At 64.1% G+C, this 106,656-nt stretch overlaps 3 protein-coding genes across 6 annotated transcripts; 1 reads left to right on the top strand and 2 right to left on the bottom strand.

Annotated features, from left to right (window-relative positions):
• Nucleotides 1-533: 533 nt before the first annotated feature.
• Nucleotides 534-49,404, bottom strand: MORN1 (MORN repeat containing 1). Its single transcript, XM_080801997.1, has 14 exons — nt 49,110-49,404; nt 48,550-48,621; nt 46,960-47,058; nt 46,343-46,453; nt 45,508-45,598; nt 44,912-44,999; nt 34,800-34,896; nt 33,499-33,609; nt 25,551-25,674; nt 24,973-25,142; nt 12,510-12,664; nt 12,309-12,388; nt 2,675-2,721; nt 534-859 (listed from the first exon to the last, which is right to left on the bottom strand). The coding sequence occupies exons 1-14, from the start codon at nt 49,318-49,320 to the stop codon at nt 717-719; spliced, it is 1,599 nt and encodes a 532-aa protein (XP_080658123.1). The 5' UTR covers nt 49,321-49,404; the 3' UTR covers nt 534-716.
• Nucleotides 49,405-49,431: 27 nt separating this feature from the next.
• Nucleotides 49,432-59,944, top strand: RER1 (retention in endoplasmic reticulum sorting receptor 1). 4 transcript variants are annotated; one of them, XM_080801994.1, is made up of 7 exons: nt 49,432-49,589; nt 52,921-53,002; nt 54,341-54,445; nt 55,773-55,872; nt 57,268-57,346; nt 58,548-58,683; nt 59,266-59,944. In XM_080801994.1, the coding sequence occupies exons 2-7, from the start codon at nt 52,922-52,924 to the stop codon at nt 59,353-59,355; spliced, it is 591 nt and encodes a 196-aa protein (XP_080658120.1). In that variant the 5' UTR covers nt 49,432-49,589; nt 52,921; the 3' UTR covers nt 59,356-59,944. The 4 variants fall into 4 exon arrangements, with proteins under 4 accessions (XP_080658120.1, XP_080658122.1, XP_080658119.1 ...); XM_080801996.1 differs by having other exon boundaries at nt 52,915-53,002; XM_080801993.1 differs by lacking the exon at nt 49,432-49,589 and adding an exon at nt 49,715-49,828 and having other exon boundaries at nt 52,915-53,002.
• A 214-nt stretch (nt 59,945-60,158) lies between these two features.
• Nucleotides 60,159-66,611, bottom strand: PEX10 (peroxisomal biogenesis factor 10). Its single transcript, XM_080801992.1, has 6 exons — nt 66,468-66,611; nt 65,813-65,893; nt 64,919-65,325; nt 63,486-63,661; nt 63,186-63,321; nt 60,159-61,978 (listed from the first exon to the last, which is right to left on the bottom strand). Exons 1-6 carry the CDS (start codon nt 66,577-66,579, stop codon nt 61,910-61,912), a joined length of 981 nt encoding a protein of 326 aa, XP_080658118.1. The 5' UTR covers nt 66,580-66,611; the 3' UTR covers nt 60,159-61,909.
• Nucleotides 66,612-106,656: the final 40,045 nt, after the last annotated feature.

The following is a 106,656-nucleotide window of genomic DNA, read 5'->3' as shown; positions in this document are numbered from 1 at the left end:
GCTGGGTGGTCCCTCCCTGCTCCCCATTCCTCGGAGAAGAGGTGACGGGCTTCCAGCGAGGGCCCGGCCTAGCTCCCGCCCACGCCGCGCGCACAGGGTGGGCCCCAGCGGCCCTGGAGGCAGGAGCCGGTGGAGGCCTTGGGTCCTGGCTCTGGCCCGTCCCCCACCCATCCCCGTCCAATGGCCACAGCCTCCCGGGGTCTCCCCGCTCCCAGGCCCTGGGCCGGTCTCAGAGGCAGCCGTGAATTTCAAGAACTGTCCCCCAGACCCGCAGTTCGCTTCCGGAAAACCAAGCACCCGCTGGAGCCTCTTGGTGTCTCATATGGCAGCAGGTCCCCATGTCCCTGTGTGGCCTGCGGCAGGGGTGGGACGGGGGTGGGGTGGGGGAGCCACCCTCCGGGGACTGGACTGCTGTTGGGAGGCCGTCCCGCCAGACGCTGAGGCGGGGGCCCGGGACCAGCCTCTCCCCAGCCCGGCCAGAGGGAGTGGAGGTGCCCCCCAAGGGGTCCTGGCTGTGTGGGTTGGGCATCTCTCAGGAGCTGGTGCTGAGCGTTTTACTGAAGCCATGGGGGGTGCAAGGGCTGCCCTCGGGCCCGCCGGGGAAGTGGGGAGAGGGGCCCCCGGAGCTGACGTGGCTCTTCCTTCGCCTCACAGTGAAGATGGTCTCCCGAGGGGGGCCCTGGGGGCTGTCGGGTGCCCAGGGTGGCTGTCTGAGGTCAGGGCTCGGGGTCTTCTCCAGCCACGTGGGGCCGCCGGTCCGTCCCCTTCCCCAAGACCCGCAGGTGTTTGAAGGCGGTGGGCAGCGTGTGGCCCAGGAAGGGAGGGTCGGTCACATCGCGGATCATGACGACGTACTCCCCTGCAAAAGACGGGCGCTCAGACGTGGCCCCTGCGGCCCCCACGGCCACCGCCTGCCCAGGCTCCTGCCCCTGCCTCCATCCAGCCTCGGCTCCTGTCTGCCCGCACACCCCGCCTCGGTGCCCCGCCGGAGGGTCCAGGCCTTCTCCTTGGCCGGTGACCCCGGCGCTGGGGGGGAGCGGAGAGCCCCTCAGTGCTGGTGGGGCTGCATGGCTGACTGCAAGGGTTCTTTTGAAAATACTCCCCGTCTTTTTAGCAGAAAAAGAATTCATTTTCTCTAAGATGTTTTTTTTAAGCAGCGACGGCCGCGGAGATGTGGCCGCTGGGCAGGCTGGGGGCTGGGGCGGGAGGCCGCCCGCCGGTGGGCTCGGGAGGAGGGGCAGCACTTTCCCTCTCGCGTCTGTGAACTGCCTGCAGGGCTTCAAAGTTGGAGAAGCCGTAAACAAGAAAATAAGAAATAACAGAAAGTGCGGTTGCCCTAGAAACCGTCCTCTCTCCTCCCCCCGAGCGCGGGGGGCTGGCACCGGAGCGTGGAAAAAGCGCGCTGGGCCGGCCCCGGCTCACACCAGGAATGCGGCCGCAGCTGAAATGGGGCACAGGACGCCGCTCACGCCGTCAGGGAGAACATTCCAGCGCCCGGTCTGGAACGCAGGCCCTCTCCTCTCCACGCCTGCGGACGCGGCGCGCTCCCGGGGCCGGGCGAGGGAGTGCTCGGTGGCAGGAACCGGCCGGGCTCCGAGTCAGTCCCTTCAGCAGCTTGGGGGCCCGGGGGGGGCCCACATTCCACAGCCCCGGGCTCCCGGCCTCCCGGGCCGGCCTGGAGGAGACCCGCGCATGGCAACGCCACAGTGTTTCCAAGCAGCTGGGGTTTCTAGGTGTTCCCGGGAACACAGCTCCGCCAGCCTGCGGCCCGGCCGGGGGGGCAGGGCTTCGTGGGCAGCGGCCACGGGCCCCGGCCCAGCCCTCGTCGGACCTCGCTCCTGACGCTCTTCCCAGTGGCCGGGAGAGGGTCTGGCCGCTGGCCACCCCAGGCCCGGCCCACAGGCTCTGGCCGCAGGCCCCGTGCCCGGCGTCCCCACAGAGACGGCGCGGCCCACAACCCAGGGCCTTGGCCACCCGCTGGCTTGTCCCTCACAGTCTGGAAACTGCTTCTCCTCAGGGCCTGGCCCTCCTCCAGCCAATCCCATCGGCCCTCCCAACTCGGCGCATCCGCTCTGCCCACCCTCCTCCTGGGGCACGAGGGTCCCAGGGGCCTGAGACACGGGGAGCACGGCACCAGACTCGTGGGGCTGCTGCTGGGACCCCCAGTGCCAGCCCAAAGGGGGACATGGGGGGGCGCTGCCCAGGACTCAGCCCTCCTCCTGCACAAGGTGGGCTCAGGGCCACGGCCCTGCCGACACTCCCATACGTACACGGGGTCAGAGCAGGCCCAGACCTGGAGGCCTGCCAGCCTTCCTCTCAGGACCCTGGACACAAGGAGGCGGGGCTTTGCCCACGGGGACAGAGAGGACCACAGGATGGGTGAGCACCCCTCACCGTACCTGCCCTGTGCCTGAAGCCCTCGCGGAGCGATGGAGGCTGGAGAGCGCCTAGTGGCGGCCCCGGGCCCATCAGGGTCCCCTCCACCTCTGGTGCCCCTGAGGGTGCCCAGGATGGTGTGCCGGGTAGCCAGGCTGGAGCTGTTGAATTTAAGGGTGCGTGCAGGGGAAGGGGGTGCAGGGGACCTTCCAAAAGGTCCACAACTAGGATACATGTGGATTGTGGGGTGACCGATGGCCTTGGCCCGCTCAACTGAGTCCTCCTCGTGCCCACCTACCTGGGAAGGCAGCTGCCGCTGGCTCGGCCGAGGCCGCCCCATCAGGCCTGCAGGGAGAACAGAAGGAAAGCCCTGAATGACCGCCCCAGCCTGCGGCCCTGCGTGGCACAGCTGCGACCATCCTGTCCTTGGAGCCCCCCCCCCCGCCCCCGCCTTCTGAGGGCAGCGTGCGCGATCCCCTCCGGACCGCTCTCCGCCTCTCGGCTGGTGCCTTCCTGTCTACACCCGAAGAGCCCACGGGCAGAGGCTGGGGGGGGGGCTGCACAAACTCACCCCCGTCCCACAGCCAGCAGCGCTGCGGGCAGAACGGAGCTGCGGGTTTGGGCGCACGAGGCCGCGCAGCGCTGGGCAGGGGAGCCGCTCCGGGAAGGGCCGACGCGCCGGGCCCGCTGCACCTGGCACGTGCATTCCCGTGGCAGCTGGGCTCCGTGGGACGGGGGCTGTGGGACGGGGGCCGCGGGGCACCGGTGCTTCCCCATGGGTCCCCTCAGAAGGACCGAGGCCGCTGTTGCCTGGCAGACTCTCGGGAATGGACTGGAAAGGTAGCAGGCAGAGGCGAGAGGGATGGGCCCAGGCCCGGCCCCACGTCTGAGGGGCAGAGACCCTCACTTTTGGCCATGGCCGCCACAGGAGGGCCCGGTGGGCAGCCTGAGGCTCTGACCTGACGGGAGGTTCTCCTCTCTGTGGTGCGCGGCGCTGTGCCCGTTCTGCCTGCCCACAGGGGCGGTCACCTGCCCAGGGGGATACGCCGTGCGCCGGCGAGGACAAGGGGACCCCTGGTGCAGGATCCCCGTCGGAGCCCCGGTGCGCGTCCTCGGCTTCTGCCCTGGGTCGGGCCCTCAGCCGCCCCCCGCCACCTCGATGGGACGGCCCACCCGACTCCGCCCGCTGCCAGACACGCTTTCCTGGCGGGACGGAGGCCCCGAGTGCGGCTGGCTGGGCTTTGCCCTGAATTCTCTACCCAGTGGGACTTGGGGGGAGCTGGGGGACTCTTCCCACCCCTGCCCTCCGCGGATGGCGGTTTCCTGTCATCAGAACTGGTGGGGGAGGTGGAGGACGGGGGGCTCCCTGGCATCGGCTCGGCGACCCGCCAGGCTCCGACCCTTTGCCAAGCTTAATTACCACAGGCATGGTTTGGGTGATAAAAAATTAAAGACAAAAGATTTTAAAATTACTTCATTTCAAGTGGGGGAAAATGGGCCTTGGCTTGGACCCAGGAGCCACGTTACGAATTCTGAAGTGTGGGTGAGCAGGAACGCGGATAAATAATTCCGCACTAAGAATAACCAGAGTCTGTCCGCCTGCCAGCTTCGAGAGAAGGAGAGGCAGAGCCGGGAAGGAGCCGGGGAGCCGTGGAGTGAGATGTCGGGGCGCCCATTAGAGGGACGGCGTGGGGACGGCGTGGGGACACGGTGCCCCAGGAGAGCGGGGGCAGGTCCGAGGCGGCAGCGCTGGGCGACCGCGTGAGCAGGGGCCGCAGCGGGAACTCGGACCGGGTGCGGGCCGTGTAGGCAGCCGCGGGCTGAGCCGGGGGAGCAGACTGGCCTCCTTGGGTGGACACAGGAGCCCCCGGTGGGCGGGCGGGGGGCTGGGGGCGTTGCTGGGAGCCGGGGCCGGCGCTGCGTCCTGCGTGTTCTCTGCGTCGGCAGCTGCTGTCCTTGGACTCACGCTCCCTGCGCTTGGGGCTCCTCGTGTCTTGAATCTACAGGTTACCCTTGCGCCCATCTCGGCCTCCGATCTTGCGCGCTCGGCCGGCGGGAACCGTCGGACAATGCTCCGCTCGTGGCCTTCACCAGCTTTTCTTTCCGGGCTGCGTTTGGGGGGCTGCTGTGGCCGTCCCTGGAAGCTCACGGCTCTCCTCTCCTTCCGCCCGTCCCTGCCCGCGCGTGTCGGCTCCCGCGGGCGACTCCACTCCCTCCCGCCCCCGCGTCAGCCGAGCGCGGCCGGTCTTCCCTGCTGGGCGCGCGTCTCCTCTCGGCGTTTCCCGTCCCCGTCCACTGACTCTCCCGTTCGTGTCATTTCTGGGTTGGCTTTGACTGGTTTATCCTTCCTGGTTCTGGGCTCTACTTTCCTGCTTTGTGTGCCTGGTCACCCTCGGCCGGACGCCCGACACCGTGGCTTCCTCTCCTGGCTCCTGGACACCTGCTCTTAGACGTGTTTCTGACGCTGTTCCGTTACTTGGAAATGGTTGGATCCTTTTGGGTCTGGCTCCTAAGGCGTGCCAGGCGGAGTTCAAGACAGGGTTCGTTATTCCCCAGTACTAAATACTCTTCTGATGTCTTGGGATGAATCCGGAGGTCTTCCGGGCTGACCGCTGCGCTCAACGCCCCGCAGCCCTGTGTGAGCTCTGGGCAGGACCGGCCGTGACCCGGCCCGTGGTTTTCCTGGCTCCAGGCACGTTCCTCACGCTCCGCAGACCTCGAGGACTCTCTCCTCTCCCGTGCTCCCTCCTGCAGACTCTGGCTGCCTTGGCTGCCCAGGAATCCCAGCTCCGTGTCTGCCCTTGTGGGGACCCCGGGACCGGCTGGGTCCCCTCGCTGCACCACAGCTGGGAATGCTTAGGAGGTGAGCGGGGGCCTCTCGGCGGCGTGACGGCGGGGCCGCTGCTCCCTGGATCTTGTCCTACTTGTTTCTTGTTCACCTGGGGGGCGCGCGGGGTAACCCAGCCCCTCTCACTTCACCCTGGCTGGGAGCAGAAGCCTGTTTCTGCGTCTGTAGGCCAAACTGAGACGTGGGGCCCTGGTGTCCCCAGATCACGTCCTTGTGGCCACTCCTGAAGGGCTGGGCCTCCTTGCGGAAGGCCGAGCGTGCGGCCTCTGCCCCTGCTATTGGGGTTGTCCTCGAAGGTCCTCACATGGCATCTTGTTCCAATGACTTGTGGCTGTGAGGTGGGGGTGGTCCCGCGTGACTCTCCTGCAGCGAGGCCCCTGTGGTGGGTCTCCCAGTCCCCGCAAGGCCTCGTGGGCCTCACCTTCTGCCTGCCCCCAGGGGATGCATGGCCCAGCGGGCCCCAGGAGGGGAACCGGACGGCCTCCTGCCAAGGTCAACAAGGTAAACCTGCAGATTCTTCCTCGTGTCCAGCTCCCCGAGGGGCTCACCAGTGCAGTCGCGTCCCCTCCGCACAGCTGGCCCCGGAGCCCCCCACGACCCCATGTCTTTTCCCTTTCTTAGGCCCCGAGAATGTCCTGTCTGAGCCATGTGACCTCGACAGGCTCTCCTGACCAAACCTCTTCTCAGGGCCACACTGACAAGTCACGAGGCCCCCTGAGAAGGCGCCTGGGGATGTTGTCCCACTGGAATTCTCACGAACACGTCTGACCCTAAGCAGAACTGTCACTGAGGCAGTGTCCGCAGCAGCCTGGGCAGGGCCTGGGGGCCACAGGCAAGCCCCGGGGCGTGTGGCTTCTCTGTGCTTCTCTGCATGGCCCCGGCTGGGGAGGGCAGGTTGGCAGAGCTGAAGAAATGGCCCTAATTGGAGAGGAAGCCTGAGGCCGGTCAGCTGACCCTGGCCCAGTGGGGCCCGGAGCCTAGGTGTGCACTTGACCTTTTATTGGGCAGCTGAACAGAGGGGGGGCAGCTGGGGAGGTGGTGTGAAGACCCCACAGCCAAGCACACAGTGGATGGCAGGAGAAGGGGGTTCCCTCGGGTGGGCCCAAGATCTCCAGCAGCCCAGGTGACTCAGGCCTGTCCACCAGGTCACCGAGGGACAGGCAGGGCTGGGGGCTTGGTGGCCCTTTTGTTAGACAGAGAGCACTGACTGAAGTCCAGACAGGTGGCAGGGGGAGGCTGGAGGCACAGGCTCAGGGCTCGATCGGGGGTTGATCCTGACTCACTCACATGGGAAGCGAGCCCCAGGGCTTTCTGTGGCTCCCACCGAGAGCCCAGAAGAAAGTTCCAAAATTAGGACAGTCCAGTAACTGCGGGAGCACAGCTGGCCTGGATCTGGGGCTGTGCTGGGACGCGGCCTGCCAGGGGCCCCTGAGACCCACGGGCTCCGAGCGAGAGCCACGGAGTGCACAGGCCACGGAGTGCAGCTTCTCTCCCAGACGGCACGGCCCCCTCGGCAGAGGGTGGTTGGCTCCACGGGGCGCCCAGCAGGCAGGCCTGTCCTCACCCAAGCTCACGCTGGTCCCGGGGGTTACACGGGTACAGGGGCCCCTCGGAGCGAGGCCTGCACATGCCGGCGGCAGAGCGCCTGAACGCACATGCACCAGAGGCCCCCGGGAAATCTCGGCCTGGACCCAGGGGGCAACGGGGGGGGGGGGCGGAGATCCAAGGACCATTTAGGGGCTGCTGTCCCCGGCGGGCAGTCAGCTCTGGGCCCAGAAAGCCAAGGGGGGCCCTTGCTGGGGGGGACTGTGAGACGCCCCCCGCCGCCAGCCCCCATCTGCTGCCCAGGTCACTATCCCAGCCCAACGTCAGGCAGGAAACACCCTGGCTGTGCCGAGGGGGGCCTAGGGCGCCAGCCCGGCCGCTCCCTCCTGGCCCTCACACCTGCTTCGGTTGGTTATTCCTGCTCGGACGAGACGGCCCTCGCTTCTCGTCTCCAGAGTTTCGGGGGAAGCAGAGAAAGTCATCAATCCCCATCTCTTGTTTTCCGGAAACACACCCAGAGGCGCCGCCGGCCCCGGGACAGGGGGCAGAGACTGAGACCGCTCTGGGAGGGACCTGTGGTCAAGGGAAGGGTGACCCGCCTGGAGCCCGCGCCCCCACCGGGGCCGGAACCCCGAGCCTGTCTTTGCTGGGACCCTGCTGACCGCGGAGGCCTCTGGCCGGAGCATCTCTGGGTCGTGATGGGCCTGCCGGGGGTGGACAGGATAGTGCCCTGGCCCCAGGACAGACGGGGGGGAGTGGCAAGTGGCCCGTGTCCCTGGGGCAGGGTCAGCATGAAGCCCAGGGCGGAGAGGTGGAGGCCCGCGTCAGGTGCTCCGCAGTCACCTGGGCGACCCTGTGCGGACGGGCTGCCGCCCCAACCGTCTGTTCAAGTAAAGCCATTAATTGGCTCCGTCTGTGTGGGTCTGATGACTGATTAAATGACTAATCACGGAAGTCTTAATTAAACCCATTTTTCTCCGAGTGAGCAGCACAGGGGCTGTGCCGGCCAGCGCGCGTCAGGCTCCGGCTGGCCGTGTGCTGAGCCGGCAACGAGCAGGCGGGGGCAAGGTCGCCCCCTGAGGCCCTCCCAGGCTGCTGGGTGGGGCTGCGGACGGTGGCCATGTCCCGCCACAGAGCACACACTTGGGATTTTGGGGAGGGGGCCATGCCCTGATTCAGTGGAATCCTCATGGGTGGCCGGGCACGCTCACGGCCACGTTTCCAAAGCCAGCTCTGTCTCCTGTAGTCGACACGATCTCGCATCACTCAGGAGCTGACAGGGCTCTGTGTCATGTTGTGAAACCCCGTGATGCGCCAGGAATGTCTCCGCAGGAACGTGGCGAGAAGCCTGCGGTGGGGACCGGGCTCTCCCGGGGACAAGCCGCAGACCGGGCGATGCTCCGCGGCCAGCGGGGTCCCAGCGAGGACCGGCTCGGGGTCCCGGCCCCAGCGGGGCCGCGGGCTCCAGGCGGGCAGGCTCGGCCGGTGAAGAGCCAGAGCTGGGTGCGAGCCCGAGAGTCTGGCTTGTGCCGCCAGGTCTGGCCTGGGCCCACGGAACACAGCAGCAGGCCCCCGGGGCCCTCGGGACGCAGCCTCGCCCCAGGCCTTGGGCACGGAGACGCAGCCTCGTGGCTCCTGGCTGGGGCCAGCTGGCAACTGCCACGCTCTGCCACAGGGATACGGTAGACGTGGGACTCCCATGGCCATCTGCCGCCCCGCCCTGTCTGGGTCCACACCGAGGGGCCCTGTCCACAGGCTGCCTCGCCCTGCAGGAGCTGGCTGGCCTGGACACTTGGGGACTGGAGCGGACACACACCCAAGCCAGAGGAGGCGGCAACTCCGGGCCTGATCCATGCCATTCCCTGGGAAAACAGGCGGAGCCGTGACCCTCTGGGACCCTGGGACCCTGCTCAGGACCTCAGCAGGCCCCTCTCCTATCATCCACATCCAGGGCCCTCCTGGCAGGGGACTCCGCCAGGCGCGGCCAGGTGGGGCTCGTGTCGCAAGGGGCCCCGAGTGGGCCGGGGGCTGGGCCCCTTAGCCCTTGGCTGCCCCTGAGCGCCCCTTCCCTGGGCAGGCACACACCCCAAGCGTAAGCCGTCAGAGCATGTGTGCTGGAGGGTAGAAGCCTCTGGGAGCCCAGGGGCCACGGCGTCTGACCTCCCTTCCCTCCACCGAAACGCACAAAGCTGGTTCCTCTTCGACACGGAAGCTGATGCAGAATTATGCCTGGAAGTTGTAACAAGAGGCAGAAGAGTCCTCCGGAATGCTCTACCCTTCTTACGGAAATTAAAACCTCTGCCAGGCTCCAAAATTACAGGGTGGCAAGTCCCTCTTAATCTTTTTCAATCATTTCTATTGTGTGAGCCTCCTGGATGGTAATAACAAGCTGCTCGCAGGCAAAGTGAGTAGATGAGCGAGCACGTGGCCTCCTGTGGCTTTGAGGGGTCGCCGGCCCAGGGCTCAGACAAAGGTCCACAGCTGACGGTGACAGGAGGCTCAGCGAGGCCTGGCCTTTCCCAGGGGCCCCGGAGCATGCAGAAGGGACTCCTGGCAGTGGGGGAGGGGGGGCTGCAGGGGGTAAGGGCACGCCGAGGCTGTCCTGCGGAACTGAGGGCCGGTGTTGGTGCGAGCTGTACCCCAGCCCGCATGCCAGCCCTGGTGGCTGCTCTCACGGACTCCTTCTCCCACTCGGGTCACCCCAGGTGGGATGGGATGGCAGCCACCCGGACCGCTTGGTTCTCCTACCCTCCCGACCTTGCACAGTCTGAGGCTGTGCATGGCTGGGACAGTCACCTCAGCCCATGGGTCCCACCGTCCCACTGCCCGTGGGAGTTCTTGAACCCGGTGCCAACACCCGCAGGCCACTTTGCGACCCTGGTCGCTGGCTACTGGGAGGGGGCAGCATGTGGAGGGTTTCTGGGTGTGGAAGCCATCTGCCCACACCCCCATTTGCCCCCACGGAAGTTCTTAACTTTGGGAACTGGGTCGGAAAGGACGGTTCTGGAGTCACTGGGGAGGTGAGAGAAGTCGGTAGAGCCTACGGTTTGGGGGTGCGGGCACCAGGGTCCATGGCTCTGTGTCCCTGGGGTTGCTTTGGGCACGGTCCCTTTGTTGCCATGGGGAGACAGGGTTGGGGGGCCGTCCCCTCCCAGCCTTTTCCCCCCCATGGCCACTCCCTCCAGGGGGCTCAGTCTAGACTGGGAGGCAGGCTGCAACCGCAGAGCCAGAAATGCAGAATTCGGGGCTGGGATGCCCGGCTGGCGGGACGCAGTCTGCGGTTAGGGTTAGCAAGGCAGTGGCAGCACGCTGGGTGGGGGCTGGCAGGGGCAGGAAGCGGCTAGAGCCCCTTCCTGGTGTCCCCTCCCCCGTGGGTCCTGGCCGCCGGGGGCTCGCAGAGTCGGGAGCATCTCGTTCACGGGGAGGTGACCCAGGGGGATGGACAGAAGGGCAGCCACACACCCGAGACATGGCCGAGACCCGGGGGGTTCCTCACCGCAAACCGGACCCCGTGTGAAATCTAGGCCTTCCGACCTGCCAGGGCCAGCCTCGCTCGCTAGGAAGGATGGTTTTCTTAGAATTCCAAAAGGTGGGCTTTGGGGGTCAGGAGCCAGGTTTGCACGCTGGTGTGGGGAGCCGGTGCCGGAACCAGAGTCAGGAGCTGGTGGGGGGCGTCGGGGAGGGCCCATGTCCCCACAGCAGAGCGATGACGGGGGCGATGGGCAGGCTCCCCCTCACTCCTCTGCATGGGGGGCCAGGGGAGCGCCAGGTGCCTGGATGCGACACAGAGCACGGGGCCCTGAAGGCCGTTGTCGTGGGGGCCCTGGGATCTGAGAGAGGGGTCATGCCACACGGACCCTATGACTGGGGCGGGGAGGTGGGCTCCGGGGGGCACTCTGCAGCTGCACCAAGGTTCAGGCCTGTGCCTGCCGATGACCCGTCCAATGCCAAGTCACGGGAGCCGCCAGAGCTCACCATGAAAGTCATTTCCCCAGGCTTCCGCCCGGAGATCCGGGCTCCCTGGGGAGACGGGGCAGCAGCCCCCATGAACCTCAGACGAGGGCCGGCCTGCGTCACGGCCACGTCACCAGCTGGAAAGGCTCCCTGAGATGTGGAGCATTTCACACGCAAATGTGCCTTCCTGGGACAGCGACCCCCCAGCACGAGGACCCCCCGCAGGCCCCTCCCTCCCGGCACTGCGACCCCCCAGCACGAGGGCCCCCCGCAGGCCCCTCCCTCCCGGCACTGCGACCCCCAGCACGAGGGCCCCTCCCGCAGGAGGAACGGGCCAGCAACGGCGAGGGCCTCCTTTTTGCTGGAAGGAGCCTTGGCAGCGGGCCTGAGTTGCCGCGGTGACAACGGCGGGCTCCACTCCGCCCTGAGCACCAGGTCCCTGCACGCTGGGCGTCAGCTTCCGGGTCTCACATGCGTCCGTCACCGAAACACTGGGTGAAGGTGGCATCTCCACGTTCAGCAGGATCCTAGCCGTTTTTCCTAAGTCTGCGTTTCTCCCGTTAGCGTGCCCAGTGGGCCTTATAGCTAACGTACAACGGGACTCAGAGCCCATGCAGGGAGGCACCTTCCCCGGCAAGCACCGCGTCCCAGCTCCGCCGCGGGAGTGGGATCAAAGGCTTGTCAGCCGGCCGACCCCGTGCCAGCCTCCGGGTGTCCCGGCCCCGTCCCCGCCCGCTGGCGTCAGCCGAGGGCCATCTGACTGCGGGAGCGGCGGCCGCCGCCGTCTCCTCCCGGTTCTCCTGCATTTCCCGGTTTCCTCGAGCTTCATCGTCGCGTCTGTGCCCGAAGGCCTCTGCCCTCGGACATGCGTCTTTCCGCGGCCCCCGGGCCTGGTGGGGCCACGCCCGCGCCGCACCCCCGCTGGGCCCCGTGTGCCCTGGCCCCGGGGGAGGGCTCCTGTCCTTCAAGAGCAGCGACTTCTCCGCCTCCGCGTGCGGCCCGTGGCGCTGCTGCCAGCCCCCCACGGCTCCCAGAGGGGAGCTCCCAGCCGGGCCCCAAGGCCTGGCAGGGGACGGGCTGCTCCCCCGAGCCGAGGCCAGGGAAGACTTCTCTGGAAGTCCGCCTTCCTCCGGCGGGGCGGTGGGCTGGAGAGAGCGTGCTGCTGAGAGGCACCGACGAATGCCGTCACCTCGGGCCCCAGAGGGCACGCGGCCCTGTGCAGGGTCTGCTCTGCCGCGGGACGGGCTGCTGGGGACCCCGGGCCGTGGTGGGTATGTGGCCGGCGTGTGGTAAGCCCACGGCTGCCGGGCACGCAGCAGTGAGGGCTGCCCCTCCCGGCCCCTGCGCCCACTCGAGGAGCGTCCCTTTCTGCCCAGCTGGCTTCCCTGCCACGGGCATCTCCTAAAGAAGGAGGCCGCCCTGCTCTGCCCGCCTCGGGTCTGTCTGAGCCATGGCCCAGCGGGCTCCAGGCAGGTGGGTGGAAAGGAGCGGCCACAGCAGCGCCCGGACCCCCGCCCCTGAGCACACGCACCGGGGAGGCCACGCCAAAAGCGGCAAATGTCCCGGGTCGGTCACCCTCTCCTACCTGCCGCCTCCTGGTGGGTCCTGCCTGTCGGGTGTCGTCCTGCCAGGGCCCAGGCCGCCTCTGGACCTGCTGTCCGTCTCCTGGAAGGAGTGACGAGGGAGGGCTCAGAGGGGCTCCTGGGCGGCCTGGCCCCGGCGCTGGGCAGCGTGCGGTCTGGGCCACGGTGGGTGCGGCGGGGGTGGAGGGTCTCCCTGCCCTTACCTCACGGGGGTTGTCGAGGAAGAGGACAGGGCTGTACCCGGGAGGTGGGGGCCCAAGACGGACGTCTGAGAATCGGGCGCAACCTCGTTCCACGCGTCGGCGGTCCTCAGGGCAGTGGGGTTCGCGCCCCCAGCAAGCGGGGGAGGAGGTTTCTCCTGGGAAGCGGAGAGCAGAAAGGCACTCTGAGGCAGCAGGAGGCGAAGACGGGAGAGAACCCGTCCCCTGGCCGCTCCGAAGGGTGGTTTCTGTAGCGGAGCCGGCCGGGGCCACGGGCGGCCATGTGGGCGCGAGAGCCCTGCTGCCCGGTGCGCTGGCCGTGCGGCCCTCTCCAGGCGAGTGGCCGGCAGGGGGCAGGGCCTGGCCCACGACACACATTGGTCCTGGCACGGCCCGACAGGCGCCCAGGGGGACATAGCAGTCTCCCCACGGGTGTATCCTGGGACCCAGTGTGAGTGCCCGGCAGGAGGATTCTTTGGGGCTGGGAGGGTCCTGGGCACCAGGGACAGGGCCTGGAGAGGATCTAGGTTGGAGGCCCTGTGCTGGGCCGGGCTGCGCCTCTCCCGCACGGTGTGCCCCGAGAAGGACATTTCTACATCATGGCTTTGGGCTACGGGTGACTGCAGGTCACATCCGTGATGAGTGTGGAGCACAGAAGCCACCGGCAGCCCCCGGGCCCCACTGCGGGCCACAGCCTCCGGGAGACCCCCAAATCCTCTGGCATCTGAGAACGGCGGTGGGCTGCGCTCGACCCGCCGCGGGAGCCCCGCTGTGGACCCTGTCCATCCTGGCTTTCTTCATACCCTCCTCCTGGGGGGTGTTTCCTGCTGGAGTCCCCTCCCCAGGCTCCGCCCACTCCCCTGCGGCCCTGCTGTCCCCTTCCTTCTGTCCCAAGCACGGGAAGCTGGTGGCTGAGACGGGGCTGTCACCAGGGCTGTCCCAAACACACATGCGTCAGGGTCTGCTCTCCGGTGGGGGCTGGGGTCCCCGCTCTCCCGACGGACCTCTGTCCTGAGGTCCTTGCCCTGAACTCACACACTGTCAGGGAGAAGCCGCCAGCAGGCGTGGTCAGACCTCAGGGCGGTGGCTGGATGGGGCCGTGGGGACAGCGGGGGTGGGCAAGATGGGCTGGAGGCTCCCGCGAACGGTGTCTGCAGGGAAGCCTGGGGGGTGCCCTGGGTGGGCGGCGGGCCGGCTCTCATCCGTGCACTGGACGGGGCCCAGGGGCTGCAGGGTATTAAGGCCCTTTCCCTGGAGCCCAGCTTGCGCACACAGGCCCCAGAAGTATTTCCAAATCACAGGTAGGGAATTATTTCTCTCAAAGGTGTCTTCATCATTATGGCGCATTATAAAAAGCAAAATCTGTCCTTCTGCAAGGACGCTCTTTAACGAAGGACTTTCTCTCCATTAGCTTTTGCAGTCCTCGCGCTATTTATGTCCTGGGCAGTGACTGGGGGCCGCGGGGCTGGTGGCATAGTTCTATTTCTGAGCGATGGACAGCTTCCAGCAGGCTCGAGCGGAGCTGATCACCTCCGGGTGGTGAGGACCCTGGCGCTGTACCCTAGACTCCCATCTGGGTGACCGCGCAAGACTGGGTCCCTGCATATGAGGGCCCCTTCTGCACAAAGTACAGTGACCACACGGGGCTCACACACCTGTCTGTCCCCTGTCGTCCCCACTTCTCAGATGTGACATCAAGGCCTGCTGCCACCTTCCCAGGGATGAGCAACTCTGGTGCTTTGGGCACATCCCAGCCTGCCCAAGCTCGGTCCCCGTGTGCCGGCCCCTGCTCCTGGACACAGCCCCCTGGCCTCCTTCGCCTCCGCATCTCAGCTGGACCGTGGCTTCCTGGCTCGTACACCCAAGTGGTCAGTCAGCTTCTATCTGCTCTGCCTGTGAGACGTCCCAACGGGCCGGGCCTGCTGCCCCCCGCCACCCACCCGTGCGTGGACTGTGGCCCAGGGCGTCTGAGGGGTGGGTGGTGCTGTGGGCTGGCCGGAAGTCTCCGAGTATGCCCCCAACCCCCCACCCCCATGGAGGGTCCGGGTGAGGCCCTGTAGACCCTGCTCTGCCCCTGAGGGAGAACAGGGCTCCCCGAGTCACGCAGGAGTTTGAGACCCACTTAAAGCTGCATCTTTGCGGGGTGCCGTGGGCCCTGGGGCGGGACCGGGAGCTCCAAGCTTCACACGAGGAGTCGAGAATCAGGGTTTCCCACAGTCTTGGCTTGGTGTCCCTGCCCTAACATAAGTGCACATTTCCTGGGCCTGCCCTGTCCTGGGCACCAGCAGCCACAGCTGACCGCCCCCCACCCCCAACCTCCTGGGTGGACATCCAATGCCACCGTCCCATGCACACCCACACTTCGGGTGGGTGCCTTACTGCCCATGAGTGGAGAACCACGGCGGGCCTGCTCTGGCCTCCTTGGGGTCAGACCCCTGCCCCAGCTCCTTGCAGGAATCTCCGTGCTGCCTCCTAGACGGGGAGCTCTGGGTCCCCCAGACCCAATGTCCACCCCTACTGGTCTGTCCCCCACTCTTGCTCGCGCTGCCAGAAATGGGGGCGACATCCAGGATTCTGCCCCTCCCCTCACTGGCGTCCCCTTGGTCCTGGTCCCTCCACAGTCGCCGTTGTGGGGCCCACCCTTGCTCCCAGCACATGGACCCACTGCCAGGCGAGGTCCCCACCTGCTCCAACCCCCCCCCGACTCTCCCCTGCGTCCTGAGCACACACCAAGCCCTGTGGCCGCAGGAGCTCCAGCGCTGGCCACTCCTGACAGTCCCACACCTCGTCCTCGCTCACAACCCCGTGGCACTCCAAGCATCTGCATGAGGGGCCCCCAATCTCCGCTGGTGCCCTGAGCCTGGGGCATTGCGGCAGGTGCCCTGTCCAGGCAGTCCTGCCCCTGCTGCCCCAGGGAGGCCATGTACACCCCCCAACACTCCCCCACCGTGGTCGCTTCCTCACCCGTCCGCCTCGCCGTAGGTGCCACCCAGAGGATGTCAGACCACCTCCTGATAAAGGACCTCGCTGGTGTCTCACCGCCAGGCCCACGGCGCAGGCCAGCGTGGACGCCCCCTCCCCAGCCACGCTCCTAGCCAGAGCCCCCACCCATCTGAGAGCTGCCCCGAGGGGCATCAGTTTCTCTGGGGAGCCTGTCCTTCTCCACCTGTGCCCCGCCGGCCCCAAGGGAGCCGCTCAGGGAAGCAAGTGCTCACGATGCCCTCCTGCTCCTGGCGGGACGGTTCTGGGGTGAAGGTCCTGCCGGGCCTGTAGCGGCCCACAGACCAGGTCCTGGCCACTCCGGGGGGCGGCCCCCAGCCTGGCCAAGCTGCGAGGCAGGGCCCCGGCCGCAGATGCCGACGCCAGCTCTCAGGAGTTATTTCCAAAGCCTTTATGTCGATTTTAATTACCAGCCAGATAAAGGTCACTGCTGCCTCCGGGGGGCGCGGTGGGGGTGGCGGTGGGGGACACGCAACGGGAGGTGTGCCACGGGGAGATCGGCGCTTGACCTCTCTGGGAGGAAATGTCGATTAATTACCTTTTTACAGCCAACTCAATTAGACTCCCTAATCAGCCTTGTAGGACACGGAGACAAAGGCGGAGGGGGCCGGGGTAAGCAAGCCTTGCGGGGGTCGGGCCTCCACTGGCGAGCGGTCCCGCGGGCCCTGGAGGAGAGCCAGGCGTAGGCGGGAATGTTTGCTTCATTTACATGAATCAGAGAAATAAAATGTCATCGGCCCTCAGGGGCCGAGAGCCGCCTCACGTGGAGGTGACCAGACACACCGCACTAGTCTTCAGGGCAGGGCAGGTCCCTTAGCCGAGGAGCGGGCTACGTCCACAGGCAGAGCCGTCGGCCTGGAGAGGACTTGCGGGCCCGGGTCTCCGTGACCCACAGGGAGAGCAGGCAGCGTGAGTGTCGGGTAGGGCCGGGTGGGCACCCTCAGGCCCCTTCTCGGATGGCCTGTGTCACCAGACAAGGGCTCCCTCTGGGCTGTGTGCCCCCTGCCCACCCCACCCGTCCATTTGTCCGGGGGGGGGGCCGGCCTGACGGGGCCCCAGATGCTGTCTTCTACGTGACCGTGGGGCAGCCCCCGCCCGGAGCCGCCACCCCGACCTCCGCCCCATGTGTCCACACGGGCTGCACCCGAGGTTTGGGGGGGGGACCGGCCCACACACAGACGGGCCCCACGTGGGCACCTAGGGCTGTACCCGACTGCAGGCCCCGGGCAAGGCTGGGCTTGTGGATTTATCCGGAGGCTTTCAAACTCCACGGTTTCCCGAGGAGTCTGTGTGAGAACCAAGCCAGCAGGGAGCTCGTGGCCCGGCCTGAATGGGGAGGGACGGGCGCCCCGGCGTTCAGAACCCCCCAGCCCCGTGGCCGGCAGCGTGGACCAGGATCCCCGGGCCCTCGGGCTGTGCTCGGCAGGGCCCGCGCGGGGGGCCACGGGCGGCTCCTGATGAGGAACCCGGCGCCTGCCTCCCTTCCTTCACTCAACCGTGGAAAACGGGTCCACACAAAGCCATGTTCCCGTTGGCCCGCGTCCTTTCTGGATGCTCAGAAAACAAAGCCTCGAATCTCAGTGCTCTCGTGCTGCCCCGTCTGCCACCGTGCGTGGGACCTTCTGGACTGGGCTGTGCGCCTGGCGCCCCGCCAAGGGGCTAAGACGTCCCCTTTCCCCCAGCGCTACCCTGAGGCCACGCCGCTGTTCGCCGACGCCCTCCCGGAGCCCGTGGTGCCAGCGGGGGAGATTGTGCTGGAGCCCGCGGGACCGCGGCACGCATGTGGGGGTCCTTCCTGTCCCTGACGGTGCCCCACTCCTCGCCTCCAGAAGGCTCCTCCAGCCAGGCCATTCGTACCGAGGGGCCAGAGGGAGGCCGGGCCGCCCCCAGGCGACCGCGGCTGCTTCTTGTCCTGCGCTGGTAGCTCAGCTGGAGAGCCGCAGCCCGTCGGGGTGGGGAGCGGGGGTCCCTAGAAGCGGCCCAGGGACGCGGGATCTGACGCGGAGGCGGACCTCCAGCGCTGCGGGCAGGTGACTGCTGGGAGGCCTGGCGGGTGGTGGGCCGGGCGCCTCCTCACCAGTGGCCGCTGCGGCCCTTCTGCCCCTGGACACCGTCCGTCCCGGGAGGACTGGCCGGGGGCGGCTCCGGGCGCAGCAGTCCCGTGGGCTCTCAGGACGGGCCTGGGCAGAGGCCTCGGGGGCCACCCGCAGCGGCGGGAGCGGCCAGGACCGTGGTGCGGGGCCCTCCGCTGGGGCCGGTCCAGAACTCAGAGGCCTCCCAAGAGGGGTGGAGTCGGCAGCGGGCTGAGGCTGGGCCTGCGTTCTCCCGGGCAAGGATGAGGGGCATCTGTTGTGTCTCTAGGAGTGTGCCGGGGGCCAGTGGCTTTTACAGGAGCAGGAAGCTGGATCTCAGATCCCCAGAGAAGCCTTGTGGGGCCTGCAGCCCGCCAGCCCCATGTGCGGTGAGGGGCCGGGCCCTGAGGAGCTGGCGGTGACCAGGGGTGTGAGCACAGGTTCTCAGTACACGGGAGACGCGCACGCAGACACACCCCTATCGGTCCCCTCACGCTGACACAGCCCGGCTGGTAGACCCTCAGCCGTGGGCGGCCTCCCCTCCCACGTACGCACACGCCCGGCCCACGTCCCCTCCGTCCCGGGGCAGGTCCTCAGCCACACCCCAGACCCGCTCCTCTAGCTGGGCTTGGGCCGCTCCCTGCCAGCCCAGGCCCTGACTGTGCCCACCATGCGTGACTGGGCCGCACCGACCACGGCCAGGATGGCAGCGACTCCAAGCCGACCCTTCCCTGGAACCTTCCCCAGGGAATCCTGGACAGGTCAGGGTGCAGGGTCCCCCCTGGACTCTTGCCCTCCTCAAGTCTCCTGCCCAAAGTGGTCCCTGAATCCCAGGGGCCACACCCTTCCCCAGGAGAGCCCCAGGCCCCTATTGGGTCAGTGCAGGGGCCTGACCCAAGCGCTGTGCCCTCTCATAGTGGACAGACAGCTGCAGGCAGCTCTGGGCTTGAGGAGAAGAAGGCCACAGGCTCCACGACGTGGGGTGAGGGCTAGCGCGGCTCTGACCACGGGAGACCAGGAGCCCTGTTAGCTGCTCCCAGGAGGGAGAAAGGGTGCACAGGGCAGCTGGCTGGGTGGGCTCTGTCCCCACCCCACTTGGTGGCTCCACGGTCGGAGGCTAAACTTGAGGCAGATCAGGACACAAACATAGTCTCCATCGCCGTCCGGCCTGGTGGCTCTAGGTGGTCTGGGGCCTGTCCGGCAGACGGCCTAAATCCCCCAGGCCGTGGGGGAGGGGGCCCCCCGGCCCCCCACCCCAAGCAGCGTTTCCTCACCGTGGTGCGAGCCCCCTGGAATAGACCTCTGGGGCCACCACCAGGGAGAGAGAGATCTGAGCCGGCTCCTTGCTCCCGGGACAACCATCCCCCCCAGGTGCGCCCACAGGGCGCAGCACGGCGATGGAAGTCCAGCCTGTCTTCCCCCCTCCTCTCTCTCTAGGGTCCCCCAGAGACCCACTGCCTGGGGTCCTGTGGGTGCTCCTGGCCCCAGACCAGGGGCTGCAGGAAGTGGGGGAACCAGGGAGCCTGGCGGGGGGGAGCAGGGAGGGGAGCTGTGGTCTCAGGCCCGGGCCGCCCAGCCCTCGGAGGCGTCGCTTCAGGCAGAAACGCCCCTGACGTTTGCGATGGTTCCACTGGTCTTTCCTGCATTGGCCTCGGAGGCACCGGGTCACCTGTTCCTACTTGTCCGGACGTTCTGTCCGCGTGGTGGGATTCCTCGATAAGAAATTTACAGCACAAATTTCCCTTTAAAAATACGGATCTTTCGTGCCAGCTTCTCTGCCATAATTAACCACGGACGATTAATATTAAAGCGTGTTATCACCTCAAGAGGCGGTGAAATTCCCAGAAATTCTCCGCTACCCCTTCCCTCCCTTTGATCGGTGAGATTGGATTAGCGGCAAAGGGCACCTTGATTTTCAAAATCATCTTACAAGGACGGGTGACTCTTCGTAGATCCCGTCTGATGAATACTCGAAACCGTTTGTTCAACAAATGGAAAAGATGGGGCCGCTCAGATCAGTTGGAAACATTCCCTGCGAGGGTTTTGTGCATTTAAAAGAGAGAGAGAGAGAGAGAGAGAGAAGCAGTCTGAGGTTCTCTCCCTGCTACAGCTTTATTAGGTTCCCAAATCCAATTTATGGCGGATTGTCTGGGCCCCTGGGCTCCACCGCCTGACAATGTCCCCGCAGCAATTATCAGCACCTGCATTAGGACTCAATGGGCCTAAATTGCTGGGGGTGGGGGGGGGTGAGCAGACTCCCCACGGACGGCAATTAACATAAGAGGGCTCCTCGTTTAAAGCTGCGGGTGGGAATTACAAAAGGTTAAGTGTCTAAATATAAAAATCTTTTTGAATATAACATCAGTGTGCTTTGTTACTAAAATGTGGGCGCTGTAATTTCACCAAAATAGGGTTTGGAAAACCTGGCGATCATCCACGCCCATGAAATCGCCCGTTCTTCTCAACGGAAAGCAAAACTCGTCTGTTCAAAAGTTAGAACAATGCAGCGACTGAAATATTTCATATCAACAAAATAATCAAATACTGACTTTCACGACTGTGTATGACTGACCAAGGCCTCTGGAAAGAGAGAGTGTTTCCTCTCTTCGTTTTACTTATTTGCGTAATTGGAAACCAAGGTTTTAGGTGTTTATTTTCTTAATTGTGGGTTGGGAGGGTGAGAAAAGGGCCGACAAGCAGGTCCCTGCGGGGCGTGGGGTGTGGGCGAGGGCCGCGCACGGGCAGGTGCCAGTGTCCAGCTCCGCGCTCTCAGCAACCAGAGAGGCCAGGTGAACGCGGCTGGGGAAATCTGGGGCTGGGGCTGGGGCGGGGCAGGCGGGGTCCCCCTGCACCTCTCCGCTGGCCGGGACTGTGCTCCATATCCCCCGCCCCCCCCACCGGTGTTGGCACGTGAGCTCAAGAACGCGTAGAGACACAGACGCTTGCTTGTGTTAGACGCCGCCCCCCTCCGCTTTGGTCCCATCGCAGCACTCCCTGTAGGGCGGCTCCAGCCCCTTCCCTCCCTCCTCTCCTGGGCACCCACCCTCCTGGCCGCTGAGAATGGAAACCCTGAAGTCCTCGAAAATTGGAGCATTGAGCTGGTGCACCCTTCCAGTTTGGCTGGTGGAGCATGGCGGGCAGGGCCGGGCGGGGAGGCTTGGGGGACCTCCCCGCCCGCACCCAGCACCACCCTCAGGGGCGGAGGCTGCAGGGGAGGCCCGCCAGGGGTCCTGTGATGCCGGGCCCTGCACGAAGGCTGCTTGGGGAGCAGACCTGGTGGCCGGCACCCCCACCCCGGCCCGCCTTTGCCCAACCCTTCGGTTAGGGAAGGGGACCCCCGTCCAGGGCTAGGGGGCCGCCCGCACTGTTTCTCGACTGTGAGCACACCCCGAGGCAGAGAAGCAGGGCAGAGTGTGGGCTGTCGGCACTGGCCAGCCCGCCGCGGGGCCGCGGCTCCCCGTGCCCTTAGCCGCTCCTGAGGCGGGGGTACCCCGTCTCCTACACCTCCGGCTGGTCTAACAGGCTGAACTTCTTCACCTCCATGCCTGGTTTTACCAAACCCATTGATCACTGCCTTACAGCCTGGTTGTGGGACGGGGGGCGAGCTTGAGGGGCACGGCGGGCTTCCTACAAACAGAGGAAGGGTGCGCCACTCGCCTCATCCATCCCTGGAGGTGGTGGGAGGCCTGGGGCCGCGCTCTCAGACGTGAGCCAATGGCAGGTCTGCTCCCGTGGCTTCCAGACCCTCAGGCGAAGACGGCTGGTCGACACAAAATATCTCCCCCACCCCCGCTCCCGGTAACGATCTGGTCTTGGCTGGCAAACTGCATCTCTTGTCTCCTTGTGGCCTGGTGTGGTCACGTAACCAAGTTTTGGCCAATGAGGGGTAAGTGATGGTGGGTGTCTTTGAAGGGGCGTTTATTAGAAGGACAGGCCTGTGCTCCTTCTGCTTCAGTTCCCGGGGTCTGGAATAGGGGCGTGATGGCTGGCGCCTGTGCAGCCCCCTGCGACCACGAGGTGCAGGAAGGACAACCGAGAAGAAGAGAAAATGGGAACAGGGATCCCTGGTGATCACGGGGGCCGCCGCCCCACCACTGAACTTCCACGTGAGAAGTGAACATTGGTGGAGTTGAACCCCCCCACTGCTGTCAGAAGCGGGCGCCCACGTGAGCCCGGGAGTGTGGACCTGGAAGGGGAGCTGCTCCTGGAGAGCAAGAGTGTGGCTGCCACCCCGGAATGAGGCTTCAGCGAGAGCTGGGCTCATGTCTGCCTGTGCGGTGGTGTGCGTGTGTTCCGTCGTGGGAGGGCGTCCAATGCCACCTGTGACCCGGGGCTGAGAGAGAAACCCCGGGCTTGGACTCTGTGTGCTGGGAGAATGTTTCTGCTCGGGGGCCACAGAAAGTAGCTTGGAGAAGGGCAGTCACCTGGGAGATGTTCTGGCCCTGGTCTGTTTTAGGCATTGTGTCCACTGATCTCTCTGCCTGAAACCCTCCCGGCTGTGGTCTCTGCCCTGCACTTGGGAGGCTTGTCACGTGTCCTGGCTGCAGGCTGGGTGTTGCCAGTGGCTGCTCCCCGAGACCTCCAAATGCGTGTGGCCAGCACCCACGGCGGCCTCAGCAGGAGCCCCGCTCCGCAGCCCGAGGCTGGTGCACTGTCACCTAGGTAGGCAGACGCAGTAACCCTTGGCTGGAACCCCTTTGCTCGGTGCAGGCTTGAGCGGGGCTCGGGGGTCCTCGGTCAAGGTCTGGCAGAAGGAAGGGAGGCGGGATCCGGGAGCCACGCAAGAAAGCTCTGTGCCAGGCCAGGGACAGTGGACCCTCCCAGGGGGAGTGGCGTGGTTCACGGCTTGCCTTGGCGAATACTGACCTTCACTCATGTGAAGGAAAGGGCCCCGACATACATTCCCCATACGCGTGGGGCTGCCGCAGACTGTCTCATTTTTGCCGTCTCTCCAGATAACGATCAAGAGAACTTGCTACTATCCCCATGTAGTCATAGAATAAGCCACTTCATTTAAAAAAAAAGCCTACTTCCCATCCAAGCAGCTCCGCGTCTCCCTGAGGTCTTTTCTGGGTGTCCCGCCGGCACGAGGGCTTCACGCCCTGCTGAGCTAGTGCCTCCCAGACCCCACACAGCACGAGCCCTCGCCCTTGGTCACACCGTTATCACCTGGGCTTTTCTCTTGTTTACGCTGATCCCCACCACCTAGCCGGGCAGAGCTGACCTATGCAATGGCTTCATCGCCGTTTGCAGAAGGCATCAGAGGACAGCCGGCCGGCCTGTGTGTCCATGACCCAGAGCAGACCTGGGCTCGCTGCCCACACGTCCGGAGGGCCTGGGCACCGGTGGGGCGAGGGGAGCTCTGGGGCAGCTATGGGGACAAGACACTGTCAGTGCGAGTGTCCTCCAAAGCGTTTGGGGGTGGACTCGTCCCCAGAAGAGAAGCAGTGGCACGGGGGACCCTTCCTGACCCGTGGGCAGGTGTGCACGTCGCTGGCATGCCACCCTGTGAGGGGACAAGAGGGGTCGCCATGGGGCTGGCAATCTTGGGGGCAGAGGCCCCCAGTCACTTCACAGAAGAGGAGGCCTGTACAGAGAAGCTTGGCCAGAGAAGGCAGAGAACCATCAGCCCCGTGTCTGGCATCAGCCCCAGACGCACCTGCCGAGGACCTGGGACCTCGCGTTCGGCCGCAGACCTGCCAGGAGGCCACTGGGCTGCCCGCAGACCTCAAACCCGAGTGGCTCTCCCAAACCAAACCAAAGACTTGCTCCCCCTGGTCTCCCCAAAGACCACCTTCTGCGGCGCCCTACCCCCATCCTAGCCAAGCTAGAAACATCTCGGAACGTCACCAGCCCCCTGAGCATGGGGTGAGGCCCGTTCCCCAAGCAGCGAGCACCCCAAACTTGTACAGAGGGCTGGGCCCTGGGCCACCTGTACCAAACGTCAAGGAGCAGACGCAGGCCCCCCTTTCTGGGCCTGGTTTCCACGGAGACCTCATGAGAGGCTCCAAAATCCCTCCCAGTGGAAGGCAAGGGGCCCAGCGAGTGTTTTTATGCGGAAATGTGAGAACTCTTTAGCCCCGCAGTGTAAAATTGCCTCCTTAAACTGTGCTGGAAGCAGACCAGAGGTGACGGCCAGGCCCCCCAAGGCTCCACCCCACCCCTGTGGCATGGGGCTCCCCCGGGCGAGGGCCCAGGCCCGGGTCTAGCCATGGGCCTTGTGCCAGCACTCCAGGTCCGCCCGTCCTGCTCTGCAACTCAGGAGTACTCACACGCGGTGTCCAGGGCTGGGGTCCTAACTGCGGGGATGGGCCCCTCTTCAAAGGGAGCTTGTGAAGGCCCCCACAGCTAATGTGCACGTGAATTTGCCCGATGGGGACCCTGGAGCCCCGTTTACTGAGCTTGCTGTGGGCCCCGAGGATCTGGTGCAGCTGCTCCTGGGGCGAGGGTGGGCACAGGGGACCAGGTGGGACCCCATGGCCGTGCTCGGCTGGGACGCCTTGGGCAACACAAATGCTCCGCCCGGCAAGACGAGGGCCATGGGATGGCATCAGGCCGTGTGGGGCGCCCATGGGCCCAGGCACAGTGAGCGGCAGACATGAGACTTGGATTCACATCCTGAGCTCCGGCACTCGCTCTCCGGGAGTCGTTCAGAATAATCCCCGGAAAAGCCCGGCCAGGCCCTCCACGGTTGCGGGTTTTCAGGCACCAGGAGCCAAGTGCATGCGGAGATGTTGAGCGCTCTGGGCAGGTGCGGAAGCAGCCAGAAAACCGGGCGAACCCGCAGGACCGTTAGGGCTGCAGATGGCGGCCGACCTCGGTGGGAGGGCGTTGGGGGCACGAGGGCCGATTCCTACACTCAGCTGTCCTGTCCAGGCTGACCACAGCCTCCTGGGGACAGTGGCCTTGGTGGGTTTGCCTCTGGGCCCAGCCCTCAGTCTGACAGATGCAGAAACAACCCTGAGCCCACCAGCCCAGGGTCTGCACTCTCCCACCAGGCTCCTGGTGCAAACGAAACCGCCTCACTTTACACTGATGGCGATGACCAGATGTGCCCGTGGAGACTGCAGGACGGCCCCTGTGGTGGCCCCTGGGACTGCTTGTGCCCAATGCCACCGTGGTACTGGGATTGCGCCCGAGGGGCCTGGATGCCCAGGACAGGGAGCTCCCAGCCTGCCCTTCAGCCACAGCGATGGGGACTGGCCCTGCAGAGGGACGCCTGCTCGGGCCCGGCCTCATCTTCCTGGCGTGGCCTGTCTCCTCTAGGGTCACCGTGCCTGGCTTCTCAAGGCTTTATTTTCCTCTTGCCCGGGTTCCAGCGCACCCACTGTCACTCCACACGCCCCTAAGTGCTCCTTTCAACTACTGCCCACCAGCTGGCTGACGGTACTCACCGGCAAGGCCCCCAGGGATGGCCCTCTGGCCGCGAGACACGTCCGAGGCCGGCGCCAGCTCCAGGTCTCCGGTGGGGAGCCGCGGGTCTCTGGCACTTTCCAGCGCAGCTCTGGGCTCTTGGCCCCCAGACTGGGGACTCCACAGAGGATAGGCCATGCAGTCAAACCCGCTGCGGAGGGAATGGGCGGGACCGGGCTTTGCTGGATGCTAAGCTGAGGGGCCGCCTGGCTGTGGGGGACACGGTGGCCCGGGGCCCTTCTGGGGAGGAGGGGGGCTGAGGCAACCACTCTGAGACTACGATGGTGGGAAGGAAGGGCGGGGAGAGTCTCGTTCCGGGACCACGTGATACCTCGCTGCGGTCCCAGCCCTCGCTGCCAGCCCCCTGCCGGGCCCCCACTGCTTCCTGTTCCCTGGACCGAGCACAGCGTGTCCGTGGGTCACTGCTGGGTGCCCAGTGTCCTTGGGGTACCGGCCGGTGTGGGAGCAATGTGGAGAGGAGCCTGGGTGGAGCAGGTCTGGGCCACTCCTTCTTGTCCCCCACGCCATATGGGTGACGTCCAGGGTCGCCCATACTCACAATGGGGTCTGGATGGGTGTCCCTCGGTCGTCCTTGTCCACGTTGAAGAAGCTGACCTCCGAGTAGGCCGGGAGCTGCACATACCGGACGCCGGCTGAGATCTTCAAAACCCGGCCGTCCTCGCCTTGGGAGGGAGAGGAGCAGGCTGTCCCAAGGAAGGGACGGAACGGCCACAAGAACCCAGGTCTCTCCCTCCCTGTCCTGGCCTGGACGCCTGTGAGGGGCGCGCAGCAGTGACGCTGGCCCAGGCCGCAGCTACGTTCAACTCGAGCTCCCTGCCTCCCTGCCCCGACTTCTCCAGCCCTCGCTGGAGGCCTGAGCCTCAGGGCACCTCGCTGCGCTTCCGGGGGGCCTCTCCTTGTTGGTTGTCCTCGGGGCCGTGGGGGTGGCCCTGGTTGGGAGCAGACACACCAGAGGCCTGTCTCCACCATGGTCCTGCCTTTGGTGAGACATTGCTGCTTGTTTGTTCCCACCACTGCCCCCTTGTCTGCACGCCCGAGGCACCCCAGCACAGGGCCTGGCCATGTGGGCTCCGGGTCCAGTGCAGAAGGACAGCTGACAACACCCACCGAGCAGTGTCAGTGCAGGCCCGCCATCCAGCCCCTGTGGAAGAGATGTGGCAGGGCTGACAGTGCGAGCACTCCGGCTTGGAAGGAGAGTAGAGGGCCACAGCCCCCCGGGATTTGATCGACTTCCACTTCTGGTCACCACAGAGTACCCGGAACGAATTCACGCCCCACTCGAAGCACCCAAAAAAGCAGAGAAAATATAATGATGGTGCGATGGCTTTTCAAGATCCTGGACCTCAGGCAAGGACAGCGGCCCCTGAGAGATGCGGAACAAATGGTGTGGACTCCCCGACTGCCCAGGCCACTGCCTTGAGAGAAGGTGGACCAGGTGCAGGGAGAGGGACTGAGTGAGCCCAGGAAACTCCTCAGTGAGCAAACAGGGCTGGGAGGCCAGGAGGAGAAGCACACAGCAGGGGTCCTGGAGTCCTAGAGGCAGAGGAGCAGAGAGGCGAGGGACCTCCGGGGACACAGTGGAGCACATATCTGTGCACGAGTGCGAGGAAATGCCCAGAGGCCAGGCTAAGAGCCCCAGGGGAGGGTGGGAGGGACCTGGGCTTGCATGGCACTGGGAGTGGCACTCACTCCTGCTGGCCACACTGGGAGAATGGATGCCGCAGCACACGAGACAGGGCTCTCAGAAGGTCCGGCTTCAACAGTGGGGATGGGTCTCAGACGGAGCTCTCCTCTACACCTAACACGTCATAAAGGCAAAACCTGAAAGGATCAAACTGTCTCCAAATAAGCCAACTGTGCTCCAGAACAAAGTCCAACAAGAGTTATGGGAACACAGAAATACCCAGCCACCAAATGGTAAAATCCTCCGCGTCTGGCACCGATCAAAGATTACCAAGCAAAGAACGCAGAAAAGTACTGTCCGTAGTGAGGAGGGACAGCAGGCAGCTGAAATCAGCTCAGAGAGGACCCAGATGTGAGGAGCGGCAGGAAGGACCCTTCTCCGAAGTTGTTATTGGACCTGTACTCCATGTGCTCACGACGTAAGTAGAGACAGAGAAGATATAAAAATAAAGTTGAACTTCTAGAAACAAAAACTATGAGATAAAAAATACACAGTATGTGATCAATGACAGATTAGATATTGCGGAAAAAAATTCACGAACTTGAAAACATAGCTATAGAAACCACCAACATGAAACACCAAGAGGAAAAAGGAAAAAAGAGGAAGAAAAACAAAGGTAAAGTGAGAGGAGGGAGGAAGGGGGAAGGGGAGAAAGAATCCACGGACAGTGAGGCAACTTCAAGCGCCCTAATACGTGGGTAATGAGGCCCCTGAAAGAGAGAAGGAAGAACTGTGGTAGAAAAACGATTTGAGGAAATAAAGGCTGAAAAATCCCCCCATTTTAAAAAGATTTATTTATTTATTGGGGCGCCCGGGTGGCTCAGTGGGTTAAGCCTCTGCCTTTGGCTCAGGTCATGGTCTCAGGGTCCTGGGATCGAGCCCCGAGTCGGGCTCCCTGTTCACTGGGGAGTCTGCTCCCCTCTCTCTCTCTGTCTGCCTCTCTGCCTACTTGTGATCTCTGTCAGATAAATAAATAAAATCTTAAAAAAAATAAAATAAAAGATAGATGTGGTTAGACTGGATGAAAAACTAAGACCCAACAATATGTTGCCTATAAAAAGCATACTTTATTATTTTTAAATTTTTATTTTTAAAGATTTTATTTATTATTTGACAGAGAGAGACATAGTAAGAGAGGGAACACGAGCAGGGGGAGTGGGAGAGGGAGAAGCAGCCTCCCCACCAAGGAGGGAGCCTGATGCGGGGCTTGATCCCAGTACCCTGGGATCAGGACCTGAGCTGAAGGCAGAGGCTTAACGACTGCGCCACCCAGGTGCCCCAAAAAGCACACTTTAAATACAGACTTACATAGACGGAGAGTAAAAGTATGGATAAAGACACACAATGCTGATATTAGTTAGGAGAAAGCTGGAGTGACTATATTATTATTACAGGAAGTATTTGTCACAGCAATGACTACACCAGGGATGAAAAAGAAAATATTGCAATGATAAGGGGTCATCTAATTAAATGACATAAAAATCCTAAATGTTACACATCTAATGATAGACCTTCAAAATACATGGTGCAAAAAATGATAGAAATGAAATCAGAAATAAGCAAATCCACAATTACAATTAGAGACGTCAAGATACCACTGTCAGCAATTGCTAGAACAAGCAGACAAAAAATCAGCAAGCACATGTGACCTTGAAGGATAGTATCAACAAAATCCACCTGACTGATATGTATAGAATGTTCCACCCAACGAAAGCAGAAATCATACACTTCTCAAAGTGCACACATAGCATTTACCAAAATAGAACAAATTCTATGAAAAAAGTCTCCAAATTTGGAAACAAAACAACACATCCCTAAATAACTCATGGGACAAAAAGGAAATCAAAAGGGAAATCAGAAAGCATTTTGAATTGAATGAAAATGAATGCAAAACCTATCAGAAACTCCAGGATGCAGCTAACGCAGTTCTAAGGGGGGAAATTTATAGCAATAAACTCTTGTGTTAGTAAAGTCAATTACTTTGGTTTCCATCTTAAAAACTAAAAGAAAAGAAAAAAAGAGCAAATTAAATCCAAAATAAGCAGAAGCAAGGAAATAACATCATAATAGGAATTAATGAAATAGAAAACAGACAACATTAGAGAAATCAATGAAACCAAAAGTTGATTGTTTACCAATGAAACTGATAACCTGTGGCCAGATGAGTCAGGCAAAACAGGAAGAAGAAATCAATAATCCTTAGTAGGAACAAAAGAGGTGGTATCAGTGCACTAAAAGGAGATGAAGGAATATTATGAGGAAGCTTATGACAATAAATCAAACAACTCAGATGAAATGAAAAAATATTCCTTCAAAGACACAAACACCAAAGTTCACTCAAGAAGAAGTAGATAACCCAAATAACCTTAGAGCTACTTAAAGAAATTGAATTAGTAGTTAAAAGTCTTCCCACATGGGGCGCCTGGGTGGCCAGTGGGTTAAAGCCTCTGCCTTTGGCTCAGGTCATGATCTCAGTGTCCTGGGATCGAGCCCCACATCGGGCTCTCTGCTCAGAGGGGAGCCTGCTTCCCTCCCTCTCTCTGCCTGCCTCTTTGCCTACTTGTGATCTCTCTCTCTGTCAAATAAATAAAATCTTTAAAAAAAAAAGTCTTCCCACAAAGAAACGACAGGCCTCAATGATCTTCATATTGAAATCTGCCAAATATTTAAGAAAGAAATAATACGAATTCAACACAGACTCTTCTAGAAAATTGAAACATGAAGTCAACATTACCCTGATAGCAAAACCAGACTAAGATATTAAAAAAAATTTGAGGCACATGGCTGACTCAGTCGGTGGAGCATGTGATTCTTAATCTTGGGTTGTAAGTTTGAGCTCCACATTGGGTGCAGAGATTACTTAAAAATAAAATCTTAAAAAAGAAAAAAAAAGAAAAATTCAAGACCAATATCCCTCATGAAAAGACATGTAAAAACTTTTTTAAAAAAATTTTTTAAAAAAATATTTTATTTATTTGACAGAGAGAAATCACAACTAGGCAGAGAGGCAGGCAGGAGGGGGGGAAGCAGACTCCCCACTGAGCAGAGAGCCCGATGTGGGGCTCGATCCCAGGACCCTGAGATCATGACCTGAGCCGAAGGCAGAGGCTTACCCCACTGGCCACCCAGGCGCCCCGACATGTAAAAACTTTAAAGAAAATTTTAGCAAATGGAATGTCCAGATAATTCAATGGGGGGAATAATAGCCTTTCAATAAATGACACTGGTACAACTGACATTCACATGCAAAAGAATGTAGCTGGATCCCTGCCTCACACCACACACAAAGATTAACTCCAAATGGATTATAGTTCTGAATGTAAGAGCTAAAAATATAAAATTCTTAGAAGAAAATACAGGAGTAAATTTTCATGGCTCTGAGTTAGGGAGTCTTCCCAGGTATGAAACCAACAGCATAAGCAAGAAAAGAAAAAAGTAGGGGAATTGCACTTTACCAAAATTCAAACCTTCTGTGTTCAAAGGACACCACTAAGAAACTGCAAGACAATCCACAAAATGGCAAAAAATATTTGCAAATCAGATATTCGATAAGGGGACTTATATTCAGAATACATAAAGAGCTCTTAATAACTCACAATCAAAAGGCACATCACCCATTTTTAAAATGTTAATTTTATTTTATTTCTTTAAAGATTTTATTTATTTATTTGACACACAGAGAGAGAACAAGCAGGGACAGAGGGAGAGGGAACAGCAGGCTCCCCTCTGAGCAGGGAGTCTGATGTGGAACTCAATTTCAGGGCTCTGGGACCACGATGTGAGGTGAAGGCAGATGCTTAACCAACTGAGCCACCCAAGTTACCCATTTTTTTAAAATGGGCAAATATCTGAATAGATATTTCTCCAAAGAAGACATACAAATGGCCAATAAATATCTGAAAAGATGCTCAACATCATTACTTGTTAGAGGAACACATACCAGAAGCGCAAGACACCATTTCATCCCCAGTAGGATGGCAAGGTCTACAAAGACTGATGGCAACAAATGCCGGCAAGGAAGTCGAGCCATTGGAGACCTTGGTCATTGTCAGTGGGAATGGAAAATATTGCAGACAAAAGGAAGAAAACACATCCAGACTGGAAAAGAAGCAGCAAAACTGGATGTTTTTGCAGATTACATGATTCTCCATATAGCAAAATCCCAAGAAATCCTCAGGAAAAGCAGCAGAGCTAGCAAATGAGTTCAGCAAGGTCACAGGACACAAGATCAATGTTTTAAAATCAATTGCAGCCTAGCAATTCCTGAAATAAAGGTAAGGAAACAATTCCATCCATAATAATATAAAAAGAATAAACATGACTCATTAATTACTGAACCAACTATAACTAAGTTATAAACAAAATATTGATAAATTATTTATCATTATTAATAACTTTAACAAAACAAGTGCAAGACTTGCACACTAAACATTACAAAACACTGATGAGAGAAAGTACAGCTATAAATGAATGGGGAGGTGTCCCATGTTCATGGATGGGAAGATGCAGTGCTGCTCATGGCGGCTCTTCCTGGCCAGAGTCAAAGCGATCCCTAACAAAAATCCCAGCAGGCTTTTTTTCTTTTCCCTGCAGAAACTGACAAGCTGATCCTAAAAAAACTGTATAAAAGATGAAGTTCCCAGAATAGTCAAAACAACTTCAAAAAAGAAAGCAAAATCGAAGGAGTCTTTAATTTCCAAACTCAGAGTGAGGCTACAATAATGAAGACGGTGTGGTGTAGGGACAGACATATGGGTCAATGGAGCAAAATCCAGAGTCTGCACAAGCCCTCACTCTGACAGTGAAGTGGTTCTCGACTGAGGTGCCGAGGCATTTCAATGGGGAGGGGACAGTCTTTCCGGCACATGGTACCGGGATGGCAGGACATCCACAAGAGAAAAGATGAACTTAGAACTTTTATCTTATCCAGAAAAATGAACTGAAAATGGATTGTAGAAATGCAAGAGCAAAACTTCTGGCAGAAAACAGGAGAATATCTTTGTGTACTTGGGTCGGGCTAATCATTCCTACATACATTACCAAAATTATTATATATAGAAGAAAAAAGTGACAAATCTTCATCAAAATTAAAAACCTTTGCACTTCAGAAGACAGCATTAAGAAAATTACAAGATGAGGTCACCTGGGTGGCTCAGTCGGTAACACGTCCGACTCTTGATTTTGGCTGAGGTCATGATCTTGGGGTTGTGGGATTGAGCTCCGACTCAGGCTCTGTGTTCAGCAGGAGTCTGCTTGAGATTCTCTCTCTCCCTCTCCCTCTGCTCCCTCCCTCCACTCACATGCTCTCACTCTCAAATCAGTCAATCAATATTTTAAAAATGCTTAAGGAAAATCACAAGATGAGTTGCAACCAAAAGAAATGACTTGCAAAGATGTAACTGATGAAGAACTAGTATCCAGAACACACAAAGAACGCCTATAACTGAAAAACAAGAAGAGCAAACAGCCTAATTTAAAAAAAATGGATGGCATAGTTGGATAAACATTTCTCTAGGGAAGACGCACACGGGGCCAGTAAACACACAAAAAGCTGCTCGGCACCAACGGTTGGGAGGGAAGTGCGACTCAGAGCCTCAGCGGGCTGGTTGACAGTCTCGGGATGGCTGCGGATGGGCAGGGTTGGGGGAACCGAGCCCCGTGCAGCTGGTGGGATTGTAAAATGGTGTGGCCACTCTGGGAAACAGTCTGGCAGTTTCTTGGAAAGTTTACACATAAATCTGCCATACGATCCAGCAGCTCCACTCAGGGGTGCATGACCGAGACACAGAGAACACAGGCTGCACGGAAACTTGCCCCAAACCTTCCCAGCTGCCCAAAGTGCAGGGACCTGAGTGCCCACCAACAGATGAGCCGGGAGACCAGGCCCAGGCGCGGTACATGAAGCGCCAGCACGACCACGTGGGTCACCGCAGCCAAGGACACCGGTCACTGATGCAGAGCCTGAGGCCACGTGTTGTGGGACTCTACTCATCCAAGTGCCCATGGAGGGCACACCTGTGGGAGCCGGGCTGCCAGTAGGCAGCAGGGGTCTTTCTGAGGTGAAGGAAATGGTTTGAAGCAGATCCGGGGGCTACTTGTACTCTACTCTGTAAATTTACTGAAAATCTAGGAATCACTTAATACTCGAGAATTTTGAGCCATAAAAACGACACCACAATAAAGTTGTTAAAATAAACCGATTGTGACTGTCTTTGCTCAGTGCTGCTCATCGTGGCGCCCTCGTCAACGCTTGCTGACCTCAGGCAAACTAGCAGACACTAAGCGTCCCAGGCAGGCGTGTACTGCTGGCGGTCCTGCCCCGGCCACCACACTGTGACCGCCGGGGCACTGCTGGACGCATTCGGGGTCCTCCGCCCTTCCGCTGGGCCAGAAGGCCCCTCTGCGCACCGGGCACTCTGCTCACGGGCGGGAAGGGCTCTGGCAGGTCAGCTGCCCAACCTCCGCGTCGCCAGAAACGCAGCTGGACTGGAGATCTATCCTCCCCTGATGACCCATGGAGGACACAGGAACTCGCCCCTCGCCAGGCGCAGGCCCCCGCAGACACCAGCAGCCCCGAGAAGCCACACACCGTCCTGTGAGCTGTGCAATGGCCACGGGCACACGCCCATGTCACACACATGCATGCACACACACGAACTCACACGCCCCTTCTGCCAAGGCTCCAGAGACGAGGGCAAAACAAGAGTTACTACGGGTGTCCCCGTACCAGAAGCCACACAGGGCATCTTGTCCCTAACCCTAAGCACCTGACGTCTGCAGCCGTCACCCTGGAGACACTCACCCTCGGCCACTTCCCCACTGTCCTGCTGCAGCTGAACGTTCACGGTGAAGGAAGAGCCCTGAGCCATGTCCATCACCTCCGGACCCAAAATCACGATCTTCTTGGCTTGTGCTGGGAGAGAGCAGAGCAGAGCGCGGCACAGCTGAACCGTGGGGCCGCCGTCCGCGCGAGCCCAGGCCCCCACGCGGCCCCCCACGGAACAGCCGCGCTTCCCAGGGCACCGCAGGGGGAGGGACGTGCAGTTATCACACGCGTGGCTGGAAGTCCCCTGCCCGTGCCACCCCACCCAGCGACCCGGGCCGTCACTGAGTGAGACTGTGACCCGTCCCGAGGCTCAGCTGTGACTTTTAAGCAACTTACTGCAGAGCTGCTTACACTACAGAGGCCTCGGAAGCCCACCCAGCGCCGAAGGGCCGTGAGCGAGCGTCTCGTCGGCATTCGGGTTTGCACTCAGGGGGACGCTCCTGCACACCCTTTGCTTGGTTGGGACTCCGGCCCTGCCCTCCTGGCGTCTGGTCAGTGGCTCTGCGTGTGCCAGGTGAGGCGCCCTGGACACCACCTGGGGAGCTGGCCGGGGCGCGGCCGCCCACAGGCCAGATGTGCGGGGCGCCTCTGGGGTCGGAGCAGCTGGAGACGGTGTCCTCAGCGTCTGCTCTCCCTGCGTCCCCAGCCGCTAGAGGCACCAGGGTTAGGGTGGTTAAAGCTTACGACAAGACTGAGTCTGACAGAGGACGTGCGGGCCAGGAGGGAGCGCGCACAGGCACGTGTGGAGGGCGACAGGTGCCTCACGGAGATGGTGGGCCTGGACAGCCCTGCTCCGTTGAGGGGGGACGACCCGGCCCTCAGCAGGGGGAGGCCAGAGCCCACCTCAGCTGGCCTCGGTGGACTCTGGCTGAGACTCTGCTGGGGGCACGCGAGGACACGTCCTGTGCCCCCTTGCCTGAGGCTTCCATACCCAGGAGTTCCAGTACTCCTCACGTGGGGTGGGCTGGGATCTGGGTCTCTGCCCAGGGCACAGTTACAAAGGCACTCCCAGTGGACCCTGCGGAAGGATGGCTCGGCCCCCAGACCCCCCGCACCCTGAGATCCTGACCTGAGCCGAAGGCAGACCAGTCACAAGCCCTTCTGAAACCCGACTGGAATGTGTTTTTCCTAAAGGGGCTGGGGTTTTAGATCCCACTTCACCCCCGACCCCAAACACCTCCGGATTCAGCATCCCTGTGCGAGCGCCTGTGGCCATCGGAGACAGAACTCAGCAGACCCCACCGTGACCCCACGAGAGGACAGGGGGAGGCACCTACCCACCGGGTGGCCATTGATCCACATCCCGTGGTAGACAGCCCCGGAGCAGTGGGTCAGCTGGCCCAGGCCACTGAAGACATCGCCGTGCCACTGTCCCTGCGGAGAGAGCCATGTGGACTCAGAGCCCACGGACGACATGAGACAGCAGGGGGAGGCCCGGGGTCCCTGCAAGCACTACCCACCCCCCCACAGGTGAGGACTGAGGCTTCTGGAAAACCACCCCTGAGGGGCGGCAATCACGTGGTATCGCCCTGCCTCCAAGTCCCTCTGCAGTGGTATCGTGAGAAGCCGGGGAGTCCGGGGACAATGGCTCATAGGCAAACGCTCCCAACAGGGCACTGGGAGCTCAAAAACCCTTTCAGTAGAGACTACACTGGTGCGGGTGTGGAGCCCCCGCCAGGAATGAGCCCCTTGAGGGGCCCTCGGAGCCCACGCACACCCCCCCACCCCGCCCCGGCCGCCCCCCGAGCAGCCTCTCTGAACCGCAGGCACAGCGGCACGAGGACAGTGCAAGAGCCAGACTGTTTCCGTGGAAAACTTCAAGGTCCTAATGGTATTTCATCTAAGTGGGAATTACTCCTGTTAGAAGAAAAACCGGCTGGAAGCCGTGTGGGTCTATGCGCTCCTCTGAGGGAGCTAACGGGGCTCCCGCGTCCCTGCCCTGCTCTCCCGCGGCCCGGGCACTGTCGGTGCCACGCGGAGGGCGCTGCCCGCAGGTGTCGTGGGAGGCAGCTCAGCGGAGGCCGGCGCCCGGCTCGCCCTTGGGAGGGACCACGAGGGGCCACAGGGCTGTGAAAATGGCCCTGAAAGCCGCAGCTCTGCAGAACTTGGACGCCCCGAGCCCAGGGGGTGGCTTGGAGAACAGAGTCACCGAGCACCAGGGCTGTGGGGCCAGGTCACGCTGAGGGGTGGGGGCGGGACCTCCGTGGCCAGGCTCCAGCACAGCTGGCCCCTGGGCCAGGGCACTGGACAGCTGGCAGGAGGGGCTGGGCTGCCTGCCGGGGCGCCAGGCTGCCCCCCCGCTCCGGGGGAGGCCCAGAGAGCAGAGTCGGCCCCATGATGGCTCGGGCACCCTGGCGGTGCTCCCAGGACGCTCAGGGCCACACGCGGCTGAGGTCGCGTTCTCCAGGAAGTGGCGCACGTGGGCAGCGACGGGCCGGACCGAAGTGGAGGCCCCAGAGTCTCGACCCGTGGGCCCTGCTCTGTTGTCCTGACTCGGGGCAGGGAGCCTGCTGGCAGCTGCAGGGGCCGCTCTAGAGCCAGCGTGGGCGTCGGCCCTGCGACCAGGGAGTCACTGAGCATGCGTGTCCACGCTTGGGGTGATGTACACGCCCCTGCTCCCACATGTGCATCTGTGTATCCGTGTGCACGCGTGTGCATCTGTGTACCCACGTACACACATGTGTGCATCTGCGCATCGTGTGTACGCGTGTGCATCTGTGTATCGCGTGTACATGTGTCCATGTGCACGTATGTGCATCTGTGTATCCGTGTGCACCTGTATGTGTGCACGTGTGTGTGCATCTGCGTATAATGTGCACGTGTGTGTGCATCTGTGTATCCGTGTGCACGTGTGTGTGTGCGGTGGGGCGGCTCTCTCAATGGGATGGGCAAAGTGACCTGGGCAGGAGACAGCAGAACGGGGGCGTGCTGGGCTGGGCTGCTGTCCGTGGGTCAGTGTGGGGACAATCCTGGGAGGGCAGGGGGGCTGCATGCTAAGCCCCTGCCCCCGGGGACTCTGCTTACTGGGAGCTGGCGGGTGAGGCTTGGACGTGAAGAAGATGCTAGAACGGTTTGTTTGCCAGGAAACCCTTTCCCTCCCGACACCATCCTCGGACTTGAGAAGTCACCGGTTTCAACTCAGGCGACAGGACTCTCAGCCAAAAGAACGCAAACCCCGAAGGAGCCAAGCCACGTCCACTGCCCCCAGCACCCACTGTGCCCTCTACTTAGAACCACGGGGCTCAGTCCCCAGGCCTGGCAGCAACAGCTGGTACAGCGGGATGCGGTCAGCCCCGACAGGGGCACAGGCTGGGGGCGGCAGCCACAGGGGAGGGCTGTGCCTCTGGGAGAACAGAGCCTTCGTGGGGGGCCCCTCACCTTTCCCCGGCCTCCCTCCGCCTTCCCAGAGGCAAGAGCTGGGGTCTCTGTGCCCACCGTGTGCCCCGGGCAGGCCTGCCACCTGCCCTCGCCTCCCAGTCTTCGCTCCGGTCCCTGTGCAGGTGTGCTGGGGATGGGCATGGGGCCCGTGGAGCCTGGCCACGTGCTCAGGGGCTCTCCCGGGGGGAGGTAGGGACTCAAGATGCTGGAAACTGGCTGCGGAGTCCAGTGTGCACAGAGCACTGACTCCGCCCACACCCACACCCACACCGGGGCGTCCACACCTCCCTCGCTTGGCTCCCCATCGCGGGGCTCCAGATGCTTCCGCCAGATGGAGCGCAAGCCTGCGGCGCTTCCTAGTGGACATCCCTTCCCCACCCTCCTGGAGCCCGGCGTCAGGGCTCCCGTGGACAGACGGGCGGACGCTTGTCATAAACGCTCGCTGGCTCCCTTAGGACTGCATTGGGGCTTGGGACAGGCTGAGAGGCTCTCTAAGCCGGGAGATGGCTGCTGGCCCGCCGTCCGCATCGTAGCCGTTGCTGCCGTGAGAACGGCCGCCGCTTGTCTCCACGCTCCCTCCTCCGGCCCCGTCCTCCTCCTGCAAAGCGCCCACGCTGCTTCCTAGAGGAAGGCACAGCCTCAGGTCGGCCGACGGGCGGGTCCTCCCACACCCAGAGATGTCCAGGGCGGCCGGTGGGACCATGTGTCCCACACCCACTCCAGGGGCGTGCGGGGTTCTGAGCTTACCCTCCACTGTTTCCCCGGGTCGTTCACAGGCCGCTGGGGCCTCTGGGGGGGCTGAGTGTCCGCAGCGCTAACACAGGACTTCCCCAGGACAGGTGCGCTCCGGGGCGCGGCGTAACTTGCCCAGCAGCGTGGAATCTTTCTTAATTGATGTTATAAATCATACCTTCGAAAATTCTGCCCTTTCTCAGCTGACTTGCACCCAAAGCATGAACCAATACTTTAAAAAGCGCCGCACGGAGGAGGTGGGGGTGTTCCCCCCGAGGAGGGTTGGGGGGGCGCATCCCACTCGGGGCGGGGGCTCCCTCTGCTCTCTCCCTGCTCCTCTCTGCCCTGCTGAGGGCTTGTGCACCGTAGGGTGATGCGGGAAGAGGGGGCACGGGGCTGTGTCCACACCACAGACACTGGTGGGACGGGGCCCAGCATTAGGAAGTGGTCTTGCGGGATGGTGGGGAGCCACGCCTGTCACCCTGCAGCTGCTGGGGGGCCCCTGGGACCTCAAGGGGGTGTTGCAGACGCCTCTGCGCGCCCACAGCTCCCAGGATAGTTGGGCCGCTGGGATGAGAGCCTCCTTGGGTGCTCTCCCCGGCACACGTGGTGGGAATAAACTGAGAAGTGCTTGATTCTCTTCTCATTTTAGGGAGCCTGTTCTGTTGATTCTATGTTCCTTTCCGAGGGAATAGCTACTGTGCTTCTCTACCTGCCCCCCACGCCCCCTGGTGCCCCCCAGCACACACTGAACGTTCAGCCTGGCACATGGGTCACGTCCCGCCTGTGGCGCCAGGGTTTGGCTGGCCACACCATGAGGGCCCGATGGCCCGGCTCCCCAGTGTCTGCCGTGGGCGGTATTGGGACAGCCTCCCCCGTCGTCGAACCTTGGAGCTGGAGCAGAGGACCACCGTCCGGGAGGTCATGACCTTGTACACCAGCAAAGGGTGGTCTGGGGTTAGGTCACATAAGCGGATGTGGCCCCAGGCCACCTGCCTGGGCCCTGGGACTGTCCAAGGGGCCAGCATCTCCAGCTTGTGGGGCAGCCTGCGGGGTGGCCATGGGCGCGCAGGCCAGCATGTCGGGGCACAGGTGTGCGCCCTGCTCATCCGTGTCCCCAGCAAGAGCAGGCTCGTGGCTGTTGTGTCGGATCTCCACGACCCCGCTCGTTGGTTCCCCGGAGGTCAAGGTGTGCACCGCGGCTCTCGCTGCCTTTCTGTGTCTGTTTCTGACGCGTGCTGACGTGCGGACCGCGCAGAGGACGCAGCGTGGCGCTGGCCCCCACGACGGCTCTGGCAGTCTGGACCCCTCCCCCGTGTGTGAGCAGACCCAGACGCCCGACTGTCCTGTGTGCAGGGCACCCCTGCAGTCAGGGCCCCACATTCCTGGGCTGTGAAGGGTGGCCTGGGGACATAAAGGCCAGCGGCATTCCCGAAGACACACAGGTGAGCACAGCGGCGGCTGGGAGCTGCCAGCAGGGGAGGGCGCACAGGCCGGCCACCTGCCCCGTGCAGCAAGCAGGTGTACCAACCAGCAGGCCTCCATCTGGGAAAGCCAACCCGAAAAACACAGCCAGCATGCGTGGAGAGGCGCCCAGGGACGGCCGGAAGCTGGCAGCTGCTGGCGGGGACCACCCTGCGGACACACGGTAGGGACCGCTCCGCTGCATAGTCACCAAGGGTCCCCAACAGCTTGGATCTGCTTCCGTTCTGTGGGGGACGTGACTCGCCTCCACGGGAGTGGTACCGGCTCCTGGGCTCCAGTAGGGATTTCCTGTCCCTCTAGGAGCGGCTGCCCTGTGCCCGCGGGGGTTACTGTGCTACAGCCACGTCCCCGGGAGGAGCCGGTAAGCTTGCCGCGGCTGGGCACGCCCGCCCCCATGTCCCTCAGAGGTGGTCCAGCGGGTGCAAGCCGGGAGCCCGGGGGCGACCCGGGCAGAACCTTCAGGGGGTAGCCGGGGCAGGAAACGTTCTCTCCAAGACGAGCCAGTTACAACCACCCGCCCCAATCCTGCGGCTCCCGTCACGGGAGAGACAGAAGCAGTTCTGGCTTAGGGATACGTTGTTTTTATGTCCTGACAGAAGATGCTAGAACATGATTTTCAGGAGTGGACTTTGCCTGGGACTAACTTTTTGAAGGCTCCTTACAACGGTCTGCATTGGGCGACCTGGTGACGAGGCAGCAGGAACCCTGGGGCAAAGGCGCACTTGCCACGAGAAGGGAGACTTAACCACGTGTGGGTGGTGGTGGGGTGTCCCGGCCGCCCCACTCCATGCGGCCCTGAGCCTCTGCAGGGACCACCCATCCTGGAACTTCCCCTTCTCTGGGTTTGGCAGGTTCTCTGTCCGATTCGGCTGACACAGGACATGGTCGAGGGACAGCTCGGCCTCTACTGTCTAATCTCTGAGGAAATAAAATTACCTCAAAAATAAACAAAAATCAGAAGCTGGTAGATCTGTGGTGAGAGGGGCCCAGGACAGTTTTCTGGGCAGCTTGGGGTTGAAGAGGGTGGGGTCTGCGGCTGCCCGGGGCCTCATGTGGGGGCCGTCTCTCCCTGGGAAGAAAGCAAGAGGTGGACAGACCCCGCCACACCTGTAGGCACAGCACGGTTTACGCGTCCCACTGTGTGTGTGACGGAGCCTGTGCTCCCCGGGTGACAGCAGCTGTCAGGGCCGGCAGGCCAGCCAAGGGATATGCCGGGAAGGATGGCGAGGCCGGGCAGACGAGCCCAGCAAGGATGGAGGGAGGCCACATCCCTCGATGGCGGCAACGGCCGGCGCTGGATTGTGAGCAGTGCCAGAACACGTGGGGATGGCCATCTTCAAGGGCAGGAGGGACAAGTGCAGACGAGGGTGTGGACAGAACCCGAGCACGGCCGCGGTGGGAGCAGCGTGGGGTTTCCCAGAAACCCAGCGGGGAGTCACCACGTGGCCCCGAAGACCTGGGTGCAGGGGCTGAGCGCTGTGCCCCCCACGTCCACGGCAGCCGTGCTCACGAGGGCCCAGCGGTGGGGGCAGCCCCGGGGTCCGTGGGTGGACGGACGGGGTGCAGAACCGGGTCCCTCCATGTGATGGACTGTTATCCAGCCTGAGAGAGGAAGGGGCAGGGGCGGAGCTCAAGGACTCCGTGCTCAGTGAGACAAGCCGCTCCCCACAGCACAGGTCCCGCAGGACTCCCCGCACGCGCGGCTGCTGCAGCAGTCAGAACCGCGAGACAGAAAGTGGCGGGGTGGGGGCCACAGGTCGGGGGGCTAGTGTTTCCTGGGGGCAGACGTCAGTCTGGAAGATGGGACGTCCTGGAGACGGCCGGTGGGGACGGGCGCACGACGGTGACTGCGCTTCATGCCCGGAACCGTTCCCTTAGCGGTGACAACCGCGAATTTCGCGTGAGGCGTGTTTCACGATACACAGAGATGTTTTTAAAGGAGGCCGACTGTTTGCTCCGTGGGAGCCCAGGGAACGCCGCGGCCGCACGGGAGACGCGCCTTGGGGTAGTGCTCAGCTCCCTCCCGCGCCGCCCGGGCTACGGGGTGACCCTGATAACCGGGGGTCGGAGATCAGGCGCGAGGCGTCCCTGCAACGTGGAGAGGCCTGCGCCGGCCCCGGAGCCCGCGCCTTCCCCATGGGCCAGGCCTGGAGACAGACCTCGAGGGAAGTCTCCCGGCGGCTCCAGAAGGCGTGCTGGTGGCGGTGGGTGCTGTGCCGTGTCTGAGAGTGCTGTGTGTCTAAGGGCATCGTGTCCGAGGTCTCTGAGTCTGAGGTCTCCGTGTCCGAGGGCTCCTGGTCCAAGGTCTCCGTGTCCGAGGGCTCCTGGTCCGAGGTCTCCGTGCCCGGGGTCACCGTGCCCGGGGTCTCCGTGCCCGGGGTCTCCGAGCCCGAGGTCGCCGTGCCCGAGGTCTCCGTGTCCGAGGTTGCTGTGTCCGAGGTCTCCGGGTCCAAGGTCTCCAAGTCCGAGGTCTCCGAGTCCGAGGTCGCTGTGTCCAAGGTCCCCGAGTCTGAGGTCACTGTGTCCGAGGGTGCCAGGCCCAAGGTCTCCGTGTCTGAGGTCTCCGTGTCCGAGGATGCTGTGCCTGAGGTCTCCGTGTCTGAGGTATTCGAGTCCGAGGTTGCCGTGTCCGAGGTCTCTGTGTCCAAGCTCTCCGTGTCCGAGATCACTGTGTTCGAGGTCGCCGTGTCCGAGGGTGCCAGGTCCGAGGTCTCCGTGCCCGAGGTATTCGAGTCCGAGGTCGCCGTGTCCGAGGTCTCTGTGTCCAAGCTCTCCGTGTCCGAGGTCACTGTGTTCGAGGTCTCCGTGCCCGAAGTCTCTGTGTCCAAGCTCTCCGTGTCCGAGTTCGCCATGTCTGAGGTCTCCGTGTCCGAGGTCTCCGTGTCCGAGGTCGCCGTGTGGCTTTCCTGGGTGCAGCCCTTCTCCGTGCGCCCCGTCTGCACGGCCTTCTGGAAGCTGGTTAGGAAAGTGGCTGGAGGGCCGGGGAATGCCGTGAGGGACCCCCGCGCCTGCCCTCTGGGACCTGGGTACCACTGGAGTCGTCCCATCGGCGCCCGGGCTGTGGGTGAGGTGGCTGCACACGTCCCTACCACCGCGCGTGGCTGGGGGCGGCCCACAAAGACAGTGCAAGCACCACGGAGGACGCGTGTCCCAGCAGCACTCACAGCCGCAGGTGGTGGGACGGTTGTCCCAGGTCCTTGGGCACGACGCTCTGGCAAGTTGGGAGGTTGCCAAGCAAACAGAAATGCATGTGGACCCGAGTCTGTGTCCTGGGGAAGACGTGGCCAGAGGACCGGCCTTCCACATTGACTCACGTGGGAAGTGCCCCTCGTTGAGGACACGCCACCTCCCTCGAGGGCGTGTGGGGGTCCTGAGGTCTGCAGGCTGAGACAGAGCAGCCTGTGACACTGAGGGGCGACCGTCCGGGTGGACGTCTCCTCACTTGGGGACAGCGGCAGCTTGGCCAGCAGGAGCGGCAGCCTGGGGCGGCTCGGGCTGAAATCGGGCTCCAGCGCTCAAGTTGGAGCAAAATGTCTCCCAAGCAGGAGGAGCCCCCTGAGGGCTGCCGGGCGGCACGGCTCCGGGGCCGGGCTGCCCCCTGGTGGAGCGCTGGGCAGGCGGTGGGCGCCCCGGGTCGGCCTGCGGTGTGGAAAGCTGCTGCCCTTGTCTCCTCTGGGCTGAGCCCTGACATGCAGGGGAGGCCTGAGTGGGGGCCCCGGGGGCAGCCACAGCCCTGCAGTGAGGCCCGGCGGGCGGCGGAGGGCCCGAGGGCCCGAAAAGCCTCCAGGAACAGGGCAATGCTGGGGGGACTGCAGAATGGGGTGCTCCTTCCGCCGGCCCGTCTGGCTGTGAGGGGACCCACCTGGGTCAGAGGCCACACAGCCGGCCCCCGACTCTCCCTGGGGCTCCAGGCTGGAAGTCCCCGCCCCTCCTCTGGGACTGTGTCCTCATCCGTGAAGTGGAGAGAGGGACTGGGGACAGAGGCCGGTGCCTGTGGCGTGAATATTCTGGTGCTGGTCCTCCCCAGCCCCTCGAGGGCTGGTCTGCACGGTGGCATGGATGCCAGCTACGGCACGGCGGGGCGGCAGGGGACAGAGACCTGCTCCCCGTGTCTCCCTCCGTTTGCAGCTCTGGAGAACCACGGATGGTTGTCTGCGGTGCCTGTGCTGTGCCCCACGGCTGGCCCTGTGAGACCGGGCGGACGGCCCCTGGCAGAGAAGCGGCAGGGCGGCAGCGACACGGATGCGCATGGGGGACGCCGGCCCTTGCCGGCCACCCTGACCGAGGCCAGGGTATAGCCTTTCCTGGGCCGAGCTTGTGTGACGAGGGGGCAAGGCTGCTGCCGGGGCCGCCTGCACTCCAGGCCGGCATCCGAGCACTGCTGCGCGGGGCCGGGATGCCAGCTGCCCCCTCGGGCGCCCCGCCAGCCTCTGTCTCAGCGACGCTGCCAGCTCTGTTACCACTCTCGGCCCAAAGCCACTCTTCCTGGCTGGCTCCGCGCTGCGGGAGCTGGACCCCGCATCGTCTCTCCCCGGCCGCCTGATGCGGTCTCAGCAGCGGCAGGACCCATGCGAACGGCCGTGTGCAGCGGCACCCAGGCTCCCGTGGCCCCGGGTTCAGTGGGGGCGTCGCAGCCACCATGGTGAAGTCACGGTGGCGACGTCACCACACACCACGAGTCTCCCTTCCCGAGGAGCCCGGCTGCGCAGGGGGGCCCCAGGTCCATTCTGGGGGTGTCCATGGGGCCTTCCATTGGCTGCCCATTTCCACGGTAACATGCGGGCATGCCTGTCTCCCCGCGGGATTCTGCCCCGGGCACCGCCTTCCTGTGATGCTCAGGTCCCAGATCCAGAGGTCACCCTTGCTTTTCCTCTTGTCTTTGCCTCGACATCCAACCTGCCAGCAAGGCCGGTGTCTTCTGCCCAAACCCCAAGGCTGTTCTCTGTCCCCTCCCGTCTCCTAATGGCCGCAGCGTCCTCTGAACACGGAGGGACCTTCAGACACAGAGAGCGGAGCCCCGCTTGCTGCGACCCTCGCAATCCCTCTCCAGCCCGCTGAGGCTCCGGGTCTCCCTGGGCCCCTCCCGGACCTCCTGCCCCCGGAGCGCCCCTCCCTCCCCGCCCTTGCTGTCCTGGGGCCGCGGAGGCTCTTGTCACCATTTAGGCCTCAGCTCACAGAACGGCACAGGAGCGAGGATGGCCGGGCCCGAAGCCCCCCAGCTGCCTGCGGGGCCGACGGGGCGACTCGTCACTCCGGCCACCGACTACCGCAGGAGCCGGCCCTCCAGGAGACACACATCGCCGGCTCCGACTCCGTTGGTTCCCAGCTGGGCACGTGGCCAGTGTCCAATAAGTAAAATGACTGATGGATTCTGGGGTCCCAGTGAGGTCTTCCCTCACCTGCTTGTACATCCTGTCCTCCCCACCCCTGGTCAGACCCGAGGGGTACGGCCTGCACCACGAGGAAGACTGGGCACCCTCGCCTGCACCCTCACATTACTGAGGTGGGCATTTCTCATTAGAAACCCGTCACCGGCCCTGAGGGTGTCCTCAAGGGAACGAGAAGCGTCACCCCGTTCCCACAGGTGACACGGCAGGGCATGGGGCGTCACAGGAGCCAGACAGGGAAAGTGTCAGCCGGGACCCTTCCCTCACTTCCTCACAGGCGGGGTGGCCGCCCTCCCTGGCCCTGGCGAGAAGGAGCAGCACCGAGGTGTGCCATGAGGACGTCCGGGTGGCACAAGGAACCCAGTGGGGCCCCCCAGAGCCTGGGGTCCTGCCGCGTCTCCAGGTACCTTGTAGGTGGAGCCATCGGCGCGGCACAGCACCCCATGCCCCTGACGCTGGTCCCGGACCCAGTCACCTTCGTACTTGTCACCATTCCTGGGGACACAGACACAGGGGCTGCTCTCAGACTGCGGAGGGCCAGGTGGCGGCGCTGACTCAGTCCCGCTCCTCCGGCCGGGGCTCAGCACGCACCACCGGGCCCGAGGCAAAAATGGGCCCCGAGCAGATGGCACGAGCTCGTGCCTTGCCAGGGCCTGCTGTGGACGGGCAGGCGGCCCCAGCGCTCGGTGGGGAGTGATGGCAGTGGCCCGCGGCCCTACCCGCCCGGCCCGCAGGTGTGTAAGGCTGGAGGAAAAATCGTTGTGAACCCACACGTGGCCGTGGCGGCAACACGTGCGAGCAAACAATGGCAAGGCAGGCCCACCGGGTCCGGGCCGAGAGAGGCCCCGCCCGTCCCCCTCCCGCCACCCAAGCTTCCACCAGGCGTTTACCCGGCAGAGTCAGGCTCTCTCTACTGAACACGCCGGTGACGAACGTCGGGAGTTAAAAGCTCAGACATCCGAGTGCTGTAGACGCGCCGGGGAGGGGGTGACGGCATACTCACCGGAAGACCATGTGCCCCCGGCCGTGCCGCTTGTTGTTATGGAACGACCCCCAGTAGGCCTGTCCGTCCTGGTCCACCAGGTGCCCGTGTCCTAGGGAGGGAGCCCAGGGCAGGGAGCGTCACCTCCTGCCTCCTGTTGGGGGGGACCCTGCTTCCACCCCTGCCCCCCAGAGGGCGGCGGTGGATTAGGACGAAAGCCGGGGTCAGCCCCGCTCCAGGAACCGGCTCACCCTCCCAGGCCGGGGGTGCCCGGGGAAGACAGCACTGTGACCTGGCGTGGCACCAGGGACCGTGACGCCTGTGATGCACACCCACCCACCCCCCAGGGCAGACCCTGCTTCGCCCCCAGCCTGCGCCCTCCTGACTGGCTTTGTCCAGCAGCTCGTCCTCAGAGGACCCGCCACTTCTCGCCCCCCAGCAGCACTGAGGCTCTGGGCCAGGGTCCAGGACCCCCCAGCCCTGCTTGAGCTGCCGCTACCGCCACCGTAGGGGCGACCGCATGTGGGGCCAGAAGCCTCGCCTCGCTGAGCCAGGGACAGGCGGCTGAGCCCCTGGGTTGCAGGCGAGTAATTCAACAGCAGTTTTCTGAGCCGCTGGGTTTTAAGCACAGCAGTGAACTGAGGCGCGTCCTACGGTCTCAGCCCCAGCAGGCAGGGTACCCGGGCCACGGCCCCCCACGGAACTGCAGCCCACGTGGTTCTGGGGGCAGAGAGAAGAGCGCCGCCGGCTCTGCCGGGCGGACGTCAGGCCCTGAGTCAGATCTCAGGGCGGGGCGCTGGGGCCCAGGGCTCCCCACAAAGCACCCTGCCGCACTCGGCTCCTATGGGCGTCAGACCTTCTCTCAGGCCGTGGGAGAGCTCCCCTTCATAATGTCCGCCGGCTTTGTACTTCATGAAGCCGTATCCTTGAGGCTCTCCCAGGACAAACTGTCCAGAGTAGGTGTCCCCTGGTGCAGACGAGGAGAAGGGCAGTCGGGGTTAGAGCTGCTCCTGCGTGCCTGCGGGTCCAGTCCCGTCCCTCCCAGCCCTGATCAACAGGGGCAGCAAGTACCATTTCAGAACACGTGAGCGAGTCTCCTCATCTGTTCGCTGTGGCTAACGGGAGAAAGTACGATTAGGTGGGTTCGGTCCCGCCCTCCCGGTGACTGTGTGGGTGCAGATCTCCTCTCTGCAGCATCCCGGTGCCCAAGGGCAAAGGCCTCTGTGGGTCAGGATCTGTCGGGGTGGGCCTTCCCTCCACGGAGAACAGCTACCACGCTTGCCCGCGAAGGTCTGGGAGGGGCTGCCCCGGCCCTAGGCTGGCATGTTGCTGACGTGGGGGACGTGATGGAAACGGGGGGCCCACACTTCACAAACGGAGGTGCCTTCTGCACCCAGAAGCCAGGGACACCTTACAGCAGAGACAGTTTGTGAGACAGTAGTCAGCACGCCCGCACCCGTCTCCCCCGCTAACCTGATGAGGCCCAGAGCCGGCAGCCTTCCCCGGTGATCTCCCCGTCCACAAACTCGCCTTCGTAGTAACTCCCGTCTTTAAACAGCAGCTTGCCCTGGCCTGGGGAAAGAAATCATGATGTGAAGTCAGACCGAAGTCGGAGGAACCCCTGCTGCCCACGTGTGGCGGGACTGGTTTCCCCGAGGGAAGACCTGGGCTTTGAAGCTCTCAGGCCCGTGTTTGGCTCTGCCTCTCGTCCCACGCCTGCTCTCTGCAAACTCACCCACATACACGTTTCTCAATAAAAACGCTCTCGACACATAACCAAGACCCACTGTCTCAGCTGGGATGACAACAGCGCCGTCCAAGTGCAGGGAGGTCCCACCCTAACCTCCTCAGAGGGGACACTGCAGTCACCCGGCCTCCATCAGCACCGGGGCCAGAAGAAACGGAGTCTGTGGACACAGGGCGGCACTCAAGAAAACATTTAAAAAGGGGGAACCCTGCTCTCTAGGCCAGGGTCTGGCAAGGGTCTCAGACACGAATCTGCACGTCCAGCCCAGAGGAAGAGAAGCAGAGATTTCAGACAAAAGCAGACACAAAAAGAGCTCACATAAGAAAATGCTGAAAGACCAATTCTCCAGGAGAAAACCAGGCAGAGGACGTGAGCACAGAATCCCCAGACAGACATCACACTGTGTGTGCGTCAACACGGGAAAGTCTGGGCCCACCCCCGGGGGGGCTCCGGCTGCTCAGGCTCAGGACTTCCTTTTAAGGCTGAGACTTTCCATCGAAGTAGGTAATCTCTCCCTTAAATTTTTTTTTTTTTTTTTTGTTTAAGTTCAATTTAGGTAACGTACACTGTGGTACGAGCTGCCGGGGTAGAATTCAGGGGCTCGTCAGCTGCACGCAGCAGCCAGGGCTCATTCCGTTGGTCAGGTGCGTCCTCCACGCCCGCCCCGCTGCCCTCACTGTTTCCTAGAGCTCAGCATCTCCCGCGGCCGCCTCCCTCTCTGTTTTACTGTCATTTTATTTCCTCTCCTTTCCCCTGGGAGCGTTTTGTTTCTTACGACCCGTGTGCGAGTGAGGTCACAGGGTGAATGTCTTTCTCTGACTTATTTCCATTCGTGTAATATCCTCTAGTTCCTTCCCCATACTTGCAAATGTCAAGATTTCTTTCTTTCTTTCTTTCTTTTTTTTTTTTCATTTTTCATGTTTTAGACGGCCGAGCAATCGTCCTTACTACGGACCGCGTCTTCCTTCTCCGGTCCTCTGGGGCGGAGGCCGGGCTCGTCCCACAGCTCGGCTACCGCGGACGCCGCCGCTGGGAGCCTGGGGCGCCCCCGCGAACACTGCGAGACCGGGCGCTCTCTTACTCGTCGGAAATAAACCACGAAGGCGACGCTCGCGTCGGCCGAGACAGACTAGCTAACCCCAGGGAGGACTTCTAGGCTGGGGCTTCCCCTGCCCGGGGTGCCCCGGAGCCCCCGGGAGGGCTGCGGGCTGCGGGCTCTCCGGGCCCCTGGCAGGTCCCGCCCGGTGAGCTCTGAGCCTGCGGGGACCGGCCCTCCCGGCACCAGCGAGAGGGCGTGCGGGGCCGCGCCTCCTCACCGTGCGTCCTTCCTCCCCTCCACTCGCCGTCGTACCGGAAGAAGGAGTTCGGGTACACGTAGACCCCGCGGCCTGCAAGCGGAGGGAGGCGCACGCCTGAGCGCAGGCCCCGGGCCGGCCAGCGAGCCCCGGGGGCGGGGGTCCGCGCGCGTGGGGCAGGTCCGCGGGGGCCGCGGCGTGCGGAGCGGCGACGGCGGCCGGCTGAGGGGGCGGCACGGCTGCCCGCGGCCTCTCGCGCTCCCGGGACAAAATCCACACCCGCGCCCCGGGGGGGTGGCGGGGCGCACCTCCCCCAGCCCCGCGTCGCGGGCAGCGTGCGAGTCCCCGGGCTCCGGCACCCGCCGCAGGGCGGCTCGGGCTCTACCCCAACACGGTTCTTCGGCTCCGCGAGCTCGGAAGCCCGCCCGCCGCGGGGCCGCCCCTCCCAGGGTTGGGGCGCCGGGGCTCCCCGGGGGCTGCCGGCTGGGCTTGGGGCCGAGAGCGCGCGGCGGCCGCCGGGACGGCGCCCGTCTCCCCCCCGCATCGCGGACGGAGACCCGGCCCCGGCCCGCAGCCGTTACCGTCCCGCGGCGGCCGCCTCGGCGGGTCCTGGAGCGGCGGGCTGCAGCTCCGGCTCCCGCCGCCCGCCGCCGCCATCTTGCCGCTACGGGTTTCCTTAGCAACCGCAAAGCTCTCCTCCATTGGCCCGTGGGCCAAGTCCCCGGGCGATAGCAATCTCTGGAGTGGAGTTATGCCGGCCCGGAGCCTGTAGACGCAACTACGCATGCGCATCGCGGAGCGCTTCCGCCATGACGCCCCTTCCGCCGACGGGACCGCCCAGCCAACGGCCGGGGCGCCCCGCACCGGAAGCGGAAATGGTTGGAGGCTCTCGGCTCCGCCCCGACGGCCATCTTGGAGGCTCCGGAGGCGGTGCCGCACAGGACAGAGCGGAAGTGCTCGGCTGGCCCTTCCCGACCGTGCGAAGCGCCGGCGCGGCCGCCTGCCCGCGTCCTCCTTCCCGCGGCCTTCGGAGACCGCGCTCGGCCGCAGGGAGCGGCGAGGTGCCGGCGGGCGGCGGGTGTCCGGGCGGGCGGGGCGACGGGCTAGGCCGGGCGGGGACTGGGGTCGCGGGTCCCCCCCCTCCCCACCCCGAGGGCGCGCAGGGACCGCCCCCGCCCCCACCCGCGGGCGCGCAGGGAGGGGTCGGCTGCGCTCCTCCGGCTCGGGCGCGACGTCCGCTCCTCCCCGTCGGTCCCCCGTCGGTCCCCCCTCGGGCCCGGCGCTCGTCCGCGGGGCTCGGGTAGGGGCGCGTCGACGCGGCGAGTGGGGTCGCTCAAGGTGATCTCTGGAGACCCTGCACAGTGCGGCCGCAAAGCCCACGTCCACGGGCCCGCTTCGCGTCCGACGGTGCCCGTGGCCGGCCGCCCTCCCCCGGAGCCGCCTTCGGGGCCCCGCTCCCTCGTGCCCTCAGAGGAGGGGCGGCCCGGGAGCCCCGAAGTTTCCCCGAAGATCGTTCTTCTCAGTGGGGCTGGTCTCTCACCGGGCGGCTGGAGTCCCCGTGAGCGAGACTCAGCTCCACGGTCAGGGGCGCCGTGGTCACCGGGGGCGCCGTGGTCGCGGCCAGGCGCGGGCCTCCAGGACGGTCACGCTCCGAGGCGGGAGGAGCCCTGGCCCGGGAAGGCGGTTCGGCCGAGAATGAGTGGTGGCGTCTGGAAGGGCCTTTCAGCGGAAGGGACGCACCGGAGGCCGCCGGTGGCCCTGCCCCGCACCGCCCCTGGGAGGAGCGCGGGAGGACGACCCCGATGCCTGGCCGCCGGCTGCGAGGCTTTAAGCGCGGCGCTCGCCGTTGGGGGAGTGCAGACGGGGCAGGGGGCCCAGGACGCGGCCCAGGGAGTTTAGGGCAGGGTTTCGGGCATGATGCGGACGGTGTGTCCTGGGAATGGTGGGGATTTGCTTCTTACCCGTGTGTGCGCATGGAACAGTGAGGTCCAACAGGTGATTTGTTGATCTGCTGTGGGCCGGGCCTTTTTAGGGGCAGCACGTAGCCGCGGCCCAGGCAAGGTTCGTGCGGAAGAGGCGTGCCCTGATGGGAGATGGAGAAACAGGGTGAAAGAGACTCACGGTTGCCCGAAGTAAAAACAGGGTGACGTGGCTCAGGGATTGCTGGCAGGGTGGGCATCGCTGCAGAGGCCGCCTTCCCGCTGAGCAGAGGGAAGGGGCTCCCGTGTGGGCCCCTGCGAGGCGGGGTGGCGCGCTCCCCCCGCCAGGCTCAGGCTCAACAGCTGACTCCCCGGGAGAAGCCTTTGAGGAGGGCGCTGAGGTGCTCTCACCCCGTTTCGCAGGTTGGAATGAGGGGCCGCCCTGGCCGTCCTGCTAGAAAGCGGCCGGACTGGACTCTGGAGGGAGGTTGCACTTGCTTCACGTCACTGTGACCGTCTCTTTGAGACGTGGAGAGCCGCTGCCGGTGGACGTGTAGTGTATCAGAGGCCGGTGGACGTGTGTTTGCAGTGATTTCTGCACGTTCCTCTGAAAGAAGCAGGCGTCCGGCTAGAGCACGTGCATCCAGGGCTCGCCAGGCGCGCAGTCCTGCGGCTTTCCCTCCCTCCGTTTGGGTGGCGGCGTTCTGCTGGTGAACGCGGGCTTGTGGGCAAGTAGGAGCAGACCTGTGCGGGTCCCCAGGAGAAGGACGCCTGCTGCTCTAGCTTTCTGCCGGCCTGGCTGTGGCCTGCACCGGGAGGCCGGCCATCCCAGGGAATGCGTTCCGGTCCAGCCCATCCTGAAACACAGGGTTCTCTCACCTGAGTGTGGAAACACACCTCCTGGGGAGCTGGGGCCCGGAGGCCGTGAGTCATCAGCTCAGTTCAGTCATCCGTTCTTTCTGCGTCTCGTGAGGGCAAAGGGCATTTCCCCGTCCGCTCCTGGACACGCCTGGCCCTCTGCCCGGCTTACGGGGGCGGTGGAGTCAGTTACACCTGGAATGCAGACGTGTCGCGGGGCGGCCGCCCAGGTGGTCTGAGTCGCTCAGCTGTAATTGAAAGTTTTCCGCTGGAGGTCAAGGGTACCGTGGGCCTTCGGACTCCGTATGGGACAGAGAGTGTTCCGAGCGCTTATTGGGAGGGTGTGACGGGGAAGCGCGGCCCGGGCAGCTGTGGGTTCAGCTTGCGGCCTGTGCGATCCGGTGGCCCGTGGGGCCCCTGCGGCCGCTGTGAGCCTTGCTGTCCTGTGTGCATGGGAAGGCTCTGGGTCCGGGAGTGCCGCGGGCCGGGTGAGGAGACCGCGGCTGCACAGCCGTACAGCGCGGGAGCCTTGGGCACCGACGTGGAGCTGGAGTCTGCATCTGCTTCCGGGCCCCAACCTTGCCGTGGTGCTCGTTGGGGGAGGTGCTGCCCACAGGTCTGAGGGGGCAGTACTGAGTGTTCCTGGTCGTATTCGGCAGCACCTCCGTTGTCTGCTCTGGGCGGCAGTGTGTTTGCATAGAGAGACTGAGGTCTGGCACAGCAGCCCCTGATCTTGGGCCAGTGGCTTGGACTGTATGAGACTCTCGTCCTAGTGAGATACAGGTGATTAAGCTACCTGGGTTATTGGGCTTCTCGTCAGCTAATTCCTCACGGGACCCACAACAGCTTGTTGAAATAGTCAGGAGCACGTAGCTCAGTTTCACTTACCACCAGCGGGGGCCCGGGCGGTTGGCTCCCTCGCTGGGGGTCGGGTGGCGTTCGTGGAGCAGAGGACCAGGCCTCGAGGAGACCAGGACTTGCACAGCTGGTGTCCTGGGGAGCAGCCTGGACAGAGCCCTGGGCCTGGAGAGAGGGGCTGCTGGGGGGAATCCTAGGAACAGGCAGGAGGAGGGAGACATGGGTGCGAGTGGCCTGTGGTGTGGACCAGCCCCAGGGAAAGTGTGTCCACAGGACTCCATGGTCAGCGAGGGCCGCTCCTGGGGACCAGCGGGAGGCGTGCAGGCCGCGTGACGCTCGCAGAATCAGAAGTCTGCCCAGTGCTGCACCATTCTGGCTCTCCATGGGGTCCCTCCCTCCCTCCCTCTTTTTTCAAGATTTTGTTTGTTTCAGCACGTGTGGCGGGGGGCGGGGGGGCACAGGGAGAAAGAATCTCAAGCAGATTCCCCGCTGAGTGCAGAGCCCGACGTGGGGGTCCGTCTCACCACCCTGGCGTCATGACTTCAGCCAAAATCACGAGGCGGATACCTAACCGGCTGAGCCACGCGGGCGCCCCTCTTGCTTGTTTCTTTTTCCTGGACAGCTCATGGCGAAGACACCCAGAGAGAAGTAGCGAATACCGGAAAAGTTTGCTCGGTCGTGTTGGTGAAAATAGGGCGAAGGGATGAGACCCGTGAACGTTTTCATTTAAAGTTTCTTGTATGTTTCTCAGTTACAGAATGTCCGAAGGTGACAGTGTTGGAGATTCGGTCCATGGGAAACCTTCTGTGGTGTACAGATTTTTCACAAGACTCGGACAGGTTGGTTTTTGAGGGTGCGTTGAAGAAGTGACTGGCGGATGAGTGGATGAGCTGAACAGAGTGAGAAGCCGCTGACCTGGGGACGTTTCCCTGCGGGGCGCCGGCCGCCTGCTCTCCCAGCCTTGCTTTCTGCGTTCCCGCGGCTACAGATGTGCTCGCATCTTCTGTCCTTCCCTAAAGGGGCAGACAGTGGTTTAGGCCTTGGAGGCCACCTGTGTGCTCTGCCATACACTTGTTTTGCTTTTTGGTCCCCCAATAACCTTTAAAAACACGGAAATGCTACTTAGCTCCTGAGTGGCGGTGGCCGCTGCCATGCGCTTACCGTCCTCTCTGTGGGCCACTGCCTCCACAGGCCCTGGCCCTGGCCCCGCTCTGCGCTGACCTGTGGGCGTCCCTGTGGGCTGTGCTGAGGCCTGGAGTGGCAGCAGTGCCTGAAGCCATGTTCAGACACTGAGTTTGGGTGTCCGATTCGGTCAGCAGTTGTGCGTACCGTACTGATGTTTTGGCTTAGAATTTAAAAAATGTTTCTTTTTTTTTTTTTTAACAGAGAGAGGGAGAGATCACAAGTAGGCAGAGGGGCAGGCAGAGGTGGTGGTGGGGGAAGCAGGCTCCCCGCCAAGCAGAGAGCCCGATGCGGGGCTCGATCCCAGGACCCTGAGACCATGACCCGAGCTGAAGGCAGAGGCTTAACCCACTGAGCCACCCAGGCGCCCCTAAAAAAATGTATGTTCTTAAAGTTACAAAAGAACGTTCGGAAAATTTCGTAATTATTGAGGGCCAGGTGGTGGGTACTTTTGCATTGATGAACAGTTGAAATTTTTCATAAATTGAGAGTTGAAAAAGTTAATTACAAAATTAAAATTAGCGCACGTCTGCTAATTACATGTGCTTGCACACATGCACGTGCATATATGGGTGAAACCAAGAATTCCTTCTGGAAACTTGACACTTTTGCACACCGCGCCTGAGCTCCACACCTGCCAGACATCAGGCTGTGGCCAACGGTCCTGAGAGCGGAGGCTGGGGCTGCCTGGGGCTGCCTGGGGCTGCTGGGCAGGGCTGGGGCCAGCTCCGGGAGGGGCGGGGCTCAAATAGAGCCGCCCGTAAGGTGCCCACGTTCTTCGTGCTCTCGGGGTGAAGTTAGGTGACCCCATAGCAACCCCTCGGGCTGATGCCGTGAGAGACGGTTCTGTACTCATTCTGCTTCAGGGGTGGGTCTGTGTCAGGAATTGGGGGTCCTCGTGGTTGCTGCTTTGTGTTGCTGACTTCAGGTCCGAAGCCGGTGCTCAGGGAAAGTGTGCTGTGAGGTCCACAGCGTGTGAACCCCTGTCTTTCTAGATCTATCAGTCCTGGCTAGACAAGTCCACGCCGTACACCGCCGTGCGGTGGCTGGTGACGCTGGGTCTGAGCTTCGTCTACATGATCCGAGTTTACCTGCTGCAGGTAGGTGTGGGCTGGGAGCCGAGCCCCTGCCATCTCCGCGCTGTCCAGGTGTGGCCATGGGTGGCACGTGGGTTTTCCCCTTTGTTTCTGGAGTAGGAGGGGTCCGGGTGGCAGGGCACAGCCTGGCTATAATTGACTTTGAGTGGACCGTGGTTGTCGTCAGGACTGTTATTTGAGTGGGAACTCAACAAGTCAACAGTCCGTCCTCTAACGGGAAGAGTGACCCGGAGACCTTGGTAGAGGGCTGCAGGTGGCATGGGGACGCAGTTGTCCTCTGAGCCGTGTGTGGTCTTGCTGTGGCCGCAGGCGTGGCTCTGCGGTATGAAGCCCCCTCAGCCCCCATGTCTCGTCTGTAGTTTTTAGACTTGGGAAGTTCGAAGGCAGAAGGATTTCATTTGTGTGCACAGTTTTTAGGCTTTTAGAATTGATGATGCACCGCATCCTGGGCTGACAGGGTGAACTTAATGCTTTTCAAAATGAACCGAATCCCGGGTCTGTGATGCCGTGCTGGTGCCCCCGTCTCTTGGCGTCTTCCGAGGAGGGTTTTTGGCTCCGCCGTGTTGTTGTTTGTTTTTGTTTTAAAGATTTTATTTTTTTGAGAGAGACTACACCCGGGCAGGGGAGTGGGAGAGGGAGAGGCAGGCTTCCCATTGAGCGGAGAGCCCGACGCGGGGCTCGATCCCAGGACCCCGAGGTCATGACCTGAGCCGAAGGCAGAGGCTTAACGGCTGAGCCCCCCGGGCGCCCCTCCACGTTTTTTTTAAACTCATCCTTGATTTCCTGATTTTTCCGGTTCTGGATTTCTCCTGGGCAGAGACTGTTAACAGCCCTGACCAGTGTGTAGCAGTGTGTGGCGGTGTGAGGGGCCCACCATGCGCGTCAGAGCCGGCGCGTCCCGACGGATGGCTCGGGTGCCGTGTGCCGGTGTAGGCAGCCATCCGTGAGGCAGGGTCTGGGCCCGGCGTCCACACCAGTGTCCTTCAGTGCCTGGTCCACACCCGCCCCGTGGGCGGCCCTGAGGAAATCCTCCCCTCCTGCCGCAGCTCTGGTGGGGAGCTGGCGGCTTTGGGTGCGCGGGTGGCCCCACGGCCCTTGCAGAAGGTGGTTCTTTGCCCCGTGGCTTGTCCGTTTTCGCACAAAGTCACTGGAGTTAGACTGTCATCGTGGATGTTCCCCGTGCCTCTTTGGCCCTCGTTGCAGTCTCTGGACTGGAAGCTGTGCATGCTTTGATGCTGAGCTAAAGCAGGGCCGCGAGTTCCCGGAACGTTGGGGGCTGCTTTGGGCGGGCGCCGGGCGGCGGCACTGACCGGGAGCTCCTCTCTTGCAGGGCTGGTACATCGTGACCTACGCCTTGGGGATCTACCACCTCAATCTTTTCATAGCCTTCCTCTCTCCCAAAGTGGACCCTTCCCTGATGGAGGACTCAGGTACGGTAGAGACCGTCTGCTCGGCTCTCTCCGGGGGCTCGGGATTTTGTGCACTTCACAGACGGCCTCATTTTCTCTAGAAACCTAGGGAATCCGAACTTTTGAGACTGTCCTCTTGGTGTTTAAAGTGTGCTTAGAACGTCAGTGATGATAGACTGGGGTGTAGGTTGAGTCACTAAACTTTGTCGTGTCGTGGGTGGGTGTTCCTGCCACCCTGGGTTGCTGATGAGGAAGTGGAGGTCCCTGGGGTCACGGGATTGGCAGGGTCGCATGGCAGAGTGCATGGGAGCAGGGACAGGACTGTCCTCGAGTCCTATCTATGCCCCTTGGGTAGGCCCCCTTCTTGGGGGCCCAGAGGTTTCTGTGGGCAGCATGCTGTGCCCAGTAGTGCCCACTGGGATTCTGACCACCCACAGTTGGGCCCCGCTGAGGGTGGTGATGCTCCCTGATTTCCAGGGATGATGGGTTGAAAATTTCTTGGCTCAAGCTGTTCCTGGCCATCCCTGGGCCAGGTAGGAGGGCCATGTCCACACCTGCCTGTCCAGCTGGGGAAGGGAGGTGGGAGTGGGGTACAGACTTGGGGACTTGGTCCCTCCTGCCAGCACGTGTTGCCACTGTGGGAAAAACCCAGGTGCAGCTGCCTGCCCGTGGATTCCTCTTTGTGACCCCGGTACTTCCTGGGTACTCGCCGTCTTCCCCAGGCTGCTCAGATTCTGACCAGAAGCCTATGGTTTTTCTCTGTGGAGCATTTGATGAAAACCTGAAAGGAAACAACTCCCATTTGTTGCCATTTGGGGGAATTAGACGATGATTAGGAGAGCTTCTCTGTAGGCCTGGGATTCTGTGTGTAGCTGGGGAGGGCGCCTGCCTGGGGAGGGCTGGGGCCGTCTGGCTGAATCTGGCTCAGTGTGGGGGGCTCAGCGTGCTGGAGTTTGGTGGGGGGGGGCTCAGCCGGGGGCTCAGCGTTGGGGGTGCTCAGTGGGGGCTCAGCCAGGGGGTTCAGCGTGGGGGGACTCCGTGCCAGAGGGGTTAGCTGTTCTGAGTTGGACTCTCAGCAGATAAAGCTTTGTGCGTCTCTCCGTTCCTTTTCCATCAATGTTCTCATTTTCCCTGTGTCCCTTTGTGTGCTACAGTTGACGTGTGTCTGGAAACTGGTCTGCGTTTTAATTTTATGCAGTCATTTAAAATGTGTAGTTCTTTTAAAAAAGAAATTCTATTCTGAATCTTCTAAAGCAATGAATTGATTTCTAAATCAGTTGAAGGTTTCCCGTGTTATGTTGGGTTAAATAACAAAAATGCGTGTGCCACGCGTGAGGCCCGCGAGTGCAGAAGCTGGAGTGACGGGGGCGGGTGGGTGAGGCGCCCGCTCGGTCTCACGGAGATTCTGCCTTGCAGATGACGGCCCCTCATTGCCAACCAAACAGAATGAGGAGTTCCGGCCCTTCATCCGAAGGCTTCCAGAGTTTAAATTTTGGTGAGTTCATTCCTGAGGGTAGTTGAGAAAGACACTTGTCCTCAGTGTGGCTCATAAGACTGAGAACAGAGGGGTTTTGTTCTGGTTCGCCAGCAAAGACTTCTTAAAGAACGAGAGTTTTACCGTGTGTGTTTTGAACATTCATCCAAAATGTGAGTCGCAGTACTTGGTGGGGCGTGGAGGCAAGTCACAGGGACCTCTGTAGGAGAGCCCAGGGCCTGGTGGCTCTTCGGAACCAGCAGAAGAGAAGCTGCTTCTGGGCGGAGGGTCCTGGGTATGTTCAGACGTGGGCCTCCAGAAGGACACGTGCACGGGCTCTGGCCGCCCTGCTCAGACTGGCCGGCCTGTGTGCTGCTCCTCCCACCGCCTCCCCTGCCCTCCTGCTCGGGGTGTCTGCACAGAGGCGGGGCTGGGCCCGTCTGGGGTGGACGCAGCCTTGGGGAGACCTGCTTTCCCTGAAGGGCTGGGGTGGGGCTCGGATGGGACTGGCTTGTCCCCCAGGCTTCCCGGAGGTGGTGACATCTGTGTGATGTTGCACGAGGATGCGTGTGACAGGTGGACAGGTGACCCTGCTGTCATGCATGAAGAGTGCATGAAGGTGACCCCCACCACATGAAGGCTGTGACCTCCTCTGTCCTGTATTTGTTGGAGCCAAAAGCCAAAGGGACAAGCTGCCACATCTTTTCGTTCTCGGTGCTGTGTGTGGGATGCGGCAGCACTCTGCAAGTCGCCCGTCGGGTGTGCAGGGCTGGAGCGAGGGCACTGCGGGCAGGGAGCAGACAGCAGGCAGGCCGGCCCTGCAGGTCACTCCGAGGAAGCTGGCCTTTCGGAGAGGGAGTGCCAAGGAGCATTTTCAGTAGAGCTGTGAGCCCGGTGGGCTCGGTGCTGAGCTGAAGGGGGCTGCCTGGGGGCCCAGGGTCTCGGCGATGCACGGTCCAGGGGCGGGGCCTGCTGGGCGCCCGGGGCTTATTCCAGGGGGCAGACGTGAGATGCCTGCGTCGGCTTGAGCAGTTGCACGTTTTCACTGGACGTTTCATACTCTAATTTTGGAAGGTGACCGGGGGCTTTCGAGGGACTGAGGGACTGCACGTGGCGCCCTCTGTAGGAAACACACCGCGCCACTGCTGCCCCAAGCAGGGATGCTGCCGTGGCCCGAGGTGGCTGGGCAGCTGGCGGCGCTGACCTCCTCCCCTGCTTTAAGGCACGCGGCGACCAAGGGCATCCTCGTGGCCATGGCCTGCACCTTCTTTGAGGCGTTCAATGTCCCGGTGTTCTGGCCCATCCTGGTGATGTACTTCATCATGCTTTTCTGTATCACCATGAAGAGGCAAATAAAGGTGAGTGTGGGTGGGCACCGCCGCCTGGGGAGGTGCTGAGAGCCCCACTTGGGTCTTGTCTTTCTTGGAGCGTCACGAAGCCCTGTGCCACAGGGGCATGGCACAGCCCCTTGCCGCCAAGGTGGCCAACACAGATGTGTCCTGTGGTGCAGCTGTCCAGCACAGACCACTCCCTGGGGGCCCGGTGGGAGAGGCCCTCTGTTCTGCCATGCTGGCCTCACTGCCACGTTGTCCTGGGGGCTCAGAGCCCAGGGCCCACCAGTCAGCATGTGTTACGCCGACATCACTCTCAAATGGCTCCCAGGGCAGCTTTATCCCCACGCCTCTGGGGGTGTCATAGGGGTCCCCAGCCCAGCCCGGCCCTAGCCCTTCCTGCATGCAAGGGGTCATGACGCCTTTCCCAGACCCTCGGGGTTTCCAGTGAGCTCGGGAGGGGTTTGCTGTGTCATTGGCGGGGAGGGGACTAGAAGCTAGTCGGCACCCTGGTTTCCTTGCCCCGTGCGCAGAGAAGATCAGGATTCAGATTTGGAGGAAATGTAGCTCATGGTGAAGCCACTCTAAAGTGAGTGTCTCTGTCCCCAGCACATGATAAAGTACCGGTACATCCCGTTCACGCACGGCAAGAGGACGTACAAGGGGAAGGACGACGCGGGCAAGGCGTTCGCGAGCTAGACGCCCAGCCGGACCGCCGGGGCCCGAGGACGGTTCTGAGCCATTGTAACAATGCCTTCTTCCTGCACATAAAGTAGTTGGTTTCGAGGGAGTCGAATTTTCTTTTTAAAAAGGAGCTTCAATTATTTGTAACTGAAATATCAGGTTCTTGAAGAAACTGACATTTAAACCAAATTGCATTGATTTATTTTTCAGTGACATTCAAGTGTTCAGATGGACAGAATTCTAGTAAACTGCTGGCTGGGCGGACAGTCGGGTGGGGGCGTGGGTAGGGGTGAGCGGTCTCCGTTGTCGGGTGGCCTGGAACAGACCTGCGCAGAAGCAGCCGGGTTGTGCCCAGCTGCCCCCAGCCCGGATGCCATTGGCCCCGTGATCCAGCTGGAGGAGGACGCTAACCTGATTCCTGCGTGTTGGAAGAACATTGGAAAGGTGATTTCCATAACTCGGGGTTTCTAATGCCAGTTTCCCAGTTTCATCTCACCAGAGATGTTTCACGTTGGTCTCTATCATAATGATTCAAAACTTTGTTCTTAATTACCATGATTGCTTTTGAGGGCCTGGAATTATAAATATATATATTCTATTTTAATTGTTTGGAATTATTTTGACACATTTCTTTGATACCTGAAGAGTTGTTTTTGATTAATTTGAAGTTGTTCTCACACAGTGGCCCCTTTACAGAAACCGCTGGCAAGGGTAGACCCGTTTGTGGGTTTTAACACACGGCTTCTCACTTTCTACGGGAAAACAGAACTCTGACCCGCATGTCAACTTTTTTGATGTGATAAACACAAATACTCGTAAACATTTTACTAAGTGACTTTTTAATTCCAACTTTATTAAAGACAGTGTCCCCTTTCTTGTGGAGTCTTTATCTGGAACACGACAGCTTGCCACCCACGAGCAGGCGCTGAGCTGGGCCGGTCCCTGGGGCACAGGAGCGAGGGGCAGGCCCGTGGGCCGCCTTCTGGTCTCAGGCGCTGCGGACTCGTAGCTCTGCCGTTTCCCATCCGTCTTAGGGTTGTAGGCACTGAATGCGTTTACTGTCTGGCTTTTTGGGGCCAATTTTTGTGTATCTGAGATCGAGGTCCTCTCGCTTCTAGGAAGCCATATGAAAACCTTTTATATACCTGATCGTTTATTTTAATCTTGGTATTTAAATAATGTCCTGAATCGGTACCTTTGATACAACACTGTGGCACCTGAAATGTTGAAACTCTGGACACTTGTTTTTCATACCGTTTTCCTGCTAAATGCTCAGGCCTAAGTGATGGGAAATTGCGCTTGGTCAGGGCGTCCATAAAGGCCCTCAGGAATTGTGGAGCCTCTCTCCTGGGGCCCCTACTCAGTCTGGCCTGTGGTCACGGGGGCCTGTCTCAGGTGGCCAGCCCGTAGTAGCCGAGGAGTGTGGAGCGATGCATCCCTGGATGACCGTGTCCACTCTTCCCGGAGTGGTCTGCACAGGCCTCTGCCAGAAGCCTGGGCTGCAGCCTCGCACAGGGGATGGGACATCCTGACTGCAGTTTCTCGTCCTTTATGAAATGGGACCTTGTGTTCACCCTGACGACGTTCTTAATGTACCCACGCTTCTGTGGAGCTCGTTTCTTACAGAAGCTCATGGCAAAGTACAGTCTCTGGCACAAGTTAAATACTTTGTTTAAAAGATCCGAAAATAACAAAACGGTGGCAGGAGGTAGGCTGGACACGGCGGTGACCTGGCGTGAACAGCCAGCCTGCCCAGGCCTCAGGGACAGCTCAGCTCTGAGAGACAGCTGTGGGCTAGGTGTGAAGACGGTGGAGAACCTCCCTTGCAGGCTGGCTGTGCACCGAGCCCTGGGCAGACCTCAGCCGAGACGCAGACTTCCATCCTCTAGAACGGCAGACAGACCTGAACGTGTATGAAAAGGCACGAGCCACGCGCTGCCGGTGGAGACCCGATTCCTTGGGGTCTTTACGCTCCTGTGAGTGGACGTGCCCGAGCCACCAAGTGGCCTGCCTCTGCCGATGAGGGCAAGGTTTCCAGGTCAGCGGGGCTGGTGGACTAACCAGCGGGTAAGCCCCGTTGTCTGCTGTTCCCACACCTGCCCCTTCGGGTCAACCCCCAACCGTGTGCTGTGCACCTGATACAGACTCCTTTTCTCTTCACATGAATGACTGATCCCATTTCCGGAACTAACTTTCCACTGTATGGTTTGGGGACAGGATGGAAACAACCTTGTCCCAACAGTCCAGCTCCTGAAGAAGTGACCCAGATGTACTGTGGCGGGGGGAGCGGACCCCCCGGCGGGCTCTGCCCCAGCTGCCGCTCACCACCTGTACCGTGGGCTCGGGGTGACTGAGCGGGGAAGCGCCAGCCCACGCTCGGCACAGAGACCTCAGACCTGCCACTGTGCAGGCAGGTCCAGCTTCTGTCCCCGAGCTGCTCGCGTAGTTTCTCACGTGACATGAAATAAAATCGGAGTTAGGCGATTCCTGTGCAAGTAAAAGCGACCTTGAGAGTAGACGGGGTTTCTCTCCTGATACTGAGGTCCCGGTGCCTCTGCCCCCGGCTGGGCTAGCGATAGTGCCGCAGGTAGACAAGCTTCTGGGGAGGGAACTTCTCCCTGCAGAGGGGGCACTCTGCCTGCAGGGGGAGGAGGAGGGTCACGGACACTGGCCAGTGCGGCCCCCAGCACGGGCCCTCCCACACCCGCACCTGCAGTAACGTGGGAGGTGCACACGTCTCTCTTAACTTCAAATGAAAACCATTTCAAAAAAGCGCTTTTTTCAGAAGTCACAAACCCGGAGGGAGGGCCTTAACCCGGGGTAGTGGGGCATGGAGCTGGGAGCAGAGGCCAAGCCAGGGAGGCGGCCCATCTGTCCACTCGGCTGCTATGGAGCGTCGTGTTGAGAGGAGCGTGTGGGGTCCTGTCTGGCTCTGTCCCAGGGGCCCCGCTCCTAAGGACAAGCTGGATTCCCTCCTGTCCCCAGGAAGGTCCACTCATCTCCCACTAGGCGTTCCTGCCTGGGGCCACCTGCTTACGGGAGATGGCACCTGTGTTCTTGGGGTATTCCCTCAAAATGGGGAGCAGGAGCCCCAAAGTGGGGGCTGAGTGTGACACTCCAGTGGGACCCACGTGGTGCAGACATTCACAGGTGCTGTTTCTAAGTGAAGGCAGCCAGGCTGAGGCCGTGGCCCCTGTGAACCCCGGACACGGACTCTGAGGAACGCCCCTTGGCGGGATGCCGGAGGCGAAGGTCCTCAGGTGAGAACAGGAGTTTTCGACTGAGGTGCACATCCCGCCCCTCGTCTGCCCACCTCACCTGTGCGGCCCTCCCTACCCTCAGCCCTGAGAAAGCTCGATCTGGGCTGGGCCTGGGCAGCAGGGCTGGGCCTGGGCAGCAGGGCTGGGCCTGGGCAGCAGGGCTGGGCAGGAACCCCACCCCTCACTGGCGTCGGCACGGCCGTAAGAGATGGTGTGGCAGCCCCTGCTCTGGTCACGGGCACGACCCTGAACGGAGCTCCCACCCACGCAGGCCATCCCGGCGGGGCATCCATCCCGCTAGAGAAGGCCCTGTTCGTGCAGGCCAGCCGGGCTTCTGAGCAGCGGCGGGGTTGGGGGTCTGGGGCGACTTCAGGAATGGAGCCGCACGGCCCGACTGCTCCCACCTCCCGGCAATGCCTCTGGACGCGCCACTGGAGCCCCGACTCCAGGTATGTCCCGTGTGTGGCTCATCCTAAGACAAACCTGGGACAGGCTCCCTGTTTCCCGGACGGCCGCCTGGGCCCGTGCACCCACCCGTGAAGCCCGCGCTCCGGGACTGCCGCTGCTGACCCCGGGCACACCCACCTTGGTGTCGCACCACTGGGTGATGCACTCCCAGCAGAAGAGGTGGCCGCAGGGCGTGGCTGTGGGGTGTCTGCGCTCCTCCAGGCACAGCGTACACGTGGAGTTTCTGGAAACGGCTTTCTCTTCCGCGTGGCTCCTGGCGGCGGGGCAGGGAGACACCACGATTTCACCACAAGAGTCCTCGCGATGCCGGCTCAGAGGCCCAGCAGCAATGCCGCGCACAGGGCTGCTCAGCCCCCGCCGCTGCCCCCCACCCCCCGCAAGGCTGCAGCAGCCGGGCTAGGAGCCCCCCCCACCCACCTGCGGAGAGACAGGCCACGGTGCAGCTTCCACTCCCGCCGGGCGCGCTGCCTCTGCCGGAAGCCGTACAGCTGCAGGCCCACGGACAGGGCCAAGTGCAGCAGGGAGAGGACTCCTAGCAACCTGTAGCCTTCTCGAGCCCTCAGGTCCTCTGTAGCTGGAGAGTGGACGCGAAGCTGTCAGGGACCCCAAGGGACGGTCACATGATCAGTTGGCACACACACACCCCCCTCCCCGGTGGTAGAGTGCCCCAGTGAATGAGGCCAAAACCTGCCCTCCTGGCACAAGGGGGGATAGAGAGCGATCATGGGGTCGCTCTGCTGGGTGAGGGGGGCAGGAGCACCTCGCCAGTTCTGAGCGCAGGTGGGGGGTCACTGCTGGACAGCTCAGGTCCTCACTTTCGAGGAGACAGTGAGTGCTGAGCAATAGTGAGGAAGACAGCCCCAGTCCCCAAGTCTGCAGTCCAGTTCCTGCGGCTGCAGGCGATGATCGGGGGGGGGGGGGATATGCATCGGGGGACTCACAGCTCAGAGAAAAGTACCAGCAAGGAGTCTTGAGAACAACAGCCTAGGGGAACGGGAGGAAAAGCCGCGCAGGCATGGCTGCTAACCTGCTTCTCCGCCACGTGAACAGAGCAGCTCCGGGAGGACAGCTGGCACCCCCAGCGACAGGAGACCATCGGCGTGACACCGCAGCTAGTGACGCGCCCAACACCAGGCCATACCCCCGAAGGCAAAGTTAGCTGCCCTCCACTTCTGGTCTCCCTCCCATTAGCTGGAGCCCCCCAGCCAGGCAGGCCCCACGTGTCCGTGCAGAGAAGACCCCAGCAGCGCAAAACCCTCTCTGCCTGGGTCGAGGCCGTGTGTCTGGCCCCTCTGCTACGGCAGCTCAGCACACACCCTAGCTAACGCTGGGGGAGGCAAGCTGGCGGCCCTCGTGAGTGCGCACACTGAGGGCTGAGGCTGGACCGGAGAGGCAGGTGCTCCGGACAGTGCTGCCAAGTAAAGCCAGAAAGGGGGTGACCCTCGTGATCAGGGTCCTGAGCTGAGACTTCCTGTGTGAATCTGGAAGCAAAGGCACTAGGACAGAAACAAGATGAAAAGCGGGACTACTTGGCAGGCTCAGCCCAAGAAAAGTCCTGGTAGTGACAGGAGGCACTGCGACACCTGACCCCCCGCCAGGGCAGCTGCGAAGGAGTGGGCGTGGGCCTGGGGGCCTGGAACCTGGGGCTGGCGTCTTGCAAGTGTTGGCTGGAGAGGCAGACGAGCCTTTCCCTCAGGGTTGACTCTCTAAGGTCTGCTAGCAAACGCGATGTAGTAAAACCGTGTTTTTCAGGAGAGGATCCTGGCTCCAGCCCTGTGACCGTGCCAGCCACCCCGGCTGAACACACAGCAGCCAGAGGTGAGCAAGTCCCGACAGCACCGGTGACTTACGTAAGTGACTCCTGTGAGCCTCTTGGCCAGGTGGTAGAAGGCACCGTGGATGTAGAACCAGGCAACGTGGAGCCGCTGGAGGTAGCCAAGGCCCTGCCTGAGCACCACCACCGCCCGCAGGAGCGTCCTCTTCTGTGCTTCCGCCAGGGTGGCCGTGTGCCGGTGCACCCAGTGCCTAGCTCCCGACCGGCCACGCCCGCCCAGAGCCAGGCTGCCCTGCGAGGGCCTGGGGCTGTCGGCACTGGCCTGCAGCTCGAGCTCCAGGTGCAGCAGGGCCTTGTCCAGCAAGTAGGGCAGGATGGTGTGCAGCGCCACCAGCACGCCACGGCGCAACCTCGAGGGCACTCTGCTCCGGGACGGGTCCACCTGGATGACGCCAACATACTCCTCCCCGAGGGTCTGGTAGCCTGCCGGGTGAGGGTGTGGGGGTGACCCACCTGAGAAACTGAGGCAGGAGCCTGCCATCCTTTTCTTTCTCCCTGTACTGGATTTTGCTTTCAGGTCCCTGCATTTTCTGACGGACGACGCTCCGCTGGGGCCCTGCTGACCCTGCCCTGCGACAGGGCTTAGTGCCAGGACCCCCGTCGAACCACAAAACTCAGCTACAAACTGTCCCACGGGCACTCTGGACAAAGTCGAGGGCAAAGGACCCCAGGAACACAAAAAGGAACAGAGAAGGGCACAGAAGTACACCCTGGAAGTTTCAGAGGCTCCAGTAGGGGCTCAGGGCCTGGCCTCTCCTCCAGGGGAGGGCCCCAGGGTCCCCGCCTTCCCGAGACTGCGTCTGGGCCAGCTCCAGGGACACTGGGAAGCAGCTCCAGGAGCTTCTCACTCTGCCGGCAGCACTCGCACCCCGCCTCCGGGCCCCTGGTCTCCAGGTCCCACCGCGGCTACCTGCAAACGTGGTGAGGCCAAAGTAGGCGACGTCGGACAGCAGCTCCACCTCCCTCCTGCACTCCAGCCACCTCTTCGCACCTGAGAGGGAGGGCGCGGGGTGGGCGGTTAGGGTCCAATTCCTGCGTGGCTTCTCCGGCTGCCAAGGTCCAGCCACCGCTCCACAGGCTGAGACCGTCCCAAAGCGCAGTCTTCTCCCGGCGCGGGCGTCCGCGCTGCTCGCCGTCCCCGCCGGGCCGGGTCTCCCGAGGGCCTCCCCCCTCCCCAACCCCGCAGCCGTGCCCCCTGCAGGGCCCGCCCCGGCAACCGTCCCGGACCCAGACGGGCCACAAGCGCAGGGCGGGGGGCGGCGACGCGGAACCCCAGCGAGGCGGCTGCGGCCGGGGGCGACCTCAGACGAGCTAAACGCGCCCACGGACCCCCAAGTTCCGCCGCGCCAGGGGGCGCACCGCCGGAGCCCGACCCGGGAACGACGTCTGGCACTGACCGGGCGGCATCTGCGAAGCGCCGAGAGCGGCACAGAGAGGCCGGAGCGGGACGCGGCGTAGCCACAAGCCGCTTCTCCCGCCGCTCGGGGCCCCCAGCCCCGCGGCCCCCGCCCGCCACCCGGACGCGCGCTGGGGTCCCTTCCCTCCCGCCGCAGGCCCGGGCTCACCCGCCAAGCTGTGCAGGGCGCCGCCCGCCGCGCCCCGCAGCCCGCCGCGGTAGTAGTCGTCCTTCTGCGCCGCGCGAACGACCTGCGCGGGGCCGGCGGCGGCGGGCGCCATGTCCGCGACGCGCGGGGGGCTGGGAGCCGCCTGGCCACGCCCACGCGGGCGCTGGCTGATGACGCAAGCGCGCGGCGCCGGCCTTGCGCGTTCTAGCGCGGGGGCGGAACCGACGGGCAGCGTGCGGGGCGGAGCCGTGCGGCGCTGGGGGCCGCGGGGGGAGGGGCGACGTGAACACTGGCGGGGACCGGGGCTGGAAGCGGAGCCGGGACGGGTTGGAGGCGACGTGGGAGCGGGCAGGGGCGGGGGCGGGAGCGCGAGGGCTGGTGGGACGGCCCGAACTCAGGCAGGGGCGGAGCCGTGCGGCGCTGGGGGCGACGGGAACGAGGGCAGGGCCCGAGGCCGGGGGCGGAGTCCGGGGGGGGAGAACCAATGAGGGCTGGGGGCGCGGACGGAGCAGGGCCGGGGCGGGGGCGGGGCCGGGAGTCGGGGGTGTGGCGCGGGCGGGGCCTGGTTCTGGCGCGGGGGGGCCTGGTTCTGGCGCGGGGGCGCCTGGCGGGGTCCGGGCTCCGAGGGCCGCCGTGGGGGGCGCGAGCAGGACTCGGGGGTCCGCGGTGACGATGGCCGGCCGGGCGCCGCCCCTCCTCCAGCGGGGCTGCCGGGCGCTGGGGGCCGCCGGGCGCTGGGCTCCGCGAGGGTCCCGCCGCGCGGCTCTTGGAGGAGCGGCCCGGGGAGGCCGCACGCGGAGGGCGAGCGCTGGGCCAGCCCGAGGGCCCCCCGCAGGCCACCGCGGGACGGGAGCCGGGTGGGGAGGGGCCGGGGAGAGGGAGGTGGGCGGAAGGGCGGGGCCGCACCTGCTGCGCGGCCGAGGGAGGGCGGGGCGTGCCCCAGGCCCGCCTGCGTGGCGCCAGGCCCGGCCGCGGAGGGGGAGCCGCGCGTGCTTTCGGCTCCGCGGGGCGGGGGCGCCGCCGAGGCCGCACCGACCTTGCCCGAGCGGGGGGCACGGAGGACGGGCCAGGCCGCAGGCTGGGCCCCACGGCGGCCCTCCTCTGCGGGCGCGCGGCGCGCGGAGAAGCCGCCAGGCTGCGGCCGGGCTGGGGAGACCGGGCTGGGGAGACCCCGGGCTGTGGGCTCCTCCGAGAGCGAAGGCGCGCCTAGGCGGTTCCCACAGTCCCTCCTGCCGCTGGAGCCCCCGTGCCCTTCTGGAGCCGAGCCCCTGCCCCTGCCCCTGTTTCCCGGAGACCGGGGCTGCCCGAGGCTTTAGTGGGCCGTGCAGGGTAGACCCCTCGGCTAGTCTCTGCCCAGCTGCGTCCACCAGCCCGAAACGCTCCGCGTCCTGGTCCCAAAACCGCCCTGGCCTGTGGGTTTGCACAGACAGCCCCTGCCCACCGGCCCCCAGCTGCGGCGGAGCTTTCCTTCCCTCACTGGCCTGTCCCACCCGCCCGTGGGCGCTGCTCAGGACGGTACCTTCCGGGCAGCTCCCCCGCTCGGCCTCACGCCTGGGCAGGGCAAGGCCAGAAACCATGCGACCAAGTGTGTGTTGTTCTGGGACCTGGATCCCCCCTGGGTTCAGACTCAAGTTCCCAACTCCGGGGGGCTGCCCCGTGGGCCCTAAGAGGACTCCGGGTTGGAGTCGGAAGGCAGAGCGGCCGGCAGGTGGTGCCGTCAGCCCGTCTGCTCTGCCAGGTCAGTGGGTAGCCTTTCCCCAGATCAGGGAGTGCGTTTCACCCTAGAATGAACCTGGGTCAGAATTCAAAGCGGTGGCAGAGTGACTCTGACCTCCTCCGGCAGGAAGGCGGAGAGCTGTGTGGACCCTCGTGGGGCCGAGGTGGCCGGCTGGAGTCCATGGGCTGGGCATGCAGTAAGGGGTTGCCCCATTTTTAAACCGAGTGTCCCGTGGAAGTGCCCCATGGATGCTGAGCCATTGGCTGTGCTGATCTCTGACTCAGTGCCAGGCCAGTCTCTGACCCTACCAGCTGTGACCTCAGCAGGCCCTCGGTCACTTAGAGAGAGCTCTCACATACACACAGGCTGCCTTTAAGCCCCGGACCTCTGTTTTCTGCGCTGTGACATGGGAACACTGATAGAATTAGCTGGTGTTTCTTAGGGGCCCACGACGGCAGCACTCGAGTCACCTGGGTCCCAGGCCACCCGCGGAGCAGGAGTGTAACTCCCAGCATGTAGTGTCCCCTGTCCCTTCTTCTGGATGTCCGCTCCGGCCCCTCACGGGAGCCCGCTGCATACCTCAACCTCGGTCCCCACCTCATCTCCCACCTCCACCCAGCGCCACCCAGCAGCCTAGTGGGCCACCCAGTGGTCAGCTGGGCAGCTTGTCGGTGTCCCTCTGCTTCGCCAGGGAGGCCGGCTCCACCTGGCATAGCCTTCCTGCTTGGGTGGCCTTTGTATCGCCCAGCCTGGCACACACAGGTGCTGAGGAAGATGGCACTGGCAGGAGAGAAGAAGGAAAAACCGTGTGGTCAGCTCGTCGCCCCCGCTCTCACTAAGGCGGGCTCAGCATGTGACTCCCTCCGCCGTCATCAGGTTTCAGGGTCCTCAGGTCAAATGCCAGGTGGGGTGCATCCCTGTCCTGGGACTGGGAGTGGAGGTTCCCAGGCAGAGACGTCAATCCAGGGGGACACAGGATGATGGAGAAGGCTATGTGTGTGTCCCTGATGGGGCCGGAGCCCTGCGGGTGCTGAGCAGAGGAGGGCACTGCTGCCTTGTGGGGAGCAGCTTCTGGACAAACACAGAGGACAGGCTCCTCCGCCCCGTGACTGCCTGGAGGGCTTGGCGGCCCAGGAATGCACCTCACTCCACCAGCTGGCAAGAACGTGCAGTGGCCATGAGTGGGCAAGGGGTGGGGGCAGCCTGTGGAGGGGAGGGCAGCCCTGGGTGCGGGGAGGAGCACCCCAGAACAGAGCCGGGGCCATGCAACGCTGGGACTCCTGCCAGCCCCTGAGCAGAGGCCTTCTCAGCTGAGGGGTGGTCCCATAGCACTGCCCGGTTGGGGGGCTTGTCAGGTGGGGTCAGGACGAGGGGCCAGAATACTGAGCCTGGGCCTGGGGCTCGGCCTTGTCTGGGAGGTGATGTCGGTGATTCAGGGCGCCAGACGGTGGCTGGGGACCAGTGTGTCCTCGTGCTGGTCAGGGATGGCATTTTCCTGGCAGAACAGCATGTCTGGCAGGAGCAGAGCCAGCCTGGCGCTCCGGGGCTCGGGGCCGTGGTCAGGGTTCCAGCAGAGCCAGGACAGGAAGCCAAACTCGGGGGCTGGGGAAGGAAGGGGTTACCGTCATGTGGCAGAGCTAAGCGACCAAAGGTCAGAGAGGCTCTTCTCTGGTAAAAGCAGGCACCAGGCAGGTCCCAGTTTTGTCTGGTCCCACAGCTGTTCCCTAATGGCCCTGCCTGTTGCTGGACGGGTCTTCCCGCGGGTGCGGCCATCATCCCGGGCTGAGCTGGTTGGTGTAAGACGCTAAGGGCCCAAGGAAGAGACTGTTCAGGAGGGTTTCCTGGACGAGGAGGCTTTGCTCTGGTAGAAGGGGAGGGAGGGCCCCATCCAGACAAGAGAGAGGGGTCTTGTGGGGCTGCAGGGAGAAAGAAAGCAGGGGGGAAGCCAGGCCCCTGCAGAGTGGGGTTCCCAAGAGTGAGGACCCATGGACCAGGGAGAGCCCGATGGGGAAGCCTCAGCAGGGCCGCAGGCTGGGCAGGGTGTCGGGAGTGGCACCGGCCACCTGTGTGCTCCCCTCACTCCAGCCAGGGGTGTGGCCTCCATCCCGGGGAGCTGGCAGGTCAGGCCTGTCCTGAGGCCATGTCCTGGGTGGGGCTGTGGGCAGGCGACCACTTCTGAGGGACTGGGTGCTGGAGGCTCCTCGTCTCTCCTGGGGCGCCGCTGTCCTCGGGGCAGCCTCTTCGTTGTGGCTGCCGCGTCTGGGCAGGTCCCCACCTTTCCCGGGTCTCGGTTTCCTCTTCTGCCAAAGGAGGCCGTAGAGGCACTCAGCTCCCCGGGCTCCGGGAGCCGCAGGGCCTGGCTACGGTGCCGGGGGGCATGGCCCTGGGGGGCTGAGTGGCTCAGGGTCCTGGGAAGAGGGGGCAGCAGGTGGTGAAAGCCTCTGCCTGCAGAGCCAGCATTTGTCTGTGGACTCGGTGCTGGTGCCGGTGCTGGGGGGGGTCAGTCTGGGGGAACCTCCTGACCTGCTCCCTGCTCTGTTCCCGGTGCAGGCACTGACCAGCCGCAGGAGCTCCCCCCTGTGGAAGGCCTAGGGACTGCATGGACAGGTGACCCAGGGCAGGGCAGGTGCTCATGGGGACCCAGGCCAAGGCCCATCCCACCGGTGTCTCCTCCCGGTCAGGGCTCTGGAAGCACGTGCTCAGCTTCAGTGCTGCAGCCACTTGGTTCCTGAACATGGGTTTGCACGACGTCAGTAGCCGCCAAGGGCAGCAGCTCCTCCTGGTTCCTCTGGCCCGGCTCGGGGCGCACCCCCGTGAGCCAGGAAGAGGCAGATGGGAGATTTCCGCTTCAGAGCTGGGGAACTGAGGCTGTTGAAGGCCCACAAGGCGACAAGGCCTGCGGGGCCTCGTGCGCGTGCGGCACGGACGCCCCTGCCAGGCTGAGAGGCCCGCGTGCGGCCCAGGGGTGCACTGAGTGTGCCCTGGGGTTCTCGGGTGAGCAGAGAGGCCGGTGGGCGGGGCTGAGGCCTCCAGCAAAAGGCTCTGGGTGTTCCTGCCGGTCCGCAGGCTCATTGCTCTGGCCCGTCTATTGGCTATAAACTGACAAACAGGCGTGACCTACCTTACGTGTCACCAAAGGCCGGGGCCGAGTGGGGCCCGCTGGATCTGATGGCTCTGGGCACGTGGTGGGGCTGAGCTCCTGGCCAGCACCTGGCCCCCGCTTCACCGCCCCCTGCAGCACCGAACCGTCCTGTCCCTGCTCCGGAACCTTCAGAGGCTCCCCAGTGCCTGAAGACAGAGTTCTGGGTCTGACCTTGGCACTGGAGGCCCCGTGGATATTATGGGCACCTTGAAAAGAGGGGCGCAGGACCGCGGGTGCCCTGATAGGCGAAGGCTGTTCCCGCCCACGAGGACACCTTCAGGTCCCTCCAGTCTCCCGCCCTGCTGCACTCACCTTCACGGGCATGGTCCCCTGCACGGTCCTTTATAATCAGGGGAAGTGGTCTGCTGCCTGCCTCCTTGAGATGTGAGCCGCATGAGTGTGGCACTTCTGATGGGCCACTGCGGGGTCCTGGTTCCACGAGGGACTTCAGAAATGTTCAAGGACCTCTCGTTTTGGTGCCAAGGGCAGGAAAGGGCGCCCCCAAAAGGTGGCTCCTGGGCCGGAGGCCGGCAGGTGGCCTGGGGCGCTGTCAGGTGAAGGGGAGCCTGGCAGGCAGGACTTTGGGAGGTGCCCCCCACTGAGACGCGAGCTCCTCCAGGCTAATCCTTGGAGGACGCCGGGAGCCCCATCGCGGTTCCGTCCATACTGGGACCAGGGCTCCGTGCCGGCCCTGGGCCCGCGGATCACAGGGTCCTTCCAGCCACAGAGCCTTTGCACACGCTGTCCCTTCTGCCTGAAGGGTCCCCTTCTGCAGACGGTCCTGGGGGTGTGGCCAGCCCTTGGGCCCCTCTGAGCCCCTTCTTCCCTCCTCTGCTCTGGAGCTTTTTGGCAGCTTGGCTGGTGGGTACGGGGTTGCCTCAGGGTGTGTGGTCATTGATCAGGAACTCAGTGAGCTCTGGGTTAAGGACAGAGGGATGTGGGGACTGGCCCTGCGCCTTTGCCCTCCTCCTGTCCCTAACCTCAACTTCCCTCTCGATGTCAGCAGACACTGGCCTCCACCCCAGAGACTCAGCGTCTCATCTGGGCTGAGGGGAGCTGTCGGATGGAGGCATTCAAGGCAGGGTCTCTGCTGTCCCTCACGGGCCCTGGGCTGTAGGATTCCATTTTAACCCCTGCGCTGTGGCGTGGAGACAGAACCGCCCCCTTACGTCTCCCCTGCAGCTGCCTGTCAGGCCCGAGTGGCCCTGCAGGGGAGAAGATGCAAAGCAGGCAGGGGCAGGGGCTACCGTCCGCGGGGGGGTGGGGGGTGTGGGAGCCTCCCAGGCCAGTCTCCAGTCGTGACGTGTGCCCTGTCCCCAAGGGTGTGCTCTCGGTGCGAGCACGGGAAAGCTTCCCAGGCACGGGGGTCCCAGGGCATGACGACTGGGAGGGACCTGTGCCTGCCCGCCAGACTGGGCTTCTCCAGGCCCCCCCGCGGGTGGACCCCACGCCCGCCGTCTCCTGTGGGGGAGGGGGCGCTCAGCACCCTGCTCGATGGGTGAGGAAACCAAGACTCAGAGAAGCTCCCGGGCTGTGCTTTCCAGCGCGTTCTGACCCCAGGAGTCCTCAAGCACAGAGGCCCGCAGGGGCTGGTCCTCACGATGGATCGCCACTTGCCTGTCTGGTCCCCCCGGGATGTGCCCTGGTGGGTTTCAGGGTGCATCTTCTGGTTTTGGCATTTCTCAGCACGGATGGGGTGGTTTTGCCGGAATTAAAAAAAATCAGCCTTAGCAGAGCACAAGGCGGTCTCCGGACCCATTTCCAGGCCGAGCCACTTCTGGGGTCCCTGGGGTGTTTGGTGCTATGGGGACTGGGTTGTGTGCACGGGCTCTCGAGCTGGCTGTGTGGTCTCCAGGAGTTCCGAGAGCGGGCTGTGACACACGGCCGCTGTTAAAATCAAATTAAACTAATTAAATTACATAAAACATATGAGTTATATCAGAAACGTGAGGTAATGAACGGTCACACTTCTGGTCTCCTCATCGGTCACGTCCCGCTGCTGTCGGTGCCCTCATCTCAAAGCCGCGGAGTCCCAGGCATCTGCCTGGCCGCCGGCCCCGGGGACATTGGCGGCTGCGTTTCCTCCAGGCGGGAAACTGGCTGCCGCAGGCGCATTTACACGGAAATTGGCAGACAGCGCTCAACCGCCCATCGAGGGTTTTGCCCCCGGGAGCTGCTGGTCAATCGTACCAGTGTCTCCTGGTTATTATTATTATCTGGTATTTACTTCGCCAAGTACGAAAACTCGTCATCTAAGAGAATTCTCTCGACACAGTCTTCCTGGATAACCGTCGACTCATTACGCGTCGCCGTGGAGAACGTCTCTCGTCTGCTGTTGAGGCGGACTTGAGAGCCGTGCGCGGCGGCTTCCGGGGCCCAGGGCGGTGACCCAGCAGTCCCGGGCATGCGCAGGGCTCAGCGTGCGGACGGTATTCCATCCTGCTGACTGCGGTCCCCACATTGTCCTTTCCATCCCTGGGATGTCTTATCCTGTGACTGGAAGTCCGCGCCCCTCCGCCCCCCACCGGCCTCCCCTCAGGAAACCACCCGTGTGTTCTCTGTACTTAAGAGTCCGTTTGTGTCTTTGTTCGTTGGCTGTGGTTTGGAGGTTCCACGTGCGTATGGAATCGTGTGTTTCTTTCCGGGACAGGCTGGTTTCGCTTAGCGTGACACCCTCTCGGTCCACGCACGCAGCGGCGGGTGGCGAGCGCTCCCTCTTGCTGACGGCCGAGTCGTCCTCCGTCGTGTGTGCGGCACGTCTCGACTCGGCGGCGGACACGCGCGTGCTTCCGTGTCTCGGCTGCGGGACACACGGGGGCTTCGCGTCTTCCCGGATCCGTGTTGTGTGTCTGCGGGTAGTGCGGCAGCGGGGTCGCTGGGTCCTGCGGTCTTTCTATTTGTAGTTTTTGGGGAACTTCCATACTGTTTCCACAGTGGCTGTGCCTGTTTACATTAATATAAATAATATTTTATAAAGAGTAGCTTTTCCCCCCAAAACCAAATCCAGCGAGAAGGGGGTGCTGCTGTTTGGGGTGGCGGGTCTCTGCCATGCCAGCAGGAGGAAGGGGCCGGGCTCTGGGTCTGTGGCTGTACCGCGGCCACCGCACCTGCTGTCAGGGGCAGGTGGGTGGGGCGCACACGCAGGAGCCCCCCGAGAACAGCACGTGGTCCTGACCCCCGCCGCAGCCAAGGACGGAGGGGGTCGCGGGCGAGCGCGGGGCTCTGCCTCCTCGGTCCCGGTGGTCCGTGTTTCCCCGGGAGTGGCTCTCCCTCTACCTGAGCACTGGCCGGCAGGCCAGGGGCACGGGGCGGGCGGGGGCAGACGTCCTGGACGTTGACACGCCCGAGTCTCTGTCCCCAGCGCTGCCACGCCGCTGTGTGGAAATGCCTTCAGACACTTGGAAGCCATCAGACTTGCCATGCCGGGTACATGCGCCCCAAAATGCTCACTTCAACTTCAGTTCGAATGTCATTGGCAACAGATCCTGTCGCTCTGCTCCCCAGGGTGCGGGCTTGCCGTGCGGGGTTCGGGAGCGCGGCTGCCGACGCAGGTGACGCAGGCCGCGCGCGCACGGGCTGCAGCCACTCTTTCCCGCCAACGCCACCCGGGCCCCGCGGCTCACACCGGGCGCCGGGAACCTCAGCTCGCCTTCCAGGAGTCCCCAGGGCAGCGGCTTTCTCTCTGTGACTCTGGGCACCTGGTGACAGAGGCGGGGGGAGGGCTGACCCTGTGCTGCCCGGAGCCGCGGCCTGGTCCATGCAGAGCCTCAACCGCCGCCGTGCTGAAGTCGGCGCAGGGGAGAAGAGGAGGCTGTGCGGACAGAGCAGACCGTGTGCCCCATGCTGGGGGTTCTGGGGACCCCCGGGGCTCCCCGTGGCCGCACTTTGGGAAGTGTGCCCCCTCCAGTCTCTGCTTCCTTGGCTTGGTTCTGTGCTCTCAGGATGCTTCTTGTTCCCACTGTTCCCACGCAGCCTGTCACTCCTCTTGTGCGTCCCCCTGGATAGCGCCGCTGCCAGCGTCTTCCCCACACCCCTTGGGGGCCTGCGTGGTGCTCTCTCCGGGGCAAAGCGGCTGGGTCCCAAGCTGGTACCTGTGTCCGGCCTGTTCCCTCCTCCCCGCCCCGGGGGTCGTTCCCGGCCAGCGGACGCCGGTGGAGGGAGAGGCAGACCTGGTGACGCCCGTCGGGGTTGGGGGCGGTGAGGCGGGAGGAAGAGGTGTCTGGGGGCAAGCTGGGGCTTGCGGTGGGCCCCTCGGCACTCCCGCGAGAAGTCTGCAGGACACAGCGAGGGGGTGCGGCGGGCATCAGAGCAGCCGGGGGAGGAGGCCCCTGGGGTGTGGGGGGACACACACTGGCTCTCCCTGTGCGCAATGGCAGCGAGGGTGGGCGGGGCACCCCGGACTGGCATGGGCAGTCGACGACCCTTTGTCCCCTGGGGGCTTGGTGGGGGCAGGTGGCCATTCTATGGGGGTGGGCGTGCCCGTCTGGGTGTGAGCATCACACCCTCGGCAAATGGACTTGGGCTGGGCTGCCCTCCCGCCTGTCTGGGCCTGGGCTGTATGTCCTGATTAACTAGGCTGGCACTGGGGGGGCAGGGGTCAGGTGGGCCTCTCCGCCCTGTCCCACGGCCTGGCCCAGCCTGGCACTGAACAATGTCATCCATGAGTGGTCACCTGTGGGCAGTGGCCCGTTTCCAGGACTTGACGTTGGCATCTGAGTGGGAGTCTGGGCAGAGGCTGAGCGCCTGAGACAGGAGGGCTCCCTCCTCCCCTGGGGCCCTGCAAGGAGGAAGAGGCTCGACTGAGGGCCGTGACTCCTGCCCGCAGCGCCCACTCCTAAGGCTGCTGACCCGGCCGCGGGCCCCCAGACTGTCAGGGGGCCCAGTGTGCCAGTGTGGCCGGAAGGGGGGGCAGCACGGGGGAGCCTGGCACGGCTTGAGGGGCAGGGGTCAGCGGGGTGGGGCTCTGCTCACACGGCCAGGTGTGGCCGGGCTTATGCCAAGGGCTGACCTCACGGTCCGTAACGGCCGCACCCCGGCTTGCGGTGGGGTGCTGTTGCCTAATTAGGTTCTACTGTGCCAGCCCTGCTGAGCCCCACGCCCGGCCCGCGCTCACAGACGTGTCCGGGCACGGATCCTGGGCTCCCGGGGCGGCAGGAAGCCGCGGTGCCTGCTCGGGGACCCGGCAGTAGCCGGCTGGGACGGCGGCGGGAGCTTGCTCTGGCCTGGTGGGCTGCAGCGATCCAGCTGCCTCGGGTGAACCTGGGCCAGGAGACCCCACACCTGCCGGTGAGCCTGGGGCTGGGGCGTGCAGAGGGGTGACCGGGAGCAGAGGGTGCGCCTGTGAAGGGCTGTAGTGGGCAGAGCCGGGCTGGGGCTGGAGGGACCCGTGAGTCCTGGGTGCCCTGGCCTTTGGGCCACCTGGTCTCTCCCCGTGCTCTTCTGAGGCACGGGACCCCAGAGAGCTCACGGTGGGCAAATTCTAGGTCTACTGGAGGGAGTAGGCCAGATGGAGGTCGGGGGGCCGGAGCGGGCCAGGATGAGGGAAGGGTAGACTCCCGGGGGTTGGAGGGAGCATCAGAGGCCCGGGTTTCAAGCGTCACATGCTAAGATTGATCCGAGGGGACCTGGGGAGAGGGGGTGCTGTGGGGAGCCTGGGCCTGCCCACCTTCAGTCATTCTTCCTCCTTGGGCAGAGCACGGCTCTGGGTGTCTGGAGGGCTCAGGTGTCCCGAGGTCTACCCCAAGGCTAGGCCAGGAAACTCTGTCCTGGGCCCAGTGGCCTCCCACCTGGCCTCTGCAGCCCCTCTCTGGCCTCCAGGGAAGAGGAAGTCCCTGGAAGGAGGCAGTCGGGGGTGTGAGGAGAGCTGGATGGGTGGAGCGGGGGTTCCAAGCCGGAAAGGAGCCTGAGCAGAGGCCAGTGGGGCTGAGACTTGGGGGGCACAAGGAGGCAGGCAGAGCCTGGGGCCCCATCAGGGGTTTGGAGAACAAAGGGGCCCCATCGCCTGCGCAGACTGTCAGGTGGCTGAAAGGGCCTGAGCCCCAGGGCCAGGGGGGATGGTGCCGAGGGCTGTGGGAAGGGTGACAGGGCGGCCTCCTCGGCCGTTTCTGGGCCCCGGGGCCCGCCCCACCACGGCCCCCAGCAGGCCGGCTCCTCCTTCACAGCCGAAGGTACGGGCTGATTTCTGTGAAACGGTGCCTGTTCTGTCTTTGAACTTCATGGAGCTGTGGAAAGGTCCCAGCACCAGGCAACCGTCACACTTTGGTGATGCTATGGTGACCGGCCCTCACCTGGGTGGGCTGTTCAGCTCCGGAGGGTGGTGAGCTGGGCTGTCCTACAACAAGTGCCCCAATCCCACCCTGTCGTTCTCCTGGATGACCGGCCAGGCCTCACGCCTGCCACCCTGCTCTCTCTCCAGGTGTGTGATGACACACAGGTCCGGCCTCTACTCCAGAGGGGGACGCCAGGGGCCCCGGGGACAGAGGGACCTCAGAGCGGCTTCTTCGGGCCTCCCGCGGGCTGCTGGCCCCAGCTGGTGACCCAGGCCAGCCCCGTCTCTCGCCTGCTGCCCCCGGCCGACCAGAGCCCTCCACCCTCCATGATGGCTCCCCCACCAGGGGACCCAGGGCCCAATTTGAGGACTGGACAGTCTTTCCTGAACATCAATATTCTGCCTGTGGGTGAGTGAGGCCTCTGGTCAGACACGGACGTGGTTCGGAGTCCAGCCTCCCTCCCGGGAGAAAGAGCTCTGCCTGTGCCCCCAGAACAGGGGGGCTGCCGTGGGCGGGGGGCCCAGTACACGATGCCAACAGTGGCCGGTGTGCCCCATCCCCAGTGCACAAGGGTGACATGTCTTTGTTGGTCTTTTTCCAAGATGGGGGGCTGAGGTGGCCTCACCCAAGGACCCTGGCTTTCCTCTAGTTGAGCAGGAATTGTGGTCCAGGAACAAGTGCGTCCACGGGGGGCTCCCCGCGGCTTCAGGCAAAGGCGATGCAGGCTTCCTGCAGGGCTGGGGCTAAGCGTGGGAGAGGGCACCCAAGCAAGGTCCTCCCTCACTGCCTGCAGCCCACTGTGTCCTCCGCTCCAGGGCCAGGGCAAGGGTGGCAGAGGGAACAGACTTTCCTGTTCGGAAGATGGCTTTGGGGCTGCCGGCTTGCCTGCCAGCTCTGTCTGAGTCAGCGGGACCCCTGGGATCCTGGCCCAGCTCGGGGGTCCTCAGCACAGCCGGGCTGTGCATCCCGCGGAGGCTCTCAGTGTCCCTGGGCCGGTCTGGTCTGTGCCTCCCCGTGGCCTGTAGGCAGTGGCATCTGTGGTCTCCGGAATAGGGGAGCACTGGTTTGGAGCGTGCGGTCTCCTCTCCAACTTCAGGAGAGCTGGGGGTGTCGTGTGCACACTGGAGCGCTCGAATCTCAGGTACGTGGCTAGAGAAGGTCCTGCCACGTGAATGTGCCACGGAACCACTGCCTTACTCTTGTTTGTGGCGTCTCGGCTTCCAACGCCTGGAAACACAGAGGAGTACAGGGATGCAGGCGAGCCTGGCCAGGTGGGAGAGCCCCTCCCCGAGGGCAGGGTGGGTGCCGGCAGACACCGGCTGCAGCGGCTCTCCGGCCGTATAATTCGCTCGAGCCAGAGACGGTCTGTCCATGTGGAAGACTCGCATACTGCTCAGTGGGAGCCTGCAGGCTGGGCGAGGCCCTCCGAGAGGCAGGGGGCTTGTCCCCTTCTGCCCCAGGACAGCTGGCTGCCGTGTCCTGAGTTTCCCGTACCCTGGGGGCAGTGGAGGCCACTGGGGCGCGTCTGTGCCCGGTCCCAGGGCTCAGGCCCCTCGGGCCGAGGCGGAGCCGCTACCTCTGGGCTGGGGTCCTGCCAGCCCCTGACTCGGGAGTTTGGGCTTGGAGCCGGGGGGCCTGCTGGCACCCACCCGGAGCAGGAGAGCCCCCAAGTCCGCCGGCTCTCCCGCTCTTGTCCCTGAGCAGCAGCGGGTCGGGCTCCGCCAGCTGGTGCAGGGGCCCTGGCTCCTCCTGGCTTCTCTCGGGCGGATGGGCAGCTGGTGGGACCCTGACTCAGCTCTCCCGGGAGGTGGGGGAGGAGAGCCAAGAGGGAGGGCCATCGGGGTGAGGCCCGGCCAGCAGGCCTGTGTTTCGGGGTGGTGGCCCATATGTGTGCGTCCCCGTGGGTGGATTTGCCCAGGAGGACCTGCTCGTCCCCAGGCTCTCTGCTGCCTGCTCAGGGGGCGGCCCCTCAGAGTAGCGGCGGTGGAAGTGCGCGTGGGCACGTGTACGTGGCAGGAATTGGCGCGCACCCCATGAGGTTCTGTGCGTGTGTGTGTGTGTGTGTGTGTGTGGAGTGGGCTGTGTGTGTGCTCTGTGTGCCCCTATGCCCCAAGGGGCCGGACCCGGCTTGTTCTCCCACATTCCCCAGGCATGTCCCAGCAGGTCTCCTCTGCCAAGGGGACACGTCTGCTCAGAGGCCCACAGCCCCCTGCCCAGGCTCTGGGGCTGCTGCTCAGCTCAGTCTGGGACGGACACCCAGAGAAAGGGGTGGCTGGAACAGAGAACGGGGAGCCCAGGCAGGGCCCTGGGGGGAGGCTGTGGGAGCCAGGGGCCGTGGGGGAGGAACGGGCTTCACCCTCGGACTGCTGTCCCCTCTCCGTGGCCCTGTCCCTTGCCTGTCCTACCTCCTGCTTTCTGTTCCCTACTGGTGCCCCCTGTGCTCTGCCTCCCCTCCATGCCTGGCTCGTGGGTGCCGATGCAGATGAGGCCCTGGGCTTGGTTCTGGGCCGAGGGCTGTGGCAGGTCCTTCCGGAAGGCTCCCTGGGGCAGCACCACTGAGCAAAGGCGGGGCAGGAGAGGCCCTGGGCCCTGGAAACAGTCAGCAACGCCATGGAGCGGCCCGCATATCCTGGCGGCTGCTTGGGGACAGTCAGTGGCTATAGTTCTGTTTCCCTGGTGGCCAGGGGATTCCTCCCGGTCTGGACTGACATCTGTCCGGTTGCCGTGAGCCACAGCACTGTCCTGGCCGATGCCAGCTCAGTCCCAGAGGGGGAGATGGTGTGTGTGTGGTGGGGGCGGTGAGGCTCAGGGCCTGCCCAGGGGTGTGTGTGGCTGGGGTCTGTTCTGGGGCCTTGGCCTCTTGGTCTCGAGGACCTGGGTTGGTGGCTTGTGTGGGGGCAGCGCCGTCACCTGGTGCCTGCTCTGTGCCACCCATCCTGGGACTCCCAGCCACGTGTCCGCAATGGGCTGCAGGCGCCACGTTCCCGGTGGGGAAGGGAGTGTGGCCGCAGCCCCGAGGCTCACTTGTGGTGGGGAGAAAGGTCACTTCCTGCCGGAGCTGAGTGCACGGACCCCAGGGGCCCAGGACCAGGGCTGGGACTGCAGGACAGTGCCCGGAAGGTGGCCGTCCCCATGGCAGGTTGCTCACCCTTGTCCGTGCGTATCCGCGGTCACGGGTTTCAGTTCAAGCAACGGGGGTCTGCTCTGGGGTGGGGGTCGGCGAGACCACTGGAGCTGCTCTCTGACGACCTCAAGACAAGCACGATGAGGGCCGGGGGTGCCGGGCACAGACTCTGAGGGGCGGGCGGCACGGGGGCCTTTCTGGGGGCCGGTAGAGACCTGAGCTCGCAGTCTGGGCAACTCTCTGGCCCCGACAGACAACGCACCGGGCTCTGCAGGTGGCCGGTCTGCTCTTGGTGCCCTGGGGTCCTGATGCTGGGCCGGCTGGGTGGGAGCCAGGCCTGCGGGACTCGGCAGGACAGACACAGAGGCCACGCCCTGCCGGACAGGGTGTGCTGCCACACAGGGTGCTGGACAGGGCCTCAGCGGAGGAGCGGGAGTGGCTGTCCTCTGGCCACCTGGTCACAGACCAGCACTCCCTCCAGGGCTTTGGAGGCTGGGGTCTGTCCTCTGGGAGGGGAGCACCAGGTTCACCCCGGCCCCAGCTGGCGTGCGTATGAAGGGGACCCGCAAAGGGCTTCTGAAACAGAGCTGGCAGGGGAGGGGCGCCCTGGGGACCCTGCTGTCTTGGGAGCCACCTGGCTGCTCCCCAGTCTGCGTCTCCTACAGCCAGGTGCGGAGGGGCTGCCGTGCGGTCCTTTCTCTTGGGGGTCCAGATCATGGCCTCCTTTCTCCCCCAGGGCACAGAGGGGCTTACAGTGGGAGAACTCCGGAGGACCTGCCCCAGATGTTGGGCCCCTGGGCCCGCGTCCCCGGAGATGGGCCTTCCGCGGCAGCCGGAGCTCTCCGGCAGGGGTCGGACAGCCCATGGGCTCGGGGGGGGGGGTGGGGGCAGTTTGAGCTGCTCCACTCCACGGGCCGCACCCCCCCCCCCCGAGGCCGGGCCATTGGGCTGAGAAGGGTCTTTCTTTCGCTGTGCTCTGTCCCGCTGAGGCCTGGGCCAGCCCTGTGCTGAGGTGGGATGCGGCCCCGTGACGCTCAGAGACGTTCAGTCACTCCCGAAAGCTCACACAGCAGGATTTCCAGACAGAGGGTCCAGCCTGGGGAGGGTCAGCAAGAGGATCCGGACGCTGCGGGGTGAACGAGGTCATAGCACTGGACCCGACAGGCCGAGGGACTGGAGATGGCGGGGTCTCTGGGGCTGGAGCCGCGGGTGTCCTGGAGCGGGAGCCGCAGGCCTCTGTTGCCCTCTCTAGGCGCCCCCAGTGCTTGGCTGGGGCTGCTGAGGGACGCCGGGGCCCGGAGCTGACTGGTCCTGCTGCCTTCCTGTCCCCGTGCGGGTGCCTGGCTTGGGGAGGCTGGGGTGCACGTCCGGGCCTGTGTCCTCGCGGAGCCGGGCCGGGAGGTGGAGGGAGGGGAAGCAAGCCTGTGTGCGCCGGGCGGGAACAGGATGTGTGGACCTTCAAAGCGAGTTCAGATCCCCTGCCTCCCCCTGCAACCTCCCGCCAGCTCTCCGTGTGGCGTCTTGCTTGTAGTTCTTTTTTTCCTGACTATGAAAGCAAGAAGCGAAACTTCCTCAGAGGAGATGCTTTGGAAAATACGGAGAAGAGATCGGGTCTGCCCACCGCCGTGGGCACCTTCCGGGAGGCTCTGAGCTCTCTCAGGTCTCTGAGCTTCCGGCACTGCGCCCCGAGGAGCCCTACCCTGGGGCTGGGACGCGGCCTGCATTCTCTTCAAACCCGGGAATTTTCTTCTGGAGCCTGGTTTTTAATGGCTGCCTCACCGTCCAGGGGGCACGGCCCAGCGGCCGCCACCAAGGGTCGGGGGGCCGAGAAGCTCTCACGGTCACAGAGGAGGCGGCGGGGCACGGCCCCACTGTTTCCTCCGAGGCCCGTGTCTTCGAGACAGCGGCCCCGGACGCGCACGTCTCTAGCCTCCCGCTGAGCCGCCGGCCGGGCAGGGCAGGGGCCAGAGAGAGGGGGCTGGGGCCTCACCCGCCGCCTTTCCGGAGTCAGCCCGCCGGGAGCGGACCTTACCCTGACGAGCGGGTGGACACGTGACCACAGCTCCCTGGACGGTGCCCGCCCCGCGCTCCTTCGCTCCCCAGGCAGGGACATTCCCCCCCCCAGGCAGCCTTGTATCCGGGGAGCAGCCCGGTTTGGGGAGGTGACATCATGCACTGTGCCCGAGTCAGCGTGATGGAGTGACCGCTGCGAGGACTCGGTGGGTGTTGGCTTCCTCTGGGGCCGCCTCGCTCCGGCAGACAAATCTCCAGTTTGGGGGGAGTGTGGGAAGGGTCTCTCCTCCCCAGCAAGGGGAGACACGCCAGGCTTCTGGGGTTCCTGGGACAGGTTCCCTGAACCTTGTCAGGTGTGGCCACTTTCCCTGGTACCCTGGGCGCTGATGCTTCTTGTCCCCGGGAGGCGGCCTGGCTGGGTGAATGCGGCCACGAGCTGTTATGTCTGTGCTTGAACCCACAGGGTGACCCGGACCTCCAGGCTGGGGTCCCCCGGAAGCTGTGGTTTCCCGTGGCCTGAAGCTGGTCACACATGGTCACACATCGCTTCTGACGAGCGTGGGGCTGGCGGCTCCCAGCTCTCCACGGACGGGAGCCTGACGTGTGTCAGAGCTGTGCTGGGCCCTGGGACACGGACCTGGCTCTGCTGGCAGATGGGAGCCTGGCGGACTGAGACCCTACGGACCAGTCTGCGGGGGAGCGAGTGGCCTGGGCGAGGCCAGGAAGGGGGGCTCTGCGTCAGGGAGGAGGGAAGGGGTCAGCGGTCAGAAGCCGGGGATGGAGCTGGCCGTGGTGCCCAGGGGGTCTGGAGGCTGGTGGACAGGCCAGGCAGGGTGGGTGCTGTGGCGGGCGGTCTGGGGGTTGCTTCCTCTGGAGAGGAAGCCTGGTTTCATGGCATTTCCTCGGTGGGGCCAGGGAGCCCACATCCTGACACTGCGGGTCCGGGACTCCTCTGGGCTGGGGGCTGGCTCTTTGACCGCCCTGGCAGGCCAGAGGGAGCCAGCCCAGCCAGCAGCAAGCTTAGCAGAAGGTGTTTTGGGTTTCCTTGAGACGGCACAATGGGCAGGTGCTTGTAAGGTGGGGATGGGGGAGGAGGAACTGGGGAGGGGGCTCCCCTGACCAGGCTCGGTGCACTGGGTCGCAGGACCTCCCTGTGTGTGGAGCCTGGGGAGGGCGGTGTTGGGGGCAAGGTGGCTCTGCCCCCCCTGATTTCAAGAGGGAGGTTGGCTTCTGGTGCAGCCCAACCCTGGGGGCTCCAGCTCTGCCTGGCACAGGGTGGCATTTACTGCCTGCTGGGCTCAGAGGGGAGCCGGTGAGGGCCCCTCCTCCCTCCGTCCCTTTGGGGCCACAGGGGCCGCCCAGCCCTGTCCCTGTTGCCTGCTGCCAGCTGCGGAAGGGCATGGGGTGTGAGCTCTGCTGCCTGCCCCCCAGGACTCACTCTGGAGCTCAGAGCCGACAGCCGACACTCGCTGGCCCAGGCCCCTGTGCCCGGAGCAGGCAGGGAACAGTGAGCCCAGACCTGGCCCGTGGAATGAAGGGGTCTTCCGGATCCTTCCAGCCAGCTGAGAAAGAGTAGATAAGCATCAGGCAAGCAGCACTCCACCCGGCTGGGCCCGGGGGGCTCTTCTCAGAGCCTGGCCAGCGGCCCCTGCCATTGGGGGGTCACTCCCATTCAGGGGGTCCAGCCCCCACCCCTTCCCGAGCTCACCTGGGACCCTCCGGGGCCTGCTCTGCCTGGAGCTCTCAAACCTTGAGCACTGGCAGCTCCACCCCAGACCTCCCCCTCCCAGGTTCCCTGTCGCAGCAGAGCACCCCCAGACCCTGCTCCTCACGGTCTCAGGCCCCCTCACTTCCCTCCACCTGCACAACCACCCCCTGTCTGCACTACCTCTGTGTCTGGTGCCCAGGCTGCCAGACAGCCTGCTTCCTGCAGCGCCCCCACCTCCCTCTCCCTTCCCTTCCCTCCTGTCCTCCCACCTCTACCCACCACACCCCCCAACTACATATAACACCTTCTTGCTTTTATCTCTAAGACCCTTAGTGATCTGGCCCTGGCGCTTGCTTCCCTCACCTGCTTCTCCCCCAACCCCTTTCCTTCTGTTTACCCCACCCCCACTGGGTAAAGCTTAGTGCCCCCATCTGAGGCCCCCTCCTGCTGTGCCCTCCAAGAGCCCACCCAGTGTCGGCCGAATGGTTTTGGTCAACTACACAGGGAGCAGTTTGGATGCGTGCTTTATGCTGGTCAGTAGGCAGAGGCCTCCTCTAGGGCTGGGGGCTGGGGCTGGGGCTGGGATCACACTGAATTCCTGGCTGCCCAGCTGGGTCCCGGGGGTGTGCAGGTCGCAGGAAGGGTGAGCGAGTGAGCGCGGGACGGTGAGCCTAGCCAGCAGCCTGGCTACTGTGTGGGACGTCGCTGCCTCAGGGCCCAGTGGCCTCTGCTCCACAGACAACCGCGGTGGCTGAGGGACCGAGGGTCTGTGGGAAGGCCTCTCATTGTGCCCCTCCCCCCCCAAGACACACTCCCTGCCCCCACCTCTCTCCTTCCGTGTCATCTGCCCCCTTCCCTTCTCCCCAGAGCCACCCCCCGCCCCCCAGCACAGACCACATGGCGAAGGCAGAAACAGAGCTGGGGTGATGGCCATGGGGTTGGGGTGCCCACGGGGAGGCCTGGGAGGGGATGTTCACCTCCACCCCAGGATGACCAGAGGGTATCCCCAGCACGCTCTGCATGGCGGGGAAAGCCCCATCCAGCTGCCCTCTGGGCCCTGAGCCCTGGCACCCCCCGCAACTCCCCCGCTGGCTTCCATGCCACGTGGAGACAAGCTGCTCGCTGCGGGGCTCATGTTCTGCTCAACTGGCCTGGGGTCATTTGGGCTGGGACCAGCCCCAGTCCACTGTGTGCTTCCGGCTCACCAGCCTCCCCCCTCCCCTGGCCAGGGGGGCTTGCAGGGGGTTCGCCCTGGGGTGGCTAGGGCATCATGGAGCATTTCCAGCCCCCCCCCCCAGCCCAGAGCTGGGCTGCCCTGCCCAGGGGTCTGGGCTGGCCTGCAGGAGCTGAGACCCTGGCCGTGTGGATGGCCGTATTAGACGTGGCCTTGCCCAGCCCTGACCCAGCTTGTGAACCCTGCCTTGACCTACCAGAGTTAGGTGGAAACACCTACCGCATCCAATGACAGAGGCCCTTTGGGGGATCCCTGGTCTCCAGGAGCCTGGGGCAGGTGCCTTCTCTCTGTGCCTCAGTGTCTCCCTCAAAGAAAAGGTGCTATTGGGAGTCAGTGATCCCTGAGGGCTGGCAGTTGTTTCGAGACCTTTGGCTCATCAGAGGTGGCCGTCCCAGGGTGTCCTCCCCCTTCCTCAGGTGGGCAGCAAAATGCTTGCGCTGGGGGGTCAGGCCGCCCACGCGTCCTCCTGTGCCCATGGGAGATGCCTGGCACAGCACTTGTGCCAGCGCTGGCCGGGCCCGGCTGCGGTCTGTCCCCAGGCTCCGGCTGTGTGTGTGGGAGGCCGGAGCCGGCAACGCTGAGACCTGATCCCCGCGCGCTGTCTTGAGTTCTGATTGAGAACGGGACGTCTTAAGACCAGATGCTGGTGAAAAATGAAACACACACTTTCTAAATTTAGCTGGTTGAGAATTGCACATTCCCCCAATTAGGCGTATTGATTCGGCGTGCACGCTGGCTCCCCCCCGCCCCCCCCCCGCCTCACTTGCTGTGCCGCCGGCTGCCTCCACGCGTGCCTCTCTGGGCCCCCGTGTCCTCACTGGCCTCTCACTGGCTCACCTGTTACTTCTGGAGGCAGCCCCGCCCGTAGGGACAGTCTCAGCATACAGGGGCAGCTGGGCAGAGTGGTTGGACTCCTCTCCCCCAAGGCCGAGCAGACACATGCCTGAGGCTGCCCTGAAGCTGGGCCTAAGCCGTGTGTGTGGGAGAGCAGGGGGCACGTGGTGCCTTGCCTGCAGGGACCTTGTGATCTTCCTAGGCAGCGACACTCAAAACAAGGGCAAGCCCCTTGTGACACGGTGTGTGAAGTTCTCTGGCTCAGACCGTGGATGCTGGGGTCTCAGAGGGGGTGAGCACCAGGGACAAGGCAAGCACGGAAGGCTTCCTGGAGGAGATGCCTTGCTCTAGGCCCTGGAAACCAGGCCGTGGGGCCCCCTGGGTGCCAGGCTCAAGGGTCTGATGTTCCACGACCAGAGGGTAGAGTCCTTGAGGGCTTGGAGCCAGGGACGGCCTGGATAGGCCTATGTTCCAGCAGCATCGGTGGGCTGGGGCTGGGGGAGGCCAGAGACCAGAGTGGGTCTGGGAGATGTGGGAAAGGAGGACAGGCCAGGGCGATGCTCGGGAGGAGTGATGGAGGGCTCCGGGGGAGAGCGGGCTGTCCCCGCTGCTGGAGTTGCTCCCAGAGGACCCGGAGGTCATGGTGGGCATGTCCACACACCACGTTTTCTGCACGACGGCCTCTCCCCATCCTCATGGCTGGGCTGCCCAGACCCCCTCCCCTGCTTCTCGCAGTGTCCAGAGTCTGGCTCAGAAGGCGGGGTCTCTCCTGGGGGTCTCTGGTCTGCAACCCAGCTTTGCTCGGAGCAGGAGTCCGGGCTTCTCTGTTTCACTGGCTTGGTTTCGGTCTCTCTGTCCCTGGGCCTCCTTCCCTGGGCCACACCCCCAAGGTCTGCTGGGACTCGGCCATGCCCAGGCATCTCCGCCCCCAGGACTGGCATTCCCGTCCCTCTGAGACCAGCCACCTCTTCCCCCGGCTGAGCCCCATGCCGCTGGGGAAAAGGTATGCAGATGGGGACGGGTGGCAGTGTCAACTACTCTGGCCTGCTCCTAGCCTGGGTGGGGGGCTCTCAGCCAGGCAGTGACGCAGAGGGGCCCGGGGCTGTCACTCTGAGGAAAGCCTTGGGGGCCCTGGGATGAGCAAAGGGCAGAGGGAAGCCCACAGCCTCTGCTCGGCCAGGGCCCTGCTGTGATGTCTCTGAAGCTAACTGTGGGTACCCACGCGTATCATCCCAAAACGTTGTGGGTCCTCAAGCGAGAGTCTCATCCTGGCCTGGGTGTGGCTCCCGCAGGGCCCCTCCCAGTATGTCCCAGAGGCTGTCACCCACCCACCTTCTGTCATATCTCACGGTCCTGGCCGCTCGGGGTTGTAGGTAGGGGTGGGGAGCAGACCCAGCAGCCCCGGCCCTTGTTCTCGGCACTGGGCCCCCGGCCTGCCGGGGTGAGGGTGCTGGGGGCCGGGTGGGTGGAACCTGGAGGAACTGAAGCCCAGAGAAGGGAGGAGTTTGGCTGAGGCTTGTGCTGGTCTCACTGGCATCGGGCCATCTGCTGTCGCCGGCCCAGGGGCAGCTGGTGGGGTCTTAGCCTCCCTGGACACTGTTGCCCGCTGGACATGTTCTCTCCATCTGTGTCCCCTCTCCTCTCCCACTGCTGCCTCCTGCAGAAGGGGGTGGGAAGAGGGGGCAGAGGTGGGGGCCCCCAGGAAGCCTAGTCCGGTGGGGAGGTCCTGTGAGGGAGGTCCCCGAAGCGTTCAGGACTCGTCTCTGTGGCTGCTTCGGGGGACCTCCAAGACCCGGAGCAGTGCGAGGGGGACATATTCTGACGTCGTGGCCTCCTTGGTGTATGAGGCTGGTTTGGGGAGAGGAGGCTGTGGACCAGCCCCCACTGTCGCTCTTCCTGCCATTTCCAAGACAGCAGTGGGAAGCACCCCTCCCCCCCCCCCGTACTGCCCCCCCCACCCCGCACGTGGACTAAGGGTGCCTCCCGCCTGGTGGGGGAGCCGCTGCCCCTCAACCCCCCAGGCCGAGACCCTTGTGTGCTTTCTCCGCTTTCTCCACCTTACATCTTGGGGGAGGGGTGAAGCCAGGCAAACACCCCTGCCCGCTGCGCCCAGCCGCCTGCTCTGCCAGCGCCCAGCCCTGGACTGGAAAGCGTCCCCGGTGCCCCCCTTCGCAGTCCCACCGCCTGGGGCCACGCAGAGGGGCGTGGAGGGGGAAGAAGAGGGAGCAACGAGGCCGCACCTCTGCGGGGAAAGCCTGCGGGCCCCACTGTGCGCCCGGCTCACGTCCCGCTCTACCCCCGGCTCTGCGCCGCCAGCCCCGCTCTGCGCCCGGCGCTCCTCGCCCCTGCGCCCCGCTCTGCGCCCGCCGCGGAGCCCGCGCCCCCGGCCCCCACCGCGCGCGGGGCGGGCAGGGGGTGTGGTGCGGGCGGCACGAGTGACAGCGCTCTCCTCGCGCGGCGCCTCCACGGGGCGCAGTGTCGGCGCGCACAGCCCGCCGCGGGCCGCCCGGCCTGATGCCGCCCGAGCCCCCGCCCCGGCCCCAGCCCGAGCCCGAGGCCGGCCGCTGACGGCGCCCCCGCCGCCCCCGCCGCCCCCGCCGCCCCCGCCGCCGCAGCGCCGCGGAGACAATGGACGCGGGAGCCGCCCCGCCGAAGCACAGTAGGTGCCACGCCGCTCCCGCTGCTGCACCCCGGGCTCGGTGGACGCGCGGGGGCGCCGCTGCTCGGGCGGGTCGGGGCGGGCGCGGAGAGGGGGCGCCCGGCTGGCTCCGCTGCGCCGCGGGGCGGTGGCGCGAGCGGCCTCCGAGGTCCAGACCCGGGAGGGAGGGCTGGGGTCTTGGAGGCGGCGGGCGGGGGTGTGGGTGCGGGGTCGCGTCCGGCAGGTGAGGGGTCCTGGGCTCTCTTGGAGGCCCAAGGGCGCGTGGAGGCATCTGGGGCTACCCGCTGCGAACTTTCCTCCCCGGGTTTCGGGCGGATGGGGCGCTGGGGCTGTGACCCTGTGCTGAGGCTGAGCCCCGCTGAGCCCCGGTAGGGCCCCCTGTCCCCTCACTGGGTGTGGACGGTGCAGCAGGGGCACGGCCGTCATCTGGGCCTGTGGAGAGGTGCTGGGCGGAATGCGGCCAGGGGTGGCCCGGGCCCCTCTGCTTGGCTGCAGGTGCGGCTCCGGCCCCTGACCAGCACCGGCAGGGGGTGTGGTGGGACCTGCCCTGGCAGGGGACCCAGTCCCGCTGTGGGGGGCTCCCCAGGCTGTTTGTGGGGCACTGGCACCGATGGTAGGGAAGCAGCACCTCCTGGAGGGCAGGGCCCGCCGGCAGAGGTAAGGGACACACTTCAGGGGAGGCAGAAACTTCTGGAGCAGCAGAGGGAAGATGCCAGGGGCTCAGGAGGGCTCCCCCCACCCCCACTCCCACTGCTTGGAAACCCTGGAGGCAGACAGAGCGCTGACTCCCCAGCCAGAGTGGCCTTTCTCCCACGGCCTTCCCCACCCCTCACGCATGGGACTGTCCCATGTTTGTGTCCTTTCTATGCCCTCCGCCCTCATCTCCCACAGGTGAGGCTCAGCTCTCCGGGCACTTGGGCTGCGGTGCCAAAATGCTTGTCCTGAAGAGCCTGTTAGGGTCCAGCCAGGGTTCCTGGAGCCCAAAGCCTCAACCGGAGCGCTGTAGCCGCAGAGGGGAGTTTGGGCCCCAGGGAGCAGGTCAGAATTGGGGTCAGGAGCCAGCATGTCTGCCCGAGACCCGACGGTGGCCCCTGCCTGGGGAGACAGAAGGCACGGGCTCTGCAGCCACCCAGCCCCCACTTCACGGAAGTTCTCACTGAATTTAACCCACGGTCACGTCTGCATGACCCTAAGGAGAGGGTCTGAGGGTTCCAGAAAGAAGGGTGTCTGTGGCGGGCGGCGTGTGTGCTGTTGTCTGACCGAAGAGCCCCCTTCCCCCAGCCTGAACATCTTGGTGGCCCTGTCCTGGCCTGTGCCTGGCCAGAGGCTGTGGCTCTGCCCCCCCCAACACCCCCCCAGAGGCAAGAGAGCTGACACTTCTTGGGGGGGGCTCATGGGACTCAGTGCGAGTGTGTGCTGGGCAGTGCCCTCGTGTCCTGGGGCTTCCCAGAAGGTGGGCCCGGTGACTCTCACGTTTTGGACCCTGGCCCACCTGGGCTTTGGAAGCGAGCTCGGAGATGGTGTGGGGTCTGCCGGGATCCTGCGGGGCCTCCGGCCACCAGCGGCACTGATGGGCTGCTGTCGGGGCGCAGCTGAGAGCAGGGAGGAGGTTGGGCTGGCCGTGCCCCCTCCTGAGTGTGGTCAGCAGGGGACCTCCTCAGCTGGTGCCTGAGCCAGGTCTGTGGGGTCCCCTAGGTGCCAGAGGGTACTGTGACCTGTGCAGACCCTCCTGGTGCGGACGGGTGGTCTGGTCCCGCCCAGGCCCTCACTCCCTGAAGCCGAGAGTTCAGGTTACATAATCCGCCCCCCCCCAACGGGTTGTTGTAAGTGGCAGGAGCCAGGTTTGACAATAGGAGTTGTAATTGGATTTTAATTTTTAATGCCTGTGATAGACAAAGAGCTGCGGGCCCATTTGTACATATTCTGTTACCCTGCGCCTAATAGGGCTACTTCGTCGCGCGTGACCGTCATACCAGCCTTTTGCCTGCTCCCCGGAAGGGAGGGCGTCTGGCCCAGAGATCCACGGGCGGCCTGCCACCTGCTCCAGTGCTGGACAGGGCAAGGGCTAGGCTGCCAGCGGGCACTCCTGTCACCGCTAGGTCTCCCTTCTCCTCCGTCTCACGCAGTCACATTCACGGAAGCCCCCAGGCCCCGAGTGCGGAGAAGGGGCGGCTGTTGGAGGTGTGGGATCATATCCACAGGATCATATCCACAGCGCCCACGGCAGACCCGGCCAGGCCCTTGTACCCCAAGGACCACTGGGTACAGATGGCCCTGGACCTTTGGGGCTCTGCCTGCCTCCCCCATCAGCCTGGCTGGCCCTGGGGAGCCAGAACTCTGTCTGTGACCCGGTTTCCCAGGTGCTGGGGGTGGGTGCATACCTGGCTGGCCCTGGGGTCTCCAGATGGCCTCAGGCCCCAGGCGGAAGTGGGACCCGCATGCCATCGGCCCCGCCCCCAGCCCCAGCTTGAGGGGTCCCGGGAGCAGGAGAGCTCCGTCCCCCTGCACTGCCCGCCCTCTGGATTATTCTTAGGTTTGTTGTGTAACAGACACAGCGTAGGGAGCAAGGGCTCCTGGGAGCTGTCTCCAGCGGCTGCCGCCAGCCAGCCACGAATGGGGCTTTTGTCCCTTCTACCTGCCCAGCGCAGGGGACGAAGGAGGCTGCCTGGCCACCGATCCCAGCCAAGACCTGGCCAGCTGGGGCTGTGGCGAGGGGACCTGGGCCGGCAGGTGCTCTGGGACTTCCCGGGCTGAGTGTGGCACAGAGGCCTCAGCCTGCGTGTGTGCACGCGTGTTCTCACAGGCATGGTGGTCTCGGGAGGGGCCCGACCCAGCCCCGTCTGGCCCCTCATGGCTCTTCTTCCAGTCTTTCTGCCCCCTCTGCATTCCCAGCAGCCTCTGGGGCTTGGTTCTGGGGTCTCCACCTCCCCCCGGGCAGAGCGGGCACCTCACCTGTTTCTCAGTGCCTGCTCGGCGTGGGACACTTCATGGTGCCCCGGTGGGCGGTGGGCGGGAGGCTCCAGGAGGTGGGGGAACTGGCAAGCTGCTGGGCCTGCAGAGGCCTGGGGCAGGGCGTCCGCTCGACCCAGAGCCCAAGTGGGGAAGGCCCCAGAGCACACAGCTCACTTGTGTCCTGGGGGGTTGTCTCCCTGCTCCCCTGCTGCACCCGCGTGTGGACCCCGACACTCACATGCACGTGCGTAGACACGCAGTCCCGAGACGGGAGGCCTCCAGGCTGCTCAGGGGAAGGAGGTGAGCCAGCGGGCGTATGGGGTCTCCCACTTTCCATCCTCAGACTCTGCCATACTCAGAGGGGACTTGGCAGTCGGGCCAGTGTGAGGAGCAGGGAGAGACACCGGCACGATGGGGACACCAGGGACGGCGTGGGCCCGGGAGGCAGAAAGACAGGGAGGGCTGGGGGCCGTCTCTGAAATGTGTCTCGCGGACACATTCGGAACATGTGGAGGAGCCCAGGGAAGCCTCTGACCCAGGCTAGCCTCCTGCTACCCCCAGCGTGGCCTCTCCTGGTCCCCTTACCGGCTGTGGCCGTGCCCCTCTGGAGAGCTTGGGGCTCTGATCCACTCACTCACATGGAGTGTGTAGCTCCTGCCGGTGTTGGCGGCTCTGGGGCTCCAAGGGCGCCGTGGACCTTGTCTGGGTGGCCCCCAAGCAGGCAGACCCGGCAGAGGCACACGCCTTAATAGGAAGGCTGCTTTCTCCGCGTACGCCACGGGAGGTGGTCCTCCAGGCCAGCCCGAGGGGACCCCATGGTGCCCCGCAGTGGCCAGAGCGAAAGAGCAGGAACCTCCGTCCCCGCCGGGAGGTCAAGGTGTGCCGGGCTGCGTCCCCTCCAGAGGCTCCACGGGAGCACCCTTCCTGCTGGTCAGCCCCGAGGGCCCGCGGCGCCGCTCCAGTCCCCACCTCCGCCTGCACATGGCCCGGTCCCCCACGTGTCCTCCCGTCCTCCTTATAGAGACGCTTGTCGTGGGATCTACGCCCCACCTGGGGCGACCATTCCTAGCTCCGTCACACCTGCAGAGACCTTCTGCGTCAGTTCTGGGGTGCGGGTGCGTCTCTTGGAGGCCAGCCCTTGGCCCTCTACAGCAGTCTTGTGTGCCTGCCATGCCCCTGCCCAGTGCCTGCTGGCCGGCAACGGAACCAGGTCTCAGCCCCCCGGGCCCCACAGACAGGGACGTGCGGAGGGCAGGAGCCACACAGGCCCCTGACAGGCCTGCCGCCTGGGTCCCTACCACCCCAGCTGTCCAGAGGCTCCTGGGGGAGGGTGGGGGGTGCCCCCCTCAGCGAATGGCTGCTCCTGGACCCGGCCAGCTGGCGGTCATGGCCACCCTGAGGGGTGGGGACTCCCAAGCGCCCCTTCCATCAGAGCGGGCTATTTTGCTGGTGAGGGGAGGGCTGGCTCCGGGGGCCTGAGCGGCCTGCGGCCTTGGGGTCTCGAGGGCATCTCTGTACCAGAGGGATCGGGCAGCCCCTGGGGCACTGGCCGGCGGCTCTGCCGAGGCACCCCTGGTCTCAGCACAGCCCCGAGCAGCCCTCGAGCTATAGTGGGTTTTAGGTGCTACCTGGGAGCATGGAAGACGCAGCCGGAGAGAGGTGGGGACAGCGCCATAGATAGAGATGGGCCTTTGCAACGGGCTCCCAGGGGACGCTGCCAGCCGGAGGGCCCCGCTGGAGGGACTCGGGCGTGAGGGTGAGTGGGGAGCGGAGAGCGGGTCCGGGGGCTCTGCCACTGCTTTGGTGGGAAGGTGAAGCCTAGGCCCCGCCCAGGGAAATCAGGGCTGGGAGGACTCCCAGAGTGGGACAGACTTAGGTTGTCTCCCTGTTCTGCCACCGGCCCCTGTGTGGCCTTGGGCAGGGGACCGATCTGAGCATCTCCACCTGTGCTGCGGACCGGGGAGGAGAGTCCCGCCGCGGCTGGTGGCCATGGCTGCCTGCCCTCCCCGGCTTCCAAGGAGCAAGGTGGAGAGGCCAGGGCAGGCCAGAGCCTCCTCCCAGCCCGCTCCCTGGTGCTCTCTGGAGCTCCGCTGTTCCCTGGAGAGCCACCCGCTTCTCCTGTTGCCACTAGCAGGACGCAGGGGCCCAGGGGGCCACGGGCGGCTCTGGTGCGTGATCAGGAGGCCAGCTCCGGGCTGGAATGGCCTCTGGCGAGGGAGGCCTCGGGTGTCTCCGTGTCCAGCCGTGGGTCTCGGTGCGCCTTGGGATGCAGATAAGCCACTGGTCTGTATCCAGAGCTGCGGCCACTGTCCCCCTCCCCCCGGGCTCTCCTGCCCGCTGGACCCTACCCCCTGAGGCTGGTCAGAGATGGGCCTGCGGGGCGAGCCGTGTCCTTTCTGAGGCCAAGCCTGGAGGTGGAGCACGGCAGGGTGCCGGGGACCCTCTCGTCAAGGGCCTGGTTCCTCTTCCTTCACCAGGGGCCTTTCCAGCGCAGGACGGAGGCCCTCTGGACATCTCCGCTAATCACGGCGTGCCCCACTTTCTCAGAGCCTCTGCTCGCCCCGCTGAGCATGGCTGAGCCTCGGGGATGCCTCCTGCCCTCCAGAGAGTATAAAAGGGGCTAATTCGTGAGCCTGGTCCTGCTTAACACCTTCTACCCCTACCCGGGTCTCCCCGCAGGGGACACCTGGGCTGGGCAGGCAGGGCCCACATGTGAGGCCACGTGTGAGGCCACGTGTGGGGCCATGGCCAGGTGGGAGGGGCTGCGGAGCCCAGCCTGTGTCAAAGCCTGGCCCTGCCGCTCCTTGGGCTGTGCGTTCCTAGGCCAGATAGTGGCCTCTCTGAGCGTCAGGCCCTTGTCACCGCAGGGAATGTGAGGGACGTGCCACGGGGTGATCGCGTTCCTGAGGCTGGGGCTCCACGCGAGCTCCCGAGGGGTGGACTCTGGGGGGCCTTGCTTGGCCCTCTGGAAGTGGGACTGGGGTACAGTTAGGACAGCCCCAGGTGGGGAATACAGCCAGGGGCCCGTGTTCCAGAAGGAAGGCCAGGGGCCCCCCAGGTCCGGCTGCCTCTGAGTTGAGGGTGGGGTGGGGGTCTGAACCATGAGGCCCGGAGCCCAGAGCCGCACGGGTACTCAGTGGTCCCCCCACCTCGTGGGCTTCGCCAGCTCCTTTGGGTCTTGCCACCCAGGGAAGCCCCGGGGAGGCCTGGTTAGCTCCGGGAGCTGGGCGGGGACTTCCGCAGACCTGCCTCCCAGGAGGCCTCCTTCCCCCAGGCCCTGGTCTCCCTCCAGCCCCAGGGACTGGCTCCAAGGCCACGGCCCCCATGTTTTCACGCTGGAGGTGGCAGCCCTGTGGGTCTGTGACCCTGGTGGGCCGGGACCCCCCACCAAGTGCAGACGGCTGCCCTGACACTGCTTGGCTGAAACTCTGCCCTTGGGGCCAGAGTGTCTCCTCCGGGAACTGTGATCGGTCCCTTCCCTGGGGGGCTGGGCCAGCGTCACGGAGGGGAGAGGTGGGTGTGTGAAGGCCAGGCCAGTCCCTCCGTCTCGCGCCCGCATACGCCCGACCGAGTCCTGGTATGCGCCCCCGGCTCTGGCTGCGGCAGCCCTGACTGGAGGCGGTGATTCCGGCCGAGCCGTGGGGAGGTGCTGTTCTCCGCACGCTGGTGAGGTGAGGGTCTGTTCACAGAGCAGAGCCCTGGGATCTCGGTCATCCCTCAGAAAGGCCAAACCTGCAAAGTAGGGTTTGTGTTCTCCCTCCAGCTGGTGGAAGGCGGGCAGAGCAGGGCCTCTGCCCGGGCACCAGGCCTGACCCTTCAGGCAAGAAAGGCTGCTTGCCTCTGGTCTCCCCTACCGGAAGGGGGCACCCCCCGGGGGCCTGGTCACTCCGTCCCGCTCCACGGAGCCATGGCAGTCACCCTGTCCCCCCAGGTTTACAGAAGAGCTGAGACCTGGGGATGGCCTGCCCTGGGTGCCAGACATGGGTGCTGGCCTTCAGGGAGCAGACCTCAGGTTCCCAAGGGGGGGCCTGGCCGGGGACCCCATCGGGCCCCTCCACCCGGCCTTGCCTCCCGGGGGGCAGCTGACAGAAGGATTTCCTCTTGTCTCGAAGGCAGCAGCCATCGCCCAGAGTGAGCTCGGGGGGGGGGGATGGGGGTGCCGCTCAGAGGACAGGGGCCCCTTGGTTCTGCCCTCTGCCGGGGGCAGGGTCCACCCCTCCCTCAGAGCTTAGAGGCCGCTCACCTGCCACTATCTGCCTCGGACAGCAGCGGGGCCTGGGGAGGTGCCCACGTGATTCCCGGGCAGCGGGGACAGGCTTGGCTCGGACTCCTATAGCCTCCCCTTCCGGGGCTCTGGGCTGTTGGCCTGCTTATGGGTGCTATTCCCAGCCCCCCAGAGTTGGTCCCGCGATGGCCCCATTTTATGTATGCAGACGTTGAGGCTGGGGGTTGGTGAACGAGCGGGGGTTGCAGGGCCAGCAGACAGTGGCGGTGATACCACCTGGTGGTGGTGAACACGAGCGCCCGTGCAGGGTCGACTCACCGCGTCCGGGTCTCTCTGTCCCGCGTGGAAGGCGTCGTGGAGGCCCTGGGCGGGCTGAGTACCATGTGGGGGCCCTAACTCTACCTCCCGTCTCAGTGGGGAAGCGGTGGCTCACAGGACTCTCCCCGGGGGCGCCAGGGCCAGGTCCTCCCCGCCCCGCTGTCCTTGCCGTCGGACCTGCCATCCTCCGTCCAAGCTCTGGACGGAAGCCGCGTCCAGCGCCCGCGCGCTGCTGTCACTCTCGGGGGCCCTCGTGGCCACGGACAGTACCCCCCGTCTGTCCTCACTCCGGCAGAGCCCAGCAGTGGGACCCGGCGGGACGTGTGTCCCTGGTGCCCCCCTCATAGAAGGGCTGCCGTGGCTCCGGCCCTCAGCTGTCCCCAGGACTGTGGCCCCGTCAGGGCGCGGCTGAGGGAAAGGCCCTCCTCCACTCCTCCCCCAGGGAGGCGGCGGTGGGGGGGGCCGTGGAGAGCCGGAGGACCAGCGCTGCGCCCGAGCCTCGCGGGGTGGGGAGGGTCTGGGCAGGGGGCGGCGGGCCCCGCTCCGCCAGCAGAGTGGCAGGGCAGCCCCCGGGACCACCACAGTGTCCGAGCAAGCAGGCTGCGGCCCGCTTCCTCCAGGCCGTGGGGGTCTTGGCCATGGCAGCGTTCCGGAGCTGGGGGGCCCGGCTGCCTCGGCCAGCGGGCCGTGGAGGGGAGTGTGGAGCACCCCTCGATGGGCCTGGGGCTGAGAGAGGGACAGGGAGGGGTTCAGTCCCTCAGAACAAAGCCAGCCTGGGCTCCTGACGGGCCGGGCGGACCGTGCGAGGGCACTGGGGTCCGAGGGCACTGTCCCTGTGACCCGTCCTCGTCACCCTCCTTCACCCAGCCCCCCCTTTAGCCACCCCTCGAGCCTGGCGTGCCGTGGCGTGGCGTGGCTGCCTCCGGGGTGGGTGGGCGGCAGGGGAGGCCGCAGAGCTCCCGTTCTGGGGGCTGGAGAAGCGATGCCCCGTGGGGAGGGGGTGGCCTGGCATGGCCCCCAGCCTTCCTGACCAGGGTCTGGGGGTGGGGTCCCCCGCAGGGCCCTTCGAGGTCCCCTCATGGAGGAGGCTCCTGAGTGTGGACGCGCGTGGGCTCCTCTGGCTACTCTTGGGGTGCAGGCTGGCCTGTTCCCCTGGTGCTGTGGGGCCCTCCAGTGCGGAAGCGGAGGCCACTGGGCACCTGAGCTGGGTGCTGGCTCTTCTGCGCCTGCAGCTGCCGGACACCTGCTAGGCACCCGCTCCACCCATCTGGGGAGGTCCAGCCCCCGTCCCCTGCCGGAGAGGCCTGGGGCTGCTGAGTGCACAGGACCGGCCACCCTGCAGGCCCACACTGGCCTCCTCTGGGCAGGTCTGTGCAACACGGCAGCCCACCTGCTCTTCCTGGCACGGGCGGTGCGGGGGCCAGGGGGTGTAGGCAGGGGTTAGGGGGCCTCGGGGGCTGGGGCCGGGGGCAGGTAGAGGCCTGGGGAGAGTTTTCTAGAGAGGGGCGTTTGCCCAGGCCCACCAGTTGGCGAGACCGGACCGGGTGGAGGAACGGTTCCGTGCGGTCTGGGGGGCCGAGTGGGGAGGGTGGCTGCGGGAGTGGGGGGTCTCAGAGCTCCCGGGGACTTGCCAGAGACAGGGTTTCGAGGCAGGGGGCAGGGGGCCTGCGGGTGTGAGGGCACTTTTGGGGCACCTGTGGTCCCTCCACCCGGCGTGACACCTGGGGCCTCCCTCCAGCCTCTGGGTGGAGGGCAGGCCCCCTCCCCGTGCCCCTCCCTTTACCCCCTACGTGTGGAGGTGCGGCAGGCGGGGGCGGGCGTCCTCGGGGCTGGGTTTTGCGTCTGTGTTGGTTCACTTTGTGCATTTTAAAGCGACCCCACACACAGCTGTGCCTGACTCAGTCACATTCTGAAGGAGCCTGGCGCGCGGCGCATTGTGGGGTTATTTTGGGCTTGGCATTATTGGGAATTATTATATTCTGTGTCTGCGAGGAGATGCGCCGCTGCCGGGGGGTCCTCAGGCTGAGGTGGGGGGTGCTCGATGCACTGTGGGATGTGGGGCCCAGAGCGAGGAGGGCGCCGTAACGGGGGAGGACGCGGCCACCTGCCCCGTCCCCCGGGGCTTCAGATGGCCCCGGGCCCCGTTCGCAGGAGGTACCCCCCGAGGTCTGCAGGCTTGTGCTGGGCTGTGAAGCAGCTGGCCGAGGCCGGGCTCACTGGGGGGCAGCCCAGGAGAGCAGACACACACAGAAGGGGTTGGGGGGTCAGGCGAACCCATGGGACCTCCCTGCCCGCCTCCTCAGGGCTCCCGGCCGCAGCCGGGGTCATCGAGCCTCTAGAACCAGAGCCCACGTCAGACAGTCTGTCTGGGACCCCGGCACAGGGTACTTTCTTCCAGCCTCTACCCATTCGCCCCGACTCCGGCTGCTCCCCAGACGGGACGGGACGGGGGCTGCCATGTCCTCCATTCTCAGAAGTCTCTCGAAGGGCACAGCCCCCTCATGGACATGACACCCTGCCTCGTACCGTGAGCAGCCCCGTCCCCTGGCCAGCGAGTGGGGGTCCACTGCACACCCCTTAGGGGGCACCTTGCCCTTATCTGGCCAGAGCCCCTCACGCTGCGGCGGCAGGCCCCGCCTCGCGAGAGCTGGGGGGCATCACGCCGGAGGATGCACGGCGCCCGCTGGGCTCTCTCTAGTGTTTTCCACCGCATGGTCTCCTGTCTTGCCGAAAAGACCTAAATTGCCCCCTTGCGCTCGCTGTGCCTTAAAAAGACGCAGGTGGTGACTCAGCCCGCACCGCCAGCACTGCTCCTGACGACGCAGAAGGTCACGGGGGCGGCTTGGTCTCCTTGAGGCCCCTGGGCCGGATGTGCTCCCACATGGGGGCACAGCTGGGCGGGCGGCGCCTTCTCTTGGCCTTTGGCTTAGGTCTTCTCTGTGCAGCCTGGAGGACGACCCCTTTCCCCAGGAGCGGGCACCTGTTTCCAGAACCCCTGGGTCTGGCCACATCGGCTTAGACATCCTGCCTCCATGGTCGTCACGCTGGCCCGCCCCATCCAGGGTGGCCTGGGCTTGGGGCACTGAGGGCCCTCCCAGGATGGCCGCTCTCGGGGAACCAGCCTGGACTCACCGGCTGGAGGCTCCGTCCTGGTGGGGGAGGAATGAAGTCAGCCCTGAGTGGCCATGTGGCCCAGCTCCCGCTCAACACACCGGGACTGCCACCGGCCACTGCCTTGTCTGGAGTGGGGGGACGAGCCTGGGCATAGAGCAGGGCCTGCAAGGACCCGAGGTCCAGGGGACCTGTGCCCCTCGGCAGCTACAGGGCTGTGAGGCCGGGTCACCCTCTGGCCCGGTTTCCAGCTGACAGTGGCTTCTCTCCGGTGCTCCTGCCTCTCCTGGTTGGTCACCCCAAAATGAATGAGGTGGTGGAGATGCTCCCCAGACAAGCAAGATCTGCTGAGATGGGGAGCCCCCTTCTCCCAGGGGTGTGGCAGGGGCCAAGGCTGCTGGACAGCGGCCCGCTCTGAGGTGGTCCGTGAGGACCCCCGGAGGGACCGGCTTTCCTTGGAGCCACAGGATGTTCCAGGAGGCCAGAGCACATCCTGTACTTCGGGGGGGGGACAGTTCCGGTCCCGCCCATGGGGGTGCTCCAACATCCCCAGTGACTCACTCTCTGGATAAGCCACGCTTCTTCTTTCTTTTCTTTTCTTTTTTTGCCCTAGAGAAAAAAATAAACATTTGTGTGCGTAGCACTCGATGGCTGCTGGGGCCCACGCAATCTGTAGGCAGGGAGCTGGGGGGCAGAGGGTGACAAGAGGGCAGGCAGGCCAGGGCCAAGGTGCCCCGGGCTCCCGGCAGGGTGCATGCCCCTGGCTGGACTCGCCCCAGGCTGTGGGTGAAGGTGAATGTCGGGGGGATGGTCACTGTGTGGCGGGGAGTGTGGCCTATTGCTACCCCAGGCCTGTGGTCCTTGAGGGCCCCAAAGCGAAGGTGGATGACTAGGCGGGGTTGAGGGGGTCTGGGGAGCTGAGCAGGGGGCTTATGGAAACCAGGTGCCCAGGACTGACCACCTGTAAGCAGTGCCCACTGACCGTTCTGAGCCCACTGAGCTGTGAGCTGCGTTGGGGCAGCTGGAGGGGCCCCCCTTCCACCTCCCGCCGGGCCTGAAGACTCCCAGCTGTCTGGTGGGCAGATGCCTGGGTCCAGTAGGATCTCGGGGTCTCTCTCTGGTCTTGAAGGACAATGGGTCTTCCAGGGACCTGACCCCGAGCTACCTGCTTGTCTTCTGGCCCTGAGCAGTGTGTTCACACCTCCCGACCTCCCTGAACTGTGCATTCACACCTCCAGCCTCTCTCTGCTGTGTGTTCAAACCCCGGCCTCTGTGAGCGCTGTGTTCACACCTCCAACTCCCCCACAGTGTGTTCACACCTCCAACTCCCCACGGTGTGTTCACACCTCCAACTCCCCCACGGTGTGTTCACACCTCCAACTCCCCCACGGTGTGTTCACACCTCCAACTTTCCCCAGCGGTGTGTTCACACCTCCGCCCTCCCTGGGTGGTGTGTTCACACCTCCAACCTTCCTCTACTGTATATTCACACCCCCGACCTCCCTGAACTGTGTATTCATACCCTCAGCATCCCTGAGCTGTGTGTTCACACCTCCAACCTCCCGGAGCTCTGTGTTCACACCCCTGCTCTGATCTGTGTTCACACCCCTGCCCTGAGCTGTCAGCTTCCCTGGAACTTTGCCCCCTGCCTGCTCGTTGATCAAGGCACTGCCCGTCTTAGAAGCCACAGATCCTGGCTCTGGTGCCTGGGGAAGTAGAGGGACAGTCACTCTGCATGGGGAGCCGGCTTGCGAGGCAGCACACCGAGACTGCCCTTTGCAGGTCAGCAGCCGAACCCCATGGGAGCGATGGCTTGGTAGGGCTGTCCCCAGGACACTGCCACCACCTGCAGCCTGGCCCTCCCTGCTGCCGGGGTCGGATCTGGGGAGGCTACTCAGTAAACACCTAGGGAGAAACCGTGTGCCGGGCACGGCTCTGGGCACAGGGTGATCAATGGGTGGCACGGCCCCGCCCCAGGGAAGCCCCAGCGCACACCCACTCCCCACGCGGGTCCGTGGCCCACACAGACCTGTTGCCAAGCAGATGGTCTTGAGGCCAAGCTGAACTTCCTGGTCAGCCTCTGGTGTCCCCCATCTCAGCGGCCTTGACTACGTGGCTCAGGCAGCCACGGCTTTTCTGGGACGAGCGGTGAAGTGGTCGGGGATGCCGCTGCACGTGGCGATGCAGGCTGGCGGTCTCCTCTCCTGGTGGCTTGGGCGGCACCCGGCTCATCTGGCCCCATTCCATGTCACCCAGGCTGTCCTAGCTGCCGGCGGGAACCCAGGCCTGTCAGGAGTCAGCCCAGAAGCCCCCTCCCCAGCCCCAGGCTCCGGCCCCGACCCGGTGGTGGAGCCTAGCACGACTGTGGGAGCGGTTCGGGAGCTTGATTCTCCGCTAGTCGCGTCGCGAGTCTGAGCCGTTTGCTTGGTTTGCTGCTGGAGATGTGCGTGCCACCCCCCAGGGTCGGTCCGTGCCTTCCGTTCCACCAGTGGTGTCGGAAGTGACGATGGCACGAATCTAGTCGCAGTTTATACTTGTGGCATGTGGTGGACGACCCGGGGCCTGGGGCGGCCCAGGAGGAAGGTTGCAGGGGTGTGCCTCGTGACGGGGCTCTCTGTCCTGGGCGCAGTGAGGGGGTTTCTGACGGCCGGGAGGCCAGCACCCCTCCTGCCCCCTGCCGCTCCCTCTCCTCCGCACCCTGAGCCGGGCCCTGGCCTGAGCGCTCTCCTGCCCCTGGTAACCGCGCGGCGGTGGGCACGCTCCGGCCCGGCCATCCAGGGCTGTCTCGTGGAGCTGGGCCCATTCCCGATACTCCGCCTTTCGCAGACGGTGGGGGCTGCCTGTGATTCGCTCTCCACTCCCTTCTGAACCCCAAGTGCAAGCCTGACAGAGCGGGCCCCACAAACAGGGACGGACTGCTGGGGGCGCACACAGGCGGCGGGGGAGGGCAGGAGGGCTGGCACGGGGCACACGCGGGGGGCTGAACCTGGCCCTGGGGTCGGGGCTGCACCGAGTGGCCCCCTGGCCCAGAAACTTGCCCAAGGCTTGTAGGCCTGGAAGCCCAAGACAGGGGCCGATTTGCATTTGCATCTGCCTCTGCGTGCATTTATTCATTTATTTATTTATAGATTTTATTTATTTATTTGTTTATTGGACAGACAGAGATCACAAGCAGGCAGAGAGGCAGGCAGAGAGAGAGGAGGAAGCAGCCTCCCCGCGGAGCAGAGAGCCCGATGCGGGGCTCGACCCCAGGACCCTGAGATCACGACCTGAGCCGAAGGCAGAGGCTTCACCCACCGAGCCACATGCTTTTAATTTCAAGGATTTCTGTGGTTTTAATCAATGCAAGTGACCGAGTGGCCTCCTGTGCCTACATCCAGGGCGGCACCCGGGTGCACAGACTGGCTGCCTGGGCGTGCAGCCTGCAGTGGTCTTGGGCCATGGAGGGGGTGGGGGGGGGCAGCTCCTGGCAGACCGCACCCGCGGGTGGGGGTGTCCCCAGGTGGGCTGGGGTGGTGGCTGCGCGGCGGCCGGCCCTGGAATCGGCCCTCTTGTCTTGGTGCCAGGCTGGCTGTGCCTGCTGCTTGCGGGCACCGAATCTAGGTCAGGCTGGCGCAGAGAGGCCGGGCCATGCGGGGGGGCGGGGGGCCGTGGCAGCCCGGGGCAGGACCCAGACCTGACCACCTTGGCAGGGGGCAGGGGGGCGTTGGGGTGGGGATTCTGTCCTGTGGGGGGCCGAGAAGGGAGGCACGAGGCAGCGTGCTGTGGCTGAGGGTGCCACTGGTAGGGGGGTGACATCGGTCTGTCTGTGGGGGCGGCTAGATGTGGGGGTGTGGCTGTGGCCCTTTAGGTGGAACCTTCCGGAAACCCCCAGCCCTCCTGCTGCCTGGGGCCTTCATTCCCTGCCCGCCCACCCCATCATTGCCCAAGGCATCACATCCTCCTTGCCTCCTCCCACTGGGTCAGTCTGTGGCCCCAGGACCCTGGCCGCCTTCTGTTTTGCATGGGGACTGGGGCCAGTCACCAGCACTGGAGCTGGGGCTTCCCTCCTGTCCTGGCAACCGTCCGGATGCTGTGGGGGTGATGACCACCCAGGCCAGTGGGCCTCTGCCTTCCCCCCTGTCCCCCATCCCCATGGACACCAGGTCCATCACGTGTCACAGCTATGCCGTCCTTGGGCCTCGTGCTCTTTGGCCTAGGAGTGCCGAGCTGCGTGCAGGCTGTCTGCCGGCTCCTCTGGGCTTGCGGAACCACGACGCTGATGCGTGCTCCGCTCTGGGGCCGGCACGGGGGTGCTGGGGGCACACGGGAGTGCTGGGAGCAGTAGGGATTCCAGGCTTTGAGGAGCACCCCTGCCACCCGGGCCCTGTGCCTTAGCGTCTGTCCAGGTCTGGGACTTGCTTGGGTTTGCTTTTTCCAGCCATCTTCCCAGACGCCCCCTTTGGAACTCACCCGTGGGGTCAGGGCCTGGGGCCTGGCTTTGGCTCTGTCTCTGCTTGGCTGTGAGCCCCGGGCAAGACTCTGTGCCTCAGTTTCCCTACCTGAAAAGCAAAGGGATTGAACCTGGTGGCCTCTGGGGGCCCTTCTGCCTCAGGCGTTCTAAGGGGCAGCGTGGCGACATACAGAAACCCTCACTGAGCCCCGGGTCTCCCCCGGTGCTGGCGGGCTTTCGGGGGGGCCCGCCTGGGGCTGGGCGGTAGCTTTACTGCGACAGGTCAGTGGGGAAGCGTCCCCTTGGAGATTCACGTAGGACGGGAGTCCAAAGACGAAATCCGAGGGCCCCGTGGAGGTTTCTGAGGCTGTGGATCGTCTCCATCCCACTCGCGGGGGGGTGACTGCTCACGGCCTCTGCCTCCTGGAGGCTGTGAGCCAGAGTGGCCACTGCCCCAGGTCAGGGCCTGTGCCCCGAGAAGAGCGAGACAGTGCTCCTGGGCCCTCCTCACACAGCCGCCACCAAAGGGGACACTGCCCTGGGATCTTGGGTACCAGAAGGCCTGGCCCCACCTGTGCCCTTACCTAGTGCCCCCCCCTTTCTGCCCTCCAGATCTTCCTCCCTGGCCCCAACTGGAGGCCCCCAGAACTGCTGACCCTTCCTTGGCTCCAGACAGGGACACTAAGTCCAGGGGGCAGTTAATCCCCACGGATCACACAGAGTGGGGACAGAGCAGGACTTGCACTGGGGTCTCCTGGCCAGGGCGTGGCTCCATGCGGCATTCTCCTGTCGCCGGGGGTCTTCACAGCCCCTCCCCTCCACGGCGCTCCCTGGACTACCCTTAGGCCTGCCTCCTGGCCCTGCGGTCAGGTCAGCTGAGGGGACACAGGGCTGGGCTCACAGGTGACGGGGTTTGCTGTCTGCTGTCCTCGGGTGGCTGCCCTGACCGACCGCCTACAGTGCCGCCCTTGGCTGGCAGGGGCTGGGGACTTGGGGACCTGGCTGTAGGCCATCCCAGGGGGGCGGTGGAGAGCCAGGGTAGCCCTTCCTGTCTCGGCCCTGCTCCGTGCCTCAGCCCCTCTGTCTCTGGGTCTCCACCAGCGGCCCTCAGTCCCCACGGGCTGTGTAGGTGCACGTGCGCACACAGCCCTTGGGGGTCCCCACATGCGCTGGCCTGCTCGCGGCCTGGGGTGGCACACTGCCCCATCGCGGGGACTGCTTACACAGTGTTTCTGGGAAGTCGGAGGTGTGGGAGCTTTCCGGGGAGATGGCTCTGAGAGGGGCTGCATCACATCCCTTGGACTCCTGGTGGAGAGCAGGCTTCAGGGCGCGGCAGGGTGCTGCAGGGGGAGCTGTGGGGGGGTGGGGGCCTGACTTCTGTCCCCGCCAGCGGAGGCAGAGCTCGACGGGCGCTCCGAAGGGCCCGGGTGCCCAGCATGGTACATGCTCACGGGATGGGTATGGAACGTAGAGTCGGACCCCCAGGGTCAGCTCTGGTGGCAAGGCCCACCCCACAAGGAGAGGGGCTCGGCTGACCCCGACGGGGCCGTGGCTGACGCTGTCGAGAGCAGCCTGCGGGTGGCTGCCCGCTGGGGAGCCCGGTCCCCTGAGCATGGCACAGATGAGGAACCGAGGCACGGAGGGGAATGGACTTTGCCTCTTACAGTCCTGGCTGGGAGCCCAGGGCTCCAGGCCCGTGGTCAGGGCTGGCCCCCGTGTGTCGGGGCACAGCATGGCCTTGTCCTGGCGATGTTTGGGATCCAGAGGACAGACGCAGCCTTGCAGACGCCCCTGCCCAGTGCTCAAGGTCTGGAAGGCGAGAACTCAGTGCTGGGGGGTGGGGCAGATGACCCCTGGGGTGCTTTGACACGCAGCCTCCTGCGCTGGATATCTAGGCCTGGGCTCTGGCCCTAGAGCTGAGAAAGCTCCACGCTTGCAACCCTGGGCGGGAGCAAGGCTCCTGCACGACCCTGGGGCTCCAGGCAGGGAGTGGGTGCTGGCAGGTGGCAGGGAGGCCGGGGGGGGGGCGGGCTGCTCACGGCAGGGCGCTGGGAGGAAGAGCAGGGCCGCTCCCCCAGCATGAGCTCCCCACCCCCACCCCAAGAGAGCAGGGCTCAGGCCGGGGGCGGGGGGGGGCGGGGGGGGCAGGCTCGCTCCCCCACACCTGACAGTGTTTGTTTCTTCCTGTCCCCTCTTCACACAAGAAGATGATGAGGCTCCTGGGGAGTCTGGCAAGCCCTTGTTCCAGACGTGCGTACCCACCCACTGCCAGCCAGGCCAAATGCTCTCAAAGACAGAATTTTGCTTAAATGCCCAGAAAGGAGATTTAGGAGATCAGAATCTTAAGCAAATTAACATGTGCGGCAGGCGGCTTTTAATCACCGCCGGTAATCACCGCCCGCCCCGCCCCTTGAGGGAAACCAGCTCCGAGGCTGCGCGGGGGCGGCTGGC

The sequence above is a fragment of the Martes martes genome (assembly GCF_963455335.1).
Source record: "Martes martes genome assembly, chromosome: 4".
In the NCBI taxonomy this organism is placed as follows: domain Eukaryota; kingdom Metazoa; phylum Chordata; class Mammalia; order Carnivora; family Mustelidae; genus Martes; species Martes martes.
The sequence above is the reverse complement of the archived record's forward strand: the minus strand, read 5'-3'. Positions and strand labels throughout refer to the sequence as shown.

Excerpts from the sequence above, each read along its gene's own strand:
- MORN1 (XM_080801997.1), bottom strand. The coding sequence starts at position 49,320 with ATGCGCATGCGTAGTTGCGTCTACAGGCTCCGGGCCGGCATAACTCCA. Across the intron at positions 25,143-25,550 it reads ACACCCATCCAGACCCCATT|CGGGTTTGACTGCATGGCCT; the intron begins GTGAGTATGGGC and ends TTCCCTCCGCAG. Across the intron at positions 2,722-12,308 it reads GACCCACCAGGAGGCGGCAG|GCCTGATGGGGCGGCCTCGG; the intron begins GTAGGAGAGGGT and ends TTCTCCCTGCAG.
- RER1 (XM_080801994.1), top strand. The coding sequence starts at position 52,922 with ATGTCCGAAGGTGACAGTGTTGGAGATTCGGTCCATGGGAAACCTTCT. Across the intron at positions 55,873-57,267 it reads TTCCCTGATGGAGGACTCAG|ATGACGGCCCCTCATTGCCA; the intron begins GTACGGTAGAGA and ends TCTGCCTTGCAG. Across the intron at positions 57,347-58,547 it reads CTTCCAGAGTTTAAATTTTG|GCACGCGGCGACCAAGGGCA; the intron begins GTGAGTTCATTC and ends CCCTGCTTTAAG.
- PEX10 (XM_080801992.1), bottom strand. The coding sequence starts at position 66,579 with ATGGCGCCCGCCGCCGCCGGCCCCGCGCAGGTCGTTCGCGCGGCGCAG. Across the intron at positions 63,662-64,918 it reads GGCTCACAGGAGTCACTTAC|CTTCGCGTCCACTCTCCAGC; the intron begins GTAAGTCACCGG and ends GGTCCCTGACAG. Across the intron at positions 63,322-63,485 it reads CGTGGCCTGTCTCTCCGCAG|GAGCCACGCGGAAGAGAAAG; the intron begins GTGGGTGGGGGG and ends CCCCGCCGCCAG.